Raw genomic sequence first — 144,179 nt, 5'->3', positions numbered from 1 at the left:
GGGCAAATGCGGGCCATCTCAAGAGGTAGCGCAGTTTGGGGCTCGTGGCTCTTCTTTTAAGGGAAACACGGTGAAGGGTGGGTTTGGGGAGGTCTGGGAGGATGGCGTCAGGCTGGTAGTCACAGGTGGTTTCTGGTGGTCTGCTCATTTTTGAGAGTTCTCAGCTCAGACTGATCAAGGTCTCCATTATCTGATGAATAGGTGAGCTGCAGAGCTCCGTAATTATAGGTTTCTCAAAATATATTATCTATCTTGTTAACAGTTTACCAGTACACAGGGCAATTACAGGGCAATTTTTTTTTAGTTAACTCTAGGATCTATGGATATCCCAGGAATTTGAGAGAGGCCTGGGAAAGAGAACTGGTTTGGGGAGTAAAGGTTGAAGAGCTGTAACACCAGGTTTTTATTATAAAGTTTATATATATATATATTTCTCCTTCTTATGGGTCTGCTTTCTACCTATTTATTTCTTCTATCCTGCATTGGGCGGGGCCCATAGAACACTCTCAGAAAGCGTAACTTGAATGTCACCGAGTCTGCTCACCTTTCTCAGGAAAGAGGGATTGCCTCTAGTTTTCTCCAGCTGTCATTATATTCTCCAAGTTGCCTGTGACCTAGCAGAGTGGGGGACAGACAGACAGTGTGCCCAGGTGAAGGAAATCCAATACTTGAGCTCTGCCTGGTGCCTTCTGTAGAAGACTGTGTCTTTGGCTCAAGCATCTTTTTTTTTTCTCTTCTCATCACCTCGTTCCCCTTGTCTTTCTTTGTTTATCTCTATCCCATTTTCTCTACCCTGTTCTTCATTTCAATTTTCCCTTCTTCATACCTCTTTCCCCCCTTCTGTATTGTAATCCATCACAGGAGTTTGGCTTCTAGTTGTGGATGGTCAAGTCGGTGAGAATGTCTCTGAAATAGTTACATATAGTGATGGCGAGACACTCGAATTTAAAAAGATAAACTCATTTAAAAAGGTACTGGAAGATGAGTGTGGTAGCACAGCATTTGGGAGGCTGAGACAGGAGGATCACAGTTCGAGAACAGCTTCAGCTACTTAGTAAGGCCCTTTGCAACTCAGTGAGACCCTGTTTCAAAATTTAAAAAAAAAAAAAATAGGGCTAGATGTGTAACTCGGAGGTAGAATGCCCCTGGCTTCCAACCCCAGTACCACAAAAAGAAAAAGAAAAAGATATTGGCATACCTTTCTCTCAAGCCATGTAACATCTGAGTATAATATGTAATAAAGTAAGATGAACACCACCCCAGGGAGATAATGCTAACATCCTTGAGAAACTAATGGAAAATGCTATGAGATACCAGGAATAAATAATCATAAAGCCTAGTTAAATATTATTACTTAAAGAACCATTTTAAAATAATGGTATTTATATAATCAAAGTGAATTCCATTTCTCTGCAGATTAAATAATTATGCACAGCGAGAGCAAACCTCTTGGCTTTTACTAATTATAGAATTTATTTTTTTTTTTACAAAATAGCTTTTTATGTCTTAAGAGTGCTGCTTGTCTAAAAGTCGTTAACAAGATTGCATGTTCACAGAGCATCTTTGCATCCTCTCCATTTTTAAGGATGACGTCATGCTTCCTTGGCTATTTAGGTACAACATAGAATCGAAACACTGCAGTCTGGAGTTCAAGTTCACAGATACTTCCTTCCTAATCTTCTTTACGAACACATTCCCTAATGAGTTCTGGCCGGAAAGATGATCCTGGTTTTCATCAGAATTTAAAAAATTCTGTTCTTGACTAAAATGGGGTGAAGAGTCAAATGACTTTTGGCTCTGGTGTTTGTGGTTTCGTATGGTTTGATGACGTTTGAGACAGGATTTCATTGTGAAGAGACGGGGTCAAAGCCCATGTGATCTCTCCCAGCCTGTGAGCGGCACCTGCTCTCTGATGAAGGCTATCAGAGTTTTATATTTTTTAGGTAGATGAAAGACCATGGCTTTTATGGATGGATCCATCAATGTATTTGGGACAAAATTGGGCTTTAAAACATAAAAGTGTTATTTCAATCCTTATTTAGAATTTTAAATATTTCTCTATTACTTGTTTATAACTGCATAATAAACTATCCCTAAGTTATTATGGTTTTATTTTTCTTTTTATTTATTTATTTATTTATTTATTTATTTTTTTAATTGGTGCACTGTATTCATACATCATAGTGGGATACATACTTTTGTAGACATACATGCACACATTGCTCAGTCAGTCCCCACCCGATCCCCACCCCATTCTCTCCCTATCCCTCCCTCCCATGCTTGGCTTAGTGATTGACATCTAATATTATAGCAATTTATCAAAAATTAAAAATGATAATCTCACATAACAGTTTCATTTGTCTGATACCAAGCTTTTGATGACTTAAAGATAACATTTCAATATTTCTTTTTGCTTTCTTTCTTACCAGAGAATCTATTTTTTCTATTTTTTAGGTGAAACTATCATATATTTATATATTTATTTTTCAGAAAAAAAAATCTATCCTAATATGGAATATGTACTCTAGGTACCCACAACGATCTTGAAAAAGAACAAAGCTAGAAGATGTATATTTTCTGATTTCAAACCATATAAAGCTACAATAATTGAAACAGTGTAGTACTGTTCTAAAGGCAGATATATAAACCATTGGAGTTAAATACAAGCCTAGAGCTAAATTCTTCCCTATATTGTCAAGTTATTTTTGACAAGGTTTCCATGAACATTTGGTGGGGGAAATAATCATCTTTTAACTAAATATTGTTGAATAATAATTACATGGAAAAGAATAAAATTGGACCCTTACCTAATCCCATATACAAGTATTAACTCAAAATAGATAAAAGACCTAAATATAAATCTTAAGACTATAAACTTTTAGAAGAAAATCTGGGTCATAAAACCTCACAACATTGAAATTGGCAGTGATTTCTTGGTTATGATTTCAATGGCACAGGCAACAGAAGAGTATACAAACTCCCTAAAAAATAAAAAACATATTGTATATCCAAAGACAATGTAAACAGAGTTAACAGTTACTAATAGAATGGGATAAAATATTTCCAAATGCTATATCTGAAGGTATATTAATATTCCAACTAGAAATCCTAAAAATTAACAACAATAAAGGCAAACAATACCCTTTACAGATAGGTAAAAGACTAACATAAATAATGAATCTCCACAGATAACCAATCTTAGTTGTCTGTTGGATGGAAAATCTTGTTTCTCTAGTTCTGATGTGTGTTACCTATTTCTTCTTTGTAGTTAATCTCTTTGAGTATTTTCTCTAGTGCTGGTTTTGAAGACATAAATTCCTTCAGTTTCTGTTTGTCATGGAAGCTTCTTATTTCTCCATCTAATTTGATAGAAAGTTTTGCTGGGTAGGAAATTTTTGACTGGAAGTTGTTTTCTTTCAAAATTGGGAATATGTTACTCCAAGCCCTTCTGGCTCTCATAACTTGGTTTGGGAAGTCTGGAGTGATTCTAATTGGTTTGCCTCTGAATGTCACTTGGCCCTTTGCTTTTGTTGCCTTTAAGATTCTCTGCTTGGCTTCCACATTGGTCATTTTGACAATTATGTGGCGTGGGGATCCTCTTCTCCGATCCTGTCTAAAGGGAGTTCTATACGTTTCCTGGACCTGCGTATCGACCTCTTGCTCTATGTCTGGAAAATTTTCTGCTATTACTTCCTTGAAGAGATTGTTGATCCCTTTGGTTTCACTTTCTTTTCCCTCCTCTATTCCAATTATTCTTAGGTTAGCTCTCTTAAAATGGGCCCATATTTCTTCAATATCAGATTCCTGCTGTCGGATATTTTTTCCTAGATTAGAAACTATGCGTTCATTTTTGGAATGATCGTCTTCTAAGAGCGAGATTCTGTTCTCCATGTGGTCTAATCGGTTGTTTGTGCTTTGAATTGAGGCCTTTACTTCATTAATTGCATCCTTTATCTCTTTTTGGCTCTCTCTGAGTTCTTTTCGAAGCACCTCTATTATTTCTACAGTTATTTTCCTGATTTGATCTTCTAGAAATCTCTGATTTTCTGTTTTACCGGGTTCTGATGTTGTGGGGTTGTGAGCATTCATTGCTCCAGTATTATTCCTCTTTCCCATGATTTCGGAAGTTTGTGCCTTCTCTGGGTTCTTCCCTTGGGTCACTATGACTTCACTTAAGGTGCTCTGGATCTCGAATCAGTAGTATCTCAGTCACCACTACTCCTTTACTGGGTTGTATCACACAGTCTCCGACCCAGAGAGTCGATAGAGGCTGCTTTAGACTGTGGGGGGTGCCAGGTTGCACGTTCTCCTATGGTGTGATATCACTGCCACCGCCCCTCTCCCACTGGGTCAAGTCCCAGTGAGTACAGTACTGGGATTTCTCTGCTGTGGCCCACAATTTGACTCACTGTTCTTGAGTTCGCAGATGTAGCTGTACTGAATTCGGTGAATTCGGTGCTGTTGCCGCCGGTGGCAATATGGCGCCGCTGCTACACCCTCGGCTATGGGGCTGGCGTTTTTTTTTTTTTTTTCTTGGTTTTGATTTCTACTCTGAATCCCTGCAGCGTGTGCTGAGCTCAGCCACTGGGAGCTTTTGATGCCCTCTGCGCCGAGAAATCCCGCCTGGCTGTTCCGCAGCAGCTCCCCTTGGCTTGCTGTGGCCATCCCGTGAATTCGCCGGTGCCACCAGCAGTATGGCGCTGCTGCTGCGTCCTTGGGCATGAAGCCGCGTCCTCGGGCGTGAGGATCTCCTCTGTGGCTCTGTTCTCAGTCTGCTTTCTCTCTGGAGTCTGGTGATTTTTTTTTTTGTTTCTCTGGTGATGTTGTTTTCTGGCTTTGAAAGGCGCTGATTTTGTGGTAATGAAGATTTGTTGTTAGCGGGGCTCTTAAGCCCCGCTTTTCTCGGTCGCCATCTTCCCGGAAGTCTGGTCTATTTATTTATTTTTGGTACTGGGGGTTGAGCCCCTGACTCTACCTCCAGGCTACACCTCCAATCATTTTTTATTTGGAAGCAGGGTCTTGCTAGGTTGCTGAGACCCCCGCTGAGTTGTTGAGGATAGTCTTGTACCCCAGATCCTCCCATCTCAGCCTCCCAAATAGGCCTACAGAATAGTCGTCACCTTGGCTACACTTGTGTGTGTGTGTGTGTGTGTGTGTGTGTGTGTGTGTGTTTTACGGGGACTGAATTCAGGAGCATTCTACCTCTGAGCTACACTCCCAAGCCCTCTTTTATTTTTATTTTTAAAAATTTGAAACAGGGTTTGTATTACTAAGTTGCAGAGGGCCTTGCTAGGTTGTTGCTGAGGCTGGCCTTGAACCTGTGATCCTCCTGTCTCAGCGTCCCGAGTACTGGCATTACGTGCTAAGAACCCCTGGCCCAGACTGAGAAACTTCATGAAAGAGAAGGTAATTTTGAGAGGGAAAGGGAAGATGGCCTCTGCCAGCAAGGGCACAGGAAGAGCAAGGGGGCAAGGAAATGGATGTTGCAGAAGAAGTGGTTCCAGGAAGATGCCTGCTCGCTTGATTCAATACGCCGTTGGTACAAGCACTGCTCTTCCCGAAATCTAACACGCTGCTTCTGATTTGACATATTTCATTTTCCACTTAAACCTCTTTTAACCTTTCAGCATCTAACCTCCATTTCTAAGGCACAAGCAATACAAAATGCACAGTCAAAGGATGAGTATTTTTTTTTTCTTTCTTTGGAAAAATATATTCCCGGATACGGAAAATGCCTGGAGAAGGTCACTGTTGATTCTTAAGTAGGGCACAGAGGGATGGAGAGGGGTCTCCTGGCTGGTCTTGCAGATAGAGACAGGGGAAGGGAAGAGATGGGAACCCAGCCGGGCTGTGCACAGGGCCAGTGGATAAGGGGCCCGGTGACGGGGACAGAAAGCCAAGTATCTTCATGGGAGGTGTGGGGAAGGAAAAAGCAAGCCCCAGCCCAGCACGATGGCTCAGCAATCCGCTGCTCTAAGGGAAGGGTGGCCTTACTCTTCTGGGCCACAGTGTTCTGAGTGATCAACTTATCAGAATTAAACTTATTGGTTAATTCTGAAAAATTAAAATTATTCTGATAAAACAGCATGATAAATTCTAATAAAACTGCCTGTTACCTGAGAGGAGGACTGTGACAAAGATCGGTGTGGGGTGGGGTGGGGAGTGAGAAATCCATTTTTCTTGGTATCAGTTTCTCTAAGTCTAAATCCTTCTTTAAAAAATTGAGCTGTAATTCATGTACCATAAAATTTACTCTTTTAGAGTGTACAATTAAGTGGTTTTAGTACATTCAGAAGTTGTGCAACCAGTATCACTATCTAATCTAGGAGATTTTTATCACTCTAGAAGGGAACCCTGTACTCAACAGCAGGCACTCCCCAGCCCCATCGAAGCCACAAATCTACTTTCTGCCTCTCTGGATTTTTCCATTGTAAACATTTTATATTGATGAGATCATACACCCTTTTGTGTGTGTGGTACTGGGATGGAACTCAGGGACATTCTACCTCTGAGCTATACCCCCAACCCTATTTTTTTATTCTTTATTTTGAAACAAGGTCTCACTGAGTTGCCAAGGGCATCACTAAGCAGCTGAGGCTGGTCCACGAACGTGATCCTCCTGCCTCAGCCTCCCGAATGCTGGGATTACAAGCGTGTGCTACTATGCCCGGCTATGTATGACTTTTGAGTTTAGTGTTGTGTTTTCAGAGTTCGTCCACTGTAGCATGTATTGGTACTTTACCTCATTTTATGGGTGAATGATATTCCATTGTATGGATTTCCTGTGCATTTTGTTTACTCATCAGTTGATGGGAACTTGGGTACTTTCCACGTTTTGGATGTTATGAATAACACGGAAGCCCTGCCTCTTCAAGATAGGCGTTTCTGAACCATTTTCAACATTTTTAAGAGGATGATGACGTCATCTCATCGACTCACGGAATTGCTAGAATGATGTCATATATCTGAAAGGTCATGCTTTCCCTTTTCCTAAAACCCTCTCTGGCCTCTTTTCACACAGAGGAAGAGCTGGTCCTGAGCACAAACTCCAGCACTCTCTTCAGTTTGCTCTCCTGCCTCTGTGTCCGGTCTTCCCACCGGCTCAGGGCCTGCCCCTGATTTGCTTTCTCTTCTCCTGAGTCTCCGCGGGTCGCTCTGTTACCTCCTTTCTGATCTCACTGTGGAAAAGGACCCCCCTGTGTCCTGCTCCTCAGTGCCCGGCGCCCTTCCCGCTTGATGCTTCTCTTAGAACTTACCACACATTTTGTCTTGACTACATCTGTCTTCTCTGTTAGAATGCAAAACCCATGAGTGTAGGGATTTTGTGTTTCCTTCTACTGCTTATACGCCCAGCACAGAATTGTATCTAGCAGCTCACAGACATTCATTAAATATATGGTAAGTAGCCGGGCGTGGTGGCGCACGCTTGTAATCCCAGCATTCGGGAGGTGGAGACTTTGGAGGATTGCGGTAAGCAGACAGCCTCAGCTACTTAGTGAGGCCCTCTGCAACTCAGTGAGACCCGGTTTCAAAATAAAGAATAAAAAATAGGGCAGGGGGTGTAGCTCGGAGGTCGAATGCCTCTGGGTTCCATCCCCAGACTTGCAAAAAAAAAAAAAAAAAATAGGGCTGGGGGTGTAGCTTGGAGGTAGCTTGCCCCTGGGTTCCATCCCTAGTACCTCAAAATCAAAGCAAACCAATATATATATTTATTTAAAAAAAAAAGTTTTTTGTAGCCGGGTGTGGTGGCACACACTTGTAATCCCAGCATTTGGAGGCTGAGACTGGAGGATCGTGGTTTGCAGACAGCCTCAGCTACTGAGTGAGGCCCTTAGCAAGTCAGTGAGACCCGGTTTCAAAATAAAGAATAAAAAATAGAGCAGGGGGTGTAGCTCGGAGGTCGAATGCCCCTAGGCTCCATCCCCAGACCTGCAAAAAAAAAAAAAAAAAAAAAGGATTTTTTATATAAGAGGATTATTCAGTCTATCAAAAACAAGAAGTTTCATTGTTTCTGGCCAGAAAGAGAGCTCTGTAGTGTGAAAGTCTGTCTAGCTCATAGCTCCTGCTGATCAGAAGCTCTAAAATGTATATAAATATATTTATATTAGTATATATATTTATATTTAAAAAGTATACACATATATTTATATAAAATTTATATATATAATATTTTTTTTGCAGCGCCAGGGGATCTACCACTCAGCTACATCCCCAGCACCTACTTTTATTTTATTTTTTTCAGTATATTACTTTGAGACACAGTCTTGCTCAGTTGCTCAGGCTGGCCTGGAACTTGGGCTCCTCTTCCTCAGCCTCCCGAGTCGCTGGAGCTACAGGAGTGGCCACCAAGCCTGGTGAGTATACAGTTTTTGACTAAACTCATTATTTTGACAAGTTTAAAAAAATATGGGAATAATCACTTGATACATGCAATTCATTTGGTAGGGAAAAAAATAACTGTGGAAACTTGGGATTTGTATGGGGAGAGAGGGTGGAGGAAATACAGAGGAGTGTCCAGTGATTAGAAAGCTTGGGACCCGTGAAGAGGGTCTTAGAGCTGCTGGTTAATTACTGAGATATTCCAGGAAAAAGAAAAAGAAAAGAGAGCTGCCTTCTAAATAAACGTTTGTGAGCACATACCATTGACTAGCCTGTCCAAAGGTTCCTGTTGCAACTCGTTTGGCAGCACTTGTGTCAAACTGAGGCAGTGGTAAGTTACAAAGGTTTTATTTATCTCCTGTTATTATCTGTTGACTTTTGAAGGGCTCAGTAACGAACAGCGAACAGCGGCAGATTAGCTAACCCACCAGAGGGGAGGCCCACGGGCCCCTCAGCCCTGAGAGGGAAGGAGCAGGTTCAAAGCCACTCAGTTAAGAACCTGGCTAAGCAGCACGTGATCGCGCACGTGTGTAATCTCAGTACTTAGGGAGGCTCAGACAGGGGGAGCCCAGGTTCAAGGCCAGCCTCGGCAATTTAGTGAGACCCTCAGTGACTTAGACTCTGTTTGAAAATTTTAAAAAAATGAAGGCGGGCATTGTGGCACATGCTTGTAATCTCAGCATTTGGGAGGCTGAGATAGGAGGATCGTGGTTTGTGGACAGCTTCAGCTACTCAGTGAGACCCTGTTTCCTTTCTTTCTCTCTTTCTTTCTCTCTCTCTTTCTTTCTTTCAATGGAACCCGGGGACATTCTACCTCCAAGCTACACCCCCAGCCCTATTTTTTTATTCTTTATTTTGAAATAGGGTCTCACTGAGTTGCAAAAGGCCTCACTAAGTAGCTGAGGCTGGCTGTAAACCACGATCCTCCTGTCTCAGCTTCCCGTATACTGGTATTACAAACGTGCACCACCACACCCGGCTAGACGCTGTTTCAAAAATAAAAAAAAAAGAATAAAAAATAGGGCTGGGGGTGTAGCTGGGAGGTGGGATGCCCCTGGGTTTCATCCCCATTACTAAAAAAAATTTAAAAAATAAAAAAATATTAAAATAATAAAACAGGCCTGGGAGTGTGGCTCAGAGGTAGAATGTGTACAGGCACCACCCCCAGTACAACAACAGAATCTGGCTAATGTAAAATGAAACTATTAATTTGAGAGTTCATGTGAATGGTGTTCTGATCAAATCAGAAATGCTTTTATATTCTATCACCTTGTCAGTACTGCAGTCTCGTGGGACAGCATCTTTCTCATTTAATATTCAAGAGACTAGGACAAGCCGGGTGTGGTGGCGCACGCTTGTAATCCCAGCATTCGAGAGGCTGAGGCAGGAGGATCATAGCTCGCGGCCAGCCTCAGCTACTTAGTGAAGCCCTTTGCCACTCAGTGAGACCCTGTTTCAAAATAAAGAATATAAAATAGGGCTTGGGGTATAGGTCAGAGGTAGAATGCCTCTAGGTTCCATCCCCAGTACCCCCCCCCCCCCCCGCAACTGGCCAAGATTCTGAGGAGAGGGCGGAGCTGAGATTCAAATCCAGTTATCTCTGATGATGAAAATCTTTGACTTTTCTCTGAACGATAGTGTCTCCAAGTGGGGAAATCCCTTTCTCAAAAGGTCTCATAATTCCTGTCATTTGACAGTCACAAGCAGCGACGATGATGGTGGTATTTACTCTAATGGTAACGGTAACATATATTTCCTGGCTTCCTGCCGGTAATGGCAGCCATTATTCTAGCTTCTAGAAATACACAATGAATAAAACCCCCAAATCTCTGCCCTGTGAGGAAATAAAGGTAATGAACATAATAGGTTGGGTTTTTAGAATGTGATGAGGAAAATAAATGGAGCAGGTTAAGGGGCATAAGTTTCCGAAAATTATGGCAAGTTCAGTGGGGTTCAGGAAAGCCTTCTCTGAAGGAGCAATACTGGGCGGGGCATGGTGGTGCACACCTGTCATCTCAGTACTTGGGAGGCTGAGTCAGGAGGATTACAGGTTCGAGGCCAGCCGCAGCAACTTAGCGAGGCCCCTTTTCAAAATAAAAATAAAATGGAGCTGGGGCACAGCTCAGAGGTAGAAATGCATCTGGGTTCAACATCCAGTACCAAAAACTAAATTAAAAAATTGAGATTACTGTTCTTTTGCCTCCGTTGTGGAAATGGGTAGAGAGTCATGAGACCAAAGATGTTTTTGAATTACTGCAGGTCCCAGGCACTTAGAAAGGTGCCTGCCACATAGTAGTTTCTCAGGAAATAGTTGTTGGATGACTACATGAAAGAGGATGTACTCAAAGACCTCGGGGAAAAATACTAGATCTCGGGGAAGTTAATTATTGGTGAAGTAGGGCAACTGCGGAGACAAGCAGCGTTGGGGTGTGAACGCACAGGCTAATTACTTGGCTTTGACGCAGCCTGTCGATTCTAGTTGTCCGTAAAATGAAGCAGTGAGGAAATCCCCTCGCGTTTCCAGCCTCTGGTGCTCTTCCACACTTCCATAAGCCAGCTGCACCTGGGCGACTTATATAAGAGCAGCTTTGATGAGCATCTTTTAAAAATTAAGGACATCTGTTCCCTTACCATTCTCATTAGAGAGTTTCTTTGTACCATGAATCTGATTGCTGGTGAAGCTGACAAGGAAAATAGACAAGGTACACAAAGCCAGGGGGGACTGGGTTTCACCCAGAGTCAGTGAATTAATATGTGAAAGTACTTAGAACTGGGTGGAGTGCATGCTCAGCCCTGGCCGCTCTCATTGCCATCTGGAAACCCTTCCTTCCTTCTTTCCCTTCCTTCTTCCTTCTTCACTAAACCATTCATGTTAAGTGTTTTCTAATATGCTACAGGTAGAGGATGTGGAATGTCTGAGACACGGCCCTGCACATATATAAAGAATAAAAAATAGGGCTGGGGGTGTAGCTTGGAGGTAGAAATGCCCCTGGGTGAGCCGGGCGTGGTGGCGCACGCTTGTAATCCTCGCGCTTGGGAGGCTGAGACAGGAGGATCGCACGGGTTCGAAGCCAGCTTCAGCTACTTAGTGAGGCTCTCAGCAACTTAGTGAGACCCTGTTTCCAAATAAAATATATAAAAAGGTCTGGGAGTATAGCCTGGAGGTAGAAAGCCTCTGGGTTCCACCCCCAGTACCACCAAAAAAAAAAAAAAAAAAAAAAAGGCCCTGGGTTCCAGCCCCAGTACCACAAAAATATATACACGCAAACAAAGCCAACTAGAAAATGGTGTGCAGGGCAGGATGCAGCTGTAGGGCTCTTGCCTAGCATGCACGCGGCCCTGGGTCCTTCCTCAGCACTAAAATGAAAAGTAGAAATACCATCATCTACCCCATCTTTTTCCTGACATTATATATATATATGTGTGTGTGTGTGTGTGTGTGTGTGTATGTGTATATGTATGTATATGTGTATATGTGTATATGTATATATGTATATATGTATAGATATAAATATATGTATCTATATAATATATATATATATATATATATATATATAGTCTATCTCTATATATCTATATCGTTTCTTTTTGCGGTACTGGGGCTGGAACCCAGGGGCATTTCTACCTCCAAGCTACACCCCCAGCCCTATTTTTTATTCTTTATTTTGAAACAAGATCTCATTGAGTTGCAAAGGGCCTCACTAAGTAGCTGGGGCTGTCTGCGAACCGCCATCTTCCTGTCTCAAACTCCCAAATACTGGGATTACAAGTGTGCGCCACCACGCCTGGCTTCCGACATTGTATTAAAGTAACAAAAATGCTTGAGCAGATGCCTTAAGTTTTCAGACTTTTGAGGTTCCTTTGCTTTTCATATTGAAATAAAGTGGCGTAAACCACTATCGCACACACTGTGGGAAATCCAGCATCCTGTCCTAAGCTTTCTGAAGATTCCCATTGGTCACATCTTTCTCCTGTTCCTTCGTCTGCCATCTTGTCTCCTACTGCCTTTGTGCTGTGTCTGAGTGGATTTACCACCAGTAACTTCAAAGCACTACTAAGACAATTTGACTGTGTGTTGTGTGTGGATAAAGGGAGACGAGGTGTGTTACTTATTTATTGTACTAGGAACTGAACCCAGGTGGACTGAACCTTCAAACAAGTAGGACTGTACTCCCAGTCCGTTCTCTCTCTCTCTCTCTCTCTTTCTTTCTTTCTTTCTTTCTTTCTTTCTTTCTTTCTTTTTTCTTTTTGAAACAGTGTCTGGATAAGTTGCTGAGGGTTTTGCTACATTACTGTGGCTGGCCTCAAACATGCAATCCCCCTGTCTCAGTCTCCCAAGTCCTGGGATGACAGGCATGTGTCATCATGCTTGGCTGGGGCATGCGATTTAAAGAGAGTAGAAAAGCAACTTCATATGCATGTCAGACTTGACTGTTCCTTGAAACATATGAGCCCTTTCCCTCCGGTCCCCATCAGAGACGGTCCTCTGTGGCCTTTGCCTTGCTGCTTTCTACATGGGACCCTCTTTTACTTCTGTAGTCTTCTTTTATAACCTTTTATAAGGCAAGAAAAGAAGACTGGTAGAGTCCAAGGTAGCTTGTGATGGGGATTTAGCCTGTCCTAAGTGAAGTGGTGAGAAGTGAGCAGAGAGATTTAGAACTCTTTTGAGTTAGTTGACAGGTTTGCTGATGGGCTGGAGATGGGGTTTGGACAATGGCTCCAAGATTTTTGGTCTGAGCAACAGGAAGATATCTGTAAAATAGCTAAAATACAAAAAGAAAATACAGGTATCTATAAAATACCTAAAATATAAAAAGACAATAATTGCTCAAAATTCTCATTATGTAATCATGATCATCATTTTGGCATATTTCTGTCTGGTCATATTTTTCTTCCTTGTTAATTTTTCTAGAATTGTACACACACACACATATACATATATAACATGACATATATGTCAGGTGTGGTGATACACACTTGTAATTCCAGTACATGGGAGGCAGAGACAGGAGGATCGCAGGTTCCAGGACAGCTTCAGCTACATAGTGAAGCCCTCTGCAACTTAGTAAGACCTTGTTTAAAAAATAAAGAATAAAAATAGGGCTGGGAGTATAGCTTGGAAGCAGAATGCCCCTGGTTCCATTCCGAGTACTGCAAAAAAAAAAAAAGGCATATACAAATATAATCTTATATATAATCTATGTAAGGTCATATATGTATATACTTATATATATTTATATATTTTTCCTGCTTTACAAAACCAATAAAAACTACTGAGTATTACTAGTCATCATTCTTCTGTCAGCAGGCAGTTTAATTTAGGCAAAAACCCTGTAATATTATTTTCTTATTCTGAATATTTTTCACATCATTAAAAGGTTTTGGAAAATAATTTTAATAGATTAAAAAATAACTTGACAATATATGGAAGAGTTATCTCTAGGCATTTATTTAACTCCAATGGTTTACATGTCTGCCTTTATAACAGTACTACACTGTTTCAATTATTGTAGCTTTATATGGTTTGAAATCAGAAAAGATACATCTTCTAGCTTTGTTCTTTTTCGAGATCGTTTTGGGTATCTAGAGTCCATATTCCATATTAGGATATATTTTTTTTCTGAAAAATAAATAAATAAATGTATGATAGTTTCACCTAAAAAAAAAAAAGAAAAAATATTCTCTGGTAAGAAAGAAAGCAAAAATAAATATTGAAATGTTATCTTTAAGTCATCATAAGCTTGGTATTAGACAAATGAAACTATTATGTGAGATTATCATTGTTAATTTTGGATAAATTGCTATAATACTAGATGTCAACCAGTAAGCCAAGCATGGGAAGGAGGGATAGGGAGGGAATGAACAGGGTGGGGATTGGGTAGGGGCTAACTGGGCGATGTGTGCATGTATGTCTACAAAAGGTTTTTTTTTTATCCCATTATGATGTATGAATACAGTGCACCAATAAAAAAAATTTTTAAAAGTGCATACTATAAGCACTTAAAATAATTTTAATAGATGCATTGTTGAATATTTAGGCACTTTTCATTTTTTGGTCACATCCTGCTGGGTGTGGTGGCACACGCCTGTAACCCCAATACTTGGGAGGCTGAAACAGGTTTGTGGCCAATCTCAACAATTTAGTGAGGCCCTTCACAACAAATTAGTGATAACCTGTTTTATTTTTATTTTTATTTTTTTGTGTGTGGTAAAGGGTCTTTTCTACTTCTGGGCTATACCCCCAGATCTATTTTATACTTTATTTGGAAACAGGGTCTCACTAAGTTGCTGAGAGCCTCACTAAGTTGCTGAGAGCCTCACTAAGTAGCTGAGGCTGGCTTCGAACCTGAGCGATCCTTCTGTCTCAGCCTCCCAAGCGCGGGGATTACAAGTGTGTGCCACCACACCCGGCTTAAGTGATAACCTGTTTAAAAATAAAAAATAAATGAGGACTGACTGAGGGGGTTGTAGCTCAAATGTAGAATGCTTCTGTGTTCAATTCCCCAATACCACAAAATAATAATAATAATAATAATAATAATAATAATAATAATAATAATAAAAATATTTGTTTATATTTCTGATGATTTTCTCATGAGAAGTCATTAAATGTAAAATCACCAGGTTAATATTTTTAAAAGTTAAAACACAAAATGACTTCTTGACTATTGGTCATTTCTTAACATTATACTTAACACATGGTGGTGCTAAGCCAAGTGTTTAAGGTCCCCACGTGTGAGCATTAAACACTGACTTATTTAGTTCTGAACCAGGCTTGTAAAACCTGTGCCTCCTTCTCTTCCAATTCTGATTAAGTTGAAAAGGCTATTATTTATCTGTGTTAATGAGCAGGAAGAGCATTGGAAGGTCATGTAGAAACCGACAATTACGAAGTCATCTCTGCCACAGGGCCCTGTATTTCATAACAGAATAATTTCCTTCTTAACCTCCTTGTACCAGTCTCTTTTCCAGACCATTTTGGCAGGGCATAATGCTGGGCCCTGTATCAGATAATCCTGAAACTAAGAGTTCAACCTGAAGATAGTGAGCATTTTCTTAAACTTAAGGCCTCTCCAGCATTAGCTAGAGATATCAGTTAGGATGATGATAAATCACTGAAACCCAGTAAACCCGCTGGGAGGTTCCAAATGTCCAGGCACGGCAGAGCTTGGGAACCACGCTGGATGTCCTGCCAGGAAGCCGTCTAGGTACGGTGCTGTTTAGTCTCTGATTTGGTTTTGCTGTGGTGCAGCAAGTGTGGTTATTTTTTTTCACCCTCTAGTCAGACTCATTAGTTGCTGTTCGTATCCCATTATGGCTTCCCCTTCCTCCCCTCCCCAGCGCACGCTGATTGGCGTGGACGTAAACTGATTGCTTAGTGTTTGGTGTGTGGAACATCGCACTGATTCTAAGCGCCAAGGCCATCGAAAGTGTATTCAGGTAAGGGTCATGATTCCCCTCATCCTCGCTACCCTGCTTCTCTGTCCCCATTCTTTGCCCTTCACTCCTGCCCTCTCCCTGCAGGTAACAACCTTATTAGCGTCTCGATGATCTTTCCTGCATTTCTTCTGCACAAATGAGAAACACCAGGTGTGCATCCTTTCTTCTTCACCCTCTTCTGGCTCACAGGGCGGCGGATTGCACGCACACGGTGGCACTTTGTCCTTCAGTTGGCAGCATACTATCTGGGGAGTGTTTCTAGCCGCTCACAGAAATCATCCTCATTTTTACATGAGCAGCATAGTTTTTGTGTGGACACACGGTTTTATCCAACCATTCTCCTAAATATGGGCATTTAGAGTGTTCAGTGTTTTGCCTTTCCAGTAAGGCAATGAATGATGCCTGTGTGCATGCTGCGTGCGTGCGTGTGTGCGTGTGTGTGTGTGTGTGTGTGTGTGTGTGTGTGTGTAATTATTGGTGGTGGATCTTCAGGGTAGATTTCTAGAAGTTGGGTTGCTGGTTCAAAAGCTAAGTATGAAAGTCATTTTGTACTATGCTGCCAAATTTCCTTCAAGAAGACTTTTACCAGTGTGCATTCTCACTGGCCGTGTATGAGAATGCCCAGTTCCTTACAGTCTTGCTGACAGAAAAGGTGGCCATATGCTTAAATTTTTGTCCATCTGGTAGATGAGAAATGGCATCTTCTCAAACTTTGACCTCTGGGCCCCCCTTCCCCCCAGCAAGATTGCCGAGCTTGTAAGTCACCTTGAGCATTCAGCTAGAGCAATCACAGGGCATTTGTTTCACTTTTATTCAGGATCATAGTCCCAAATCCTACTATCTGATATCTGAAAATCACCATTTCACACATCTTGCCCAACCTTCTAGTTGTTAACAGCAAGCATATAAAGCCAGGTCCTATTAGCCAGTCGTGGCTTAGAAGTGTCAAGTTGGTTCAACATTCATCTAATAAGAGTTTTTGCACACAGACAGCAGATAACCAACAGATTAACAAAAAAGCAGAAGAAATTCTCAAGATGAATAGGTACATGTTCTTAGATCGAAAGGGCCCAGAAGAGCGAAAGAAACACAAAATCCACCTCATGAAAGTTCTTAACACTAAGAATAAAAAAGAAGCCAGATGTGGTGACACATACCTACAATGTCAGAATTTTGGAGGCTGAAACAGGAGGATCGCACATTTGAGGACAGTCTCAGCACTGTATTGAAACTCTCAGCTATCTAGTGAGATCCTATTTCAAAACAAAAAATAGAACTGGCAGTGTAGTTCAGAGATAAAATGCCCCTAGGTTCAATCCCTAGTGCCACCAAAAGAAAAAAAAAATATTTAAGAACTTCTAGGCAGGGCAAAGGGAGATAAAAGCTTTTTCTACTAAAACAAAAAGAAACTGAATAGTAACACACTTATCACTGGCAGAATGCTAAAAGATAAGTGGTCCAAATTTTCAAAGGTCTGAAAGAATAACTAGGCAAATTAAAGTATGAGTGGCAGTAAAAATTTTAGAGTACCGTGAGCAGCTACTTAATAGCACCAAATTTAAAAATAAAGTCGAGGTGATCATTTTTTTTGGAAACGACACATTACCAAAATTGATTAAAGAAGATAAAGAAACATCAAATAGACCTAGAGGGAGAGAAGTCATTGAAAATTAATTTCAATATATGCCTATGTAGAAGGCACCAGGACCAGAGGAATCTACAGGAGAGTGTCACTGAGCTTCAAGGAGCAGATGGAAACAGCAGGAAGCTTGCCAGCCATTGACAGAGGCCACCAGCAGATCACCGCAGCCAGGCAAGGACAGTGCAGTAGCCAGGAGACCGAAACCTGGCCTGCTATGGACAGATACTAACGTAATGGAAGAACTGATAACTTGGTATGAACTTGTTATCCAGGGAGCAGAGAAGATAAAAGAGAAGCCCAAGTGGTCACAACTGTGGCAGCTGCAGAAAGCAACTTCCATCTCAGTGGGTGAAAGAATAAGGGAAAGAAGTTGGACTTCTTAAAATGTGGATGTTCGGGGTAGGCCTCCATCACCCGAGACTCCCATCTCTGAGGACGGGCTGGCGCCCTGTCACTGGGATGGACTGATGTCACTGGGACGGGGGACCACGAGGCTGGCTCTGCAGGGGCCAGAGAAGCACAAGGCGGACTCAGTTGTTGCGATGAAAAAATGTTGCTGCAGGGGAGAAGCAGCGTTGCCGTGCTGTCTAATGCAGGGAGAGGAGGCAGGCAGGAAGAGCACTGTGGGCCAGGAAGGAGTGGACCCTGTCTTCCTCCCCTGGCCGTGCAGTGGCCTTTCTTAGAGCCTCGAAAGAAGCCAGCTGGCAAAGCAGAAATGTGGTCTGTGGAGTTCCAGCCCCAGCATCACAAAATGAAGTATGGAAGGTGGGCTCGGAGCTGAGAGACGGTCACTAAGCACGTACGCAAAGGAACAGTTCCATCCATCCCATTCATTAAGGGATGAAAAAAATGAAACATTAACATAACTTTTTTGCCCAAAGAAAGGCATACCTGACTAAGGAGTGGCATAGTTAACAGATATTTAGCCTCAAGGAACTTTAAAAACAATCTGAGATTGGTGCGGTGGTATATGCCTGTAATCTAATTATTTGGGAGGCTGAGACAGGAGGGTAGCAGGTTTGAGACCAGCCTCAGCAACTTAAACTCTCAGCAATCTAGTAAGACCTTGTTTCAAAACAAAAGGACTGGGGGGTGTAGCTCAGAGGAAGAATGCCCCTGGGCTCAATTCCCAGTACCAGTAACACACACACACACACACACACACACACACACACACACACACACACACATCTATAGCCATGTACCTGGCTTAAATCCCTAGTACAAAAAAAAAAAAAAAGCAAAAAAGCAAAACCAAACAGACAAATTATATAGGTGTTGATTTAGAACTTCTAGATACTTATTGGCAATATACTGTGTGAGCAAGCTCGTTACAGACATGATTTAGTTCTCAGGAGAACTCTATGAAGTTGATATTATTTTCTCTATTTTGCAAATGGAAAACTGAGACTTTGAAAGTGTAAGAAACTTGCTTAATTTCTCACAGTATCTAAGTGGTGAGGCCAAAATTCAAAACCAACTCTGACTTCAGAGCACTTTCCCAGGCCTTTTCTTTACCTTGTGCTAAATTAGTTTACCTTAAACATTTCTAAATTGCATTATTATCTCACAGAAAGTATCCCTTGACCTCCTCTTTCACGCTATGGTTCAGCAGAGTTGTGCCCTGAAACCACCGACGGCACAATAAAATAATAAGTGCATTCTATGGACAATGTCAGAGAGCCTACAAATATTTATTCTAAGCGAAGGGAGAAGGATAACTTATCACATCCATTCACAATTAAATTTTGGCAAAAACAGGAGCGAGCACAGACATTTGAAGTTGGCCAGTTTGCTAATTTGGTGCGTGGTGGTGTCAGAATCATTCTTCAGCTGAGCTTCATGCTGACAAGCAATTATTTCTCCAGGGCCAAGTGAATTTCATGACCCGAACCCAGAGGGGCATGGAAACTCTTAAGCATGGAATTTGAAGATGTTTGCTGTATCTGTCAATGGATGACTCCACATGCGTTCTTTTTTTCTTTCTTTCTTTTTTCTTTCTTTCTTTCTTTTTTTTTTTTTTTTGGTGGTACTGGAGTTCCTGGAAGCCCTTCTACCTCCGGGCTACACTCCCAGACCTATTTTTACATTTTTTTATTTGGAAACAGGGTCTCCTAAGCCAGCGTGCGGCTGGCTTCGAACCTGCGCGATCCTCCTGTCTCCGCCTCCCAAGCGCGGGGATTACAAGCGTGCGCCACCACGCCCGCCTTCCACATGCGTTCTTGATTGGAATAATGGGGTGGAAACGAGATTGAAGTTCCCAGAAATTTAAAATTTTGTTTATGAAAACCTATGACACTTTAAAAAAAATGGAATCTTTGGTCAAATATTTGAACAGATTTATGATTTCAGAGCTAAATGGTTAGTTTTGAGTTATATTCTTTTAAAAAGAGTAGTTATTAGAGCAGTTTTACTTTCACGGCGTCATTGGGAAGATACAGAGATTTCTTGTATAGCCCTTCCTCCACACATGCACAGCTCCCCCTCGGCCATCTCCCCCACCACAGTGCTACATCTGTTTCAACTGATGAACTCACACCCTTACGTCATCACCACCCCCAATCCATAGCATGGTTTATATTTAGGGTCACGCTTGGGATTGTACATTCTGTGAGTTTGGATATATGCCTAAAGATATGTGTATCTGTCATACAGAGGTTTTTTTTTTGTGTGTGTGTGTGTGTGTGTACCTAAGATTGAACCTACAGGTGTTCAACCCTGAGCTACATCCCCAGGCCTTTTGTTCTGGTTTGGTTTTGGTACTGGGGATTAAACCTGAGAGTATTCTACCCCTGAGCTATGCCCCTAGCCGCCGCCGCCTTCTTTTTTTTTTTTTTAATTTTGAAACAGGGTTTCACTAAGTTCCTGAGGGTTTCACTCTGTCACTGAGGCTGGTCTAGAGCATGCGATCCTCCCATCTCAGCCTCCAAAGTACTACTTGCATTATAGGCACGTGCCACCATGTCCAGCAGCCTCATCCCTTTTTTCTACTTTTATTTTGAGACGAAGCCTCACTAAGTTGCCCAGCTTGGCCTCAAATTTATGATCCTCCTGCCTCATCCTCTTAAGTAGCTTGGATTACAGACATTTATTACCAGGCACAGTATTTCCAGTTACATTTCTTTAAATTTATTTCCTTGTAATTACTACTAAATTGTGATTACAGTTATTTTTGTGATTGTTAACATTTCTTGGGCTGGTTCTTCTCGTACCCCTTGGCAGATTCTTTCCTCCTTTATCTGTTCTTTTGACATTGTAATTTTTCTGAGTTATAACCAAGACCTTCTCTATTAGTTCCCTCTGTATACTTCTATGGCTCAAGTTGCCAGAGGTACACAAATAATACCTATGTGAGGAAAACTTGGGCTTCAAATGTCAGTGTCCCAACAATGATGATATTTAAGGATCTCAGAGAACAATTCTGGAAACAGCCTGTTCTAGGGTTGTAGGGTGGTGCTTAGAGATGAGATAAGACATGCAGGCTCTCTCTGCCTTTCAGCCCTGCCATTCACAGAACCACCTCACAGTTTCAAGATGGCGGCTGAAGGACCAAGCCGCTCCCTCTCAAGTAACACCTGTAAAGTGGGAAGGAAGGAGGTTTTGAAGGCTGAATAGAGCTTTCTTTTCAACTGCTGTGTTTTATCAGACAGGAGAAACTTCATTAGAAGTTCCCCAGCAGGTGTCCCTTGATTCAGAAGTAGATCAGCTCTGTCAACTCAACCAGCCCGTGACAAAGAGAAATGGAGTTTTCTTGGTCGACCTACCCCACTTTTATTTCTCCCCTGAACTGAGTACATCACTGGCATTACATTAGCAAAGAAGATGGGGAACATGCTTTCTGGGTGGTTGGTGAATAATATCAATCTTAGCCCTTGAAAAACCAATGTCTCCAACACAGAGCTACTTCACGTAGATCCATTTATTCAAGGGCTAACAAAATGTCTCAGACTCCCCAAATTCCCTGGGCTCATTGTCTTCTCTGATAATTCTCTGCTTAACTCTGTGCCCTACCGCACACACAAACTTTCTCCTTCCGTTTTAATGAAGGGAAAGGCTCGACCATCCATCCAGTTGCCCAGAATGTAACCTCTGTGTATCCTTAACAGCACTGATCCCTTGACCTTCAGATTTGCTCAGTAACTATTTCCTATCCAACATATCTTCTAAATATAATTCAGATCATTACACTTCTCTTTATCTTTTCTTTTGTAGAAATAAGTCAATTAGCAAGGCCTGATCTGCCAACAAACCAAGTTATTCATACAGTGTTTATAAAATTTACTATTTTTTTTTTTTTTTTTGCGGGTCTGGGGATTGAACCCAGAGGCATTCGACCTCCAAGCTACAGCCCCTGCCCTATTTTTTATTCTTTCTAAGTTACAGAGGGCCTCACTAAGTAGCTGAGGCTGTCTGCAAACTATGATCCTCCAGTCTCAGCCTCCCAAATGCTGGGATTACAAGCGTGCAGCACCACACCTGGTTTAATACATGACTTTTTATTTTATTTTTATGTGGATCATATTGAAAATGGCATACATTCAGACTGTGCTTGGTGCCTTCCCCCGCCTCACTTCCCCTTCTCCCCCTCCCAGCAATGAGTGTCCAGGTTGACCACGCTACATTCATACTTTTACACCTATTCAGATGTAGCTCCTCCATTAGTCAACCGCAGCCTTCTTCCCCTCCTCTCCTTCCATTTCAGCTTTGCTGAGGTTTCCCCTCCATTATCTGGAGTCCCTCTGGTATTCCCAATAGTCCCTAGCTGGGTAAAGAATTTAATGAGGCAAATCACAAAATAGAAAAACTGAGTGGCAAAGATACTTAAAGAGTAATCAAAGAAATACAAATTAAAGTGGGATGGAGATGCCATTGCATATCTATGCAACTGGCACAAAATAAAAATCGGGACAACATCACATTCTAGTGAAGAGAGTATCAACTGGTAGGGCGAGCTTGGAGAGTAAGTTATCAAAGTCTAAAGTTAAGTGTGCTTGCACGTATCCTAGAGAATATCTGAATCTGTAAATTGGTGTTAGGAGTAAGGATGTTTATTCCAGTATTTATTGAAATAGTGAAAGAGTGAAACAGTCTTAATGTTTGTCAATGGAAGAATGAATACACTGCAGAGGAATTATAAAACAGTATTCAAGCTAACACATCAGATCTTGACATTGGACAAAACCACAAAGTGCAGAATGATATTTAAAAATTTTGATTATTTGAAGATTGGAGATTCCCAGAAGAGTACTATAAATGGTTAATGATTAGGGAAATAGTTAAAATATGTGTAGGAATCATAATACATTAAGCTTATGATAACAGCTTCTTTTCCTGAAGAAGGAAGGTGAACAGGACCAGGGAGTGATGGGCAGGGCTTCCAACTGTATGTAAGCCCCCCCCCCCTCTCTGAACTGAATCAAATCTGACAAAACTGTTAAGATTTCTTGAATTTACTTGGCTAGCAATTTCTTAGGATTTAAAAAATATATTTTTTTCTAGAATGCTTGAAGTCTTCATACTAAAACATTTTTTAAAAAGAAATGAGAGCTGGGCGTGGTGGCACACGCTTGTAATCCCCACGCTTGGGAGGCGGAGACAGGAGAATCGCGCAGGTTCGAAGCCAGCCGTGCTGGCTTAAGAGACCCTGTTTCCAAATAAAAAGTATAAAATAGGTCTGGGAGTGTAGCCTGGAGGTAGAAGGGTTTCCAGGAACCCAAGTACCACAAAATAAATAAATAAATAAATAATGAATCTGAAAGAAATAAAAATTATAAGCTTAATAATGTTAAAGTATAAACTTTATGTTGAACATAAATGTAAACTGAAGTTAAATTCAGAAGCACGCAATATTTATTGGAATTAGTTGAAAACAATTCCATTGCATGTATAACGCTAAAAATTTTATAACCTTAAGCAATAGAGGTTTGTTGCTTCATAAGAGTGCAGAATTATTCTGCATGGAAAAGGAAAGCAAAGAAAGAAAGAGGAAATGAACAGAGCATACTAGAATGGATAAGCTGATTGGAATGCCTGTCACATTACCTATTGATGCTGTTGCTGTTTGCCAATATCTGTGTAAAGAAGTGTGCTAGGTAGGATGAAGTTTTAGTGACTGTCACCAAAAACTAAAATGAGAGTAGCTTTCATAAGGAAAAAGCTTATTTTTCACATAAGAGTCTAAGTGGTCCAGGAACGAAACAGCTCTGCCATTTGAGGGACCCAGGCTTCCATCTTGTACGGCCATTCTCAACATATGAGGTTGTCTATGGGCCAAGACAGCGGCTCCATTTTCCATATCAGATCTGTCTTTCATGCAGTAGGAAGTGGGTAAAAGGAGTGGAGGGTGTGCTCCATCAGTAGTAAGCAGCTCGCATCATTTTTATACACATTCTGTACTACGCCTAGCCGCAAGGGAGGCTAAGAGTGATGCTTCTGCTTCCGGCTTCTTGAGTCTCTGGGATTCAGGTGTGTGCTGTCACAATTGAGGTTTAAAAAGCTGTGGTTTTATGGTTTAAGGTACAAAATGAGTGGTGTAACTTGGATGTAGATTTTCTCGAGTTGACATCCCCAGTACTACACAGACATACACACATAAAAAGTATACAGTGATATTGAAATTGTTATTATTTAGGAAGCTCTTTGTATCTCAAGTGGACTCAGTAAATGCTATTCATTCATTCATTCATTCATTCACTCACTCACTCTAAGTGCCATAGAAGATGACATGATGCATTTGATATGGTCCTTGCCTTCGTAAAGCTTTTCACTAATTGGTTCATTCACCGATTCTACAAAGTGTCTCTTGAGCACCGAGTCTATGAATGCCACTGAACTAGGAACAGAAGACGGATGGGATGAGACATCCTCCTGGCCCTCAAAGGGTCTACCATGGGAAACATGACAGGCATGACATGGGAAGGCAGACATGGGAAGAAACACTTGCGAGATGGTGTGATGTGTACTATGGAAGAGGAAGGCTTACTGTGCTGTTCTCATTGAGGACAAATACACGGCTTTTAAAAGCAGAGCCATTGTGGTATCTTTTCGATAAAGAAAAAAAAAAAACTCTCCAAACCAAAAAACAACTGCAGACTGGAAGAGCCTTGCTGGTTTTCAAAGCATCTGTGATTTTTCTGGTGTTGTTTATAGAACAGAGCCTGAGAAAATTTTTTCCTGCTAACAAGCCAGAATTTAGTTTATAATTAGACAAGAGGGCGTGGCAACCAAAGGGTGATGGAGCAGGGCTGAGAATCTTGGAAAGGACCAGAAGAAAAAGGTTCCAAATTAATTTCAATATTGAGGTTTTCACAATGTCTACTTATTTCCCATGGAAACCAAGTTCAACCTTTCTCAGAGACTGTGTATTTATGGGTAGAATTACTGGTTGTGTGTTTGCCTGTAGTGGCTACTGATCACTCAGTATGGGCCTGGCAGTAGTAGGTACTTTGTGTATGTTATTTGATCTTCATGAATATTTTGTGTGGGAATTTTTAGCTGACCTGTTTTACAGGTGGGATAACTGAGACATAGCAACTGAGACTGTGCTTAGTCCTTATTCCACAGTGACACTCAGATCCTATTATTTTTACGATAAATTATTTTAGTTGTTTATTATCTACATTAATACCCTCCTGAGTACTTCCAACACACACACACACACACACACACACACACACACACACACACACACACTCTACACAATAAGCATATAATAAAAAAAGTTACAATAAAGAAAATCAAGAGCCCTTTGAGGCAGGAACAAAATAATCAAATGAAAGCAATCATTTTCTACAAAAGTGTTCATTGAATGAGTAAATGAATGAATTAAACTAAAATTGGAAAGTTTAAACTTGGAAATGCTTAGAAGCTAGAGTAAAAAGAGAAACACAGGTTATATATATCTAGCACAGGAAAGCCCACAAGCTTAGTGAAACAGTTTGTGTGGACTTTAAACGATAGGTTAGCCAGAATGATGTCTCCCACAGTAGTATTTCAGAAGAAATGGAAATGACTTATGTATAAAGATTATTTATTGGTCTTTAAAAAGCACGTGGCAAATCCTTATGAAACATTCCTATGAGGAGCTAAGTTGATATTCTCTATATATACTTCCCACTTTGCTAGTTGATGCAATAAGCGAGCTCAAAGGTTGTAGAATGTAAGAATATGTTTGATAGAAAGTCAGAGAAATTCCTAAGAAAAGAGATTCCTTGAAAAACCTGTGATGGTGCCAGCTTTGCGACTCAGTGGATGGGGTGGAAGATGACCAAGGTCCAGGCCTAGCTCCTCCTTCATTTCTCTCTGCCCCTTTCATCTTTCACCCTCTCATATTTATTGAGCACAGGGACAGACACCGAGATTATTAAGACTGGCCTTTGCAGACAAGGAGCTTATATCCTTTTCTGCTACCTAATATACACACACAGAGAACTACTCCTGTCTGCTCACAACACAGTTACCACTAAGGGTTGCTTTCCAGAAACATCAGCAGGGAGAAGGAGATGGGACCCACTCAGGTGTGCAGTTAGCAGATGCCTTTGGAGAGACAGGTGAATGGACTATTGATACTGGGCCCAGCATGGGTGAGGGCTCCTGTCTTGTGTGCATTAGTTGTAGGTTTCTCTGCTTTGACTGCTAGAAGGATGGCTCTGTTTTCATGTCCAGCAGACACTCCCAGATCCCTCTGATTCTTAGTGGAGGAAACCACCTTTGCCCAGAGGTGTCCTGACAAGGAAAGGAGTGTTGTATTGGAAGCCCCGTGGGCCTTGATTCCAACTCCACTGTTTGAATGTGCTAGCTCTCGCCTTGGGCAAGCGCTTTACCTGGCTTCGGCTTTGTTGGCTGTAAAGATGGGAACAGAACCCACTTTGGATAGTGTGAATAAGTATTAAAGTAATTATATAAAAATGGCAGTGGCTGCATGACAAGTATGATGAGTAGCTAGTTTTCTTTGATTCCTCTGTTTGCAGCCCTGGAGGTGTAAATGATCTGCCTTAATTCTTTTCAGTTGCATTTCATATTAATGCATTTTTCCATTGTGCTCTGTTTATTTGAAACAGGTTTGGAGCTTATCAGAATGTGATACATGAAGATAGGACATGTATCAGTCTTGTGCACTGTTTGTATACTCAGAGACGGCCCAGAACAGGAGCTCTATAGATATGTATTGGATGAAAGGGTGAGTTAATGCACTGGTGAATTCGGGTGGAGTGGGGAGGGTCTGTCCATAACCACTCTCATCTCATCACACCATGCATTAGTTCTGGATAGGAGAAATACAGTCCTTCTGTATAGAATGGCTTCTGTTTTTGAAGGGGTTGAGGGGCCTGATCCCTTCCCATCCCCTCACTGGTCTGCTTGATATTTATGTTCCATTTTCTGTTATTGCCTTTATTTTATTTTATTTAATACCTAAGAAGGAGAAAATAAACTGAAGAGTTCATATGTAGTTGCTATAGATTTACTCATTTTATCATGTAGATAGTAGTTTTGTTTTTTCAATGTAATATACTCTGCAATTAAGTACAAGGAAGCCCACACTTGGAGATGAACATCTCTGTCGTCATCGTCGTCGTCGTCGTCGTCGTCGTCGTCGTCGTCGTCCTCCTCCTCCTCCTCCTCCTCCTCCTCCTCCTCCTTCTCCTTCTCTTTCTCCTCCTTTTCTTCTTTTACTTCTGTACTGGGGATTGAACCAAGGAGCATTATACCTCGGAGCTACACCATTATGCCTATTTATTTGTTTACTTATTTTTTGTGTGCAGGTCTGGGGATGGAAGCCTGGGACATTTGACCTCCGAGTTACTCCTCCAGCCCCTTTTTTTTATTCTTTATTTTGAAACAGGGTCTCACTGAGTTGCAGAGGACTTCACTAAGTAGCTGAGGCTGTCCGTGAACCACGATCCTCTGGTCTCAGCCTCTCGAATGCTGGGATTACAAGCGTGTGCCACTACGCCCGGCTATATGTTTACTTATTGATTTGAAATATGGTCTCACTAAGTTGCTGATGCTGGCCTCGAACTTGAGGTCCAATGGTTTTAGCTTCCCAAGTACTGGGATTTCAGGGGTGTGCCACTGTGACTGGCTGAATGGTTTAATATTGTGCTGTAAGAGTAATACTCTAACAAAGTAGCCATTAATAAAAAGCCTATAATTAGTTATACATGATCATTGGCTATGGATTTACTGAGAAGGTATTACCAAAATGATTAACAGAGACTGATGTTTAGAACTGAGTTTTTAAAAAAAATATCAAGAAAAAATGTTAATATGTCAAGTATTTTATATTCATAGGTAACAATAAACTCAGAAAAGAGGGGAGAAACAAGCATTTTCTTGAAAGAAAGAAAATTAAAGGAGGAGGCATTGGCAAAATTAAAAGCAGTAATTAAAATCCAATGAGTAATGATCTGGCTTTCTTTATAAAATAATGCTGGGGCTGGTTCTGATGATAATCTGATCTCTCTCATAAACACAGTAGCAGGGAGAGATAATGCCTCGAAAATGGGCTTTGATAAAATAACAAAATGCTCAGTCTTTTCAGCTTTGTCCATGCTATCTGATCCCAAACCCGATATAGACATACTTCCTTCCTTTCCCTAGAGGCAGGAAGGAGAGGGCTGGGCTGGCAACATCTTATATCTGAAATAATTCATCATACTGTGGGGAAACGTGTCTCCCAAAGTGTCACCTTGTTCTGTGTTTTCCCAGTATGATATATGGGGATGAGTCACTGTACTAGCAGTATAAGTTTATTTCTAAAATATCAAACCCCAGAGATTGGTGTAGATATCCAGCTAACCTTTTGCCTGTTGTTCTAGTCCTGCTTGTAAAATGCCAACCCAGGAGCACATACCTGGGGGGTAGAGTCTGATTGGTTGAGCTGAATCAAGGGAAACATTAACAGGACATGGTAGAAACCGTGCTCTCAAAGGCCACAGACTGCATGGTCCAGGAAGGAAAGTCTCAGCCATAATTGCAGAAGTACCACCAATATCAAGATGTAGGATCTGTGAGGAAGCACATTTCAAACTCAGATAAAGCTGGGTGCATGCTTGTAGTCTCAGTATTTGGGAGGCTGAAGACAGGAGGGTCGCAGGTTCACGGCTAGCCTCAGCAACTTAGTGAGGCCCTCTGCAACTTAACAAAATCCTGTTTCAAAATTAAAAAAAAATATGAAATAGGGCTGGGAGTGTCACTCAGTGGTCAAATGCCGCTAGGCTCAATCCCTAGCAACACACACACACACACACACACACACACACACACACACACACACCCCTCAGAAACTCAAGACTGTGAAAAGAAATCCTCTTCCATTCTGTCAGGATGGTAAGAGAATAAATCTTTTGTAACGCCCCAAAATGTGTTAATTGATTATCAGAGTCAGGTATCTCATGGTATCTAACTTCTTTGAGGAAGACAGGTACAATCCTCCTGCATCCTTGGGTAGCTTAGCTTGTCTGCTAGAAGTTATTTATTATGTAAAACTTGTCTTTAGAATACAAAGGCCCTGGGATACTTCTATTGTGTTCTCAGTTTTGGTGTCAGGAACTCTGCAGGCTTCCTTCTCTACCTGAGTGCCTACACAACACCTAAGCTCTGACTACTCTCTATATTTTAAAATTAATATCAAAGCACTTGAAGTCAATACATATTGAAATTAGTACCAAAGACGTTTCTGAAATTAGTACCAAAGACGTTTCCCAATACCGGCACACTGATGAGCATGTGCAGTTGGGGATAACAGCCGGGACAGCTCTGGACCGAAGCCTAGTTTGGGTGGAGGACTTGATGGAGCCGTTTTAATGACATAATTAGCCTTTATTAAGTAGAGGATATTAGTTAAATGTTAGGCACAGTGAACTTTGTGTGCTATCCTAAACTTCACGAGATGCTCGGATATAAGTAACTGAATCTTCTTCTAACCAATGAGCGAGTAGATCCTCAGAGCAATAAGACACTTGCTCAACACTACCTGGGTCAGGAACCGTAGCTCTGAAACTTTACACAGGCTTTTCAAATTGTGAGTCACAGTCCGGCATGGTGGAGCGTGCCTGTTATCCCAGTACTTGGAAGGCTGAGACAGGAGGATCGCAGGGTCAAGGTCAGCCTTAGCCACTTAGCAAGACCCTCAACAACTTAGCAAGACTATGTTTCAAAATTAAAAATAAATAAAAAGGGCTGGAGATGTAGCTCAGAGGTAGAGTGCTCCTGGGCTCAATCCCCAGTATCACAAAACAAAAACAAAATCAAATTGTGAGTCACAATCTACTGGTGGGTCATAGAAGCAATCTAAGGGGCCAAGGCATGTGATTTTTTTTTGGTTGTTGTTTGTTTTGGTGATACTAGGGATTGAACTCAGAGGCATTCTACCTCTGAGTTACACCCCCAGTCCTATTTTATTTTTTATTTTGAAACAGAGTCTACGTTGCAGAGAGCCTCTCTGAGGCTGTCCACAAACCTGTGTTCCTTCTTTCTCAGCCTCCCAAGTACTGACATTTTAAGCATGTGCCCACCACACCTGACTAAGGCGTGTGTTGTAAAAGAATAAAGTAGTAAAATATAATAGAAAATATCAAGACAGCTGACACATTGAAAGCATAAGTGGAACGGTGGGAAATGTTACGGGGGGGCCCTGTTGGGCTCCCAAGCTGTAACAGTGAGAGGTAGCCGTGGGTTCTTGTTCTTAGCTATGTGTAGAAAAGAGTAGCCAGAACTCCTCTTTTTTTGCTGTAAGCTTAAGCAATTTTATTATTTCAAAGGCAGAGAAATTTGACAGAACTTAGATTAAAGCACTACATCATAGAGTGACATAGTGGAATGACTTGAAAATAAGTCACTAAAGTTTTTGGATACAGAAGAGTTTTTATACCAATCATCTTCTGACCTTACTAGATCAGCCCTTTCTTGGTGCAGGTCTTTGATGCGGGTATTTCTTCCTGTAGGCCTGCCCTGTCTCTGGTATAGACCCCAAGCCTTTTGTTACACCCCAAAATGTGTTAATTGATTATCAGAGTGTGGGATCTCTTTGAGGCTTATGGCATCCCCCCACATCCTTGGGGAATTTTGCTTGTCTTTAAAATGTAAAAGACCTGCTGGGTGTGGTGGAGCACGCTTGTAATCCCCATGCTTGGGAGGCGGAGACAGGAGGATCACGCAGGTTCGAAGCCAGCCACGCTGGCTTAGGAGACCCTGTTTCCAAATAAAAAGTATAAAAATAGGTCTGGGAGTGTAGCCCGAAGGTAGCAGGGCTTCCAGGAACCCCAATTTCACACACACACAAAAATAAATAAATTAATTAAAATAAAATGTAAAAGACCCTGGACTCCCTCTATTTTCTTGCTAATCACCCTTGGTGCCTGGAACCATGGAGGGTCCCTTCCCTGTCTGAGCGCCTGCCCACACCCAAGCCCTGGCTTTCTAATACAAAGTTATTTTCAAATACATTTTGAAGCCATTTCCTAATACCAGCACAATAATTATTTTCTTGCAAGCCTTCATTCTGGCTACCTGTGTATGAAGAATGCATGTTTACCCTGTGTTATGAGATGAAATTTATCACCGTGTGGGTCATAGTCCAAGTTTTTGGAAGAAGCTTGATCTGCACTGTATTTTTTTCCAGAGGATGAGGTTGTGAGAAATGTGATTTTGGAGAAAATGTTCTATACCAGGACTCCTTCTGAGGAGATAGAAAGGAAATAGGCAGATAGGGAAAAGGCCTTGGTAGAAAAAGTTAATTTCCTGAGTTTCCTGAGGGGCGACAAATGCCTGAAACTCCAAAGGCTCAGAGATAAGAAGGATCAGAGCTTCACAAAGCCATCCTGAGTTTCCTAATCAGCAAACCCACTGAGCAAGTCTGGCATTCCTGAAAGGAGACCCTTCAAAGAACTTGCAAATGTCCTATGCAAATTCTCCTTGGAATCTCAAAGTCACCCTAACCACAAATGGACTTGCAAGCAGTCAGGCATCGGCCAGTCAGATGGCAAAAGGGGGGACTTCCCGCTCGGGACCCCCTCCCCTTTTGGGGAGCTTTTCTCTCTCTCGCAGGTCGTGTTGGCCCTGAGAGAAGGCAGAGTGCATCTGAGGGCATGTGGCTCGGGCGACTCTCGAGTAGTGACCTGAAGGCCTCTGCTGGACATCATGGCTGACCAGGCCCCTAGGGGTGACCTGTACCTCTTTTCTGGCAGATCGCGTGGACTCTGGGAGAAAGTAGTTTGCAACTGATGGGCACTTGGCTCGGGCGACACTCGGGTAGTGACTCTGAAGGCAGCTACTGGACCCCCGAGTTCCGACAGCCCCTATGGGGTGTTCGGCCACTTTTCTCTATTCCCTTCTGGCAGATCGCGTGGACTCCGGAAGAAAGCAGCCTGCACCTGAAGGCAATTCGGCTTGGGCTACTCTCAAGTATTGTCCTGAAGGCAGCTGCTGGACCCAGAGTTCCAGCCCCTTTGGGGTGTTCAGCCACCCTTGCCCCCTTCCCTGCTGCTTCCAATAAACCTTTTACTTCCCTCCCTGAGGTCTGCGGGTGTCATTCTTCGCTCACTGTAGACAAGAACTCGCCGGGTTTTCTCTCAAGAAACCCCCGTTTCACTTCCAATCAAAGCAAATGAGACAGTCTAATATTTATTCCAGAAAAGTTAAACATTCATTATGAGACTGTACATAAAGCTATTGATGAGGCATTTGAAATACTTCCTTGAGAAATCAAATGACAACAAATGCTGGCGAGGATGTGGGGAAAGAGGAGCTCTTACACTGTTGGTGGGACTGCAAACTAGTTCAGCTACTATGGAGATCTGTGTGGAGATTCCTAAGAAAGTTGGGAATAGATCCACCATATGATCCAGCTCTACCACTCCTGGGTATTTTTCCAAAGGGGTTGAAAACAGAGAACTATAGCAACATATGCATACCTATGTTCATAGCAGCACAATTTGAAATAGCCAAAATATGGAACCAATCCAGGTCCCCATCAACAGATGAATGGATTGCAAAACTCTGGGAAATATACACAATGGAATTCTACTCAGCCATAAAGAAGAACAAAATCATACCTTTTGCAAGAAGATGGAAAGTCCTGGAGAGCATTATGTTAAGCGAGACCAGCCAAGCACAGAAGGAGAAGGTACATATGTTTCCGCTAATATGCCCAAACTAGGAAATCTGGAGGATACCAGTGGTACTCCAGATAATGGAGGGGAAATATCAGCAAAGCTTGAATGGAAAGATAGAGGAGGAGGAAGGCTGGACTTGATTAATGAGGGTCCACATCTGAATATATGTAAAATTATGAATATGGCATGGTTACCTGGGACAATCATTGTTTTATTGCTGGGAGGGGGGAAGGGAAAATAGGGGCGGGAGGGGGGAGAGGGCATCAAGTATAGTTTAAATGTATACCATTTATGTTCAATAAAAATAAAAAAAAAAGAAATACTTCCTTGAATCAAAAACACCTTCAGGGACCATCTCAAGTGACTGTCTACATCACTCAGCACATCTGTGGTTAATGGACACCCTTTCTTTTTCTCTAAAGGACAATAACTGCTATTGTCGAGCATTTACTACCTGTGAGGTTCCCTTGTCAATGCTGTAAACATCCCTCTGACAGCGCTATGAGGCTGGTATTATTTCCCCCAGCTTAAAGACAAAGACATTGGCAGGGCAGAGAAGGGGACCAACGTGCCTTGCCGAATGAGAATTCAAAGCGGGTTGATTTGCACACCCTCAAGTCTAATCAAGACTTAGCAACTTTGTTGTCTTCTGACAAAGATTTCCTCCGAATCTCACTGAAATTGCTCTCCCTGCTGCAGTGGGAACCCTCTCCCTCTTTGTCTTTGTGCAGGGAACAGCTGGTCACCCTCCGCGCACAATGAGTGGTGAGGCGGTCGCCAGTCAGGGGACGGTAATTGTCCTCCTTCAGAACCAACAATCTCAGCTCCTTGAGCCATTCTTCCTTGGTCCTATTTTCTCCAACCCTTCAATTACTTCTTTGTTTCTTGCCCTGTCCCTTGAGGATAGCGCCACAGCTTAAGTCCTTGTCAGCCCTAAGTGTGGGGGCAGGACAGGTTTGAGCATTTCTAGTTGCTATTCTTCCAAATTACTCCAGAGTATGCAACGCTGGGCTGACTTCTAAGCTGTGCTCAGCTTCCTGTCTCTTGGACACGTGGGTCTGTGCATCCGCACCATCACACGGGCTCACCTGCCTCCATCAGTGACCTTCGTCTTTCTGTGGTTCACTATTGTTAAAATCTGTCAGGCCTCCTAACTGTGGCCTCTTCCCTTAGAGTCTCCCATCTTCCCCCTCAGAGAGCCTCACAACTTCCTCATCTTTAAAGGCTCTATCCAAAAGCCCAGCTCTTCTTGATTATCAGGGAGTTGCTGAGGCTGGCCTTGAACTTGCAATGCTTCCATCTCAGCCTCCCAAGTACTGGGATTACAGGAATACACCGCCATACACAGACATATCACTATTTTAAATTATTATTTTTGGTGGTACTGGGGATGGAACCCAGGGGCATTCTACCTCTGAGCTACACCCCCAGCCCTATTTTTTAGTCTATATTTGGAAACAGGGTCTCACTGAGTTGCAAAGGGCCTCACTAAGTAGCTGATGCTGTTCGTGAACCTGGATCCTCTTGTCTCAGCTTCCAAGTGCTGGGATAACAAGCATACTCCACCACGCCCAGCCCTTAAATTATTAATTTGTAGTTTAATTTCTAAAATGGGCAATATGCTGGGCGTGGTGGTACACGCTTATAATCTCCATCCCCAGCACCACACATACAAAAAAATAGACAATACATCACATGTATACTTGAAAGGCACACCTGGCAAACAGCAAACATCTTTTTCTGTTACATTACCCCCTAGACACAGGCAACCACTGTCAGTGTTTTTTTATATACCATTATAGACATATTTTACATATCTAATTTGTGATTTTACATACATATGCCCCATCTGTTTATATGTGATATATATCCCATTTCTGGTAAATATACATAAATGCATGTTTATATGTGTTATCCATAAATTGGGTAACTATGATACACATTTTTTTTCTGAATTTTCTTTTTAATAGTAGTATAACTTAAGCTGGGCATGGTGACACACTCCCAGTGCTTGGGAGGCTGAGACAGGAGGATCACACAGGTTCGAAGCCAGCCTCAGCTACTGAGTGAGGCTCTCAGCAACTTAGTGAGATGCTGTTTCCAAATAAAATATAAAATAGGTCTGGGAGTATAGCCCGGAGGTAGAAAGCCCCTGGGTTCCACCCCCAATATTACAAAAAGATAAATAGTAGTATAACTTAGATAGTATTTCACTATGAATTTATAAAAGGCTTTCCCATATCTTTAAGGCTGTACAATATTTCACTCCATGGATAAATCCTCATTTACTTCATTCATCTGTACTGAAGTGCATGTGATTTTACGAGCATAAACATTGGGCTCAGATTCCCTTGATGGAGTTCTGGCCCCATCACTTATTAGCTCTTGGACCTGTGTAACTTCTTTGTGCCTCAATTTTCTTGTCATCGGTGAGCATTACAATACTACCTCTTCCTCGTGCTGCCCAGGCAAGTAGTTAGCATATGCTCCAATAAACGTTAGCTATCTATTAGGCTGTTTCCCAAGTTTCGCTGTTGCATCCTGTGTTGCAGTGAATAACCTTGAACACAGGGTGATAGGCAAATATTTAGCAACTATTTCAGCATGGGCACTGATGAATCAGAGAGATGCTGGCCGCAGTGCTGAAGCACAGTCCCGGAGGCCCCGGGAGCAGCGGGTGCTTGCCTCTTGATTGCCTCTTGGATTGCAGCGTCCCCCGAGGGTTGTTGGGGAAGCGGTAGACAGCAGGATAGCTGTGGGGTGCTGCGTGGGCCCAGGGGAACAGTATTTACTACTTAGTAAGCGTTCCAATATTTTAACCACCAGTTTTGAGCATACCAGGCGAGGTGAGCTCTGTATTCAAACAGCACTTCACACATTTGTGCATGTGTGTCTTTTGGGATAAATTCCTAGAAGTGGGATTGCGGGCACAAAGGTTGTGCACACATGCACTTTGTCCTCCTTAGGGACTCAACCCGTTTATATCTCTTCCAGCAATATATGAAGGTGCTTTTTTCCTCCACGCTTACCGGCATGAACTTCTTTCTGCCTTTGCCCATCTGATAGGTGAAAAATGATACCTCAGTCTGGTCCTAATTTGCATTTCTTTTGTAATGGTTTGGTTTGAATGTCTTTGAATATGCTCAACAGCCATTATACACTCTTTTCTTTTTTTGCTTTTTATGATGATTCATATTACGATTGCATGTCTTTTTGTATGTTTATTTTATTTTATTTTTAGTGGTACTGGGGTTCCTGGAAGCCCTTCTACCTCCAGGCTACACTCCCAGACCTATTTTTATATTTTTATTTGGAAACAGGGTCTCTTAAGCAGCGCGGCTGGCTTCGAACCTGCGCGATCCTCCTGCCTCCGCCTCCCAAGTGCGGGGATTACAAGCGTGCACCACCACGCCCGGCTGTCTTTTTGTATGTCTAACAGTCATTTTTAGAAGAGTAGACAGCCTCAGCTACTTAGGCCCTCTGCAACTTAGTGAGACCCTGTTTCCAAAATAAAGAATAAAAAATTGGGCTGGGGGTGCAGCTCGGAGGTAGAATGCCCGAGTTCAATAACCAGTACTGTTAAAAAAAAAAAAAAAGTAGATTCTTCTTGAAGTCTACTGTCTTTTCTGTGCTTTATCAATTTTTCCTTTTTGTTGGTGGTCTTTTATGACTTTGTGGGAACTTTTTACATATCATCTGCCATTCATTTTTTATTTACCTATAGAAATGTATTAGCTATCGATAGTAGGCCTAGTGCTATCCTAGGACTGGAGATACAGAGGTTAAACAATAGCAGCACAGTATTTGCCTTTAAGGATCTTGCAGGCCAGAGCAGACAGATAAGAAAGTAAACCTTTGCAGTTCATCATTAAAAGTACTTATTTTGTGTGGTACTGGGGATTGAACTCAGAGGCATTCTAACTTCGAGCTACACCCCTAGCCCTATTTTTTTTTTCAATTTCTTATTTGGAAACAGGGTTTCACTAGGTTGATTAGTCTCACTACTTGCTGAGGGTATCCTTGAACCTGAGATCCTCCTGTTTCAGCCTCCCGAGCATTGGTATTACAAGCATATGTCACCACACCTCGCTTAAAAGTACTTTTGAGACGGGTAGGATGTAATGCTTTGATAACACAGAGAAGAGGAACAGTCTTTTGGGCTACGTCTGATTAGTGACTTCTGCAAAGAAAATCCAAAGCCCTTGAATTATTCATATCCCCCCCCCCCCCCAAGGGTTAGGAATTGAAGCCAAGGCTTCTGACATACCAGACCAACATTTTACCACTGCACATCCCAGCTCCAGTAAATGCATGATAAATGCTTGTTCTGCCTGTATAGAATGATAGGATCCACTATTTCAAAGTTATTTCTTTTTATTTTAATTTCTTCTTTTATTCATTGTCCTTTAAGATAGTTATTAAAGAGTCAGGCGTGGTGGCGCATGCTTATAATCCCAGTACTTGGGAGGCTGAGACAGGAGGATCGCACAGGTTCAAAGCCAGCCTCAGCTACTTAGTGAGGCTCTCAGCAACTTAGTGAGACCCTGTTTCCAAATAAAATAGCAAATATGTCTGGGAGTATAGCTTGGAGGTTCCATCCCCAGTACTAAAAAAAAAAAAGATAGTTATTAAATCAGCAAGTTGTAGATGATATAGAAAGAAATTGAAATATATTTGGAGCTTTTACAGGTATCATTTGGTAACTAGCATGATACAAAGTGTTTTTCAGTTTGACTTTATTCAAAGCTCTATGTTACTTGAATGTTTAAGATTCATAGATTCATTTTTAAAAATTTTAAATTTTTAATATTTTATTTTTATGTGGATCATATTGAAAATGGCATACATTCAGACTGTGCTTGGTGCCCTCTCCACCCCACTTTCCCTTCCCCCTCCCAACAATGAGTGTCCAGGTTGAGACACTCTACCACGCTACATTCATACTTTTACACATATTTGGATTTAGCTCCTCCATTAATCAACCTCAGCCTTCTTCCTCTCCTAGCTTTCCATTTCAACTTTGCTGAGGTTTCCTCTCCATTATCTGGAGTCCCTCTGGTATCCTCAATGATCCCTAGTTTGGGCATATTAGAGAAGACATATGTCCCTTCTCCTTCTGTGCTTGACTAATCTCACTTAACATAAGGTTTTCCAGGTATTTCCATCTTCTTGTGAATGAACTGATTTTGTTCTTCTTTATAGCTGAATAGAATTCCATTGTGTGTATTTCCCATAATTTTGCAATCCATTCATGTGTTGATGGAGACATAGGTTGGTACCTTATTTTGGCTATTATGAATTGTGCTGTTATGAACATGGGTATGCATATGTTACTGTAGTTCTCTGATTTCAACCCCTTTGGAAATATACCCAGGAGTGGTATAGTTGGTTCGTATGGTAATCTATCCCCAGTTTTCTAAGGAATCTCCACAGCAGCTGAACTAGTTTGCACTCCCACCAACAGTGTAAGAGTTTCTCTTTTCCCATATCCTTGCCAGCATTTGTTGTCATTTGATATCATTATGCATGGAAAGACCTCCCTTGCTCATGGATAGACAGAATAAATATCATCAATATGGCCATTCTGCCAAAAGAGATCTATAGATTCAATGCAATTTCTATCAAAATACCAGCAACATTTTTTATAGACCTAGAAAAATTAGTCATGAAATTTATATGGAGAAAGAAAAGACCCAGAATAGCCAAAGCAATCCTCAGTAATAGGAACCATGTAGGAGGCATCACAATCCCTGACTTCAAATTATACTACAGAGCAATAATAGTAAAAACAGCACGATATTGGCACAACAACAGACGTACAGATCAGTGCAACAGAACAGAAGATACAGAAACGAACCCACACACCTATAAAATTAATCTTTGACAAAGAGGCCAAACTCATACACTGGAGAAAAGGAGAAAAGACAGTTTTTCAACAAACGGTGCTGGGAGAACTGGCTATCCATTTGTAGAAAGTTGGATCTGAATCCTTACCTCTCACTGTGCACAGGAATCAACTCAAGATGGAGCAAAGACTTAGAAATTAGACCAGAGACTGTGAAGTTATTAGAGGAGGGCATAGGCTCAACACTCTAACATATAGACACAGGCAGTAACTTTCTCAACAAGACCTCCAAAGCGAAGGAAATTAAAGCAAGAATTAACAAGTGGGATGGCATCAAACTAAAGTTTCTGCTCCTCAAAGGAAACCATCAAGAACCTAAAGAGGAAGCCTATAGAATGGGAGAAGATCTTTACCAGCCATCACTCTGAAATAGGGCTAATATCCAGAATATACAAAGAGCTCAAAAGACTCTACACTGGCAAAACAAACAACCCAATCAAGAAATGGGCCACGAATTGACTAGACACTTCACAGAAGAAGAGATACAAATGGCCGATAGATACATGAAAAGATGTTCAACATCATTAGCCATTAGGGAGATGCAAATCAAAACCACACCGAGATACCATCTAACCCCAATCAAAGTTATTTCTAAGGAGACCAGCATTGTGATTTTCATACACCTGATTCTGCTCCATAGTTGGGCTATTCCCAGTCCCTGGAACATGAGAGAAATAGTGTGAATGTACCTCAACCTCTGCAAAGCTCTACACCTGTGCCTTTCTGATGACAAGTAGCTTTATTTCTCTTGAAGAAAGATAGCTTACCATTCCCAAATAGATAGGGGCCTTTCTAAATATAAAACAGGTCGTGTTTCCCCAACCAGTCCTTTGTCCTACCTGTTAATCATTTTTTAGCAACCTTTGTGTTTTAAATGCAGGTTGGCTATAATATAATACTCAGGCCCAACAATGGCCTTCATCTTTCTATTATGTCTTTTACTGAGAACCTGCTGTGGATGTTTCACATCCAATTAACCCATACAGCAGTGTGTGGCCATTAAGTGGGTCATCCTATTTTTTTTTTATAAGAGTTGAATGCAGTGTGGACAATCAACTCCAGCTGAGGCTGGAACAATGGAACACAAGCCTTGGGTCGAACAAAAGTTCTAAATGGCTAGCAATTCCCTTGTGCGTGGATCTAGTGCACAGCTGATTTTTTTTTTTTTTTTGTAGGGGTGTCTGTCTCAAACCCTCAGAGCAATTGTACCTTGTCCATTAATGTTGAGAGTTACTGCTTTAGCTTTCAGCGTGCCAGAGGAAAAAAAAAATTCAACTTTCTTATCAGGAAGACTGCATGTTTTTTGAATTAATAGATATGACTGGCTACATAATTTATGGGACTGTACACAAAATGAAAGTATGAGATCCTTATTAAAAATTTCAAAATAGTGACTGCAGAGCATCAAATGCAGCTGTTTAGAGAAGGAACAAGACCTACAACCATAAACACTATGAAAAGAAATTATGTGGAGAAGGGAGGTACAGGTTATTTGCCACAGCCTGAAATATGTAATGTCCTCTCTTATAAAATCATGACTTAAGTTGTAGAATTTTTTAGTAGCTAATTTTGCATAACTTTGAGAGTTCTATTGCATTTCTACCAGCACTGTTTTTCCACCAGGAAATGTGTCCTTTTTCTGTTTCCTTGGCTTCCATTCCCTCCAAATTATGGCCAGAATCAAGTCTTTTGGGCCTTGGTTCAATGAGCCCAGGACTAATGTGTACTTCCAAACATTCTAAACCTTGACCTTACAATTTGTTCCATTGAAATCTAGGTATTATCAGCACACATATTCAAATGAAACAGAAGCTATTAATTGATATTTACTTTTCCACTTGCAGTACAAATATTTGGTAGGCTATTTTTATATATTAGTTCATCAAAAGCTAACAACATTGATTATGACCCACTAAATTAACTTATATGAACTATTAATAGCTCATATTACCCCAATTAAGAATGTTCATGTTGCTTCTCTAATGAGAGGGGTTGAAGAGGACTTTTCTTATGGGAAAACTCCTCTGAAAGAAAGAACCATCAAGCCCCTGATGTGCTGGTAGAGGACATATAGGAAGACACATTGAGCCCTATTGGGGGAATACAAATTGGCATAACCTTTTTGAAAGTAATCTGCTAAGTTAACTGTAGAGTCTTACAAATGTGCTGACTCTGACTCAGTAGTACCATCTCTAAAATCCAAGGTCAGAAAAAAAATCATTGATGTGGGTAAAGATTTAGCTTCAAAAGATAATTAATACAATATCTTTTATAATTGAGGAAGGTTGGAAACAAGCTAAATATTCAATGGTAGGGGATTAGTTCTATGAGAATATGTATTTATGAATTATATATATATACTGCCTGTTATGGTTTAGATTTGGAATGTCCCCTAGAAAAGCTCATGTGTTGGCAATTTAGCAAAGTTTAGAGGTGGGCGTGGCTAGAAAAAGTGGGCCACAGGGGCATGGCCTTGAAGACTGTCTGCCCTTGCCCCCTCTTCTCTCCCTCTCTGCTTCCAGCCACTATGAATTTAGTGGCTTTTGTCCACCCACCTGCCACCATGATGTCTGCCTTGGAGTCGGCGGACTCTGGACTGAGCCTCTGAAACTGTGTGCCAAAATAAACTTTCCCTCTCTAGTCATTCCTGTCAGATATTTTGGTTACAGTGATGGAAAAACTAACAAATACACTGCCATTAAGTTATGTTGTATATGTAACAAAAGATTTAGGGACGTTAAATATTTATGCTATATTACATTAGAAAAGCAGACATAAGGCTATGTATTGTATGGTGCCATTTTTTGAAAAGAGAAGATATGGATATATTAAGATGTATTTAAAAGTTTAGAAGAAAGCATATCAATTATTCTATGAATTCTATGAATCTAAGGTGTATCAGTCCACAAGGGCTGCCGTAACAAAGTGCCGTACACTGAGTGGCTTAACCAACAGAAATATATTTCTGAGTTCTGGAAGCTGGAGGCCTACGATCTCAGATCTGGAGGCTAGTTGGTAGTTGGTTTTTCCAGAAGCCTCTCTCCTTGGCTTTCAGATGGCTGCTGTCTCTCTATGTCCTCACATGGCCTGTGTCTGTGCAAACTCCTAGTTTGTCTTTCTATTTTTATCTCCTTCCTTTTATAAAAACACCAGCCTGATCACATTAGGATCCCACCCTCATGACCTCATTTAACCTTAATTATCTCTTAAAAGACCTGTCTCTAAACACAGTCAACATTTCAGGGTAGGATTTCATCCTATGAATTTGAGGAGGTACAATTCAGTCTATAGCATATGGGTTACAGCAGGTAAATATTGTTTTTTTTTCTTTTTGATAATCTATACTTTGTAATTAATACAATTATTGAGTAATTTAAATTTAAATGACTTGTGTAAGTAAAAAAAATCAATAAAGGAATCCTTCAGAAGGAAGGGAAGGGCAGGAAAGATAAAGCCATATGTATTTGATCTTAAAGGAGTGAAGGAACTCACCTGAGACTTCCCAAGTACAATATGGTAATGTTTCATCTTGTGGGTTGCATATTCAATAAGGTAGTTTGTGAATATTTTCTGTTTAAAAGGTTCTGATCACTAGACCTGAATATCCAGGCTCCGAGGGAAGTTCAGCTTCATTCTTGTCCATCTGCAGAAGAGTTCTCTGCAGTGTGGACCCAGGGATGTGAATGAGTCACTTAAAGCAGCTTATTGCAGAGATGTGGGTGGGGCTCCCATAATACTATTATTTTCTGGAAGAGTTAATATCTGGTAGGGACTGCCAGGTACTTTCTTTGATAATTTTTTCCATATGTACCCACATAGTAATGCTCAGACACAGGCATTCTTTTCTCAGTATTGCATTTTTTTTTTTTTTTTTTGGCATGAGGAAGTTAAAGCCCAGACTCGCCAAAGGTCACATGATCAGAACAGAGACCAGGTTTGAACCCAGGCCCCTCATTCTTATACCCTTGTTTCCAGCAATACCCTACCATGTTGCCATTAGGTCTTGGGCATTTTGTTTTCTTTTGAGAACAGTTTCTTGAGGGTTGTGGTGTCTAAAAAGAAAAAGTTGTTCTAGCCTGCAGACACCAGTCACCTTCTAATGAACTGATTTTGGGTTGGGACTCAGACTCACATGGCTAGGTCAGACAGAGTCAATGGGGGAAGAGGCAGGTTTGCTTTTTCATACTTTCTCTCATTCCCTCTTTGTGAGGTTCAACATCCACCTTGTGGTCCCCTGCCTGTGAAGGTGAGGGCCCTGACTCTGTCCTCTGTCTGTGGCATCACCAGGACTGAGCTAACACCCTTGATACACCAACACCCAAAGTTTGCCTATTCTTCCCATTGTATCCTGATCTTTGATGGTGTTTGGCCTATTGTAAATTGCTTTATTAGGATGGGTGGGGGAAATTTTCAGTAAAAAAGAATCCTACAGAAGGTAAAGAGGTTAAAACATCAATAATAGTAATAATAATAATTGATAATTAAAATTTCATGGTCAGAGATCTTTTTTGGCAGGATGGCTTTTCTGCTATATCACCAATCTTAAAGCCGAGTTGCTTTGTAATGATATGGCAATGACTTCTTTCATTTTTATTCTATTTAACAATTAATTAAATTACAATAGTACAGTCCTGATAAGCATTTTACAGAATAAATATTTAGATCTCACTTTGGCTCGGTTGATAATAGAGAAAAGTAAAGGAGAAGATAGATTAGCTTAGGAGAAAATGAACCTGAGTTTAAAGCTCTACTTTGTCAAGTTGATGAGTCACTGTAACTCTCAGGCTTGGTTTCCTCTTTTGTTTAAAGGAGTTAATACTACAAATGGAAGAAGCCTTCATTCTCCCCATGATGTTCTGGATGATGATGGGGAATGTGCCAGTATTGGAAAATTGCTTTGGTATTAATTTCGAAATGTAAAAAGTAGTCAGGGCCTGGGTGCTGCACAGGCACTCAGGCAGGGAGGGGAGGCAGAGTTCCCCTCACCAAAAGAGATCATCAAGTACACAAAAGAGTTGTATCCCAGGGCCTTCATATTTTAAAGCTTCCATAATAAATACTTCTAGAGAGAGAGATAAAAAGCCTTTTGATCAAGCAGAATGGGAGATGGTGAATCCTCATAATCATACCAAAAGGTTTACACTGGAGAAAATGGGCAGACTCACACCTACATTGGGTCAGGAGCAGATAGAAAGGCTATTGGTTAAGCAAGAAGGGCTAATTGGGTGATGTGTGCATGTATACCTCCACCATCTTATATCTCATTAATATGTATGACCATAATGCGCCAATAAAAATATTTTTAAAATATAAAAACAGATGGGAGATAATGAATCTTTATAAAAACTGTTCTATGTTCAAAACCTCAGTGTCTTATTTTCAAGGCACTCCATTATGTCCCCCTGATGTAGTGCTTTATTATTCTGTCCCTTCTTTCTACCTTTGAAATAATAACAATTGTTTAAGCTTACAGAAGTATAGTTCTGGCTATTTTTTCTAAACTAGCTAAGAATAAGAACCCACATTGACATCTCACTCCATTATAGTTTTGGTGCCCAACGGCAGAGCTCCATCTGGCACCGTTAACAGTTGTGGCGCCCAACGGCGGGGCGCTGTTACACTGGGGGCAGCTTATGTGGGCTTATGAGAGTGTATTGTCAAATCTGAGGGACTTCTATGCTTGTTATTAAACATAGCCCTTACCAAAAATTAAATGAGGGCTGGAATGTAGCTCAGTGGCAAAAATGCAGGTCTTGCAAGTGCAATGCTCCGGGTTCAGTCCCAAGTTTCAAAAAGAAAAGATAAAAAAAGTTTTCCAAAGACCCCCAAATTAAATGATATGAACTTACAATTAGAGATCATTGAAAACAAAAGTCCAGCACTCAAAATTAAACCTGTCTTAATTATTTTACTATGCTTTACAATTATCTTTGCTCTCGTGGTTATTTATACATATTGGATTTGTATGGTGAAAATACTATATAATGGTGGGTCACTGGGCATCTCTTCCTGACTTTGTGTCTGGTAACATTACATTGGTAACTGAAATTTGCTACAATGAAATTGTTTACTCTAAGGCGTAGTTTTTTTATAATTAAAAAAAATGTTGTGTGTGGTACTAGAGATTGAACTCAGTGGCGTTCAACCTCTGAGCTATCCCCCTCCAAACCTTATTTTGTTTTATATTTTGAAACAGGGTCTCATTAAGTTGCCGAGGGCCTTGCTGAGGCTGGCCTTCAACCCGTGATACTGTCTCAGCCTCCTAACTACTGGGATTACAGGCATGCGCCACCACACCCGGCTCAACACAGGGTTTCTTACCATTTTTCAAGATTTACGTTTGACCCTGGATAATTCTTTGTTGTGAAGGAGTGTGTAATTCTTTGTAGTATCCCTGGCCTAGATGCTAGATGACATGTGCTCCAAATCATGACAACCACACGTGTCTCTAGATATTACCAAATGTCCTCGGGGGCAAAATCGCCCCCTTCTCTCCATCATGAGACACTGGTCTAAGGGGTTGACAGATGAAGCTGGGCGGGTAGGATTTGGCCTGAGGATGTCTCTGTACAGCCTAAAAACTAAAAAGGCATTTTAGAAGGGTTGTAAAGTATATGATGGAAACTATATGTGGTTGACAAAGCCGAGAACATTTACTTTGACCTTATTCTTTATTTTTATCTTTTTGTAGTAGTGAGAATTGAACCCAGGGACATTCTACCTCCTAGCCGCACCTCCAGCTCTATTTTATTTTGAGTTTGAAACAGGGTCTTGCTAGGCTGATGAGAGTCTCACTACTTGCTAAGGTTCGTGAACCTGTGATCCTCCTGTCTCAGCCTCCTAAGTACTGGGATTACAGGCATGTGCCACCACGCCTGGGGTACTTTGACCCTTTAAAGAAATAGTCTCTAACTCCTAGTCCATGATGGAGAAACTGTTGGTACATCTTAAACATAAAATCCTGTATTGATTTCAGCTGCCACATTGTGAAGAGCATGCACAGAAACAGAATAAACGTTCTTCCAGTGTTTGAGAACTATTGAAGAAGTTGCCTGTATCGTTGAACAAATGGATTTACGATATGTTTAGTGTTGGAGCTAAAATAGGGTTCATCTTAGTGAAAATAATTTGTAGGAAAATAACAATTTAACAGCAGACCACATATAAAATTCAGTATAGCAGCTATAGTGGGAAGAGAATTACCGAACTAGGAAGCAATTCCATTTGCCAAAGCATGTTTGAACTGCAACCATAATTTGGTTACCAAGACAAGAGTTGAGCAAAGCTCACCGAAATTCCCAATGAACTCAATTAGCCTCCTGGAATTTACAACACCCCAAAGTGCATATTTTATTATTTATGAAACAGGTGCTGCATATCTGATGTATCAATAAAATTGAAAGTCAGTGTGTGTGTGGGTGTGCACATGTGTCTGAGAGCTGATTGTTAATCATTTACCAGCACCACTGCCTCGCCTTCTGTCTTGCCCTATTTCTTCATTCTTTCTTCCACTCATACTTCATAAACACTGGTCTTCTCTCCTCTCTTTCATGGAATTGTCCAGGCTGCCTCCTGCTCCAGAACCTCTCTCTGTCTTTGCCTTTTCCCTGCCCTGAAATGCTCCATTTTTTCCCTCTTCAATACCATATACTCTCAGTGCTTTGGGGCCCTTCAGATCTTTTTTTTGGGGGAAGCGTTTCTTACCCCCTTAATATGGTTGTGTCTCCTGGATAAATACCACCGCAGCAACCCATGCTTTTCTTTTATAATAAGCCATTCCAGGAAAAAAATGATAAAAATCATCTGTGCCACTGTTGTTAAATTGCTGTATCCTGCACTAGGCTATAATTTGCAGGAAGGTAGGGATGACATTGTTTTGTTCACTGCTGAATTAGCAGTGCTTAACTGACTTCCTAGAAAATACTTGTTCCTTTTTCCTTTTTCCTTTTTTTTTTTTTTTCCTCCCCGGGCTGGCTAGAATCATTCCCATGCATAGAGAACACATTTTCTGTTTGTTGTGATTGATAAAATAATTTTTATGGCACCCAGGATTTTTCCATCTTATCACCTATCACAGTCAGTTGTTACTTCTTTGTGTGGTTTACTTTATTTATTTATTTATTATTTATTTATTTATTTATTGCGATACTGGGGATGGAACCCAGGGTCATTCTAACTCCAAGCTACACTCCCAGCCTATTTTTATTTTAATTTTTATTTTAAAACAGATAGGGTCTCACTGAGTTGCAAAGGGCCTCACTAAGTAGTAGCTGAGGCTGTCCACGAACCTTGATCCTCCTGTCTCAGCCTTCCAAATGCTGGGATTATAAGTGTGCGCCAGCATGCCCGGCTTGGTTTACTTTATTCGTGGCATCTCTGTTCCTGTTGTGCTTAGCAGCTCCAGCCCTCATTGGGTGATGGGCTTCCAGAGGTTAGGCTCTGAGGCTCTCCTACTTAGCATGAGGCCATTGCCACAGATGTCTAGTTATCAAGGACATGGTGGTGAACAAGATAGATGTATGTTCAGCATGGTGAGATAGACATTAAAATATACATGCATGCCAAGCAATACTAAGTGCTGTATGGGTAAGGGAAGCAGAGAAGAATGATAAAGGCTGGGGAGAGAAATGTCATTGTTTTTCATTGTCCAAGAAAGGCCTCTCTAATAAGTGATCAGGAAGCTGTCATGGTCAAAAGTAAATTGTCCCTCAGACCTCAGGTTCAGAGGTGAGTCCCTCGGGTGTAGCTTTGGGGATTCTACGTGTCCCCCTCTCTCTCTCTCTCTTCTTGCTTTCTCTGCTTCCAGTCATCATACCCTAAGGACCTGTAGCCCCGGCTCCTGCTTTACAGCAGGTGTAAATGAACTACAGATATGGACTGAACTCTCCAGACCATAAGCAAATAAACTTCTTCCTCTAAGTGTTGTGTATCTTACAGATAACAGCTGTAAGAATGCTGTCTCAAACAAGCAGTGGTAGATCTTGGGGTGGGGGGGAGCCTCGCAGGCCATGGAACAGACTGTGCAGAGCCCTGAGGCACCAGCATAGGAGGCGTGTGGCTGGGGCAAATGGCAGAAGAGATGGAAGAGGTGGTGGGATGGCGCGAGGGTCGGAGGTCCGTGTAGGTCCTTGTAGGTGACTCTAAGAAGGTCTGTTATTCTGAGGGAAATGAAAGCCCTGGCAGAGTGTTGAGTAAAGGAATATCATGATTCTGTTGTTTTGCTTTGATTTGATCATTTTGTTTTAATAGGATCCCTCTGGCCCCAGTGCTGGGAATGAACTGTAGAGTGCAAACACAGAGGGTTACCAGTTAGTCTCCTATGGTGGGAATCCAGGTAAGGATAACCTGGTATGTATGTGTATACATATTGGTACTGGGGATTGAACTCAGGGGCATTCTACCCCTGAGTTACATCCCCAGCGTGTTTTATTTTATTTTTATTTTGGAACCGAGTCTTACTAAGTTGTTGGGGGGGTGGGACTTGCTAAGTTGCTGAGGCTGGCCTTGAACCTGTGATCTTCCTGTTCCAGTGTCCCAAGTATTAGGATTACAGGCATGAGCCACCATACCTGGGATTGGTGCATATATTTTCGAAGGTAAAATTTAAGAATTTTCTGATAGATTAACTGTATGATGTGAAGAGAAAACAAATAATTGTTGTAATTTTTGAAAGGGTGCTTATGTCATGCCCAGTACTATGTTACTTACATTCGGAGATCCAAAGGATGGGAAACACTTTCCTTCCTCACAGGGTATTTCATCCAGTTGGGTGACTGCAATCATCAGTCTGAAATACCCAGAGAAAATACAGCTCACCCTTACATAGCTCTCCTGCATCTGAGATACCCTCTATGCACCAGTAGTTCACATATAGTGAATCACTTAATCTTCACAGTCCCCCATGGAATACAACCGTTATCTCTCCATCGGACAGATGAGGGAATGGGGCATGGTAATGTTAAGTAAACACCTAACACCTATGGTCCTGCAGCTCACGAGAGGCAGAGCTGGGATCTGAACCAGGTCGGCTCAGGAGTCTGCACGTTCAGTCTCCACCTCCAGGACTGCTCAGGGGTGAAGTCACATTGCAGGCTCCTCACGTCCAAGAAGACCTGGGCTCCCTTGAGCATCCCTGAGCTACAGGGCACAGCAAGCATGCATGCAAAGCCTCTTCAAATGAGCAAGGAGAACTGACAGGGCAGAGGAGATGTAGGAGACTGGGAACCTAAGCCGGAGAGGACTGTGACCCTATGGGACCTTTGTAGAGGATTTCATAAGAGAAGCAAAATACAACATTCCTAACAGATTTGGAATGCAGGCCTTCTACTAATTGACTTTAAAGGGACACACACACACACACACACACACACACACACACACACACACAGCCATTCATTCCACTTTGGAAAGTTACTAGTTTCCCAGCTCATTGAGTAATTGAGCTAACAAACAGTGATGCAATCCTTCCATGAGAGGCGCTGTGCTAAGCCACGATGGATACCAAGGAAGGCCACGGCCATGCCTGTCTTCTGGAAAGTTTTTTCTTGTAAAAGAGATAAGTCGAGGAGGAGGTAGGCACGATAGCACACACCTATAACCCCAGCACTTTTGAGGCAGGAGAGTTGCAGGTTTGAGGCTAGATTCAGCAACTCAGTGAGACCCCTTGCAAGAGACCCTTTGCAACTTAACAAGAGACCTTGTTTACACACAAAAGCACAACACATACACGAGAGAGAGAGAGAGAGAGAGAGAGAGAGAGAGAGAGAGAGAGGTAGAACACTATAGCATAGAAGGTCAGAAGAGGAGAGAGAGAAAAACTACAAATGAAGGAATGAAGGAGAGTCTGGTGGACAGAGGAGGGGGCAGGTGCGGAATAGGGCTTTGGCGAGAACTTGGTTTTTGTGTTGTATGTGGAAGAAAACGTGGATGTGAAAGGAAGATAACTTAAAATTTGTCTGGAAAGAAGAGTTTGCTCAAAGGCATGGAGGCAGGAAAGCTTGATTCAGTTAGGCAGAGATTGGGGGTCTCTGAAGAAACAGGGTATAAAAATATTCTAGAAAGATAGATGAGGCCTGATGGTTGGGAATGGAAGTTTTTCTGAATGTCTGGCATTTTATGTTTATATTTTAGGCAACAAGAAGCCATCAGGACGTTTTGACTGAAAAAGTACCCAGAAAGTTGCTGAAGACATAGTAGGAAGACAGGCAATGTTCAACCAAAAGAAAATGGTAAGACGGCATGGGCTGTGTCTCAGGCCTGTAGTCTGAGCCCTTGGGAGCCTGAGACAGGAGGGTCTCAGGTTTGAGATCAGACTCAGCAACTTAACAAGTCTCTCAGCAACCTTTGACACTCTAGAATAAAAATAAATAAATAAAAAGGGCTGGGGGTGTAGCACAGAGGTAGAATGCCCTTGGGTTTAATCCTCAGTGCCACAAAAAGAGGAGGAGGGGGAGAAATAATAATAGTAAAAAATTATCAAGTGCTTGCGATACACCAAGCACTTTTCTGATCATTTTAAAACCCCTATGTGGTTTCTCGTCCCTGGTTGCTCTGTACCCCTCCATTCTGATGAGGAAACCGAGACTCACAGAGGCCAAGCGTCTTGCTCCCTGTGTGACGAACGAGTGGACCTCTGTCCAGAGCCCGAACCTTTAGGCTCCTGCGCACTTTTAGAAAACAGCGAAGAGCAGGGAGTAATGGGAGCGATGGTATTCTTCTGAAAGGAAGCTGTGGTGGATCCAGCATAGCAGAGGAATGGAGTCAGTTGGAAATGAGAGACATTCCAAAGACAGAATCAACAAAATCTATCATGACTTGATATGGGAGACAGAGAGAAGGGTCGAGTAGGGCTGATCATTTCTGTTTCCTGTCTCTGGGACATGATAGACATGGGAAAAGAGGTTAGAAAGAGAGGGAGGGAAGACGGCAGAAATCTGGGGACCCAGGAGCCAACAAAAGCACCAGGGAGAAGTGTTTTAAGAGGTGAGTGTCAGGGCTCCTCAGCCTGGTGACATTCTTTATTCTGGGACTCTGGGTTTGTCCTGGGAATCTCAAGGCTCTCCCGAGGTTCCTCTCTCTGTTTATATCATTTATCAGGGAAGGATTGTTAATGACTAATCTGTGTCCATGAGGCATGGGGCCAAGGGAGAGATGCTGCTGCAAGGGCTGGAAGGCCGCCTGTGCTCATTCACACTTTTGCTAGAGCTTTCTCCTCCTCCTCACCCTACCGTCTCCTCAACTCAACCCAACCCAACTCGAAATCACATTCTGAGCGTCGCAAGCGAAGTCGCCAGGTTTTAGAGAGAAGGACCGGAGTTCCCAGGCCATGGATGTTCGTTCATCTCTGACCCAAAACGATGCAAGTAAGTTCCTAATTCCCCTGGGCGTGGGAGGAGTGTCCAATTGAAGGTAACAGGGAAGAAGCAGTCTCTTAGATGGCTCTCTTTGACACACCTGCGAGCTTTGTTGATAGATGAATTCTAAGTGAGAAGAATTTGATGTTCAGTCCTGAAAGTTATTTATAAAGAAAGCCTCTGTAGAAACAAAAAGAAGCAGAACTTAACAAATCGATAGGCGATTACCCATTGGACAATTATTTAGGAATATTTGTTTAACTTTGTGGCCACCCAAAGAGAATAGCTGGAGATGGCACATTTCAGATACTATGTGTCTGTTCTGTCTTCTGGCCATGTGTTAAATTCTGATGAGAATTTGGGAAGCCTGCTAATGTCCAACGACCAGGAAAGGAAGAATAGTATATTGAAGCAATGCTTCATTAACAACAACAACAACAAAACTTTTTTTAGGACAGGAGGAGGCTTTAAAAGTTTTCTCTTTCAACTTTGTTTTTTAAAAATTTCCTATTGCTTTCCATTTCTAATACTAATATTAGATGGAAGTCTTTTTACAAAGAAAGAACGTGTGAGGAAGAATTTTATTATTAAAGTTGCCCAAGGACCTGATCTATAGATAAGGACTCTCTGTATCTGCTTGCTGACATAGTAAGTTAGGTGACTGCGAAGCCAGGGTCATTTTTCTTCATTAGACTTTTATTTAGAAAGGAGAGGTAGTGGCTGGCGCTGGGGAATAACAAATGACTCGCCTTGGATTTTTTTGAGCAACTCATATCTGAATTTTGGGGAAAGCTGATGTTGTCTCTATCTTAGTGCTACTATCCTAGAAGCACTTTGGTAGGATCAATGGCAGAAGGAAGTTAAGTAAAACTAAGGAGGAGAAGGTGGGGAGGAAACTTTTATAGCAGATAGTAGGTTTATGGCATCGATTGTGGTGATTTCATAGCTTTTAAAAATATCAATCGTACCTCAGTAAGGTGATGTGTGTGTGTGTGTGTGTGTGTGTGTGTGTGTGTGTGTGTGTGTGTAGAGGGAACATGTTTTCCTGTCCCTTAAATAGGAGAGAAGTACAGCAAGATAATATCTGGGGAGCCATCATTGTGTTTCTAGCTGTGCTTTTATAAAATGATAGGATACTTTCATCTTTGAATCAGTCTCTCTCTCGCATCCTCCAAATTGTGGACCTCTGCCACTTGCTCCCTGGACTTTCCTGTTTTGCTGAGAATGTCGCAACAGGACTGATGTAACTTCCAGTGCGTAGATAAAGTGCCGGGCAGGGATGGAGCTCACTTGTTCCGGGACCTTCCTGAGAATTTGTATCACTATATCCATTGGGCACCTCTGCCCTGTCCTTGCAAATGGAGAGGGAAAGTAATGTCACCCGTGTCCTTCCTCTTACTTCTGCATCTCCTAGATCAGGAAAAATTGGAATGGAATACATGAAAGTTGTAGGACCCTGAGTACTCTATGAGGAAAAAAAGAAGAAATGTGTGTGTATGTGTGTGTGTGTGTGTGTGTGTGTGTGTGTGTGTGTGTGTGAGTGTGTGTAAGTAGCAGGACCTGAACTGGAGAGTAGGTTTTTCTGTTGCTAAAGCTCCTTCCTTCCTCCCCTGGTCTTCTTGGAGGCTGGGGAAAATTTGAAATCTGTAATGAGGGGGGAGCAGCAGACCAGCTGGCAAGCATCTCAGCTCGACAGGGGGGATTTGTTAAAACCAGAACTGTTTTGAAGACTCCTGAATCCTCCTCGCACGTAGGGCATTTTCTAATGACCGTGCAGTCAGCAGGGGAAGTGGAGAGTTTGCAGTCGTGTTTGTTTTAATCCGGACAACAGTGCAGGAGAGCTGATTAGACATTTCAGTTCTCAGCATCTTAATTAAAGACGACCAAGGCCTCTGTGGTGGGTGCTGTGAACGGGGACACGCCGGAGGAGCTCAGAACTTCATTGGTTCACAGAGCTGCGGATTATGAGTGCTGGGGGCGCATGTCCTGACGCGATAGATTTTTTAATGCTCACGTTGCCCCTAAGTGGCGTGCAGAGAGGAGAGAAAGAAAGTTCTTCTCTTGATAGGGAGAGTTTTCCTTCTCATTTCTCCTAGTCTCATTTTTCTCTTAAATCCTAGCAATGTAGATCACAAAGGAGCTGGCAGAAAGAGGGACAACTTCCCCCCAGATTCTTTTTTGTGGGGAGAGGTGCTGGGGATTGAACCCTAGGCCTTGTGCACTGTAAGAATGTGCTATGTATCACTGACCTATACCACCAGAGGAGAGACAGCTAAGGCTCGGTGTTTGCGCATCCCCAAAATGCATGGGGAGGCAAAAGTCATCATTATGTAAAAATATCCATCCTCCTGACCCCCACTCTGTCACCCAGCACTGGGCCCCCTGACCCCTCAGCTTCCACAGTGACTTATTTTCTTCTTTTGTATGTCTTTTTCCAATTTTGTCAAAAAAATGGATACTATTCTTATTTTTTCTCTCTCTGCTCTTTTGTAAACTTGTGTCAGTACAATATTAATAAAATGTGACTTGATTGCAAAGTGAAATTGCAAATATTACAAAGGAAAAGACAGGGTATATTCTTTGTTAAGCCCAAGAAATATAACAGGGTCCTGGTGATTAAAGTTAAATATGTACCAATATAAAATAAGAAATTTTAGCCAGGCATGATGAGTATGCTTGTAATCCCAGAATTCGGGAGGCGGAAACTGGAGGATCGCAGTTCGAGGACAGCCTCAGCTACTTAGCGAGGCCCTTCACAACTCAGTGAGACCCTGTTTCAAAAATTAAAAAAAAAAAGGCTAAAAAATAGGACTGGGAGTGTAGCTCAGAGGTAGGATGTCCCTGGATTCCACCCCCAGTACCACAATAAACAAACAAACAAACAAACAAATAAATAAAATAAAAAATTTAACTTTCATTTTTCAAGATAAAATCCCAATAAAACTTTGAGATCCCTCTCCATTTATATTTTATTTTATTTTATATTTTGGTGGTAATGGGGTTCCTGGAAACCCTTCTACCTCCAGGCTACACTCCCAGACCTAGTTTTATACTTTTTTATTTGGAAACAGGGTCTCTTAAGCCAGAAGGTTCAAAGCGCGGCTGGCTTTGAACCTTTGGGATCCTCCTGTCTCTGCTTCCCAAGCGCGGGGATTACAAGCGTGCCACCACCACACCCGGTGATCCCCCTCCATTTAAATAGATCAAGATGGCTTTTTTTCCTACGCCTGAGATATTTTGGTCTCTTATACTTTAGTGAATGTCATTATTTCAAAGGAAGGAGAAACAGTGTGGCTTTGCATTTTTAAGTCCTGCAGGTATATTGAACATGGGTTTCCAGAAGACGTGGTAAATAATTGATATGTCCATGGAAAGGAGAGTCCTGCTGAGGGGTGTTGCTGATCAGAGGAAAGCAAATTGTTCTGGGGCTGAGATGGTCCCCGATCGGGTAGAGAATTGTCTGGTGCCATTTCCTTGAGAGACATGGAAGCTTTCAGAGGAGATGGCAAGCCTACCCTTGAACCAAGCTTAGGAAGCAAAGGCTGATTATGTATGGTCCAGGGAGGGGAGGCAGGAGCTGAACAAAGTAGCATTGTTCCAGAGTGGCTTGTGGAAGATCCCTGCTTCCTACAGCCCGGACTTGGCATCTGAGGCCTGATTGGGCTTCAGGGGTCACGGATTCTTTGAGATCATGTTTTAAAAACCAGGCTTTTTACAGAGGGGCTTGAAGGGGAGTGATGCTATTCTGTATGATACTACAATGGTGGATACATGTGGCTGTACATTTACCAAAACCCATAGAACATATAGCACCAAGAATGAGACCTAATGTAAACTGTGGTCTTTGGCTGATCATAATGTAAAGATGAACATTCATCAATTACAAAAAATGTACCACTCTGGTGGGGGGTGGGGGCCATAGGAGAGTGTCTGTCTGGAGGTTAGGGGGGTATCTGGGAAGTTTCTGTATTTTCTGTTCAATATTTCTATGGACAGAATTTTTCTTCCCATGCAGAGTTTTATAATTTTCATTGAAATAGAAAAATACCACACAACCTTAAAAATGTTTTAAATTTATTATTAAATTTTTAATTTATTATTAAAAAATTTTTTTGGTGGTACTGGGGTTCCTGGAACCCCTACTACCTCTGGGATATACTCCCAGACCTATTTTATACTTTTTTTTATTTTTGGAAACAGGGTTTCTTAAGCCCGCACAGCTGGCTTCGAACCTGCACCATCCTCCTGTCTCCGCCTCCCTAGTGCGGGGATTACAAGCGTGCGCCACCACACCCGGCTTTTTTAAAATTTTTTATTTACTTATTTATTTTTGTGCTAGAGATCAAACCCAGGGCCTCACATGTCCTAGGCACACACTTTATCACTGAGCTGTATTTCCACCTCCTAATATACATATATGAAAACCCCTCACTCCTAGAGAATCTAACTATGCCCGTTTTATTTTTCCAAATGTATAATCGGCAACATGAAAGATAAAGGATGATATCCAAGAGATCTGATACACTTCAATGCATTCAATTTATAAAAAGTTACAACTTGTGGAGCATGATGGTGAACATTGCAATTCTAGTACTTGGAAGGTTGAAACAAGAGGATTGCAGGTTTGAGACCCACCTCAGCAACTTAGCAAAGCCCTCAGCAACTTAGTGAGACCCTGTTTCAAAATAAAAAATAACAGCATTTGGGAGCCTGGGACAGTAGGATCATGATTTGTGGACAGCCTCAGCTACTTAGTGAGGCCCTCTGCAACTCAGTGAGACCCTGTTTTAAAATAAAGGATAAAAAATAGGGCAGGGGGTATAGCTCAGAGGTAGAATGCCCCTGAGTTCCATCCTCAGTACTGCAACAAACAAACAAAGAAACAAACAAACAAATAAATAAAATGGGGTTGAGGTATAGCTCAGAGGTAGCACACCCCTGGGTTCAAGTTACAACTGTATTAGTCTAAAGTCTCTCTGTACCTTCACCAACCCTATTCTCCTTGACTTCCCTTTTTCAGTGTTACCACACATAAAACTACCTTAAACCACCAAGGTCTTTGTCACCACTGGCTGGTATTTTACACTATAAATGGAACACAGTGTATTTTCCCCATTCGTTGCTGTTGACGGTCATTTTGATGACTTCCGCTTTCTTGCCATTGGCCGCGATGCTGCACTGAGCATCCTTGTGCGCCGGGGCAACAGTTTCTCCGGGAAAGATGCTCATGATCTAGACGGGCATCTGGTTTTACAATGTACTCCTAATGAGTCTTCCGCAAAGACCTGAAACTGTGCCTCAACTAGCTGTGTATGACAATGTGTATTTCCATATAGTTCCCCCAGCTTCAGATACTACTCAACTTAAAATGAATGAACAATTTCATAGGTGAAAATGGTAGCTAGCTATATTAATTTTCATTGTTCTAGTTTTTAGTTCATTTCAGATGTCTTCTTTGTTTACTGGCTACTTGTGCTTCCACTTTGGTGAATTTCCTTTTTTATATTCTTTGCCAATTTCTCCCTTGGGTTGTTTATCCTTTCTGTTTTTATTTATAGGAATCATTTATATATTGTTTGTACTGATATTTCAGCTGTTATTTATGTGACAAATAACCATCTTCAAATTCCAGATATTTAGCTTTGTTTACAGTGCTTTGATGTCTGTCTTCCATCTTAATGTTGTCAAATTAATTTTTTTCCATTTGTTTTTTGCTTAATTAATTTTCCGCAATCCCCAAGTTCATAAAGATAACTATATTTCCCCATATTTTCCTTCAACAATCTCAGGTTTAAGTTTTTAAATCATCTGAAGCTTATTTTCAGTGATGGTGAAAAATTGAAATCTTTCTTTTTATTCTCAAAGAAATAGCCAATGTTCTAGACACAGTTTCTTATTTTTCTTTTTCTATCTTCTTTCTTTCTTTCTTTCTTTCTTTCTTTCTTTCTTTCTTTCTTTCTTTCTTTCTTTCTTTCTTTCTTTCTTTCTTTTTCTTCCCTGGTACCAGGGATGGAACCCAGGACGTTCTACCTCTGAGCTACCCTCCCAGCCCTATATTTTTAGTCTTTTTATTTATTTATTTATTTTTATTTTATTATTATTATTTTGTTTGCAGTACTGGGACATTATACCTTCGAGCTAAGGCCCCAGTCCTATTTTTTAATCTCTTTATTAATTTATTTATTTTTGGTGGTACTGGGGATGGAACCCTTCCACCTTCGGGCTATACTCACAGACCTATTTTTTATATTTTATATGGAAACAGGGTCTCTTAAGCCAGTGAGGCTGGCTTCGAACCTGCAGGATCCTCCTCTCTCCACCTCCCAAGTGCGGGAATTACAAGTGTGCGCCACCACGCCTGGCTAATCTCTTTATTTTTGAAACAGGGTCTCATTGAGTTGCAAAGGGCCTATCAGTGAACTGTGATCCTCTGGCCTCTGCCTCCAGAATTCTGGGATTACAAGTGTGCACCACCATACTTGGCCTGGACAGTTTCTTGATCAGGCCATTCTTCTTCCACTGATTTGAGCTGAATCCACGGCTACAGTTACTCAGAACACAGTACGCTATTTCCCTTTCCTGTTGCCATCCCCACAGCATGCCATTTTTCCAGGCTAATGCCTCTACTTTCAAGACTACATCCAAGAATCAACCTTCCATCATCAGGAAGACTTTCTTCATTCTCCTAGTTATACCTGGCTTAAACCCCACCAGTAACTACCATTCAGATAGATGTCAAACTCCTTCTCGTGGTTAACAAAGCTGCACAGAGCTGCCTACTCTCAGGACCCGTCTCTTACGCCCCCTACCACCTTGGCTTCTCATGTACAGCCTACTGGACTTGTGCTGTTTTTTCCAACATTTCAATGATAGGCCCTTGGTACATACTCGCCATTCTGCCTGGACTAACTTCCTTTTTGAGCGGCTTATTCCTTATCCTTTACATCTTGGTTCCTAGGTCTACTTTTCAGAGAGCCCATCTGAGATTATCCTCTCCAAACTGTCCAGCCATACCATCACACCCAATATAATCTTTATTATTATCGCCATCAGGAAGCCAGTCGTTTAGTAGTCTGTTATTCACCTCTTCCTCTAGAATGTAAGCTCTCGGCTTCAGCCATCACCGTAACTCTCAGAGCTATATCAGAGCTTGGAACATCACAGAGAATACTGGATATTAGATGAATGAATGTCTCCACTTGTAGTCTTGAAGGGATCTTTTATTGGAGTAGTAAGTTTCACATTATTTTAATTGAGTTTTTCTGGCCTGAATTTTCCACTAAGTAATACTTTTGTCTTTATATGTCCAAATGCCTGACACAGAGTCAATAAATATATATTGACTGAAAAAATAAGCGAATGAGTTGGAAACTGACATTGATATGCCAGTTGATATGCTATATTTATTAACAAGTAAATATAACACCTCCAAGGAAATGTTTGCTTTAGACACCAATGAGAGTATGGCCAATATGCTATATTGCTTTTTGGGAAAATATATCAGTTATACTTGTAATAAGTGACCTTAAGACTGAATGGCTTAAAATAACAATTATTTATTATTTGTAATAATTCTGTGGGTTTGGTGAGGTGGTTTCACTTTGGTTCAATGGTTTCACCTGGAGTCTGAGCTGGGACTTCTTCCTATTCCTGGGATTTTGATGCAGGCTGCAGGTTAGGATGAGCTGCACTTGAAATGGACAACTTAGTCAGCTTTCTGACACTGTGGCAAAAGGACTGAGAAAAACAACTATAAGCAAAAGAGGTTTATTTCGGCTCAGGGTGTCAAAGGCTTTAGACCAGAGGCAGCTGGGTCCATTGCTTACTAGCCCGAGGTGGGGCAGAACATCACAGCTGGAACAGCTGTTGGAATTGAACTGCTCCCCTCATAGCAGCCAAGAAGCAGAGAGAAGCTCGATTTGGTAACAGTGCCCCTCCTTCAAAGCCCATTAAACTATGAATCCATAAATGAATCCACCCATTCCTGAGGTCCAGGTACTCAGGATCCAGTCACCTCCTGGATGCTCTACTTCAGAACAGTGCTGGTCTGGGGACCAAGCCTTCCAACAGGAGCTCTGTTGGCTTTAGCTGTCTAGACCCACACCACAACAACCATAACAGTCTCTTTGTGCAATAAGATAATATTTCAGCTCCAGCCTCCTTTTAGCATGGCAAAGATAGAGGTCATGGGGTCACTCGGGGCCTTGCCCCAGAAGTGGAACAGGTCTGCTCATCAAAGCGAGTCATGTTAACCGCTCTCTCGAGAGGTGGGGGAATAGACTTCACTTACTTATGGGGGAAATGGCAAGGTTAGCTTCTGGTCCAAGGTGGCGTAGCTTTCACTAATGCAATTTGCTTAGACACTTTGGGGGAATTTTAAGGTTCATTTTGTGCCTAAAAGCCTACCTCCATAATTTTTTGGAAACAGATTTCTTTCTACTTTGGATATATCACCCTACTATAGAATAATGCCATTGAATGCCAGGCGTGGTGGCGCACGCTTGTAATCCCTGCGCTTGGGAGGCAGAGACAGGAGGATCGCACAGGTTCGAAGCCAGCCATGCTGGCTTAAGAGACCCTGTTTCCAAAAATAAAAAATGTATAAAATAGGGCTGGGAGTGTAGCCCGGAGGTAGAAGGGCTTCCAGGAACCCCAGTACCACCACCAAAAAAAAAAAATAAATAAATAAAATAAAATAAAATAAAAAATAAAAGAATAATGCCATTGATGATACCTGGAAAGATAAGGCCTTTTTTTATTTTCTAGAGCAACTTTCTTGAGTACTCTGATAGCCTTTTGGCTGAATTCAGAGCTTCCCTGAGCATGGAATTATGATGGTTGGAAAAACTTCAATTTATCCCTTGTCCTGGACCAATAAATTACACAGACATCCAACAAAGTGTTTTCATTGTCACTAGTAACTGTGTGCATCTGAGATAGTTTTGCCGAGGATGATGACTTTGTGTATGAAATATTCAAAGTGAATCAGTCACGTGTCATCAGCCTTTATCGTTATCTTTCAAGAGCTGAGATTCCTGTAAATCAGAGTTACTTAATTGGAACGATGTCTTTCCATGCCCCTCCCCAGTTGCAAATGGTTTACACTAAATCAGAGTAGTTCCTTACACCATGAACTTCCCGTGACATACTATATCTAAACAAGCGAATGCCGATAACCAGAAAGTGGGAGTCACAGCTACCAGTAACTATGACTCTTATCGAAGTAAAAATAAACAGAGCATCCCATTCTTGAAATTATTCTTGAAATTATCCTTGAATCCTTAAGACTTAGGTTACAGCATCATAGAAATAGTCATAAAGCAAAACCAAAAAAAAATTTGTCCCTGCCTCCACCAGTCCCTAAGGTTTAAACCTGGTTTTGTCAAGCTCCTTTCTCTCATTCCTCCTTTTCTCTATGTTGTACTAAGTTCTTTCCAATCTGCTTCTACAGATGCCTTTCTGGGGTCATTCAGCACATCAACAACCTCCCATTTTCCTCCTCCTTTTACAGGTCCCCCCCCCCACCCTTCTCATTAGAGTGCTCTTCTTAAACACGGATTTTATTGTGTTACTCAGACCTCTCAGTAGCTTCCCAATGACCACAGTTAGGTTCCTTGAACATTTTTTTTTTAGCAAAGAATTACTGTTTCCTCAAAAGTTTAAGGATGTGTGTGTGTGGGTGAGGATAAGAGTGTCTGAGAAAGAGAGAAGCCTCTGTATGAACTCATGCAACTTTACAGAGGAGAAAACTTTCCATAAGACATAATTATGGATTCATTCAATCATTTTCATTACAAAATATTTCCAACATGAGAAAAATAGAGTAATACAATGAATCCCTTATATTTCTTATCCAGCTTAAGAAGGAGAGTGCTAGAGATGTTGTGGAAACGCTGTATGAACCCAGCCCATTCACATTCTGCACCACAATTCTGAGTGTGGGGTTCATCCCTGAAGTTCATGTCTTTGTTGTAAGAGCAGGGACCAGACTTATGCAGAGCGCAGAGAGTGAATATCGTGGGCTTTGCAGACCAGGTGGACGGTACTGAATCTACTCAACTCTCCCACTGGAGCTTGGACACAGCCATAGACAACAATAAACAGAAAGGCCAGTCTGATCCTTGGTGGGCTGGATTTGTCCCACGAGTCGTAGTTTTCTAACCCCTGTAGCTGAGTATCAGTGATAATATGATAACATTATGTTGCACATCTTTAAACACATTAAGTTGTATCACACCATTTGTATTACTCTGCAAATGATCCTTTCACTCAATATGTTTTTTATTTTGTTCATATGAATGCATATAATCCTACTTCATTTTATAGACTTTTAGTTCAATTCACAGCCATTTTAATTGCAACCTAGTATTCAATTGTGAATGATACCGATTTATTTTCCCATTCTCTGATTAATGGGCATATATGCTCTTTCCAACTTTTTTTTCCTATTGGAAACCACACAGTAAACATATTTGGACATGTCACCCTATGCATATGTGTGAAAAACCTATGAAAGGTTTACTTTTTAACATTTGCAGCAGCCCTATTATTTAGATGTTAACCCCTTATTTGGTTGAGTCTCAGGGTAGTAGTGTGGGGAATAGGTATTGGGTGAATAATCCCAGGTCATGCATGAAGTTATAAAAGATCAGAACCCATACTTCCCTGCTATTTTTTTCATGTCTCCCCTGGGGTCTTTTTACTGGATTATATTTACTATTTCTTCAGATGCATAAACACTACTAGCTACAAAAGAAGCAGAAAAATGGAAAGAAATGATCACATGATGCCAATAGAGATTTAAATTCTTTTTCAAGCTTGATACTAATCAACAAAATGCATTTTAAACAATGAGCTAGGATTTCTGATCTAGCAAATCAGGAAAGACTGTTTGAAGTGAGAGTGGGTCATGGCAGTAAAGGTGTACCGAGCAAGTCACTCTCATTTCCTGCTGATGGAAGTGCAAGCTGAAAAAGAAAATATTAAAGAATGCAGTTAGAATCTTTATATTTTTCTGTATTATCTGAATTTTCTACAGTGGTCCTTTTATTATAAAAAATACTTCCATTTAAAAATTAAATTTTGCTGGGTGTGGTAGGGCACGCCTGTAATCCCAGTACTGGGGATGCTGAGACAGGAGGATCACAGATTTGAGATCAGCCTCAGCAATTTATCAAAATCCTGTTTCAAACTAAAAAAAAAAATAAATTAGGGCTGAGGGTCTAGCTCAGAGGTAGAATTCCCCCGAGTTCAAACTCCAGTACCAAAACAAAATAAATCAAAAGGAAATGTGTACAACTTTTGAGGAAACCAGTAGACGAAGGAATTCTCAAAGTTGGAACTGGATTAGGCTCACAGAACTATTGAGACCAATCAAGCTAATACAGAGAGTGCAGATGGCCAGAAAACTCTGCACGCACCCTATCAGTACCTTCAGGGCAGGAGTGGGAGTGGGGAACTTGGGGACAAAGTCAGGACATAGGCAGGTGCACATCCATCTATTCTTCATCTGCTCTGGTTCCACATTCAATCCACATTAACACATACCTGTCAGCTGGGCTTTTTATCATCAATTCTGGATATTCTTTGCAGCGCTCTGTCTGGAGCTGCTCAAGGTTTGTGACTTAGGCAGAACTTATAACCATGGTTCTAGGAGACTTGCTTTCCCCACCACGCGTTGCCTACAAACTGTCACCAGATGCCTTGCCTGAGTGGTGTCCTCTCTGCCAGTCGGATTCCCTTTTCTCCAATAGACTGCTTTCTGTACCTGTGTTCTTTGGCTCAGAGGAGAAAGAGGCAGTCTAATGAGCAAGTCATTGTTTTGATCAAGTGAGCACTGAAAATAACTAGTAATAAACTCAATCCAGAAAAAAAATGTTTAAAATCTTAATGTCATTTGAGATGAAAAATGATTAAATTGACATATGTATTATAGTGGCAGGAAATGATGATAGGATCAATAACATGGAACTCTCAAACATGGAAATATGCTTTATTAGGGCGAAATCCCGCAGTGGAGTGGTGTGAAACGTGGACTCCAGGAAGAACAGGAAGGATCTTAAATGTTTCCAGCTGCTAAGAAAATGTCTTCATGTATTTCTTAAAAGGATGAGGAAGGATATTAAGTTGCCAAGATATTTCAATTTAACTGAATAAAGCTGAGAGTAATGCAGCAATATAGAAAGATGTTAATTTCTGCAATATGTCAACTATTATTATTGCAACTATCTTAGATTTTAGTGAAAAATTTGGAGGGTGTTAACCCAAAATGTTGAAGGAGCATATTATTTTTCAAACTACTTCTAGAGAATAATCGAACAAAACTATTTAAAGATCACTAGTGTAGAGGATAACCGTGATTTATCCCAGCCTAAAAAATGACTTCATTTATGGAAAGGATTTCCTTTTGGTACTGGGTATTGAACCCAGGAATGCCTCACCACTGAGCTTCATTCCCAGCCCTTTTTAATTTTTATTTTGAGACAGGATCTTGAAAAATTATTTAGATTGGCCTTGAACTTGCTAGCCTCCTCCCTCAGTTTCTCTAACAACTGGAAGTAGCTGGGATTACAGGCATGCTCTGCCCTGCTTGGCCAAGGAAGGATTTGAAGGGGGAAAAAGAAGACTCAAGGGTTAAGGTCTGGGATATCCTAGCAGTTATTTTTCCTATAATAGCTCCCCCCTACACAAAAAGAGTAGCAGAGAAAGGAGGACACATAAATAGACCTAAATAAGGAGCGAATGCATAAGGAAACCCTTAACAAATAGCCTAAAGTTGCTAATCCCAGGAAAAAGCCAGGTCAGAGATAAAGACAGCCTACTATTGTGATATGTATATAATTAAGTGGATATATATCTCAGAGGTAATTATTACATTTATTCATAGTTTACCTATGTTATTACTTTGACTCTTTTAAATCCCTTCTGCCATTTGTTTAAGGTAGGGATCTGCATACCTTTTCTGCAAAGGGCTGAATGGTAAAATATTGTGGGTTTTACAGCCACAATCTTGTGTTACAGCTATTCAGCTCTGCCACTGTAAGGAGAGAAACACAGCCATCGTCACGGCCATTCCATAAAGCACAAAACAGCAAACAAACGAAGAATGTAGTTGTGTTAAGAAAACTTTATTTGTGGACACTATTTTTTTGTATAATTTTTGAATGTCAGGAAATATTCTTCCTTTGTTTTTTCAATGGTTTGAAAACATAAAATTATTCTAAACTTACAGGCTATACAAAAATAGGCAGCAGGACAGCTTTGACCTGCAAGTTGTCAAACTTGCTTTCTAGATACAGTGTTTTAAAGTCCACTCTATGAAAAAGTGGGCCTGGTATCTAGAAGGACACACAAGAAACTGTTATATCATGAGCAATCAGAGAGGTGCAAATCAGAACTACACTGAGATTCCATCTAACCCCGATCAGAATGGCAGTCATCAAGAAATCAAACAACAATAAATACTGGTGAAGATGCGGGAAATACGAACTCTTCTTCACTGTTGGTGTGATTAGTGTAGCTGCTATGGAGATCAGCGTGGAGATGCCTCAGAAAATCGGGAATGGATCCACAATATGATCCAGCTATACTGGTACCTCTGGGTATCTTCCCAAAGGTGCCAAAATCAGAATATTATAGTAACATATGCACATCCACATTTAAAATATCAAAATTCATAATGACCAAATTATGGAAATAACCTAGGTGTTCATCCACTGATGAATAGATTACAAAATTATATGATGCGCACACAAAGGAATTCTATTCAGCAACGAAAAAGAAGAAACTAATTTTATTTGCAGGAAAATGGATGGACCTGGAGAACATTATGTTAAATGAGATTAGTCAGTCACCAAACATGAAAGGTCGTATGTTTTCTCTCATATGAGGAAGCTGGGGAGTAACTGAGATACCAGAGACACTTCAGATAATGGGGCAGGAACTCAAGTGGGGCCAGGGAGGTGGTCTAGAGGAAGGGTGGGAGAGGGAATCAATGAAGGGATCATTTCCATCGACATTATTTCCACGTGTAAGAACACCAATGTCAATCTCAATATCCCGTATGGGAAAGAGGAAAAGGGGGTGGGGGAGGGAGCTAGGGGAAAGCCCACCAAGTGCTGTGGGCATGTATATCACCATCACTCTGAACTACATCACAGTGTGAGACTATAATGCACAAATAAAAGTACAAAAATAAAATAATAAAAGACATTGGCTGTTGTCCTTGTGTTTTGGTGGCAACAAGTGAGCGAGATGGGAAGATTCAATTTTCAGTGAGCTGTTTGAAATGTTTGCCATGTGCTATGGGTTTGGATATGGCTTGAGTGTGTCCCCCAAGAGCTCATGTCCTAGAAGCTTGGTTCCCGGTGTGTCAATGTTGAAAGGTGGTGGGACGTTTAAGAATTGGAATCTAGTAGGAGGTAATTAAGTCATGGGGCATGTATTAGTTAGCTTTTTGTTGCTGTGACTAAAATACCCAACAGCAACAACTTAGAAGAGGAAAGATTTATTGTGGCTTATGGGTTCAGAGGCTCAGTCCATGATAAGGGTAATGGAGCAGAAAAGATGCTCAGCTCATGGCAACTGGGAAGCAAGGAGAGAAAGAGAAGGATAAGGACAGATATAGTCCCCCAAGCCCAGGCCTCCAGAGACCTGACTCCTCTAGCCATACCCACCTGCTACGACTACCACCCAGTAAACCCATTCAAATTATTAATCCATTGTTAGAGCCCTTATGATTTTTCTTTTTGTGGTACTGAAGATGGAACTCAGGGACATTCTACCTCCAAGCTATATCCTCAGCCCTATTTTATTCTTTATTTTGAAATAGAGTCTCACTAAGTTGCGGAGGGCCTCACTAAGTTGCTGGGGCTGGCCTTGAACCTGTGATCCTCCTGTCCAGCCTCCCAAGTTCTGGGATTACAAGCATATGCCACCACGCCTCCTCAAAAATTAGTGATTTTACCTCTGAGCATTACTGCATTGCCAACACATGAGCTTTTTAGGGAGATATTCTATATCCAAACCATAATAAGGCACCACCCTCATAGGGATTAATGCTGCACAACAAGGTGGATTGGTTCTCCCAGTGTGGGTTGTTATAAAGTGAGGCCAGTCCATGCATTTTATCCCTTCTGCATGTGGCACTTGCCCTTTCTATTTTCCCACTTTTTGATGTACCCAGGGGGTCCTATGTCAGGATGCCTGTGTCATGCTCTAGCCACCAGAACCAAATAAACCTGTTTACTTTATCCATTATTCAGCCTCAGGTATTTTGTTATAGCAACACAAAACAAACAAAAGCATGATGTACTTGTGTCATTTCAAAAAGCAGAGAGTTTCCTTTTTTGAAGTCCTTTCAGAAATTGTAAACCAAGATAACTTGGTTTGAGTGCACCCTGCTAACTCTTTGAGTCTAGAGAACTCAGGCATCAATATGTTGGCTCTGTAGCCATGGATAATAAGCCAAATTGTGCAGAATTAGGAAAATTGGGCTTTTACTTGGTTGTGCAAGTGACAAATTATGCTCTAAAATGTGTGCCAATAGAATAAAATCCTTAGGCCATTTTTCTTTAGGGAGAGCATGCCAAATGTCACAGATTTGGCAGAACTAAGCAAGAAAAGCAATACAGATAATTTAAACAAGTCAGTCTTTCCTCAGGGACTATTGTGTACTAGGCTCTTGAGTTTAAGGTCCCAGGTTTATATGAACATATAGAGGGGAAAATATATGACAGAAATCCATAATAAAGCAAGTAACCTAGAAAGTATTAGAGAGTTGTAATATGCTATGGAATTATGAGGAAGCTTTATGAATACAGCTCAAGGTTAAAAATGATAGATGCCGGGCACAGTCGTCCATGCCTGTAGATTCAGTTACTCAGAAGGCTGAGATAGGAAGACCACTTGAGTCCGAGGGTTAGGAACTAGCCTGGGAAGCACAGTGAGACCTCGGCTCTTAAAAAAAGGGATAGTGGAGCCGGGCGTGGTGGCGCATGCTTGTAATCTCTGCCCTTGGGAGACAGAGACAGGAGGATCGCGCAGGTTCGAAGCCAGCCTTGCTGGTTTAAGAGACCCTGTTTCCAAATTTAAAAATGTAAAATAGGTCTGGGAGTATAGCCTGGAGGTAGAAGGGTTCCATCCCCAGTACCACACACACACACAAAAATAATAATAAAATAAAAAGGATAGTGGAGCCGGGCGTAGTTGCACACCCTTGTAGTCCCAGCATTTGGGATGCTGAGACTGGAGGATCGGGGTGAGGCCCTCTGCAACTTAGTGAGACCCTGTTTAAAAAAATAAAGAATAAAATATAGGACAGGGGGTGTAGCTTGGCAGTTGAATGCCCCTGGGTTCCACCCCTAGACTTGCAAAAAATAAAAAATAAAATAAGACTGGAGGTGTATCTCAGAGGTAGAATGCCCCTGGGTTTCATCTCCAGTACTGCAAATAAAGAAAGAAAGAAAGAAAGAAAGAAAGAAAGAAAGAAAGAAAGAAAGAAAGAAAGGAAGGGATGATGGTGGTGGGGAGAGGCAAACCTATCGATTTAAAGAAAGGAAAGCACAGAGGGAAGTTTGAAATCAGTTAGAGAGCTGTAATCTATTTAAAATTTAAAGACCAAGCTAGGTAGGGTGGTACGTGCCTGTAATCCCAGTACTTGGAAGGCTGAGATAGAAAGTTTGAGGCTAACCTCAGCAACTTAGCAAGATACTGTTTCAAAATCAAAAAATAAAAAGGGTTGAGGGAAGAATGCCCCTGGGTTCAATCCTCAGTACCACAAAAACAAACAAACAAACAAACAAACAAACAAACAAACAAACACCAGTGAAATGGGATTTTAAGCATATTAGGAAAAATTACACTGTGGAATTTCCTTTATGTTGTGGAATTCTCTTTTCTATAGATAGGAGAAATTCTATTCATGACTCTAGTTGCCTGAATTTGGGGAAAGGCTTTTAACTCGTTTATTACATAAGATACATAAATATGTTTAGCATATGTGATTTATGTATATTCGTGTACACATATCACATGTGTACTTCTACAATTGATACTCATGTATTGAAACCTGAATTTCTCAAGTCCTAAGTTACCTTGTGAGTATGAATGAGATCCCGAGAGAGATTAGCAACAGCTCAGCTCTTCCCCCTTCATTCCTCAGGGCCTGCAGCAGGGCCCGTGGTCTCTTCCCTTTGCTAGTCAAGTCCACTCTGGCTTTTCCTTCTGCTAACTTTGTGTCCTGGGGAGGGGGTGGAGCTTTCCTCACCGGGAGCTGTGTCACTCTACTGGATGTTTCTACATGGGTCATGGTGCTGCGGCAGTTTCACAATTATCCCAGAAAGGCCCGGGCCCTCTTGGGTTCAAAGTACAGCAATGATAGGCAGCAGAGTCATTTGAGAGTGAGGAAGAGTTGAGATGAGCTCGCTCTCTCCTGCTTACTGTGTTCTGTTCCAGACTCTTCCTTAGATTTCAGTGTTTCCAGCCTTCATCTTTATTTATAGGTCTCCCCTTCCCACTTGTGGGTGGCAGGAAAGCCTCCTAGGTCAATTCTAGCTTCACCAAGGATTATGCGTTTCTCTCATGGTTGAAGTTTGACTTTAGGGTACAGGGTATGGTTCCTAGCATCTTAGGACTTTAGAGTGGATTTTCTCCCAATAAGCCACTGTCTTGCTGGGTAATAGAGTTTAATGGTAGAGTTTGAAAGAGTTGGTAAGGCTGCTACCCTACAGTGGATACAGTTTGTGTCTTTTTCCCAGAGTTTCCCCGGAGGCTCTTTTCATTCTTGCTTCTTCCCTCCCTCCCTGGAGTTTTCTCATCAATTCAAATGTCTCTAGTGTATCCCATCTTTAAAAACTGCCCTTGAGCCGGGCGTGGTGGCGCACGCTTGTAATCCCCGCGCTTGGGAGGCAGAGACAGGAGGATCGCGCAGTTTCGAAGCCAGCCACTCGCGTTGGCTTAGGAGACCCTGTTTCCAAATAAAAATGTAAAAATAGGTCTGGGAGTGTAGCCGAGAGGTAGAAGGGCTTCCAGAAACCCCAGTACCACAAAAAAAAAAAAAAAAAAAAAAAAAAAACTGCCCTTGAGCCAGGTGTGGTGGCACATGCTTGTAATCCCAGCATTTGGGAGGCTGAGACGGGAGGATCAAGGTTCGAGGACAGCCTTAGCTACTACTTTACTGAGGCCCTTTGCAACTCAGTGAGACCCTGTTTCAAAATAAAGAATTAAAAAATAGGTCTGGGGATGTATCTCAGAGGTAGAATGCCCCTGGGTTCCATCCCCAGTACAAAAAAAAAAATGTCCTTGAAACATGTCCTCTTTCAGCTACCTTCCTATTAATTCCCTTTTGTTCTACACCATACCTCTCTACTGGAGCACTTACTTCTGCTTATTAGGACATTTGATGAGTGACAAAGAACTAGAAATCAAATAGTGAGGAATCTAATGAAATAATTATCTGTCCAAGGAAACCTTGATAGGCTCTTCCTGGATAGCAAATATAAATATTTATTTGCAAACAAAATGGTTTCATGGAAGAGATAGGATAAAAATAACTGGAAAATCATCTTCAGAAAACAGCCTAGGATAGGAGGTTCTTATAGCATACCTTTTCATTATTCAACCTTTCCCATTACTTCTTAGGGAGGTAGAAAACATCTTGAAAGGAAGGAAGGAAGGAAGGAAGGAAGGAAGAAAAGAAGAAAGGAAGGAAGACCTAGAGATATAGTGAACATAGTTTCTCTTGCATTTATTCTGAAAATTTCTACAGGATGAAACTTCAGACATTTTGGTGAGATTGATCGTTGTCGTCGTCGTCATCGTCCTCCTCCTCCTCCTCTTCCTCCTCCTCCTCCTCCTCCTCCTCCTCCTTCCTTTTTCTCCTTCTCTTTTTCCTTCTTCTTGCCCTAACTTCTTTTTACCCTAGACTAAAGTACAGCCACCGGGCGTGGTGGCACACGCTTGTAATCCCCGCGCTTGGGAGGCTGAGACAGGAGGATTGCGCAGGTTCGAAGCCAGCCTCAGCTACTTAGTGAGGCTCTCAGCAACTTAGTGAGACCCTGTTTCCAAAATGGGTCTGAGAGTATAGCCCGAAGGTAGAAAGCCTCTGGGTTCCACCCCCAGTACCACCAAAAAAAAAAAAAAAAAAAAAAAAAAAAAAAGTACAGCCAAGGTAGGTATGAGAGTAAAAAAAAAAGTTTAAAAAATTTTTCTAAAAGAAGATCCTGGGGTAACATTTTCTGAATTTTAGATCTGCTGACATAATGCACAAATAGTCAAGACAATTCCGACAGGAAGTCTCCTCTGTTAATTTGATAATTGTGTGTTTACATAAACCTATTCAACTTTTGAAGGAAGTTTAAGATAATAAATCATGGATTCATCCCATTTTTAATCAAAGCCTTTATATTTATTTGCTCTGTCTTTCTTTCTACATGAAAAGAAATGTCATCATCTCTTTTCCAAATCTCCAAACTCTTGACATTTAAATGAAAACATACGATGCTTCCTCAGATAAATTAGTGAATATCTCTTCTAAAAGCATACAGCTTGGACAATATTAAGTCCAAATAAGGAATAAACATGACAATTTATTTTTTTTTTGGTGGTACTGGGGGTGGAACCCAGAGGCTTTCTACCTCCGGGCTATATTCCCAGACCTATTTTCTGTTTTTCTTGGAAACAGGGTCTCACTAAGTTGCTGAGAGCCTCACTAAGTAGCTGAGGCTGGCTTCGAACCTGTGCGATCCTCCTGTCTCAGCCTCCCAAGCGCGGGGATTACAAGCGTGCGCCACCACGCCCGGCTTAAACATGACAAATATTAAGAAAAGACACACAGAAAGACTGTAGCAAAATGTCGGCAAAGAAGCCGTTTGTACTTTGGTAAATTTGATAGCTTTCTTTTCCCCTGTCTCTGGGAACTGATTCCCAAGCCCACCTTTCAACTGTGAAATCTCTATTTATTTGTCTTGCAGGGTTTTTATTTGAAGACCACCAGAGTGAAAGAGCATTATCAAATTGAAAACTTTGGATGGGATCCAGAATGAATCTCATCGAGCACTCCCATTTGCCAGTCATGGATGAATTTTCCCTTTCGGAAAATTTATTTGGTAAGCTGCCAATTTGAATATCAATAAAAACAAGCTACTATTTGGAAATACAGGAGAACGGAACCTAGATAAAGGAGCCCAACAGAGTCAAGAAAATGTTTTTCTGCCTTCTAACTACTCGGTAAATGTTAGCCACTCTACTAAGAGGCAGATTAGACCTTGGATTCACTGAAATGAATGATTTTTTAAAAAAATATAGGTGAGTACTCTAGAACTCAGGGAGCTTCAGGACTTGCCCAAGGCTACGAGGCTAGATAATTATCAGAGCTGGGAGTAGAAGCTAATTCCTAGGGCTAATTCTAATATTATTACAGCAGGTACTAAAGGATGAAATCATGATTCTTATGGTTTAATATTATACCTATGAAAGGCTGAGGCAACTTAGGTTATAGCTCTGAAATAGGTTTCCTTTCCTCCAGTGCTGGGGGATCTGTGGCAGAGTGTCACGATTAGTCACTTAAACTGGATTGAGGACAAATTGTTCCTGTTTTCAGTAGATCTGTAACTAGATGATACCATAAAATGATATATTGCTGCACTTTATGCATTTATGAAAAACATCACATTATAAAGAGTTGTAATCCGGGTGTGGTGGCGCATGCCTGTAATCCCTGTACTTGGGAGCCTGAGATAGGAGGATCACAGGCTTGAGACCAGGTTCAGCAGTGTAGCAAGACGCTCAGCAACTTAGTAAGACCCTGTCTCAAAGTAAAAAATAAAAATAGGGCTGGGGCTGTATCTCAGAGATAGAATCAAAAGGGGGCAATATTCTGGTTGGGACAGGAAGCCTTCTTGCTACTCTAAAATGGTTCCTTTCTGTTTGACAACCATACTGGGAGGTAGGATGCTTTCTTTGGCCATTACTATAGAGACCATGATAAACTGTAATAGTGAAAACACAAACCCTTGGAATTCTACAAAGTTCAAGGTGTTAAGGCATGATCTTTTTTTTTTTTTTTTTTTTTGGTTTCAGACACCCCTAGGGGTATGAATTCAAGCTTACACTATTACCTACTAGTCTTTATCATTTTCCTGTGTAATGGGTTATCGGGTCATTTCTAAGGAGGGGTCATTATTTGCTTTACTTATTTAACACGTCAATCTGCCTCCATACGGTGTAAGGGCATTTGAGGGCACTCACCATGTTTTATTAATCTTTATATGCACTTGATAAACAATATCCTAGTGATAAAATATAGAAGGGAAGGGGGAAAAAAAGAGAAATGTTGATCAGTAACAGACCAAAGATGGCACTAATTACTTATGAAAGGACAGTTCTCATGCTAATTTCGTCCAGTGGCTTTTCTTAATCTGATAGATGCTATCAGCCAGGGGCTGAGGAAGGCTCTGCCTCTGTATTGCTTAAGGGCCAACCCTTAACCCAACCCTTAACCATTTGCTTGTATTGCCCTTCTATGACTCCTTAGAAAAATCAGTGTATAGAATCTTTATTGTTTCTCTTTGTTTGTTTTGCTCTACCAATCATAACTCATAGAATAATTAGGACTATGGGTACATATCATAGATCAGGAAAAAGTCCATTTAAGATTATTATTTTTTTGAATAAAACTACCATTTCCTGTTCTTAAATTTTACAAACCCATGTTGAAATCCCCCAATCTGAATGTTGCTAAACCAAAATTTTTGGCTCCAGCTAGTTCCCAGGGATGGAATGGCAGGTCTTCTCTTACAAAAAAACCAGCTTTAGGCGAGCACAGCAGACCGCAGGTTGACCTTAGCAGCCATGAGGCGAAAATGATGTCTATGAATAAGAAGGCTGCGAAGGAGCTGTCTGCTTAGAAGCACCTGCGATGACTGCTAAAGGTCCACCGAGTCCTGCCTCTGTGTGGAGACTCCCTCATCTCTCCTTAGCTGGACCACATTCTTAGCTAGTTCCTGGGAATGCACAGCACAAGGTGCAGGAGCTGAGGGCATGGCTGTTATTCCTGGCTCGAGCAGTGTCCTCACATCTGTATCTGCTCCCCTCTTCTGCTAAGCAAATCTGAACCATGTGTGACTCCTTTACTTTCTCTTACTAAGCAGTAGAGCCAGGCCTCAGCTTTCTTTCCAAATACACTCCTTTCAACATACCTGGGCTACAGGTAGGCTAGAAGGGAAGAAGAAAATGATTTCTTCCTTCCTCTGCTCCATCTTGTTTTTTTAAGCCTTTTTTTTTTATCCTTTTCTTTTCTTTTTTTTTTTTTTTCTTTTTTTTTTTGGTGGTACTGGGGGTGGAACCCAGAGGCTTTCTACCTCCGGGTTATACTCCCAGACCTTTTTTATATTTTATTTGGAAACAGGGTCTCACTAAGTTGCTGAGAGCCTCACTAAGTAGCTAAGGATGGCTTCGAACCCGTGAGATCCTCCTATCTCAGCCTCCCAAGCGTGAGGATTACAAGTGTGCGCCACCACGCCCGGCTTTTTTTTTTTTTTTATCCTTTTCTGAGTTTAGGGTGAAGCACATCAGGGAAAAGACTGTGGCCCAGGAACGAGTAGCTCCCAGAGCCTCCCTCATTACTCCTGGATCTTTAGCCATGTCAAAGATTCGGAAGAGTTAATCTACAGGTTCAACTGACTAGAAATCAGGACTCTTTGCCAATCGTCCATGTAATCAAAAGCAGAGACCATGCTATTACAGTAAGGTTTATGGTGAAGCATATGGGATAGCTATTATTTCTTTCATTCAAAGCATTGATAGTAAGCTGAACACTGGAATAAAGACAAGGAAAAGCCCGAGTAGCGAGAGGACTCGCCGTAAGCATATGGCAGTGGAACTGAGACCAAAAGCCTAGAAGCCAAGAAGAACACGCCAGGAGGAGGGGATAGCAAGTGTAATGGCCCAGAAGGATCTTTCCTGCCCATTTTGATTTAGGGCAGCAGGAAGTCTAAAGAACTGGCTGTGGCTCCATGAAATGACTATGTGCCTTGAAAAACTCACTCAAGTTTAACTAGTAGAAGGAGATTTTTAGGCTGGGAATTCTAGCACCCCAGCTAGTTTTAACATTGGGATCCACAAAATGCTATGGTGGCCTGTGTCAGGGAGCCGTGACGCAGGGGCACTCATTTAGTTTATCACTTGAGGAAGCCTTTTATGGTGGCTCTGGGCATGATTCCCCTCACTGCAGGTTATGATAGACTGTAGTTCAATCCCAACTTGAAGACTTTGGGAAGGTGACCTGCATGGAAAACAAACACTGGTGAGTGGTGAGTACCTACTAAAGGGTGCTGGAGATTTTTTGGTGGTACTGGGGTTCCTGGAAACCCTTCTATCTCCGGGCTACACTCCCAGACCTATTTTATATTTCATTTGGAAACAGGGTCTCTTAAGCAAGCCAGTGAGGCTGGCTTTGAACCTGCGTGAGCCTCCTGTCTCCACCTCCCAAGTGCGGGGATTACAAGCGTGCACCACCATGCCCGGCTACTGAGGATTTTTGATGGTAACTTTCAGCTTCTTTCAGAAATGGCTGGGACTTTTCACTCTTCAAAGACCTTGCTTAAGGAAAAGGGGAAGATCTTCGGCCATATAAATTATCACAATGAGCAGAGCCTGAAGGAAGGCTTGGAGGCAGGTAGCTTGTGTGAGAGGTGATGGCGGGGCAAATGCAAGGGAATGGGGGGTTGAGACTGGGAAGGAAGGAAAACCAGGGAGGGGAGTTACCCTGATGGCTGCGGTGAGCAAGGGGACTCGAGGCCTCGGAAGCGGCTTAGAGAATTGTCAGTAGAGAGATCTGAGACTGGAGTGTTTACTAACCAGCCTCTGGTTCCCATTAATTGAGAGTCATCCCGGGGGGCACCGACTCAAGTTCAGCTGTCTCCTGTGCTGCTAGGGAAGTTTTGGGCCAAAAGCAAAAGGGTGTGTAACACAGTCTCCAAATGACAGGATTGACAGATTGTGGGATGGGCCTCCATAGCCTCAGCCTAAGTCAGAGGTGGGCAGAAGGGCTGTGACACCATATCCGGGAAAAGGAGGTAAAGAAGGAGGGCTGGACTCACTTTCCTGAGGCCCTTTAATTTATTCTGCTGCCCTGGTAAATCCAGATGGGAATCTAACCCATTGGTAACTGAATCTACCCAGAGGACCAGAATGGAAAGACCTGGTGACCTCACAGAGATAAGTCTTTTCTTTAGGAAAGCCCAGAAGCCAGCAAACTCAGCCAAAGAATAGTTTAGTGGCTTAAAAAAAAGGTGAATGAAGGTGAGGTTTCACACAGGTAATACATGACAAAGAGTGATAATGAGGAAGCTGCCAGCCTCTCTCTCTCTCTCTCTCTCTCTCTCTCTCTCTCTCTCTCTCTCTCTCTCTCTCTCTCTCTCTCTTTTGGTGGTACTGGGGATGGAATCCAGGGGTTTTCTACCTCTGGGCTACACTCCCAAACCTATTTTATGTTTTATTTGGAAACAGGGTCTTATTAAGTTACTGAGAGCCTCACTAAACTGCTGAGGCTGGCCTCAATCCCTCCCAAGTACTGGGATTATAAGCATGCGTCATCACGCCTAGCTAGCTTCCCACATTTTGACATAATAAATAGGGGGTGGTATGTTAATAACATCTATATTTTATTTTAGCAAATTATGGGTTAAAACTAAAAACAATCACAATACCCTTTTATTTTTATTTTTATTTTGGTTTTTTTTTTAAAACTTATTTTGGTAATGGCAGTTGAACCCAAAGGCATTCCAGCTCTGAGCTCTACTCCCAGCCCTGTTTTATTCTTTTTTTTATTTTGAAACAGGGACTCCCTAGGTTGCTGAGGGAACTTGTTAAGTTGCTGAAGCTGGCCTCAAACCTGTGATCCTCCTGTCTCAGCCTTCTAAGTATTGGGATTGCAGGCCTGTGCCACTGTGTCTGGTTAACAGAACTTCAAAGTCTAAGTAAAAAGGCCAAGCATCGCAATCACGAAATAGAACAGGCAAGAGAAAGTGCAGTTGTGTGCTCTCGTGCCCAAGTTCCCACAGCATGGCCTCTCAATCCCTTTAGCTCAGTGATGACGGAAAAGGTCACCAAATGTGAGTGGGGAGGGGGGACTGAAATTGATAGAAATAAAGTCTCTGAGGCGAGTGACATGCTCTGAACTCGAGTATTTTTCCACTGCAAGGTGGAGGGAACAATGACCTTTATGTTTGTCTGGAGGAGTGAATGGGCGGCTTGGGAAAGTGTCCTGCAAACTGCAAGACATCAGGGAACATAATGAATTCAAATACTGAAGAGTATGTGTTGCATTTGAAATGATAAACAATACTGTGCTCGTTAAAAGAAGGAAGTGCTGTTTATCTCAGCACTGTCAAGTGCAAAGAGTTTTCAAGGAGCCAACAAAATTAGCAATATGCAAAGAAATTTCTGGGTGCCTTAAGGAAGGAAACACATGTTCTGTCTCATCTTGGCATGATAGCATTGCTACTGTCAGCTTTGAAATCATGTTTGATATGAGTTTACTATATCTAATAGCTTTTCCAAAGCCCCATTCTGAATGAGGCCAAGCAAGTAGCAGGAGGCAGAACCCATACACTCCTATTCACCTTCTTCCATTTCCTTCAGCTATTTCTCTTTGCCTTATATGTCCTTCAGCTATTTGGGTATGCTATTTTATTTTATTTTATTTTATTTTATTTTATTTTATAGTGCTGGGGATGGAACCCAGGGCCTTGTGCATGCTAAGCATGTGCTCTACCACTGAGTGTAGACACTCCCAGCCCTTTGTATACTTTATTTTTATTAGAAGATACTCACTTTGCAATCTGGTTCTTGCCTATGATGTATGCTTAAATTAAAAGAATCCTCCAGATGTTACAGAATCATCCAGATGTTTTAAGATACAATTAAAAGGCTTAAAATGAAGTTTTGCAGGATATGTCTGACATTTGATTTCAAGTTTATTTTTCTATCTCATTAAGCTCAACTCAAATGGATATAGTTCTGACTTATGGGATGAATTAAAGATGAAGGTTCCTGGAAGATGGAAAGCTCCTATTGGCTCAGATGAAATGGAACTTTGTTTTAGGGTACTTGAAATATTGGTCATGGAGCTGGGTACAATGGTATATATTTGTAATTCCAGTACTTGGGATGCTGAAACAGAAAGATTGCAGGTTGGAGGTCACCCTCAGCAGCTTAGCGAGATCCTGTTTCAAAATAAAGAATAAGAAGATCTACAGCTTGGAGGTGGAATGTCCCTGGGTTCAATCCCCAGCGGTTGGAGGAATAAGAAAAGAAAGAAAAAAGATTTTGTCATTATTGTTTCTTATCTACATCTCTTCCATAGCTCTAAGTAGTCTGTATGATTTTTTATTAATTTACTATTAAATTTTGGGGGGAGTTTTGATTTTTTTCAAGGAATCTCAGACCTGTTCCTCTTTTTAGTGCAATAAAGAAATGAGAGAAGAAAAGGTTTATATTGAATAAAACTTTCCTTATTCTTCTTTTAAATAGGGAATGCATAATTTGATGAAGTTATTTAGCGAGACAGGGAGTTGTAGATATGTTGGCAAGCTGGTAGACGATTTCATTGCATTCTAGAACTTAGTGCTTAATGTAGTAGGCTAAAAAAGAGATTCTCAGAAGCATGGAGCTGAGCTGGTGTTCAGCATGATGTATGCCTGTAATCCTAGTACTTGAGAGGCTAAGGCAGGAAGATCATAGGTTCGAGGCTAGTCTCAGCAACTTAGTGAGGCCTGCAGCAATTTAGGGAGACTTTGTTTCAAAATAAGAAATAAAATAGAGCTGGAGGTTTGGCTCAGAGGTAGAATGCCCCTCAGTTCAATTCCCAGTAACTAACACACACATGTGTGCGTGCCCTCACGCACGCGTGCAAGCGCGCGCACACACACACACACACTGAGCTGAGAAAATTTGACTACAAAATTTATAAATTTTGAAAATTTGTAAATTATTTACAGTAATAAGAATTACTGTGATTATAATTTCTTCAGTGATTTCCATATGCTAGCATAGTATTAAGTACAGTTTAGACTTGTTGGCAGATGTGCTGATTCAGTCCCATCTCTGCCATCTAGTAGTCAAGGGTCTTAGACAAATTCCTTAACTCCATGTAAGGCACTTGCCTTATTAGATAAAGTGCTCAGAAGAATGGCAGGCTCCTTGTCAGTGCTTGTACTCTGTCATTAATATTCCCACAACCCTCCTATAAGGTAGATACCATTACTATTTGTGCTTTATGGTGAGAAAATGGGTATTTAAAGATGTTAAATAACCTACTTAACATTCCATAAATAAAAAGTAGGCCACCAAAATATAATCAGAATAATGAATAAGATTTGAACGTTGAAGGCTCCAGGCTAAGAGAACCCTGCTGTTCACATTTTCAATGGATTCAATAAAGTGTTTTCAACGAGATTATATCACATTCCACTGGCCACATCTCATCTCAAAACAGGGCACAGAAAAGCATTGTCAATTTCTTTTTTAATTGGGGAATTCCTTTTTTCATGCATTCATAGCTGATTCTCAACTCACCATGATCACTCTGTCATTCAGATTGGTTCCAGCTACCATCTATACCAGTGCTGTCCAGTAGGACTAGATCTATTTTGTCTAGTACAGTGGCTACTGTCCACATGTGGTTATTGAACAGTGAAAATGTGACCAGTGTGACCAAGGAACTTATTCTAACTTAACGTCATTTTAATTTACATAGGCAAGAAGAATGAGGTCAGACTAAACTGAGCACAGCTTTGTAGACGGCGACCCTTCCCCAAGCAATCCAAGAGGAAATGCTCTGTCACCCAGTCTTTTCCTCTTTCTTGATAGGATAGTGTGAGCTAGGTTTTCCACCATGACATTCTGAGCAAGAAGTCCTGGGTTGAATTCCCAGCTTCCCTTCCCTCCCACTAGCTGTATGACTATGCACAAGTCAGTTAACTCCACTGAGTTGCTTTTTCTCCTCTGTAAAATACGGTTGGAGATAATGGAGCTCATAAATGAGCCCACGGGGGAAGTGAGGCTCCAATGAGATCATTCGACAGAACCGCTTTGTACACATGTAAAGGCTGTAGGTATGATTTAGCAATTATGATGTTTAAATGTCACCTTTGCCTCTTAAGGCTGCTTTTATTTTATTATCTCACTTTATCTTCACAATAGGCTTATAAGGGAAGTAGGACAGGAATTACTCTCTGTGTTTTGCCATCTGTTAGTGTAGAAAAAAATGGGGCCCACAGAAGCTAAGAGATTTGCCTAAGGTTATACAGTACATCTGATTGTGTTATGCCTGGACCTACTGAGTCCCCTTCTAAGGCCTTCTCTCTAAAAATAAATAGTGAAAAATACTTAATTAAAAAATATGTTACAGGATAAGAAATGGAATCATTTTTGTTGAATAAGAATCCAACCTACAACATGGATCCAAAGCTAAGTAATCATAGCATCAGTGTATGACAGATAGCCACCCACTTTGCTAAGCTTTTTATAAGTATTTTACTTAATCTGGATGTAATTATAAAGTTGTAGAACTATCAGCCCCATTTTTACAAATGAGAAAATCAAAGCAGAAAATGGTTCAGGAGTCTGTTGGTGATGCCCAGAGCTAGTAAATGCCAATCAAGAAAGGCTGGGTGGCCTGGTGTGGTGGCACATGCCTGTAATCCCAGTACTTGTTAAGAGGCTGAGACAGGAGGATCACCTTAGTGCCTAAGCAAGTTCCTGAGACCCTGTTTCAAAATAAAAATATGGGTGGGGTATATCTCAGAGATAGAATATTTCTGGGTAGATACTGGTCCCCAGTATTTTCCACCCTCCAAAAAAATTAAGAAAGAAATTAAGTTTTGGTTTCCTAGAGCTGCTATAACAAAATACCACAGACTGGGTGGCTTAAACAACAAAAAATGTCTTATCTCCTAATTTCAGAAGTCAGAAATCAAGGTATCAACAGGGCTGTTTCCCTTTGAGGGCTGTGGAGAAAATGTCTGTTCCAGGCCTTTCTCCTGAGCTTCTCAGTGGCCACCTTCTATCTGTCTTTTCATGTCACCTTCCCTCACGCATGTCTATCTGTGTTCTAATTTCCCACTTTTATAAAGATGTGAGTCACACTGGATTAGGGCCCACCCCAGTCCACTTTATAGAAAGGTAATCTACATGCGCTTTACTGGAGATAAGGTCACATTCTGAGGTACTGAGGGTTAGGAATTCAACATATGAATTAGGAGGGTGTGCTGGGACACAGTTCAACGCACAACGTGGGGTACAACTTCAGTTGGTCAGGTCAGGAGGCCTCTGGGCCTCACACGCTGAAGCATCCTTCTGTAATGCTCCTTGACATGGCAGAATCATACGATCTTCTTGCCTTCTGATGGGAAGAAAATGTCAAAGTCTACCTGACTTCCAAATACAGTTCTCAAGCCCTGAAATCTCCCTTCTAAAAGTTCCCAAGCTGGAAAAGAGAGCCCCAGGACTGTTTATCTAAAACACTGATTTCCAGCTTACTAGGCAATTTGGCATCGAGGACGTTTCTCATAAACATTTACAAATATTCTGCTATGTAATGAAGTTAATCAGTAAACCACACAACCTCTGGCCTCTTGCTTCTTACCTAGTCTCGTTTTCAGTTGCTGTGAATTAACTAAGAATGGTGATGCAGTTTCAGGGGTTAGAAAACCCGGTTCAAATTAGTCCTCACCACAGCCACACACCCTCAGGCCTTGCGACAGAAATCATGGATACGAAGCCTGCTAAAGGTAGGGTACTGTTCACGCTGAGGTGCTCTCCGCGGAGCTTCTGAGGCTGGGCTGAATACATCCGTGGGTCTTTTGTTTGAGATATAGCAACAGCTCACCATCAGGGATAGCTCAGTCAGGGCCTGGGGTAGGAGGTTGGAACAGGCTATGTATAAAAAGTTCTAAGCAGGATAATATCTTATGGGTATTAAATCTAAGAATGTGGTCATGGGATATTAGGACAAATTAGAACCATTCTTTCAGGTGAAACCAAAATGTTCACATCAATCCTTGCTTGAAAAAAAAAAAAAACTCAAGTACTTAATTTACTGCAGTGTTTTTAAAATGGTCAGCCTCAGATCTCAGTAGATCGTGAAATCTAGTTCATGGTTTGTGACCAGCATTAAAAACTGGAATAGAACAGAGTAGAATAGAATAGAATTGTCGGCGTGCCCCCAAGACGTAAAGACAGATGTTATTGCATGGAAATTATGTTTCAGTTACATTTTTCTAAGTGTATAGAGGAGTCATGATATAAAGCGTATTTCAAACTATGAGATGTAAAAAGCAAGTAGAAAATAAGAAATGTCATTTTAATGACCTAGTTTCATAGCATGCTTTTCCCAATGGTCTATGGCAAACCAGACAACTGAAAAGTTGAGCTATAAGCCTAGGCTTTTCTTTTTTATGAATTAAATATAGGTTGTAATGAAAAGAGAGCATAATATAAATATTATTTTTAATATTTTTCTCAAGGTAGAAAGTCACATTTTAAAACTTCCACCAAAAAATTTAATCACATTTTACAGTAATCATAATTATGAATGTATTTTTGATCATAGTCTTAGCAGCATTTCATTTTATTGAAATATGAAGTTTTTAAGTGACTGACACTGTATTTAGACATAAGATTAGTTGGGAAGCTGAGGAAGCACATTTCCCATCCCCTCCTATTTAACATACATGTATTAAACAGTTACTTGGTGCCAGGCATCTAGTGCTAGATGTGATATTCTAATATTTTCCCCCCAAGAGTTCACAGACTAACCACAATAATAACAAAAATGTGTCAGGCACTGTGCAGTGTATATTCTTTGTCTCAGTTCAACCTTATTACAACCTCTGACATACATTATTCCAGCTCGATAGAGAAAGAGGTAGAAGCTTAAAAAAGTTCAGTGTCTTTCCCATGTTCATATACCTACCAAGTTGCAGGTGAATTGAACCTGGGTTTGTCTACTCAGTATTATATTCTTAACTAGCTTTTCCTATCTCCTCAAGTTTAGCATGGAAGATAATCCTGTGAACAAATAAAAATGAGTGTATATACTTCTGATAAGTGTTATAGAAGTAGAGCGTACAAAGGGTAGGAGAGACTAAATTCTCCCTGGGGGAACTGGGGCAGAGAAGAACTTGCAGAGGGAGTCATCAGCCGAAGGCAGGGAGAGGCACCAACTTCACACAGGCCTGGCACTGGGACCCTCAACAACTTCACAAATTAAGTCCCACCATCTAACCAGAAAACCTGGGACTATGGGAAGTCTATCAAGGCAGAAAAGCAACTTTTCCATTCACTTCAGTTGAACAAACATTCATGAAACATTTGCTATGGCTGGCATTGTGCCAAGGGTAAAAAACTGGGTAGAACTGGGACCCTTTCTCAGAAGCACAAGAAACTAAAGGATTATGGGAAGATGACATCATTATTTTGTGAACCTGATTTTCCCACTTGGATGCACAAACTACCTTAGACCCACACTTCCTAAAATGACTTTCATTGGGTGGCTATTTAATTTTACTTAGAATTAAATAAAATTAAACATTTATTATTTTGGTATCACTAGCCACATCCCAAGAATTCAATCTTAATGTTATTAGCAGTTACTATGTTGTTAGGTATAGAATCCGTCTGTCATCTCAGAAAGCACCTTTGGATACTGGTCCTTTAGAGAATCTATTGAAAGCTAGAAAATTATCCAGAAGAATGAATGTTGCTTTTCTTTTCTGGGGTTTTTAGACTCCCTTGGAATTTGTCCATGTGTCCCCATTAAGAACTATTTCTTAAACTTTCATGGAAATTTCCCTGTCATAAATGAATCCATATTCACATATTCTATAGTTGAATCACTTCTACCCTCTCCACATTTCCTTCTCTATCATGCAATTTTGTATTTGTTTACGTATTTGCTTATTTTTTGCCTCGTTTTTTACATTCCCAAACCCCAACACACAAACAATAGAAGGGCAGGGGCTTTTTAAAAATTTTTCTTGTTCACAATTGTCTCCTCAGAGCCTGACACAAGATCTGTCAAGTTATGAATGTTCAATATGTATTTATAATGAAAGAACTATCTTAACACTTATGTCATCAAACCTGACTATGTTTTAATAAATATGATTAACCATCAATTAGATGTCATTAAATATAGGGGGTTTTCTAGGTTCTTTAGGAAACATGTCTTTTAATGATACTGGGATTTTCAAACCCTTTTTCTAAACAAATGTTTTTTATGCTATTTTCTAAACAAATGTATTTTCTGAGAGAGTAAGTCTGGGGACTAAGTGTCTCATTTTACAGAAGAAATTTGAATGTAAAACAATAGTGCAGTCCTTATAATCTCAGTCAGTTAACAGGGGAAGTTGTTTTCTTCCAGCCATTTTGGAAAATGTTGGCCATGATGGTTCTTGGGTTTTAGGTATCTATATATTTCCTTATCTATTTTGGGGAAATTAGTGAGTATATTGTGGAATATTAGAAATGGCTGTGCTTTGAGAATAGAAACATTTCTTAATATTATTGTATACTGTTCTCATATTTTTACCATGTTTTGTTTTAGCATACTATTCTCTATATTAAAGTAAAAGCTTCCTACTTTAATCTAGATTATTCCAGAGAATGATATGACATTGATATCATTATCTGAACAGAGTTGGGGCTTATTGTATTTCTTGATTATAGAAGTATTTGTTTTATTGAAATAATACTCAGAGATCTTAAACTGTCTATCTAAAAAGAAAAATTTTTTGATTCTATGGAAGCCAGTTTCTGTCATTAATTGGTTGATTGACTATGGGCAAGTTGCTTAATCTTACTAAACTCATCGTGGAAAATGAGGCTATAGGTTGGAGACTAAAATCTAGGAGTGAGTGTACTTATTTTTCAGCTCCTTTCAGTCTGATTTACTTCAGAAATTTAAGTCATGTTTCGTTAAGTGATGGATTTTTTTATTATATTTCATCTTTTCTTTATTCTGTAATTATCTTATTTTTATTTTTCCATTTTATCATCATAAAACAAAGCAGCATTATCAAAATATTTTGATTATCAGCTATACTGATGTTTCTGATGGTTTATATGGATAATTTGACAAGACAGAGTAGAAATTGATTTTTGCACAGATTCTGCACATTGTGTACTCTGTTAGTCATTTCCCGGGTCAAGGCAGAATGCATTCTTTTCAACATTTAATATTTATAAATTCTACTTGGCCAGTATAGAAAAGTCTAGAATTCTGATGCTCATAAATTATTAGTCATATGCTTACAAAGATTTTAGATATAAAGAACTAGAAGGCCATCTAGCACAGAGTCTTTTCTTTAGAGATGACCAAATGGAGGCCCTCGCAGCAGTTATTTGAGACTAGATAACTAGACTCAGAATCATGACTCCCAGGAGCTAGAGCCAGGGAATATTTCCTAGGAGGAGCAACACTTACGAGAAAGTCTGTAGAGGAGTAGGGATCAGTGAGATGAAGCTCTGGATGTGAATAGTTATGTTGAGGAATGTTCCAGGCTCAGGAAGCCACAAAACTCCTAAGTCTATAAGTAGTAAGATACATTCAAGGAACAGAGAATGTAGACTATGGAAAATTCCTGGAAAAGAAAGGGTAGAGTCATGCATGGCCTTTGTCTTGGTAAACATTCTGACTGTTATAATCTCACCACAATTTAGAGAAAGGAAGATTTATTTATTTGCTCACAATTTTTGTAGGTATTTTTCAGTTTTCGTAGGTTTTATGTTCAGTCCGTGCAATGCTAGAGTCTGCAGATCTCAGGTCACAGTGGCAGGAAGCAGAGGGAGGGAGAGGGCAACAGCTCTACTCTTATATCTCAGAGGCCAGAAGCAGAGAGAAGGAAAGCAAGCAAAGGAATTCAAGACAAAAGTACAATCCCAATGCCACACCCCAGGAATCCACCTTCTCTATCCACAACCCACCAGCCTTAGTTACCACCCAGTAGATCTATCACAGTGGATTTATCTACTGATGATACTACAACTCTCACCAATTGTTTTAGTCAACATTCTTATAGCTATAATCTAAAAGACTGACCATGTAACTTAGAGGAAAGAAAATTTATTTTCTTATGATTTTGAGTTCAGTCCATGTGAGGCTGGGGACCTTGGATCTAAGTTGCTGAGAGCCTCACTCGGTAGCTGAGGATGGCTTCGAACCTGCACGATCCTCCTGTCTCAGCCTCCCAAGCGCGGGGATTACAAACGTGTGCCACCACACCCAGCCAGACCTATTTTTTTATATATATTTTTATTTGGAAACAGGGTCTCCTAAGCCAACAAGGCTGACTTCGAACTTGCACGATCTTCCAGACTGTCTCTGCCTCTCAAGTGCGGGGATTACAAGCGTGTGCCACCATGCCTGGCATCATTTCACATTTCTAAATATCGGGTATTTTTCTTGCCTCCTTGGCTTCACCGTCACAGCTTCAGAAAGCGTCCTATTGGGGCCTGCTTGCATGGATCCTGATCTTACCACACATTGCCTGGCTTCCTGGGCTTCCTTTGAAATCTGGAGGAAAGCCTCCATGGCCCCCTTTTTCTAGCAAAGCTAGAATTACATGAGCTTGAAAATGGACCATCAGCAGAAAAGGTCACGCCCTCATTAATCATTGCCTCTGGGCCAGCCTCCATCTTGACCAAGGCAGAGCCTGTCCCCCTGTGGGCGGTATTAGGCCAGCCTCCAGAAAGGCCATATTCCTTTCTTTGTTCCTAGTCAAAGAATTCAAACTTTCTTCAGCCATCTTCCTTCCTTCCATGACATCAGCTCTCTGGGCTCCAGCTTTACACATGACCATCCAACCAAACTGAAAATCTATAAAGTCTCTGCTTTAGTGTCTGCTCCACAAACTGTATAATTCACTGAATGCAGATGTCAATATTTTATAATAAAGTTTGGATACTTTGCTGTTTTGATATTTCCTCCACCAGTTTAATCAACCCATTATCTTTAAATTTGGCCTAACACAATGTTTCAGAAAATGGGCAAAAATGTGGCTAAGTTCTTTTCCAAAGTATATCATATGTGACCTCTACTCCACTTTCCTGTGGAATCCTCTTTGCCCTCCAAAATCTCCTGACACAGCCTCTACCATCTGTTTTTCTGGCCACATTCTGGCTCTTCCACTTTCCTCTCACAAACCATTTACAAAGAGTCACAATCGACATGGTGAGACTTAGAGATAGTGGCAACCCCACTTCTCTAGTACCACATTCTGTTTTAGTCAGCATTCTTACAGCCGTAATCTATAGACCTGGCCATCACTACAGGAAGGAAGGCTTATTGCTCATGGTTTAGTCCATGTGACTCCTGGGACCATGGATTGCAGGGCAGGTCAATGGGAGGTGGAGAGAGGGAGCCCATGTGAGGAACTCATGAGCCATCTCACATGGGCTGTGCCCCTCACATCATGGAGGCCACAAGCAAGAGAGGGAGTGAGAGGAGGAGGAACCATATAGAATCTCCAAAGCCACACCACCAGGAACCCATGCACTCCCACCACCAGGCCACCACCCAGGTAAATCTGTTAAAATGGATTTACCCACTGCTGGGATTACAACACTCATGACTCTATACATCAACTCTACATCAGTTTATGAGCTCTTCAAGGGCCAAGCTGTATCCAACTATAACAGCACTTAATTATATCATCTCTGAGCATTAATACATGAACTCTCCGGGGGATATTCTACATCTAACCATAATAGGCTTGTAGGTCTAGTTGTAGGTGGCATGCACGCAGAGGCCTCGAAAAGAGTAATAACCTCAAGTACAGAGATCAGGGGAGGGGAAAGCTTTGACTACAATGCTTTTGAAGTCTCTCTCAATCTTAGACTATCCCAGAGAGTGGTGATTTAGTGCATGTGTTTTGAGGTCAGACTTCCAAAGTCCAAATCTCAGTTACTCAGAAATAAACTTGTTTAACTTTTACAAATGAGTGCCCTGTAGCACTCATTGGGAAATAACAATAAGTGGGAAATAACAGTATTACCTACATCATAGGATTTAGTGAGAAAGTAATGGGAATATATGAGTGTCTGACACAAAGAAGTACTATAAACATTTCTGCCAGTAATAATAATGTTAATAATATCAACTATCTTCCATCTTTTGAGCCTTTGAAGAGCATTCTACGTGTATAGGTATAGTGGCCCATTGCCAATTAAGCAATCCATAACTGCCAATTCTCAAAGCGCTGAAAAACAATTTTTTTGAGTTTGGCACAAACTTCTTTGGTGACAAACCTGGCCTCAAACAAAACTATTTGTGGCCAGTATTTATTCCACTTTGTTGAATACTCATGCATTTCACTGTGAAAAAATATCGCTGCGTTTGATTCCGTTTTCTGTCCTAGTTGGTGCTAGGAGTGTTAAATAAAAACCACCACATTCTATTTTAAAATTAAAAAAATTGGAATTCTAAAACACATGTGATTCCAAGTAAATTGCTCAGAGTCTCACTGCTGATGAGAGATGTAGGTGGAATGTTGGTCTAGGGTTGCCTGACAATGCTTTGAAGAATCAGGCACATTTCACAGTCTCCTATCTCTTATTTATGTCTGTTACATTTTTTAGCATATTGTATAATTTATTTTTTATTTTTTTATTTAATTTTTGGTGGTACTGGGGGTGGTGGGACTTTCTACCTCTGGGCTATACTCCCAGATCCATTTTATATTTTATTTGGAAACAGGGTCTCACTAAGTAGCTGAGGCTGGCTTTGAACCTGTGTGATCCTCCTGTCTCAGCCTCCCAAGCGCAGGGATTACAAGCGTGCGCCACCATGCCCGGCATATTGTATAATTTAAATGTTACCATTTTCTAAAGAACCATTTCTTTTTTTCCCCTTTTTTTTGTGGTATGAAAAGTGGCAAAAGGCTGGGCGTGGTGGCGCTCGTTTGTAATCTCAGCATTTATGAGTCTGAGACCAGAGGATTGTGGTTCGTGGACAGCCTCAGATACTTAGTGAGGCCCTTTGGAACTCAGTGAGACCCTGTTTCAAAAACAAAAAGACTTAAAAAAAATAGGGCTGAGGGTGTAGTTCAGAGGTACAATGCCCCTGGGTTCTATCTCCAGTACTATATAAAAAAAAAAAAGTGGCAATAGAAACATTTTTGTAACGTGATAGTTTTTTTATGCTATTGTTTGTGGTACTGGGGATTGAGCCCAGAGGTGTTCTACCTCTGAACTACATGCCCAACTTCATTTTTAATTTTATTAAATTTTGAAACAGAAGTCTTGCTAAGTTTCTGAAAGCCTTGCTATGTAGCTGTAGCTGGCCTTGAACCTGTGTCCTCCTTTCTCGGCCTCCCCAATACTGGGATTATAGCTGTGTGCCACCATGTCCAGCTTAATAGTCTTCTTTTTTTTTATTACCTAGAGGTTTTATATATAAGCATTCCATTTAATAGTAATAGTAGGAATAATAGTCCTATTTTAACAACATTAAAATTAGTAAGAAGAACAGTCCTATTTTATTTAACATTATTTCTATTATTTATTATTATTATTATTATTATTATTATTATTATTATTATATTTATTTATTTATTTATTTATTTTGTCGGTGTTGCACCCAGGGGTATTTTAGCTCTGAGCTACAGTCTCAACCCTATTTTTTATTCTTTATTTTGAAACAGGGTCTCTGAGTTGCAAAGGGCCTCACTAAATAGTAGTTGAGGCTGTCCATGAACTGTGATCCTCGTGTCTCAGCCTCCCAAATGCTGGGATTACAAGCATGCGCCACCATGCCTGGTGCGTTATTTCTTCTTTAATGTCAATTATAGATTATCAAATACTTATGTGCCAAATTAACGAAAGTGCCTAGCATGCATTATTTTATTTATACCTTATATAAACTCAGTGAAGTAGGTATTATTATTCCCTGTTTTATGAAGAGAAAACTGAAGCTTAACGATGTTCAGGAAATTGTCAACTGTAGACAGATATTAAGCAAAAAAGCAAAAATTTCAATCCAGGTACACAGATTCTAGGTATTACATTCCTTTGTTTTAAATTCCTTTTTAGTTTTCTAATAATAAAAAGAACATATATATACATGACAAAAACCATAAACAGTATAAAGATCATGTAATCTCCTACCCCAGAAAATGATGCAATAATATCAGATTCCATAGTTACCATTATTCTGCTTGTTATATAATATACCATGCAGAAATTTGACTTGCTTACAAACACATGCATATGTAAAATTTTAAAAAATATCTACATGAATATACACATTGTTATATATTTGACCTTTCTCAAATAACACCATTTCTAAAACCCTTTCCATATCATCACATAAAAATCTAAATAGCCAGGAATGGTGGCGCACTCTTGTAATCCCAGTACTTGGGAGGCTGAGATGGGGAATCAGGCAGGTTCAAAGCCAGCCTCAGCTACTTAGTGAGACCCTGTTTCCAAATATAATATAAAAAAGGACTGGGAGTATAACCTGGAGGTAGAAGGCCCCTGGATTTCATCCCCAGCACCACACACACAAAAATCTAATTAGTTGCCTCACATTTATATAAATATTTCAGTATGTCAGTATGGTTGTAATAATTTTCTGAAATTTGGACTAATTTTACAAACACTTTTTCATATAGACTCAAACATATCTTTAAAATAAATTTTTTAGCCCTGAAGAAGTTATGCTGGCTATTTGATTTTTTTTTTATGGTATTGAGGGTGGAACCCAGGGACTTTCTACCTCCGGGCTATACCCCCAGACCTATTTTATATTTTCTGGAAACAGGGTCTCACTAAGTAGCTGAGGCTGGCTTCGAAACTGTGTGATCCTCTTGTCTCAGCCTCCTAAGCACGGGGATTACAAGCGTGTGCCACCACGCCCGGTCATTTGAGTTTTAAATTCTGAATGATATTGATAAATTGCTCTTCAAGAATATTTATTTTCCCAACAGTATATATCATGATATTTAAAAAATATATATTTTGGGATGAAAAATGATTATATTATAACTTATATTTGAATTTAATTATTAGCAAAGGTAAATGTAGTTTTGTATGTTTATAAAACACTTCTAAAAACTGTCCATTCATGTCCTTTATTCTTTTTTCCATATTGTTGAATGTTTTCATATTAATTTGTAAGAGTTTATCACATGGTAATGATATGTATTTGGACTATCTTCCATTGTATAGATAATTTTCTGAGCTTCTATTTTGTTATAAAAAGTTTCAAGTTAATTATATATTGTTAAATATATATTTTATAATTTATATGGTTATATATGTCATGCATGCCATATATATTTCTATTTTTGTGTGGTTCTGGAGATTGAACCCAGGGGCATTCTACCTCTGAGCTACACCTACTGCCCTATTTTGTTTCTTATTGTGAAGCAGGATCTCACTAAGTTGTGAAGGGCCTTGCTAAGTTGCTGAGGCTGGAGGCAGATCTGTGATCCTCCTGTCTCCTAAGTACCGGGATTACAAGCATGTGTCACCATGCCCATATATGTATGAGTGCATATATGTATGTGTGTATATGTATATGTATTACACACACACACACACACACACACATATTGTATTGTATATATATAATTTCAACCCTAGGATCCACACTCCTGTTGACTAAATTGCCTCTGTAATTTCTAGAATGATGACATTAATTTTAGCTTTCTCTTCTTCATTCAGGTGCGTTAACAGAACAAACAGCAGGTCCCCTTGGACAGAATCTTGATGTGGAGCCCTATTCACAATACAACAATGTTCAGTTTCCCCAAGTTCAACCACACATTTCCTCCTCGTCCTATTATTCCAACCTGGGTTTCTACCCCCAGCAGCCTGACGAGTGGTACTCTCCCGGAATATACGAACTCAGGCGAATGCCAACTGAGACTCTCTACCAGGGAGAGACTGAGGTAGCAGAGATGCCCGTAACAAAGAAGCCCCGAATGGGTGCATCAGCGGGGAGAATAAAAGGGGACGAGCTGTGTGTGGTTTGTGGAGACAGAGCCTCTGGATACCATTACAACGCACTGACCTGTGAGGGGTGCAAAGGTATGCATCTTTGGCTTGGCATTTTCTCTTTGTTAAAGGCGGCCTATTTGGTCGTTGACATCCCTTTAAGTGGATTCTCTCCTCTTCACAGGTAACTTTCTATTTTCTCCTTCTCTGCTTATATCTTCTCACATTCACTTCTGCCATAGATCTTTAGGAAAGGCCTATTAGTTAGCTTAGATATAAGTGATCTTTGTCATACGTATAATCTCACACATAATTAAAAGGCATTTATAAAAAATTTAATCAGTTGTGGGTTTTTTTTCCTTAGGAAAGAGAAACTGTTGAACTCATCTCTTTTAAAATTAACATCAGGTAGGAGACTTTATTCAATAAATAGCATACATTTTCATATATTTAGTTAATTAAGAAAGAGACAAAGGAAGAAAACAGTAACAGAGAGAAACAAGTAATACAAATAGCATATATTCAGTGAATTTTCCATTTAGAGCACAGATCTATGAAAGGTGCTAGGGCAGAATGCTAATGAGATTGTGATCTATTTATAATGAATAAAATATAACACAATAAGCCGGGCGTGGTGGCTCATGCTGTAATCCCAGTGCTTGGGAGGCTGAGACAGGAGGTTCACACAGGTTCAAAGCCAGCCTCAGCAACTTAGTGAGACCCTGTTTCCAAATAAAGTATAAAATAGGAAATAGGTTTGGGAGTACCCTGGGTTTTACCCCCAGTACCACACACACACACACACACAATTATAAGTATAAGCCAGAAGTAGAAAAGCCCCTGGGTCCACCCTCAGTACTACAAAAAATATATATGTGTGTGTATATATAACTCATGATAAATATAATTCATCTCATGTGATTGCTCTCATACTGAGAGCACAGATAAGTTTGTGAAATTTCAGATGAAAGAAGAGGGTTGACTAATAAGTTTGTATATTTACTTTTGCATTTATTCACTTAACAAACATTTTTAGAGTGTTTTCCATGTGTTAGGCACATAGAATAGGCTATTGAAAGGTGAATAAAAACTCTGTCTTGAGAAAAATCTACTGCATGGTGTGCCAAATTGGGATTCCCAGATGTTAATGATGGATCCAGTCACATCAAAATAGATCAAGAACATTTTAAACATGGAAATTTTAAGTGATCAGATTATGTAAAACCCTATTAGTCACCTCTTAAAAACTCTGTGATTTTGTTAGAATTTTGAAAAATTATTTTTGTTTTATTAACATGTGTTAGTTGTATATATTAATGGGCTTCAGTATAATAGTTCATTATATGCATATAGCGTGTTATATGTATAACATATGTATATGTATAACATATATATAATTTTCTTTATTCATTCATTTGTTGATGGGAACCAGGGTTGATTTCATATCTTACTATTGTGAATAGTGACTCCATTAACATGAGCATACAAGTACTTTTTTAATATGCTGATTTAATTTCCCTTGTTTTATACAAAGGAATGAGATAGATTATTTTTTAAGTTTTCCTATACTGTTCTCCATGATGGTTGTACAAATTTATATTCCCACTTACAGCATATGAGAATTCTATTTCTTTTTTTTATTTTTATTTATTTATTTATTTATTTATTTATTTATTTATTTATTTTATTGGTGCACTGTATTCATACATCATAGTAGGATACATACTTTTGTAGACATACATGCACACTTTTCCCAGTCAGCCCCCACCCAATCCCCACCCCATTCTCTCCCTATCCCTCCCTCCCATGCTTGGCTTAGTAGTTGACATCTAGTATTATGGCAATTTATCTAAAATTAAAAATGATAATCTCACATAACAGTTTCATTTGTCTGATACCAAGCTTTTGATGACTTAAAGATAACATTTCAATATTTCTTTTTGCTTTCTTTCTTACCAGAGAATATTTTTTTATCTATTTTTTAGGTGAAACTATCATATATTTATATATTTATTTTTCAGAAAAAAATCTATCCTAATATGGAATATGGACTCTAGGTACCCAAAATGATCTTGAAAAAGAACAAAGCTAGAAGATATATATTTTCTGATTTCAAACCATATAAAGCTACAATAATTGAAACAGTGCAGTACTATTCTAAAGGCAGATATATAAACCATTGGAGTTAAATAAAAGACTAGAGGTAAATTCTTCCCTATATTGTCAAGTTATTTTTGACAAGGTTTCCACGAACATTTGGTGGTGGAAATATTAATCTTTTAACTAAATATTGTTAAAAATAATAATTACATGGAAAAGAATAAAATTGGACCCTTACCTAATCCCATATACAAATATTAACTCAAAATAGATAATAGACCTAAATATAAATCTTAAGACTATAAACTTTTAGGAGAAAATCTGGGTCATTAAACCTCACAACATTGAAATTGGCAGTTATTTCTTGGTTATGATTTCAATGGCACAGGCAACAGAGAAGTATACAAACTCCCTAAAAAATAAAAAAATATTGTATATCCAAAGACAATGTAAACAGAGTTAACAGTTACTAATAGAATGGGATAAAATATTTCCAAATGCTATATCTGAAGGTATATTAATATTCCAACTAGAAATCCTAGAAATTAGCAATAATAAAGGCAAACAATACCCTTTAGAGATAGGTAAAAGACTAACATAAATAATGAATCTCCACAGATAACCAATCTTAGTTGTCTGTTGGATGGAAAATCTTGTTTCTCTAGTTCTGGAGTGTGTTTCCTTTTTCTTCTTTGTAGTTAATCTCTTTGAGTATTTTCTCTAGTGCTGGTTTTGAAGACATAAATTCCTTCAGTTTCTGTTTGTCATGGAAGCTTCTTATTTCTCCATCTAATTTGATAGAAAGTTTTGCTGGGTAGGAAATTTTTGGCTGGAAGTTGTTTTCTTTCAGAGTTTGGAATATGTTACTCCAAGCCCTTCTGGCTCTCATGACTTGGTTTGGGAAGTCTGGGGTGATTCTAATTGGTTTGCCTCTGAATGTCACTTGGCCCTTTGCTTTTGTTGCCTTTAAGATTCTCTGCTTGGCTTCCACATTGGTCATTTTGACAATTATGTGGCGTGGGGATCCTCTTCTCCGATCCTGTCTAAAGGGAGTTCTATAAGTTTCCTGGACCTGTGTATCGACCTCTTGCTCTATGTCTGGAAATTTTTCTGCTATTACTTCTTTGAAGAGATTGTTGATCCCTTTGGTTTCACTTTCTTTTCCCTACTCTATTCCAATTATTCTTAGGTTAGCTCTCTTAAAATGGGCCCATATTTCTTCAATATCAGATTCCTGCTGTCTGATATTTTTTTCTAGATTAGAAACTATGCGTTCATTTTTGGAATGATCATCTTCTAAGAGCGAGATTCTGTTCTCCATGTGTTCTAATCGGTTGTGCTTTGAATTGAGGCCTTTACTTCATTAATTGCATCCTTTATCTCCTTTTGGCTCTCTCTGAGTTCTTTTCGAAGCACCTCTATTATTTCTACAGTTATTTTCCTGATTTGATCTTCTAGAAATCTCTGATTTTCTGTTTTATCGAGTTCTGATCTTGTGGGGTTGTGGGCATTCATTGCTCCAGTATTATTCCTCTTTCCCATGATTTCGGATGTTTGTGCCTTCTCTGGGTTCTTCCCTTGGGTCATTATGACTTCACTTAAGGTGTTCTGGATCTCGAGTCAGTAGTATCTCAGACCCCACTACTCCTTTACTGGGTTTTATCACAGAGTCTCTGACCCAGAGAGTCGCTAGAGGCTGCTTTAGACTGTGGGGGGTGCCAGGTTGCACATTCTCCTATGGTGTGATATCTCTGCCACCGCCCCTCCCAGACTGGGTCAAGTCCCACGGAGTACAGTACTGGGATTTCTCCTCTGTGGCCCGCAATTTGACTCACTGTTCTTGAGTATGCAGATGTAGCTGTACTGGCCTCGCTGAATTCGGTGCTGCTGCCGCCGGTGGCAATATGGCGCCACTGCTACGCCCTCGGCTGTGGGGCTGGTGTTTTTCTTCTTGGTTTTGATTTCCTCTCTGAATCCCTGCAGTGTGTGCGAGCTCGGCCACTGGGAGCTTTAGATGCTCTCTGCGCGGAGAAATCCCGCCTGGCTGTTCCGCAGTGGCTCACCTCGGCTTGCTGTAGCCATCCCGTGAATTTGCCGGTTCCGCCGGCAGTATGGCACTGCTGCTGCGTCTGCCGCGTCCTCGGGCATGAGGCTGGTTACCTCCTCTGTGGCTCTGTTCTCAGTCGCTTTCTCTCTGGAGCCTGGTGATTTTTTGTTTCACTAGTGATGGTGTTTTCTGGCTATGAAAGGCGCTGATTTTGTAGTAATGGAGATTTGTTCTTAGCGGGGCTCTTAAGCCCTGCTTTTCTCGGTCGCCATCTTCCTGGAAGTCGAGAATTCTATTTCTTCCACATCCTTGGCAGTATATATATATATATATATATATATATATATATATATATATATATGCATACATATATATATATATATATTTATTTATTTATTTGGTGGTACTGGGGTTTTGGGAAGCCCTTCTACCTCCGGGCTACACTCCCATACCTATTTTTATATTTTTATTTGGAAACAGGGTCTCATAAGCCAGCATGGCTGGCTTCAAACCTGCGTAATCCTCCTGTCTCCGCCTCCCAAGTGTGGGGATTACAAGCGTGCGCCACCACGCCCGGCGTTAAGTATATTTTTTGATAATAGCCATTCTAACTGGGATGAGTTGCTATGACTGTAATTTTGGTTTGCATTTCTATGATAGCTAGTGATTTTGAGCATTTTTTACACATTTGTTGGTCAGTTATATTCCTTCTTTAGAGAAGTGTCTATTCAGAACACTTGTCCATTTTTAAACTGGGTCACTTGGTCATTTACCATGCAAACTGGATTTATTGAAGGATGCAGGGGTGGTTACAACATATTTAAATCAATAAATGTTATATAACATAGCAACAGAATGAAGGAAAAAATATCATCTCAATAAATATGGATAAAGCATTTGATAAAATTTCTTTCCTTTTAATTTTTGTTACTGGGGATACTTGGGTATTTTACCTCTGAGGGACACCTTTTATTTTGAAACAGGGTCTCACTAAGTTGCTGAGACTTATAGTCATCTACCACCATGCCTAATGTAATTCAATACCTCTTGATAAGAAAACATGAGCTAAATATGGAGCTTTCTTAAAGGAAGCTGTTTCTCAAGTGCTTCTAATATTGACTCGTGTTGCTTTTATCAAATTTCTTATGCTATTTTTTATACAATGAAAGATTTCTATGCAAGGCAAATTTACGAAATCAAATATAAACAAAGCTACAAAACCAATAAAAGAATGAAATGTGTTAGTTATATAGTTTTGTTGCTCAAAATGTTACCAAAAACACAGATTCTATTGAGCTGGGTATATCAAAATGTCATACAGAGCTTCAACCTTCACTACTTTTGTATTTGAACAATTAGATCTTCCAAACCTTGGTTAGTCCAGAGCTCCATTTGGTCACTATGAGCTGGATTCTGTCATGCGTATTAAGTTTACCCTTGACACTTTCTCATAGCTCTTGGTTAAGAAGTCATATTTTTTGCTGGGAGAACATGAGCAGAAACAAAAATAAGGGCAACTAGTTTGAATGTCAATATAAGATGATCATTGGGAGGATCCAAGAAATGCTAGTATTAATTTTTTAAGACTGTTATAAAACAAAAATGCAAAAATAAATTTAATGTATGTAAAAGAAATAGAAAAATTGAAGCACACAGTCAAAACTCAACAAATGCCTGTTGTTACTGTTATGATCTGGGACTCTGTTTATATAAAGCATAATAGAAATACAAACATCAAAGCGCAACCCATTATTAGTTTTTTGGTATGACTTACTCTATTCTATTTGATTTTTAATACTTTTATTAGTACATTATAGTCGTCTTATATCATAATGTAGTTCATATCTCTATTTTATATTGATTCAAATTACCAAAAGCTACTTCATTTTGTCTTTTTTTTTTTTTTTTTTTTTTTTGCGGGTCTGGGGATGGAACCCAGGGGCATTTGACCTCCAAGCTACACCCCCTGCCCTACTTTTTGTTCTTTATTTTGAAACCGGATCTCACTGAGTTGCAGAGGGCCTCACTAAATAGCTGAGGCTGTCCGCAAACTGTGATCCTCCAGGTCTCAGCCTCCTGAATGCTGGGATTACAAGCATGTGCCACCACCCCTGGCTTTCATTTTGTCTTTGTAGACTAGTGCTACTTATAGTCTGATCCTCATTGCATCAGCATCAGCATCATTGATAATTTCTAGGAAATACTAATTTGGGGTATCCTACCCTATACCTATAGAACCAGAATTTCTGGAAATAGAACCCAAGAATCTTTGATTTAATAAGATTTCATGCTAAAATTTGAGAACCAAAATTTATAAATTATAAATATAAATATATAAATTTTGTAAATTACATCTAGAGGCACCTGAGGAAAGCTGGGCAACAGTGGCACATACCTGTAACCCCAACAATTCAAGAGCCAGTCTGAGCAACTTAGAAAGACCCTTTTTTAAAATAAAAATAAAAGGGCTGGGGATGTAGCTCCATAGAATAGCATCCCTGGTTTGAGTCCCTCTATAAACAAATGAGAGAGAGAGAGAGAGAGAGAGAGAGAGAGAGAGAGAGAGAGAGAGAGAGAGAGAGATTGAGATTGAAAGGGAAGAGAAGTAGAAAGAAAAATAAGGAAAGGAAAGGAAAGGAAAGGAAAGGAAAGGAAAGGAAAGGAAAGGAAGACCTCTGAGAGGTCTCGTATGGCCAAGCAGCTTGGGCGTGTATTGTGATTATGAAATCCACAAAGATAGGATAGGGAAAAGGAGAATCATGTTTTTCAATAGGACAACTAAACAGCTGGAAATATAGACTAGGAACCTGAACTGGTAAGACACAAAGTGTAATAAGAAATGTCCCAATAAAAATACTTATGAACTTCTAAATTTCATCGCTGATGGAATGCTAATTCTCTTGGGGCTGTACGATGACTGTGGAAAAGTAAGTGTTATCGCATCCATTTTAAAGATCAAGGAATAAGCACACCATTTAAAAAGGAAGCCAAGATTTAGAAATGCCTGTGCTAAGAGTTTATGCAATATATTTACTACACTTCAGTGGTAGAACTCATTAATTCTCATGCCTTGTGCCTATTCTATAGAAGAAACTGAAGCACTGAATTGGTCAACTTACACTAGGATTCACAGCTAGTAAGGGATGGAGCTTCACAACTGTGGCTTCTGATGCTAACTCCAGAGCCCGAGTGGTTCACGTCTAGGCTGTGAGGGTTTTCGTTGCCTGACCACTAAGTCTTGAACTAGTTGCTCAAGGGTAAGACTGACTATTTCAGTGGTCAAAGGAAGAAAACCAAGGGTTCCATTTAGGAAGGCATTGTCTAAGACCGGGGAAAAATCTCCTAAAATTGTAACCTGGGGCCACTCACCTTCTTACTCTTAGAATAGTGCAATCCATAGTGAAACTTGATCCTCCTGATAATTCTGGGGCATGACAGGGTGACTACAGCGAGGCTAGGCGGTTACGGGGAGAGAAGCCCATACAGGATGTAGAGGAGAAATCAGAGGTACGAGGCTACCAAGAAAGTACAGGACTACAGGAGACAAGAGACAGAGAAAGTGGTCAGAGGACAACTGATCTTTGGGAAATTTTAGGTAGCAAAAGTTAAATTTAGACATAAATACATTGCTTGTTTGTTTGTTTGGTACTAGGGATTGAATCCAGGGGCATTCTACCTCTGAGCCATATCTCCGGCCCTATTTTAACTTAACTTTTTATCTTGATACAGAGTCTCACTAAGTTGTGGAGGGCCTCACTGAATTACTAAGGCTGGCCTCAAACCTGCAATACTCCTGTCTCAGCCTCCCAAGTACTGAGATTATAGGTGTGTGCCTCCACACCCAGCAGGACACATTTTTAACAGCAGCATAAGACAGATAATTTTTTAACTGATTTTGATTTGGGAATTTGCCCTCATGGTATCCTCAAAGAGACCAGTGTGCAAGGGAAGGACCAGATGGAGACAGGCCGGGCTCGTGACACTTCTTATGTCAAGGGTGACCCTAAGTGTTTTGGGCTTTGCACCACAACAGTCTCGGTTGCACCTACCCAACTCGGTCAGTGTAGCACAAGGGTACCCTGGAAAGAATGGGCATGGCTGTGTTCCATAAACTGTACTCACAAAAATAGGCAGATGAGGAAGAAAGAGGTGGTCAGGGGCTGTAGTTTGCTGACCCCTGTTCTCCACCAATGGCACTTGAGGGTCATTATCAGACCTGACTGGGAGATTGTGTGGCAAGAGCACAATATCCAGCCCACAGATCATGTCTGCAAGGAGTACAACCCTGTTTTGCATAATGGGATTAAATCCCAGCTCACACCCTGGTGGGAACTTTATTTCATTCATTCAGGATTATCCCACTCACTCCTGCCAAGCTTTTCCCTTGGTTTCTGTCTAAGTACCAGGCTTAATGCAGTGTTGTGGAGGCATTGGGCAGTGGGGTGGGCTGTGATCACATCCCTCCTTTATGTCTGGTCTTGTGGCTGTTTCAGCTCAAGGAGGGTGTGCTCCTGATAATGGCTTCCATGTTGTGCTGGAGTGCCTGTCTACCTAGAGGAACCACACAGCTGTTTTATGTGCTTTATGCCAGGCTGGGCTCGGGGACCCTGAGGGCCTCTCTGGCTCCACCCAGGAAAGGGCTCAAGAATCCTTCTGTTCCAGGATCCTGAATGATGTGGAGTTTCTGGCATCTCTTAAACCACCCAGAGGATTCAGTCTGGGGGTAGGGGATGGAAGGGGCCTTCTCGGGTAATAACATGGCTTACCTCTTCTAATATTCCCTTAGTTTTTCGACAAGCTCTTCAAATAGGGGAGTTTTACATAGTATTTGGGATTTGAAGGCTTCAGCTTTGGTGGCTGAAAAGCCAGTAGCAGGCTTCTTTGTGGTCTTATGTGTTCTCTTGAGAAAACAAATGAAATTGTCTTTGATGGGTTGATAGGGCAAACCAGAGGAGGAGCACAGGATAGATCAGTGAACCAGGAAAAGAACCAGGGCCCTGCGCCATGCAAGTCTATGCACTCAACTAACATTGTCCCCCACCCCATGTCCTTGGATATCTGTGCTTAGCAGAGGTGAAGTGAATGCCACTCCATCGTGTTCCATCAACGAGAGTGGGACTTTGGGGCTTTACCATCAGTCACTGAATCTCTGCACTTGTTGGTAGAATAAGTAAGTTGCTTAATATACCAGTCAGAGTTTAGCGAAATAAAGCTGAAGCTAACATTTCAAGCAGAAAGGAATGGATATGGGAGAGGTTGGAAAGGCCAGAGCAGGTTTTCTTCTGATCCTCTGGAGGAGGGTGCTCAGAGTCATACTACAACACTGGCCTGCAGGAACGTTGCTATTTTGCCATGGTGAATGATGAAAGATGGTGAAAGATGGGGACTTAGGAAGCTATCATGAGAACTTTTGACCACAGGACTCCACCCAAGGGGTCAGGAACTTGTCTTTGCTACAATTGCTAACTCCAGAGCTATAGCTTGTCTGCTGAATCAAATCTGTACCTACATAAAAACAACAAATGCCCTGCATCTTATCTCTCGGCATACTCAACCGGCCACCAAAATGCTGCCATGGCAAATTCCCACCATCTTGCCTGCCAGCAGAAACAACAGAAGCAAAAGAAGCACCGCTTTAGCTTCATTTCTGCTTTGAAGGGTCTCTGTGGGAGAGCTTACATTGTGCCCACAACGTTAGCTGCAAGGGAGTCTGACAAAGATTATGTTTTCTGCCTCTGCAGTATAGACTCACAGTAGACTGGGCGGAGGAGGAAGTGAGAATCAAGTTAGTCTATGCCATATTTACCTTCTGTGAGCTTCATGTATACAAAATGGGGATATTATCTATTTCACACGGTCTTTATGAATATTGAATTAGATGATCATAAGTAAAGTTCTTGCCAGCTTTATTACTTTAGCAGATTATTTATTACTATTTATTAGATTATTTATTACTATTATTTAGCAGATTATTTATTACTGCAGATCTGAGGACCTGTGAAACTTAGAACAGAAAACAAGAGACTTTTTTTTTGGGAGGGGGGGTACTGAGGGTGGAACCCAGAGGCTTTCTACCTCCGGGCTATACTCCCAGACCTTTTTTAAAATATTTTATTTGGAAACAGGGTCTCACTAAGTTGCTAGAAGCCTCACTGAGTAACTGAGGCTGGCTTCGAATCCATGCGATCCTCCTGTCTCCGCCTCCCAAGTGTGGGGATTACAAGCGTACGCCACCACGCCCGGCCTACAAGAGACTTTTTTTTTTTAAATTTAGGAACAAGGCCGGGAGTGGTGGCGCTCGCTTGTAATCCCCTTGCTTGGGAGGCGGAGACAGGAGGATCACGCGGGTTCGAAGCCAGCCGTGCTGGTTTAAGAGACCCTGTTTCCAAAAATAAAAAATAGGTCTGGGAGTGTAGCCCGGAAGTAGAAGGGCTTCCAGGAACCCCAGTACCACCAAAAAAACAAACAAACAAACAAAAAACAAACAAACAAACAAAAAAAACCACAACAGGAACAAAACAAAGATCGTAGTTAAATTCTCTAATTTTTATTATTTTCTATTTCTAGTTCCATTAGAAGTATTTTAATTTGTTGGAATGTTTTACTTGTCATAGACATTTATGTCATCAGTAAGAGAGATTGCAGTTTTCAGCATTTTTTTAAAAGTAATAACTGTAGAACGCAATCATAATGTAGAGTGACAGTAACTGCCATTTGCTTGGGCCTAGATTAAATTGAGAGCTTTCTTTCCCTCTCAGTTATCAGTGCAGCTTATGGAAATGTGCTAACGTCTGAATGAATTTTGATTCAAACTCCAAACCTTAAAGAACAAAACCCATCCGCATCTGACTGGAAATTTCAAATGGCTGCATTTCCTAATAGGTCAGTATCTGTCACATCTGTCTCAGAGCCAGAAGCTTACACATATCAGAAAGAGAATGGTAGAATTCTTAAAAGGCATTGTCTGAGTGATAGTGTCCCTCTGAATATATTTTTATATAATAGCGTGAACCAGTGTTGGACTTAGCTCTGAAGTTTTAGAAAAGCTTTCAAAATTATTGAAACTATTCTGGTATAGAATAGGTGTAGAATGTTTCCAATGGATCCTTTGTTTATAAACGTTGGTGAAAGCCGAGGAGCCATGACCTTTATATAAACTTATTGAGATACTATTTGAGATTGAATGAGTTCTGAGTTTATAAAATTTAATAATGATCCCAATGAATTCTACAGGTCAGATTGTCTTAGAGTCTGATGCAGAGCTGGGTTATAAACTATTTCGCTGAGTTGGAGGCCTTTTGTGAAATCACAGGTGGGTGGGACTCTGAAGGCAGATAAATTGGACTCCAATCCCACTGCTTCTCTTCCCAGCTGTCCTAAATTGATGAACGTCTCTGGACTTCAAATTCTTCACTTGCAAAATGAGAACAATAAGAAAGACAATGAGGAAGAAGGTGAAATAATGGTTATAATGATCATAATGATAGATGGCAGCTATTGGGTGCTTTCTATTTGTAGGCACAGTTCTAGAACTTTCCAGGAACTCATATAACCTTCAGGACAACCCTTTGAAGTAGATATCTACAGATTGTCATAAGGATTAAGCAAAGTAGTAAGTGCCAAGCAAGTAATATAGTTCTTGCCAATGGTAAGACCTCAGTGAATGTCTGTATTACTATTTTCACTGGTTGTGATGAAAAATTGAGATAATATTTGAAACATCTAACTAACCTGGGATACTTAAGGGTTCCATAGGCATATGCATTAGCTCCAATTTTATTGATAAATTATTATTTTATCATTCTTATAGCTCTGTTTATCTAGCTTTTTAAATTTGGGTTATGCATTCCTTTAAAACTTTCTTTCTGTTAGTTAATTTATTATTTATTCACCAAATATTATTAAGTACTATCTTATATGCCAGGCACTATTGTAAGCATAGGAGAGTCAGTGGATAGCCCAACAGATAAAAACTCCTCTTCACAGTGAAATTAGACAATACAGAAAAAAAATAAAATAAATAAAACAAAGGCTAACTAAAAGAGAAAAATGAGAAAAAGAGACACTGGACTTTGGCAGGTCCCTTCCTCCCTCCCTTTCTTTTTTCCTTCCGTCCTTCCTTTGAACTTGGGATTGAACCCAGGGCATTCTACCTCTGAACTACACCCCAGCCCTATTTAATTTTTTATTTTGAAATAGTGTCTCACTACATTGCTGAGGGCCTCTATAAGTGGTGGGGGCTGGCCTCAAATCTGATCTTCCTGTTTGAGCCTCCCTAGTACTGGGGTTATGGCATGCTCTACCACTATGATTTTCTTTCTTTGTAATATCATTATGTAGTTTTATTGTTAAGGTGATGCTGGCCTCATAAAATAAGTTAGGAAGTTTCTTTTGAGATTGTAGAAAACTGATAGAATTAACCAGTGATATCATTTGGGCCTGATGCTTTCTGTTTGGGAAGGTTATTAATAATTGACTCATTTTCTTTAAAAGTATAGTCCTATTTTGATGATCAGTTTTTCCTTATGTGAGCTTTGATAGATTATCTTTCAAGAAATTTAATTGAAATTATCAAATTTGTGAGCTCAGAGTTCTTTGTAATATTCTTCCATTTTCCATTTAGTATCTTTGAGATTAGGAGTGATGGGGCCCTCTTTCATTTCTGAAATAGGTAATTTGTGTTTTATCTTGGTTAAACCAGCTAGAGATTTATTGCTTTTATTAATCTCTTAAAATAACTAGCTTTATTCCCATTGATTGCTTCTATTATTTTCCTATTTTAAATTATATTGGTTTTTAAAATTAATCTTTTGTGATATTTGGGGTCAAATCCAGGGGTGCTCTACCACAGAACTACATATTTGGCCCTTTATTTTTTATTTTTTTTAATTTGAGACCAGGTCTTAACTACATTGCCTGGGCTGGCCTTAAACTTGTGATCCTCTGGTCTCAACCTGCCCCCTTCACTGCCACATCATCAATTACGTTGATTTTTGCTCTAACATTTATGATTTTCTTACTTTGGATTTAATTTGCTCTTCTAGTTTCCTGAGGTTTAAATTTAGATAATTGATTTTAGGTCTTAATGTAGGATATGCATTTTAATGCCATGAATTTCCCTGTCTGTACTGCTTTTGCTATACCCTACAAATTTTGATGAGTTGTATTTTCGTTTTTCATTTAGTTAACTTCAATTAATTCTTTAGGTAGTTATTTCTATACCCTAGATCTTTTTAAAGTGTAACTTTTCTGTCACTGGAACAGCTAGGACTACATCTGAGCCATACCATATATCTATATTTCTCTAAGTCAAATTTAATCTTTTACAAGCTCATAACCTTCCTAGAGGATAAGAAGTGACATTTGGGCTATGTTTGGTGCATTTATTCCAGGATAATGCACAAGTCTCAGGGATGTTATTTAGGGTAAAATATTTTGTTATCTATTGATATAACCCCAACTTTGAATTGATCCCTTAAAAATAAACTCAGACACAGCTAACATGGATGGACATCTTGCCCAGGGTTTTCAAAGCCCTGGCTTTTGGTGCCTTTCTGTCCTCATCACAGAAGCTGTCCATTAGTCATCTGTCATCTCTCTGGAGTACTGGGTACTGTTCCAAAATTCACAGAACTTTTAAGACTCATTCCATTTCCAGGCCCTGGGGCAAGTTCCCCAAACCTCTTTCAGCTAGGCTACCTCTTTTTCTTACTCTGAAAGCACTGGCCTTCACTCCATCTTTGAAATGATCCCCTAGAACTCTCTCAGTGAGGGCTGAAAACAAAAGTCTTACACAAGAGTTAGCTTCATTTAGAGATGGACAACATCAACTTTTGTCTCAGCCAGTGAAAATAAAGAGATGATGAGCCTCTGGGGACAGAAAGAAAATGAAAACACAAGAGAAACCAGGACAAAGCACACACACACGAAAGGTTCGGTAAATTATGGTTCACCTTAGCATTCCTAAAATTATTGCAAAATACTCATTATGGACTCAAATTGGGGAAATAACAGGTCTCAGTTATGGGCTAGGCACTTACTCTGCTGTGTGAGATTTGGGGAGATTAATGTCTCAAGATGATTTTTTGGAAGGTAATCTCTTTACTAGAAGGGCAACTTAATGTGGTGTTTAAGAACACAAAGTCAGAACCAAGCCTTTCAGGATTCAGATCCAAGCTCTACCATTTGCTGAGTCAGACCTTGAGCAAATTAACCTCTGGGTATCTCAGCCTGTTCTATAAGGGAAAGATTATGATAGCATATACCTCCTTGGATTGTTAAGAATATTAAATGAATTGCCATATGAAAGTATTTAGTGTCTGGCCCAAAATGAGTTCTATATAAATTGAGACAGACCTAAAAGCTATCTTGGTTTGGGTCATATTGAATGTAAAAAAAAATCTCTAGATGCTCAGCGATATGTGTTTATGTTTAAAAAGTTTAGACCCTTAAAAGTTTAAAAGATCAACCACTATTTTTTTTTGAGTTCAAAGTAATTGGTCCCCTAACTACCAGTGGCTCCTAGTGTCAATCGCTGATATCCGCCATGTGCTTGTATAGTTGCACGTGTGTACATATGACTTGGAAATAGGGTGGGGTGTTTGGGTATCACTTGTATAAAGTACCAGAAAAGCAGGTTGTGCGCATTTGCCTGCCACCCCAGGAATGCCCCTATTGCTACGCATCCCCAGATGGCAGTGCCAACCCTGTCTCCTCATCTTTCATTACCAGGAGGCTCTGTTCCTTAGTGAATTTCCTTTTCATTCATTTTCAAATGACTTTTCTGATAAGAACATTGTTGAATATGCACAAGAAAGGACACGATAGAGGCAGAGGTACAGACTATGGATAGATTTGCATAAGTATAAATACAGTATATGTGCCCACATTTAAATGATATAATGATAATATTGTGTTGCCATCTCAGAGTGAAAGCTAATTAATTCAGCTATTGAGATGATAATGATTTCTTTCTCAGTTAATACCAGAGTTATAAAAAAAAAAACCCACACAATTGTTCAATGCACCATTCCTTTGACTCATCCTGGAATAAAGAGTCTTGTTTTGTTAACTATTGAGCTGTATGTCAGTATCTATGACAGTTGTAAAGGGAATCTTTCTTGGGAGGAGTTAAAGTTTAGTAGGAAGACTGACTCGTGTAGGCTAAAATGTTCATTCAGCTCATGCTTTGGTACAGGGGGAAAAAGAGCTCTCTTTGCTTTTAGTCTCTTTTAAAATGCATGCTTTGGTATTTGCACTCTCAATATCAACCCTGATCTGAAGCGCGGTCTTTTTTTAGACTTTATTTGGCTGGATTTGACATTTAGGAAAATGTTAAGATCTTTCCCACTGAAATTTACACCCGCCGACATACTCACAAGCAAGCTGTGTCTCTGTTAACCTTGACAGGCCTAACTTTCCCTTTAGCCTCTCTTTACATAGTTGCCAAAGACTGGAATGTCCTCTCCTTCCCTCCTGTCTGTTCTCTCACAGTCTGGCTCAGGCATCAGAGACCTCTCTGCTGTGTTCTGTTATGGTGACTACCTGCAGTGTCCAGTCTACCTTGCAGTTAGTTCCCTTGACTCTCTCCAAGAACTCTTCTCACATGCATGCGGATTAGACTCTTCGGTGGCTTCTACCTGCACGCTGTAGATTCACCTCTGCTTGGCTTGCGAGGGTATTCAGCCCCCTTCCGTTCCCACGGCATCCCTTAACCCATCTCCCAAGGATTCTCTCATATTGCATCTTCCCACCACAATGGAGAATCCACCCTTCCTTGGAATTTACGTAACACTTTTCGTTTTGCCCATTTCCTAGAATGTCTTTCCTCTTTCATGGTCCATGTTTCAGAATCTTATTTATTCTCCAAGGCTTTGCTCAAATTCTTCTTCCTTCCTGGAGCCTTCTCTGATTCCTTCTGGTCACTCCCAGCCCATACAGTGCTTCTATCTCAAGACACTTGACTTGTAGGTATTGGGAAACCATTACATGATACTTTTTTTTTTTTTGGTGGTACTGGGGGTGGAACCCAGAGGCTTTCTACCTCCGGGCTATACTCCCAGACATTTTTAAAATATTTTATTTGGAAACAGGGTCTCACTAAGTTGCTGAGAGCCTCACTAAGTAGCTGAGGCTGGCTTCTAACCTGCGCGATCCTCCCGTCTCAGCCTCCCAAGCGCGGGGATTGCAAGCGTGCGCCACCACGCCCGGCTACATGATACTTATTTTATTAAAGCAGTTATTTTGACTGCTACAGAAAAATTATCATGTTAAATATGTAAATACCTGTGTTCTCAGTATACTTGCTGCTCCTTCTTCTTAATGTGGCACAACCTTTACAAGCATGTATGTGGCGCTGAAATGATTACTTTGCATCTACGTTCCAGTAATTTTTTTAACCTAACCTAATCATCTTATCATTCTATCTTGTGTTATGCCGTGAGTTCACTTCTTCATCGGCTCACTAAGTTGGAAGATCTGAAGACAGTAATGGCATATTTATCTTGTTATCTTCCAGGTCAGAGAATACAGCCTTCAGGGAGCAGGTGCTTAATGTTAAGTGATTCTACTCTTGTGATCCAAGGCGGCAACCGTAGTGGAGTAGTTAGGAGTATGAGCTTTAGAGCACAGCTTCCTGGGTCTGAATCCTCTCAGTTCACTTATTAACCATATGATCATGACCAAGGTACTTCACCTCTCGATCCTTTTTTTTTTCCAATCTATAATATGAGGAGAAATTATAAATATAGGGAGATATATTATCTTCATCACAACATCGACATTATATATCTAAATGAAGGCAGACAATAGTAAATATTTAGTAAATGTTAGATAGTACTCCAACAGACCTTTAACACACAATAGGAGTCCTATTCATCTAAAATTCAGTGCCAGCCGGGCGTGGTGGCGCACGCTTGTAATCCCCGCGCTTGGGAGGCAGAGACAGGAGGATTGCGCAGGTTCGAAGTCAGCCGCGGGCGCTGGCTTAGGAGACCCTGTTTCCAAACAAAAATGTAATAATAGGTCTGGGAGTGTAGCCCGGAGGTAGAAGGGCTTCCAGGAACCCCAGTACCACCAAAAAAAAAAAACAAAAACAAAAAAATAAAATAAAATTCAGTGCCATGTAAAACAAATCTGTACTGCTAGAAGTGGTTACCCACAGTATGGCTAGAGGCAGAAAAGAGGAAAATGGACAGTTTCTGGGTTGTTCTTGGTCTGAAAGCTGGTTTCTCAGCTTTTTTCACTTTGTGAAAATTCACTAAATAATACCTTTATAATCTGTGCGGTTTTCTGAATGTATGTTATTTTCAGTAAAAATGCACTTGAAAAGGAAAAAATAAATATACTGGAAGGACTCTTGTCTCATTTATGGTGCCAAGACACTGAGGGCTTCCCCTTCACAGTGAATTTTCAAAAACCAGACACCTCACCTATTTTGAAGGTATAAAATGATCAGCTGCTTGAAATCAAAGAGAGGTCTTGTTAAGATTTCAGAGCATGTGATTAATGTGCTGTGACTCCTTCATCCTATCACAAAGGTGCTCCCACCAGGATGCATAGTACCTTTGTGGGAATTAGAAAAAGTTCCCCCTTTCTAGGTAAAACCTATATGCTAAGAAATCCTGTGCTCAGGCACAATGAAGGGGGTCTTCTACAGGATCCTTGCAAAGACTGGGCTGCATCTCCCGAAATGAGAGACACAAGAATTGGTGTGTTGCACCCAAATACTTCAAAGATGGGAGGTCGGGTCTTTGACTGTTTATCAATAAGGGGGAGAGATATATTTGTCCTTCAGTTTGTTGGATTAGCAAAAGCCAACAGTGGTTTAAGTCCATGCCAACATTACCACATAGAGAGATTTCACTGTAGAGTGTGAACTGTCAAATTTCTAGATGCTGAAGAAAGATATAGAAGCGATGAGATAGAATAGAAATGTATTTGCTCTCCTCAAGGAAGTGCAGATGAAAGTATCTCACCGAGGAGAGGAGTTCTCTGAAGAACCCAACTGAAGGAAGAGTTAACTATGAAAACTTTCTAAGTTCAACCAGCTTATGACAATACAGTCATTGCCTTTTATTCACAGAGGATACATTCCAGGACCACTAGTGGATTCCTGAAACCATGGATTGTACCAAACTGTATACATACTATACATGCCTACCCATGGTAAAGTTTAATTTATAAAATAGATACCATAAGAAATTATCAACAATAACTACTAATAAAATAGAACAATTATAACAATATACTGCTATAAAAGTTATGTGAATATGGTCTCTTTCTCAAATGCCACTGAGCAGATATCAGGAATCTGCTGGTATGATTTATATCCTGAGCAGGATGGAACAGAACTAGGAATGATTTAATCATACTACTCTAAGCAAAATGCAACTTGAAACTTATGAATTGTTTATTTATGTAATTTTCCATAAATATATATTTTTTTCTTTTCTTTTCTTTTCTTTTTTTTGGTGGTACTGGGGGTGGAACCCAGGGACTTTTCTACCTCTGGGCTATACTCCCAGACCTATTTTATATTTTATTTGGAAACAGGGTCTCACTAAGTTGCGGAGAGCCTCACTAAGTAGCTGAGGCTGGCTTCGAACTTGTGCGATCCTCCTTTCTCAGCCTCCCAAGCGCAGGGATTACAAGTGTGCGCCACCACGCCCAGCTTCTCCATTAATATTTTTGCACCGTGGTTGAGCACGGGTAACTGAAGCCTCAGAAAGTGAGACTGTGAGTAAGGGTCCAGGACTCTGTACCAGGCAAGGGAGCACTTTCCCATCACTTCCCTTGCCTCCAACAACACTCTCCCTCTTCACCAACCCTGTTGACCGGAAGTGTCAGAAACTCTGGGGTCAGGTGGAGGAGAAGGAGCAGAAGAGGAGAAGCAAAGGGACAGCCAGCCACAGCTCTTCCGGAACTCTAAGCATCTTAACCAGAACAGGCTGCAGCTGTGCTACACCTTCTTGGGGAAGATGCTTGCTTTTTTTTTTTTTTTTTTTTTTTTTTTTTTTTTGTGTGTGTGTGTGTGTGTGTGTGTGTGTGTGCATGCGTGCGTGTGTTCACTACCAGGGATGGAACCCAGGGACATTCTACCTCTGAGCTACACCCCCGCCCTATTTTTTTTTTCGTTATTTTGAAACAGGGTTTCACTGAGTTGCAAATGGCCTCACTAAGTAGTAGCTGAGACTATCCACAAACTGCGGTCCTACTGTCTCAGCCTCTCTAATTTTTTAAAGCACAAAATAAAATTTATATCTTATCAAACTTGTCTTTGTTTTTTGAGAGATAAGCTAAAAAGAAAAAGTAGCCTTTAAAACAAAGCACTGTTCACAGTATTAATACCTTAATTCACTGGAAATATGCTTTCAAGCTATTATTTTAATAGTAGAAATCTGATAACTCTCTTAGAAACATGCTGGTATATGCTTGCTTTATGTCTCATTTTATTTATTTTGGTGGTACTGGGGGTGGAACCCAGAGGCTTTCTACTTCCGGGCTATACTCCCAGACCCATTTTATATTTTATTTGGAAACAGGGTCTCACTAAGTTGCTGAGCGCCTCACCAGGTAGCTGAGGCTGGCTTTGAACCTGCGAGATCCTCCTGTCTCAGCCTCCCAAGCGCGGGGATTACAAGCGTGCACCACCACGCCCGGCTTATGTCTCATTTTAAATCAAGCATTAAGGGAATGCAGTATTTTACTCATAACTCTGCCAATATATCTATCCAAAGGCCTGTTGCTGTTTCTGTCTTTAGTGAAATTTTGTCCCAAGAAAGGTAGGATTACAATTTTTTTTTTCTAACAGATTGAGTTGGTGCACTATATCCTTGGTTATTGAAAATACTCTTGTAGCTTTGGGATTTTTGAATTGAATACTAATGTGTGGAAAAGCACAATACATACTACGATCTTGATCACACGAATGGCATGTGGTGTATGTATGGACAGGGCTGGGAAGGCCACAGTCGACTAAGCTGCTCGTGACTGGATGGCTTTGTTCTATGACTTTTGTGTTTTTGTTTCCTAGAGGGCATATATTAGCTTTAAAAAATAAAGGTTATTTTGCAAACCTATAAAAACAAAACAAAACAAAGAAAAAATAAAGTCGTGTACTTGGAAAGGTTCTTTGTTACTGGTAGATGCAGGGATTGCCTGGGCCCTCTCCAGCAGTCCAAGAAATCGTGTTCTGACATCTCTGAACCCTCCTGTTGCTTTCTTGAGAAGCTGGCAGGGGCCTGTTCACACTCCTCGCTGTTTCCTCCACAGGTTTCTTCAGAAGAAGCATTACCAAAAACGCCGTGTACAAGTGTAAAAACGGGGGCAACTGTGTGATGGACATGTACATGCGGAGGAAGTGCCAGGAGTGTCGGTTAAGGAAGTGCAAAGAAATGGGAATGTTGGCTGAATGTATGTATACAGGTATTCACCTCAGCCCATCAAACTCCACCCCAAATCCCTTAAGGAGGCACATGCCAGGTAACTCACCCCCCAAGAATGATGCTTCACATTTGAAAGAAGGAATCTACAAGGCCATCTAAGGTCTTGAGAAGGGTAATGAGCCACGGAAATCGTCCAAGCTGTCAACTAAAGAGCGGCTCACTCACCTGAAAGAAATGGCTGTTTTTGTGTTGTTCTTCCCCGCAGGGAGCCTCACCCGTGCAGTTAACATCGCAGGCTTTCATGAGCCATGAAGAACCGACCACCTGAAAGTTTCCTCCAAATTTGTCTTCCATACATACACGCCTTATTTATTGCTCAGTCAACACAAAAAGTTTATAGTGGTGGAAAGATGACAATGCTTCCTAAATTATCACTGCCTCCAAATTGTCTAAATAGAGTTTTAAACCAAGCCATTTCATTAAGAATTCGTCTTCTCTTAGGGCAGCTTGGAGCCAATTTGTATAGGCTTACACAGGAAATTAACTACCCTGAGTTTTAATATAATTTTGTCCTTCAATCTGATAAAGAGACTCTGTATTAACTGCTGGCTTTGTGAGGGACTGTGATTTTCACCAAAAGTTGGACGGCATGTTAGTATATAACATAATTAGTTTTTCATTCGGCAAATTCTACAGACCACTCAGATTCTGAGATAATGTCCTGTTCCTCCTCAAAACACAAATAGACAAACAAATGTCACCAAGGGGATGACAAGGTTCAGGAAGGAATGCTACATGGAATAAAAGCCCGTGGAAGGTGACTCCAGTTCTATTGTTCCTACATTATAGGGCAACTGGGATGGACCCAGACAAATAATGTATGCAGGAGGAGGGAAAATAGGTCTGTGTAAATAATCCAGCTCTGGGTGGATGAAAGTTTTATAGTAGCCGATCCCAATCTCATTTTAGCAAACATGAAACTAGAGCCTGAAAGGGGGCTGTGGCTGGAATCCAATCTTGCAATGGAAATACTTTGACACCGGGTGGTTCATCTTTCTCATTACTTAAATATGAACTTGTTCCAGTTGACGCTCCGAGGACATTTTGCATGAGTCGCCCCTCAAAAGTCTATGATATTATTTATGAAAGCAAGCATTTCCAGTAACAGATGTAAATCCTTCATGAGTTTATAGACTAAATTCCCAGTTACAAAGAACTTTCTGGAACTTTGTTTTCATTAACAATAACGGAAGAATTAAGAAGTTAAATGGGGTCGTCAAAAATTGTCTTACATTGTTTTCTTTTAATAGCTCTGGTTAAGTATAAATTAGTGATGATACTGTATGGTCATTAAGAAAAATTTCAGTTACTTTGTGTTAGATTTTCATCACTATAAAAATCTGAGATAATTAACTTATTTAGAGAAAATTAACTTATTAAGATATATATATATATATATATATATATATATATATATATATATTTTTTTTTTTTTTGCAGTACTGGGGATGGAACCCAGGGGCATTCTACCTCCAAACTACACACCCAGCCCTATTTTTTATTCTTCATTTTGAAACAGGGTCTCAGCCTCCCAAATGCTGGGATTACAAGCGTGTGCCACTACACCTGGCTTATTAAGATAAAATTTTGGCCCACATTTTTGAGGTTCTAGTTGATGATCAGTGGGACCCTCGCTTTTAGGGCTCTTGTGTGGGTGCTGAGTGGCAATGGCGGGGAGCGTATGACTGAGGCAACCACTCGCCTTATGATCAGAATGCAGGAGGGAAAGAGGGAGGAACCAGGTCTTACAGTCTCTGTTGAGGGCACCCCTCCAATGACCTAAGGACCTCCCAGGAGGCCCCACCTCCTCTTCTCTCTACTGCCTCCCAATAGCACCATGGTAGAGATCAAGCCTTTCACAATGGGCCTTTGGGGAATATCCAAACTATATCACTTCTTAAGTCCGTTTAATCTTTATATTTTCAAGAATTTGTATAGTTGTAAAAATTAACAGGATTTTAATTTTTCCCTAAAGGACATTAACGTTTGTTTTACTCCACCAGCTTAATTTTATGTGTTTAATGTGAAACTGAATGTATTTGTTACAGTATAGTGTGTAACATGGGTAAAAAATAATACTGCTACTGTTTTAAAACCAGCTTTCCAGGTCTCCTCAACCAGGAATAGGGAGAGTGTCATTCATCTTTTTATTGACTGAATACCTTGCATTTTGTATAATACTTTAGTATCACAAGTTATTTATGTAAAAAAACAATTTGATTACATTAAGACTCTATATGGTAAATATTATTTGCGTGTGTGTGTGTGTGTGTGTGTGTGTGTGTGTACGAGTATATGTGTGCTATTGGGAATTAAACCCAGAAGCATTCTACCTCTAAGCTATATCACTATCCCTATTTTATTTTTTGTTTTGAAACAGGGTCTAAGTTGCTAAGGGCCTCACTAAGACTCTGAGGCTGGCCAGAAACCTGTATTGGCCTCCCAAGTAATGGGCTTATGGGCTTACAAGCATGTGCCACCATGCCTGGCTTTTTTTTTTTTTTTTGCATTTTACGGGTAAAGAAATTGAGACTCACAGAATTCAAACTTCTCATTCAAGGTCAAGTCTTACTTAGCCTTGGACTTTTCTTATTAAACGTCTGAGGGGCTAGAAATAGTTCTGTGCCCAATCACACAGATCTTGAGAGCCAACAATGTGGCTGATTCACCCAGGAGAACTTTCTGCGATTGGTGAAGTTTCTGTTTCTCTTTTTACAGGCTTGTTGACTGAAATTCAGTGTAAATCTAAACGACTGAGAAAAAACGTAAAGCAGCATGCAGATCAGACCATTAATGAGGACAGCGAAGGGCGCGATTCCCGACAAGTAACCTCCACAACCAAGACCTGCAGGGTAAGAGCATGAGCTGTCATCCGCCCTGGCCACTAGAGCTGAGCTTCCAGGAGCCCAGAGGGCTGGCTGGGAGGCTTCCCAATGACAGCCACTGCAGTTTCCATTTCAGTGTGGATTAAAAGGGATCACTTCTTTTCTTTTTATTTAAAGCTCTTGAGAGGTACTAGGAATCGATCCCAGGGGCATTCTACCTCTGAGTTACACCCTCAGCCTTTTTTATTTTTCAAAGAAGTCTCGCTAAGTTGCTGAGGGTCACACTAACTTGCTGAGGCTGATCCCAAACACGTGATCCTCCTGTCTCAGCCTTCCAAGTACAGATGTGTGCCACCAAGCCCAACAAGAGAGAAATACAGTCTTCGGTATAACAATTTAAATAATAGCCAGGTATAGGTATAAGGTAAAGAGTGAAAGTGCTTCTCCTTGGTTCCATTCAGCTCTTCAGTGTCTGAAAATGGGGATGTTTTGGTGTATATAGTGGAATTTCCCAGCTGTGTTTTGATGGTGGTTTTTTTTTTTTTACATCATTGAGAAGGAAGATTGCAACTTGGGTGGTGTGGACTTGGGTTGAGGATTCATCCTTATCAGTGGGTGAAACAGGGAAAATGCACAACTGTGGATCAATAGAGAAAAAGCCCCTCCCGCTTGGCTGTACATTTCTGAAGAAATCCTTTGATCAGCTTAGAACACAATAAAGAACCAGCATGCGGGGTTACCAGATAAACACACTGGGAATAAGGCATAGGACATTTGAATGGATTTTAATTTTCTATTAGCTAAAAAAAAAAAAAAAAAAGTCAACCATGATTGTCTGAGTTACACCCTTCTCAGTATTTATTGTATTCTTGGGGAAGGAAACTTTATTCATTTTTTTAGTTTTTCAAATATATTTTTTGTATTCATTTCAGAAAAAAAGTCATTTTATAGAAAAGTGCTATTCTGCCACACTGCTTCATGAGCAACGCTTTGCTATAAGATGAAGCAGAGTTGGAACAATTATTTATACTCCTCAAAACATGCTATTAAGCTGGGCGTGGTGGCCTATGCCTGTCGTCTCAATACTTGGGAGACTGAGACAGGAGGACCACAAGTTCAAAGCCAGCCTCAGCAATGAAATGAGACCCAGCAACTTAATGAGATTCTGTTTTAAAATAAAAAATAAAAATCGGGTAGGGGTGTAGCTCAGAGGTAGAATGTTCCTGAATTCAATCCGCAGTATGACATCAATAACATCTACACACACAAACACACAAACACACACACACGCACATGCACACGCACATGCACACACACACACACACACACACACACACACACACACACTGCTATTAAGAAGAACAGGAATGTTTGGGTCTGAATTGTGCTGATTGATGACTCTCTGTTTTGGGGGTCAGCAAACTTCTTTTCTATAACGTGCCGGATGTTTTAGGTGTTGGCCTCATGGTCTCTATCGTAACTACTTACCACTGTCATTTTATGCCAAAGAATATAGACAGCATGTAAACAAAAAAATGTGGTCATGTTTCAGCGAAATTTCATTTACAAAGCCAAGTGGTTTAGTCCATGGGCCATAGTTTGTCAAACTCTGCAGGTAGAATGAATCCCCTTCGATGCGGTCTCCCTTTTGGACGTGGGAACTTTACTTCATGTACGATCAACCCTTGAACCTACATTGCCCTTCACTATAAATGGGTTTCATAAGCTTCATAGTCATGCTATTACTTTTTCTTTTTCTTTGCAGTACTGGGGATCGAACCCAAAGTTATTCTACCTCTGAGCTACACCCCCCAGCCCTATTTTTTATTCTTTATTTTGAAACAGGGTCTCACTAGTTGTGGAGGGCCTCACTAAGTAGCCGAGGTTGGCGGCAAACTTGTGATCCTCCTGTCTTGACTTCCCAAGTACTGGGATTACAAGTGTGCATCACCACACCTGACTTTACTTATTCTTAGGCGATCCAAAAGGGATATTTTGTTATCCTTAGCTTCTAGATAGGCAAACGAGAAGTTTGGAATAAATTTAGTAAAGTATGATATTGCTTGCCCTAGGACCCAGAGAAAGCAATTTTACACTATATTAGAACTTATATTTTCTGTTGTACTTGGGATTTTTCTCACTACTTTGCTATTAGTTTATGCCAGGTGAATGCACACGTATGAAGAATGCCTTGTAACCACCCTCCCTAACACCTTTTATTTTCTTGCCAGTGTAGGAGAAAACTGAACTCACCCCAGATCAACAGAATCTTCTACAGTATATTATGGATTCATATAACAAACAGAGGATGCCTCAGGAAATAACAAATAAAATTGTATGTATAACATCTGAAAATGTGTTTGCTTGACATTCCCATTTCCTGAAAATTTTACAAACCTCAGAGGTAGAATTGATATAAGAATTTATTACTTGAAATGATTACAACTGAGAATTTAAGTTATATATTCAAACTTTTAGTGGCATTCAGCAAGCAAGGAGAAAAGTCTTGCATCTATCTTATTAATAGTAATTGCTCTTCAAAGTTCTGAAAAAGTATGAGCTGGGTCTTTTAAGTGTCTAAATCTAGGCTTCCTTTAGTCTAATGATTTTATATTGATTCATCCTTTTCTTCTCTACTGATTAATCCTTTTATTTTTTTATTTAGTTAAAAGAAGAATTCAGTGCAGAAGAAAATTTTCTTATTTTAACGGAAATGGCTACCAGTCATGTACAGATTCTCGTGGAATTCACAAAAAAGCTACCAGGTGGTACTTTTTATGATAATACAATTTAATATTTATTGGGTATTTAAATATGGGTCCCAGATGATATTACCCACTTTATATATAACGTTTTGTTAATTTTCAGAACATTTCTGTGGGATCAAATCTATTATCACTATTACTATTGCCAGATATTTTTACAGGTAGCTATCTTTCTGCTCTACTAGGTAATGTTCTCGTGATATTCAAAGAGGCAGGTCTATTCATTGTAAAATGAGAACCAGCCAGGTGTGGTGGTGCATGCCTATAATCACAGTACTTGAGAGACTGACACAGGAGAATTACATGTTTGAAGTCAGTCTCAGCAATTCAGTGAGGCATGTATAAACTTAGCAAGACTCTGAGAACTTGTTTCCAAATAAAACATAAAAAAAATAGGGCTGGGGGTGTCAGAGGTAGAATGCCCCTGGGTTCAAATCCTAACATCACACACACACACACACACACACACACACACACACACACACACACGAGAATTATCTCACATCTTTTCTAAAATAATGTGTCTAACCACTACAGACTTGAAAAGTTAGAGCCATAAAGTATATTTAAAATAATTTATAATAATTCTTCTAAATCAGGAGATAAAAACTAAATCTTTGCAAAGTTGTCATTCATCTACTTGTTCATTCAATAAGCAGTTGTTACTATTTACCCTTCACTAAGTGTTTAACTATTACTTTCAAATGACAAAAGGCTATTATATATATTATATAGAACTACATGTACACTGTGTTGTTTGAACAGGGGAAATTAATCGTTAATTATGTCTGTGAAAGATAGAAAGCCTTCAGAGAGAATTATATTTGAGTTGGGCTGAAAACAAAAGAGTTCTTCAGTCGTCATGGAGGAGAAGGGGCATTCCAAGTTGAAAGATGTTCTTGTGAAATAATGCTAAGGCACGAACAAGGGCTCTTTAAGATGGGAGAGAAAATTCTGAGTAGAGCCTAATGTCTGTGGTGGGCTCCATGGTTAGACAGTAAGATAAATTGGTGCCAGATAAAGAGTCTAAGGAATGTCATCCTTGTGCCCTAGATGATAAAAAAAAAACATTTTGGTGGCTTTTACTTGCTTAGAGAGGGGCATGGTGACCTTTTTCCTGTAAAGAGATGGCTTTATCAGGGTTAAATAGTTGGATTTGAGTTGAAAGGGATGGGAGGCAGGGAGGAGCAGCCAGTATGCTGCTATCTAAGACCAGGCAGCAGAGCTTGAATTAAAATAGTAGCAATGGGAAAGGGAAGAGAAAGTAAATTGGAGACAGATTCAATTATATGTGTAAGATGAAGGAGAGGGACCTACCCACAACCATCCTGGTGGTGCCAGCGTAGACACTAGAACTCAAGAGTCTATCTCCCACTTTTATCCCATGTTATCAATGCTATCTGAGATAATCAGTTGAAGTTGTTTCAGTATCTAAAAAAAAAGTTAGTACATTAGAATCCCATGGGCTAGAAGAGCATGATAGTTACCCAGTGTAGAAGTATAACTCTGTAATATTAAATTACAGAAGGTAGTTTCTGACATAAGACTTCAATTAGACATGTTAATTATCTTTCTTTTGCCAGCATTATGCTATTATTTTATTAAATGTGTCACGAATAAATATCAGCCTACATAAAACTCATAAAATGTGGGGAGAAAGTTCTTGCTATTATTAGAACATTAATATTCTCTCACTTCTTTATCAACAATGAAAGAGAAGCTTAATTTGTTATATGCTAATTAAGCTGAAGGCAATTTTGATAAGAAAACAAGATTACACAAAAGAAAAAACTATGTAGGGGAACTAAAAACAATATATTTGGTTATTTATGGAAAAAGATTTGTTTAGTTCAAATGGTCAGCTGGTCTTGAACCAAGAAGTGATTGAAGTAAAAAAATTATGATTAAGAAGGTAGCTCATGTGAAAGCAAATGGAAATATATTAATGTCTCTTTATTCTCAGTGCTTTCCCTTTGTCCTCAGGGACAATGAATGTGTTCTAAATGACTAAAGTAGAAAGAAAAAAAAATAAAAGAAAAATACAGAAGAAAATAAAAGAAAATACAGAAGAAAATACCCAGGGAAGGAAAAATTACTTTAAAATAATTATAGAAGTTACAACACTACTGCAAATAGTAATAATTGTAACATAACACCAGTACTGATAAGTATTTTGTGCAAATCTGAGTGGAATGAGCCAAACCTGTACCAGGCACTGTCCAGGGTGCTGGAAACCCAGGGGAGTGAAAGATCTACCTCTTCCCTCAATGGAGTACTGACTTCTCCAGGTTAATGGCTCTTCATCCTTACCAATGCTCTCTTCTCTAAATTCCCATTGCTATTTAATCTTTCCCTAAGCCATGTAGACCCTGATGACATTAACCACGTCTATTAATGTTAGTGTGTGTACACCAGCATGTACATAAGTTTGTGTCGTTTTCCATCCTCTGATCCAATCAATCATTCAATTATCCAACCAATAATTCTTGGTTACCTGTTATATGCCAGGCATTGGGGATACAAAAGTAAACAAAACAGGCAAAATCTTTACTCAAAGAAATTTTGACTCCAATAGACATGACAGGCGATTACAAATAAGCAAGTAAAACCATAATACTGTGTCAGGTAGTGGTAAGTTCTATGAACAGAAAAAAGAAAGCAGTTAGGGATTGGTGAGTACTGGGGATGCTATTTTCGGATATCTGATGACAGTGAGGGAGTGATGCATGGACATGTCTGAGAAGAGCATTCATCCCTGAGGCAGAAGCAGGCTTGTGTGTTCACAGCAGAGCCAGGATGTCAATATGGCTGGGGCACAAAAGTGAGGGGAAGAAGGAGTTGAGGTCAGAGAAGCTGTTGGGGACTTTCCCACACACACCTAGATAAGGGTTTTGTATTTTCCAGGTGGTGTTATGTTCCTTCAGGCTCACAATTCTTTCCCACATTTATCTGCTTTCCACCATCTTGCATGATATAGTCCTGAGCTCAGAGAAAATACTTTGATATGACCTTGAGGCATTTTTTTGGGAGGGGGAGTAATAGTAATTTTATAAATTTTGACTAAAGACTCATGGGTCAACCACATATTCTGAACACACACAAAGGTCCCCTCCCACCCCAACCCCACCAACCATGGATGCATTCTTTCTTCAGAGTTTACCCTGCCTACTAGGTGTGACTAAAATAATAACAAAAAGAGAATTCACCTGTCTCAAATTTCTTAAGTTTGCCAGGCGTGGTGGCACACACTTGTAATCCCAGCATTTTGGAGGCTGAGACTGGAGGATCACGGTTTGAGGGCAGCCTCAGCTGCTTAGTGAGGCCCTCTGCAACTCAGTGAGACCTTGTTTCAAAATAAAGAATAAAAAAATTGGGCAGGGGGTGTAGCTCGGAGGTCAAATGCCTCTGGGTTCCATCCCTAGACCCACACACACACAAAATTTCTTAAGGTTGATTCATCTGGATCAGACTGTGTCTGACATATATTTAGTATGGACTTGATATCATCTTTTGCCTAACTTGTCAAATAAATCTGCTCAATGAAGATAAAAGTCTGCTTCTGTTTTGAGAGTACAAAAGATACTCAATTGATTCAACCTACATACCTCACTATAAAACAAGTACAAAATCACTATGGGAATAGTTTATCAGTGGTGATGGTAGTGATAATGAAATATTACTATACATACAAAATGTATGAAATATTGTTGTGCACATACAACTTCTTTTTTTTTTTTGGTGGTACTGGGGTTCCTGGAAGCCCTCCTTCCTCCGGGCTACACTCCCAGACCTATTTTATATTTTTGAAACAGGGTCTCTTACGCCAGCACAGCTGGCTTCGAACCTGCACGATCCTCCTGTCTCCGCCTCCCAAGCGCGGGGATTACAAGCGTGCGCCACCACGCCCGGCTGCACATACAACTTCTTGACATTGATTTGATTATCATCTTTACTCAGGATTCCAGACTTTAGACCATGAAGATCAGATTGCTTTGTTGAAAGGATCTGCAGTTGAAGCTATGTTCCTCCGGTCAGCTGAGGTTTTCAATAAGAAACTCCTGATTGGACATGTTGACGTATTGGAAGAAAGAATTCGAAACAGTGGTAAGTGCTTTGGGTAATAGTGAAATAGTTTGTTTCCACAAGAAAAACAGTGCATGCCCTGAACACAGGCTCTTATCTAGCTTATGCAACATTGTATGCCTATCATGTGCCTAGCATGGAAAATGGCTCTAAAAAATATGTGTTAAATAGTTGGGACTTAAGCTGGGCATGGTGGCGCATGCTTGTAATCCCAGCATTTGGGAGGCAGAGACTGGAGGTTTGTGGGCAGCCTCAGCTACTTAGTGAGGCTCGTTGCAACTCAAGTGAGACCCTGTATCAAAAAAAAAAAACAAAAACAAAAACTAAAAACTAGGGCTGAGGGTGTAGCTTAGAGGTAGAATGTCCCTGGGCTCCATCCCCAAATATTTGGGACTTTGGAGCCTTGATTCAAAACTCTTTTTTGTAATAGCAAAATACCAGATATTCTCTTTACTACACTAATATAATGAGGCAAGGAGTGCTTTTGAAAAAATAAAAAATTAGTCTTATTTTTAAAAAAATAGCGAAAAGATCCGGGCCTGTTGGCGCACACTTGTAATCCCCGCGTTTGAGAGGTGGAGACAGGAGGATCGCACTGGTTTGAAGCCAGCTGTGCTGGCTTAAGAGACCCTGTTTCCAAATAAAATATAAAATAGGTCTTGGAGATAGAAGGGTTTCCAGGAAACCCAGTACCCACCCACACACACAAAATAGCACAAAGAAACTGAGATTATTCAGCCCAGAAAAAACATACATATATTCAAAACTTTCAAGTATAAAACACTAGTTATCCAGATATTTTTATCCCTACTCAAAAAGAAATAAGACACAATTATAATAGCAATATGTATATATCATTTACTAGATTCTAGATACTGTTCTAAATATTTTACATATATGATTTTATTAAATCATTATAAAAAATCCCCTAAGGACTACAATTGTTCCCACTTTACAGTTGAGAAAACTGAGAAAGAGAGGTTAAATAACTTTCCCAGAGACAGAAAAGAAATTTGGTTTCAGAAGCCATTTTATCTATTGTTGTTATACTGGGGATTGAACCTAGGGCCTTGCATATGCTAGACAAGTGCTCTACCACTGAGCTGCCTCCCCAGCAAGATTCCATGCGTCTAAACCACTATACTATACTATACTATACTGTCTCTTAAGAGATAAAAATGAAATACTAGCACAAGTAACTAAGTTTAACTTATTATGTAGTAGCATGACAGGGAAGGTCAAGAAATATTAATATGAATTTCTTGGAATTCTGTGCAGTTTGTCTTAGAAGATCCTTAAAATAGAGTCGGTTCTTATTTTCCTGAGAGATTTTGCATATGAGGTGGGGAAGGAGGATGAATGGGGAAGAATGATTTCTCAAGATCTTATTCTGTGATTGACTGGGGCAAATTTAAAGATTACTGAAACCAGTATTTGAGAATATACATTGAGAAAAGGTCGTTCTGCATTATAGTAAAAAGTAGATTTTATCACCTACCGGTGCTGGCTCTTATATATTCTGAATTTAAAGCCACAGCCAGTCATTGACAGCTCAACTGAGGACATAGTTAATGGATACAAGCTGAATTTTTACCTGGATGAATTTAATTGTTAGTTTAGGCTATTCAAGATAAGTTGGTGACTTCTCTTATGCAGAAAATGATGGCTGTCACCTGCAGTGGGTAAAGTCTCACTTACTTAGCATGGCCATTTATTTGTTTATGGCATCCATGGACTATGACAGTGTTCTTAAAAAAAAAAAACTCCACGAGTCAAATATAATTTATAAAGTAAATGGTAAATGAAGTAAAAGGGATGATGACTCATACAAAAGATTATTAATTTTATTTTTTTATTTTTTATTTATTGGTGCACTGTATTCATACATCATAGTGGGATACATACTTTTGTAGACATACATGCACACATCGCCGTGTCAGCCCCCACCCGATCCCCACCCCATTCTCTCCCCATCCCTCCCTCCCATGCTTGGCTTAGTGGTTGACATCTAGTATTATAGCAATTTATCCAAAATTAAAAATGATAATCTCACATAACAGTTTCATTTGTCTGATACCAAGCTTTTGATGACTTAAAGATAACATTTCAATATTTCTTTTTACTTTCTTTCTTACCAGGGAATATTTTTTTTCTATTTTTTTAGGTGAAACTATCATATATTTATTTATTTATTTTTCAGGAAAAAAATCTATCCTAATATGGAATATGGACTCTAGATACCCAAAACGATCTTGAAAAAGAACAAAGCTAGAAGATATATATTTTCTGATTTCAAACCATATAAAGCTACAATAATTGAAACAGTGTAGTACTATTCTAAAGGCAGATATATAAACCATTGGAGTTAAATAAAAGCCTAGAGCTAAATTCTTCCCTATATTGTCAAGTTATTTTTGACAAGGTTTCCACAAACATTTGGTGGTGGAAATAATAATCTTTTAACTAAATATTGTAGAAACATAATAATTACATGGAAAAGAATAAAGTTGAACCCTTACCTAATCCCATATACAAATATTAACTCAAAATAGATAAAAGACCTAAATATAAATCTTAAGACTATAAACTTTTAGGAGAAAATCTGGGTCATTAAACCTCACAACATTGAAATTGGCAGTGATTTCTTGGATATGATTTCAGTGGCACAGGCAACAGAAGAGTATACAAACTACCTAAAAAATAAAAAATATATATTGTATATCCAAAGACAATGTAAACAGAGTTAACAGTTACTAATAGAATGGGATAAAATATTTCCAAATGCTATATCTGAAGGTATATTAATATTCCAACTAGAAATCCTAAAAATTAACAACAATAAAGGCAAACAATACCATTTAGAGATAGGTAAAAGACTAACATAAATAATGAATCTCCACAGATAACCAGTCTTAGTTGTCTGTTGGATGGAAACTCTTGTTTCTCTGGTTCTGGTGTGTGTTACCTATTTCTTCTTTGTAGTTAATCTCTTTGAGTATTTTCTCTAGTGCTGGTTTTGAAGACATAAATTCCTTCAGTTTCTGTTTGTCATGGAAGCTTCTTATTTCTCCATCTAATTTGATAGAAAGTTTTGCTGGGTAGGAAATTTTTGGCTGGAAGTTGTTTTCTTTCAGAGTTTGGAATATGTTACTCCAAGCCCTTCTGGCTCTCATGACTTGGTTTGGGAAGTCTGGAGTGATTCTAATTGGTTTGCCTCTGAATGTCACTTGGCCCTTTGTTTTTGTTGCCTTTAAGATTCTCTGCTTGGCTTCCACATTGGTCATTTTGACAATTATGTGGCGTGGGGATCCTCTTCTCCGATCCTGTCTAAAGGGAGTTCTATAAGTTTCCTGGACCTGTGTATCAACCTCTTGCTTTATGTCTGGAAAATTTTCTGCTATTACTTCCTTGAAGAGATTGTTGATCCCTTTGGTTTCACTTTCTTTTCCCTCCTCTATTCCAATAATTCTTAGGTTAGCTCTCTTAAAATGGGCCCATATTTCTTCAATATCAGATTCCTGCTGTCGGATATTTTTTTCTAGATTAGAAACTATGTGTTCGCTTTTGGAATGATCATCTTCTAAGAGCGAGATTCTGTTCTCCATGTGGTCTAATCAGTTGTTTGTACTTTGAATTGAGGCCTTTACTTCATTAATTGCATCCTTTATCTCCTTTTGGCTCTCTCTGAGTTCTTTTTGAAGAACCTCTATTATTTCTACAGTTATTTTCCTCATTTGCTCTTCTAGAAATCTCTGATTTTCTGTTTTATCAAGTTCTGATGTTGTGGGGTTGTGGGCATTGATTGCTCCAGTATTATTCCTCTTTCCCATGATTTTGGATGTTTGTGCCTTCTCTGGGTTCTTCCCTTGGGTCACTATGACTTCACTTAAGGTGTTCTGGATCTCGAGTCAGTAGTATCTCAGACCCCACTACTCCTTTAATGGGTTGTATCACAGAGTCTCCAACCCAGAGAGTCGCTAGAGGCTGCTTTAGACTGTGGGGGGTGCCAGGTTGCACGTTCTCCTATGGTGTGATATCTCTGCCACCACCCCTCCTCCACTGGGTCAAGTCCCAGGGAGTACAGTACTGGGATTTCTCCTCTGTGGCCCGCAATTTGACTCACTGTTCTTGAGTATGGATATGTAGCTGTACTGGCTTCGCTGAATTCGGTGCTGCTGCCGCCGGTGGCAATATGGCGCCGCTGCTACACCCTCGGCCGTGGGGCTGGTGTTTTTCTTCTTGGTTTTGATTTCCACTCTGAATCCCTGCAGCGTGTGCTGAGCTCAGCCACTGGGAGCTTTAGATGCTCTCTGCGCCGAGAAATCCCGCCTGGCTGTTCCGCAGCGGCTCACCTCGGCTTGCTGTAGCCGCCCCGTGAACTCCCCGCTGCCGCCAGCAGTAAAGCGCTGCTGCCACGTCTGTGGCTCTGTTCTCAGTCCGCTTTCTCTCTGGAGCCTGGTGATTTTTTTGTTTCTCTGATGATGGTGTTTTCTGGCTATGAAAGGCGCTGATTTTGTGGTAATAGAGATTGGTTGTTAGCGGGGCTCTTAAGCCCCGCTTTTCTCGGTCGCCATCTTCCCGGAAGTCAAGATTATTAATTTTATAGACAGGTCCCTTTAACCCTTAGAGGATCCTCCTGTAGTTAACGTGTGTTTGTTTTCAAGAGACCTGAGTGTGTGGAGCACATACCGGTAATTCTAGTACTTGGGAGGCTGAGACAGGAGGAGTGTAAGTTTGGGGCCAGACCAGACAACTTAGTGAAACCATGTTTGAAAATAAAAGAATAAAAAGGGCTGGGGGTATAGCTTATGATAGGACACTGGACTAACAGATGAGATCCTATGTGTATAGGTTCAATCCCCAGTGCCACAAAAAAAAAAAAAAGAAAAGAAAAGAAAAAAGAATACAGAAAGAAAAAGAACATTGACTGGAACCTGGCTTAAATGTAGGCCCCATTACTTATTAGATATATCTCTTCCACAATTTTCTTAAGCTGTTGAGCTAGAACTCATAACCTATTTCATCTCTTTGAAATCATGTCTAACTTCAATATTTGTCCTGAGTCCTTGCCTGGAGTTTGATATTACAAGCTTCCTAAGGCAGGGTCTCCTCTTCTTGAGTCAGTATTTTATCCCAGGCATCTAGCACATGCCTTCCTGGAATAGGTAGTCAAAATTTGCCCAGTGGATGAGTAAAGGTTTGTTGGCCCTCGTTTGGTCCAAGTGGTTCTTCCCCGAGTGTCAGAGCTATTGGTATCTCAGAGTAATGTCTCACCAACAGAAAGTCTTTTCTAGACCTGGCCTCTAGTAATTAATTTGGGGGCTAGATACATCTTTTGCGCTTGAGTGTAAGTGGAGGACAGAATTTAGATATAGAAGCTTTGCTGTGTTCTTCCTCTCCTTTTCCTCCAGCATGAATCACTTAAAATTGATTCAGGATCCAGGCACTTGGGAGGCTGAGACAGGAGGATCACAGGTTCGCAGCCAGCCTCAGCTACTTAGTGAAGCCCTCGGCAACTTAGTGAGACCATGTTTCAAAGTAAAGAATAAAAAATCGGGCTAGAGATGTAGCTCAGAGGTAGAATGCCCCTGGGTTCCATTCCCAGTACTGGAAAAAAAAATTGATTCAAGTCCCAGACAAAGGAAAAAGGGGTGTGAGTTCTGCCATTGCAAATTCCAATGTTTTGATGAGAGGGCATGTGTAGGAGACTGTCTAGAGCTGCTCTCTTTCTCCCTAGGACTCAGCTCCTGTTTTCTTCCTTTGCCCAATTCTGAGTCCTGAGCCAAGGCAGGTGCTGCCATTTTTCAGATGGCCATTGGGCCAGGAGTGAGTCTCTTCTTCGGCTTGACTGAGGTGGGGAGAATCTCACCCACTATAGTCGGTGATGAACAAAAAAGTTTTCAAAAACAAGAGTGCACTGGAATGCTAAGAGCGAAATTGCAAATGTTCATAAAAGGCATATTGTGAGATTGTACAGTAAGGGAACAATCATGTGAAAATTTTCTATTCATTTCTTGAGTTACCACTCAACAAATACACATTGAAGACAAGGACTTGTTTTGTGCAAGGGACTGTGTGATTATGGAGGATAAAGAGATGAAAACACGTGGTCTTTGTCTTCAGGAACTTGTAGACTAGTGGGGAAGGTGGATGAGCAGATATGAGAAGGATGAGACAGCTGGATGTGGCTGTGCATGCCTGTAATCCCAGGACTTGGGAACTGAGACAGGAGCATCACAGGCTTCAGACCAACCTCAGTAACTTAGTAAGACTCTCAGCAACCTACCGAGACCATGTTTTAAAAACAAAAATAAAAAAGGGATGGGGGTGTAGCTCAGATACAGACTGCCCATGGATTCAATTCCCAGTAGCCACCCCCCCCACACACACACATGCACACACTCCCGGGTGGCCGGGATATAGGCAAAGTGAATTTGGAACATAAAGATCTGCCTATCTTTCTCAGTGAGTTTACTTGGTAAGTCAGAATAGGCTCAAAGTAATTGACAAAGGACGATTGGGGACTTACCAAGCCACAAAAGTCTGAATAAGGCATTCTGAGCAGAGAGAGAGTCATTATGATATAATAATATAGAAACAGCAAATTCAAAGATGTGGCAAAATATGAGAATATCCATGTACAGGACTCAAAACTGCCTTGATGTTTTAGAAAATAATATTTATGAAGCTGAAGACACAGCAAATGCCAGATTATTAAGATCATCAGATGCCACATAAGTAGTTTAATTTTGTTTCTCTCATTCAATAGAGAGCCTTAGTAATATTCTGAGCAGATATGATGACCATAGCTGTATCCCCAAAGGATCTTTCTAGCAGTGATGTGAATGAAGATTTGGAGGAATCAAGATTACAATTTGGGAGACCCATAAAGAGGCTAATGTAATATTTAAGTGAGAAATTATGAGAAGCGTGCAGGTTAAAAACATATGCTCATTAAAAAAAAACTGTGCTGATAATGTCATAAGTTTTAGGACCTATGATTCTTCAGGATTCAGAAAACTGAAAGAATAACGTTTTCCAGAATAAAATCTTGGAAAATAAATATGCATGTGCTGTTGTTTAGATCTAGAATGTCCCTGAAAAGCTCCTGTGTTAAAGACTTGGTCCCCAGCTTTAGAGAAGTACCTGGATCAGGAGGGCTCTAATCTTCCCAGTGGATTAATCCTTTTGATGGATTAATAATTTGAATGAACTACTGAGAGGGGGTGGAAACTGTAGACAGGTGAGGCATGATTGGAGAAAGGAGGTCACTTGGAGTGTGATATTAGGAATTATATCTTGTCCCTGCCTTACTCTACCTTCTCTCCCCCTCCCCCTTCCTCTCTCTCCCCCCCTTCCTCCCTCCCTCCCTCCTTCCCTCCCTCTCTCTCTCTCAGCTGTCATGAGCTGAGCATCTTTTCTCTACCATGCCCTTGGATATTTCTTGGATCCAGCTGACCATGGACTGAGACTTCTGAAGGAAATCTTTCCTTCCCTAAGTTATTTGCGTCAAGTATTTTTATCACAGTGATGAAGAGCTAACACAGCATGCCTCTAGTTCATAACAAGATACTTTTCCCAAATATCAACCACATATTGTGACAATAAAAACCATCCAAACTCACACGCTGCTTCATATTTCATTATCTATAATATTTCTTCCATTTATTAATATTTATGAACTTTCTTCTCCCAGTAGATTTTCAGAACATTGTCTTTTCCACATTTCACATAAAAACTTGATCTTGTAAGATGACCTTAATAGCTTTTTATTCGTATGCTAATGTAACACATTCTTATTTCTATTGTACATTTAATCCTAGAATAACATAGCCTCTCAAAGTTACCCTGTTTATGACTACAAAACTCTTTGAAGAATAATATATGAAATTTCCTTTCTTCTTAATTCATCTTATTTTCTATTATTAAATCCCAATTAAATGCACAAAGATACCATCTCCTGAGATGCTTTTACTTAGTGAGAGCTACAATTTTTACTTATGTTAATTGGGGCTTCAGGATATATATCGGACACAATCTGTGCTTGTTTCTATACAATTCCAGTGCAGCAGTGATTTTATTCCTATTGTACTATTATTATGCAAACTAGTTTTTAAAGTTAGAATTTTTAATGAAAATAGGAATAATCATATTATACCATAAAACACAATAGAACTGAAGCAGGCTTACTAACACTGAATGAATTTATATTTTAACAGCAAGGAAATTAGCAATAACTTCCTACAGACCAAAGCAATAAGTTCTGTTCTTCTCAGATACAAATAACTCCCCAAGTTTATACAGTTTTTTTCCTTTCTTATCCCCACAATAGACATTAGCGATATTTTCAACTCAGTATTTATTAGGATGACAGTATATCTTGGGATTTGCGACTGTTTTGATTTTATACTCATCAGCTTGTTAGCACCCCCAGTGGCTGGGGCAAGGGCATATTTGTTTCCTATTTTATAGACTGGGAGACGGGCTTAGGCTCTCTGACCTGACCCAGGTCATCGCAGCTCATCAGCAGAGGAAATAAATGCAGATGTTCTAACCAAATGCCCAGCTCTCTTCTATACATTGCAGCTTTCGCTCCCCAAGGTCTAATGTTTGCTCCACTTATCAGGACCCAAATAAAACACAATTCCTGATCTTCAGTTGAGATAAAGAGTATGAGCAGCAGCTAGGAAGGTCAAATTACTTTATGTAATCGGTAAAATAGAGGATGATGTCAGAGAAAGAAGACATTCTTCTAGAATGATGAGGTTATAGCTAGACAGTAGAACCATGCATATCTACTGTATGCAGTAAAGTATTCCGTGGCTATTTTTCTGTTCTTTTAATATACATGTATGTATGTATGTATGTATAATTTTGCCGATTTAGGCTTTGCCAAATGCACAAAATCGATACAATAATAACAGTATTTTTCAAAAGAAGTAGAAGTCAGCTGATCAATTCAAATAGTGTCTTTCAAAGAAAGGTTGGAAAGGCAAAGGAACAAATGACAGACTATAAGAAAAGTAAATGCTTAAGTTAAGGTTTAGAATGCTTACCACCTCTCATTTGCCTTTTGGCATGGTCCCATGATAATTTTGACATGGATGATTTAGGGTTCAATTATAGGAAGAAATGTTCTTTCAAACCAACAGGAAGTACTAAAGGAACACGGAGGCTGGTGTTCAGAGCCCGTAGTTCCTCGGCTGTCTTCCTTAAGTGCTTGCTACTTGTCCAGATTTGGACGTTATGTATTTATTGACATTATTTATCTGCCTCTTCCATTAATCTGTTAACTATTCAAGGACTTTGTATTCCCAGCACTATTCCAGGGCCTGGCACATAGTAGATACCCAAAAATATTGGGAAAATTGGTTGAGATGAATCTGGAATGAGATGCTCTAAACCCTAGCAATACCTAAGTACTAGTGAGACCTAATTTTGCCAGATAATTTTTAACCACTAGAACTAACATGAAGTATACTATTTTATTTATTTATTTATTTATTTATTTATTTTGTGGTACTGGGGTTCCTGGAAGCCCTTCTACCTCCGGGCTACACTCCCAGACCTATTTTTATACTTTTTTATTTGGAAACAGGGTCTCTTAAGCCAGTGCAGCTGGCTTTGAACCTGCGCGATCCTCCTGTCTCCGCCTCCCAAGTGTGGGGATTACAAGCATGGGCCACCACACCTGGCTTCTGAAGTACACTATTTATTAAAGATCTTAAGTGAAATATTTCATATTGTAAATCGTATTTTAAAAAATTATTGCTAATTTGATGGCAACCTTATTTTGCTTAGTGCCAAGACTATGGCACAGATGTCTTACTGGGTAGATGTTAGCAGTTGAAACATATCTCCGCACTGCAAGAATATATTCACTGTCTAAATGGAAATTCTTCCCCCATCACATGTCCCAACCATGTCATTTTCACCTCAAGAAACTAGTAAAATATAATACTGCCCAGTTTAACCAACATTTACTAATCTCTTACCATGTCTTTAGTAGGATGCTAATGACTAGAAACACCCAGATGAATAGAAAATACCTATGGAGCAGCCTTTATGGACCAGGCAGCAGGCCAGGCATGGGGGATACAGCAATTGATTCCTGTTCTCATAACATTTTTATGGTCTTTCATACCCCAGTGGGAAAGAGAGGTGCAAATTGTGATAGGTATGTCAGAACTAAACACAGAGAAGAAAGCAGTTATTCTGCTTCTGAGTGACAGGGAAAGCCCTATAGAGAAAGCAAAATTTGGACCTGACTTTGAAATAGTACAGGATCTTGCATTTTGTTTCAGGGTAAAAACATAAGATGAAGACATAAAAAGTATGTCCCATTTGTTAGGAGAGCTGTTCGTTAGAATATTCTTGGTTGCTCATAATAGAAAATCTAATTGAATATGGCCTTAAAAAGTAATGAAATGTGTTAGCTAAAATGAGAAACCCAGAGAAAGGTGGCAGCAGGACTGGTTAATCCAGAGGCTGAGCACAATGCCAAAAACAGCTCTTTCTTATCTTTCCGCTTCAATGCCCTGGGTGTGTTGGCTTTACTTTCAGACAGGTTCTCTTCTAGGCCCTGTATTGGCCACAGCAGTTCCAGGCATCAACATCCAAGCACAACAATGGTCAAAGGGGTAAGAGGACAAATGTTCTCTTTGTGAGTCTTGAGTGTTGACATTTCCCTTAAGAGCTTCCCAGTAGACCCCTTCAATCCCATTAGCAAAATTGCTCTGCTATTTTTGAGTACTCCAACTTCTGCTATGGGAAGTGAGACCAACAGTGGCCAGGGCTGGCTCTGCTTCCATCTCCATACCCAGGCATGAGGCAGGTAGGCGGGAGGCGGATCCATTGTGTAGAAGACAAAGTGGATCAACTTTAGAAGCCTAGAGGAGTTAGTTCACAGGGACATCTTTGGGGCAGTGAGAGTTTAGTTTGCAAGGTAGGCAGAAGGCAGGCAGAAGCTATATGTCACGTTGGAGGCTCATGCTTAACCTTTGTGGTATGGGGTGGTGTCATCACTAGGAAAATTTTCAATTACATAGTCTTGAGCACAGCATCCTTTAAAATAAAATGTTCCATATATCTTGAGACCTTCAGTTATAGTAAATCAGAAGTATTTAAAATACCAGAAATTGTATCTTGTATAATATTCATTCTTGAATATAACACACACTCACACATACAAATAAACCTCTGTTTCATTTTTGTTCCTAATTAAGACTAAGAAGTTGCTGGGCGTGGTGACGCACACTTGTAATCCCAGCATCCGGGAGGCTGAGACCAGAGGATTGCGGTTTGCACACAGCCTCAGCTACTCAGGCCCTCTGCAACTCAGTGAGACCCAGTTTCAAAATAAAGAATAAAAACTAGGGCAGGGGGTATAGATCGGAGGTTGAGTACCCCTGGGTTCCATCCTCAGACCCACAAAAATAAATAAATAAATAAATAAATAAATATGTTTAAAAAAGGCTAGGAAGTTAATTAGGAAATATGAGATACTTGGATCTAAAACAACTTAAAGCCGGGCGTGGTGGCGCACGCTTGTAATCCCCGCGCTTGGGAGGCAGAGACAGGAGGATGGCGCAGGTTCGAAGCCAGCCGCGCGCGCTGGTTTAGGAGACCCTGTTTCCAAACAAAAATGTAAAAGTAGGTCTGGGAGTGTAGCCCGGAGGTAGAAGGGCTTCCAGGAACCCCAGTACCACCAAATAAATAAATAAATAAATAAATAAATAAATAAAATAAAACAACTTAAAGCAAAATAGTGTTAATATCAAATGGTTACTCTCTCAGAGACTATTTCTGATCATTGAATAATTAATTCATTGACCACAAGACTCTTTTCTTAACAAGAAACATAAATGTTTTGTGTTTTAGTTTTAGTTTTCAATTTCAAACATTTTCATGTAGTTGAGTTAGAAAACAGCCCCCTCTTGTGACCAAAATGCAAGCTAATTGATCCTAAGAACAAAAAATGAAGCAGGTTTTAAGCAAGTGTTTTGAAGGGAGGAGGAAGCAGGGGCCGACAGGAAGAGTCTGTCTCCTTCAGCATGAAATGGTCCTTACAGTTCTTATTTTGGAGATTCCTGCTTCACAAACACTTGAAACGTTTTCTTTGCATGGTTAATTATGGTTGTGGAGTCCAACTTCCAAAGCAGCTTTATAAATTGATCTCTCTTATAGGAAAAGTAGTTTTTAACGAAACTCTTCTATTAATAGTTTTCTATATTTTTTCTTTTTTCTTTTTTTAATTTGGAAACAGGGTCTCTTAAGCCAGCACAGCTGGCTTCAAACCTGCGCGATCCTACTGTCTCCGCCTCCCAAGCGCGGGGATTACAAGCATGCGCCACCACGCCCGGCTTAATAGTTTTCTATATTTTTTCTTTTACAATATACACAAGGTGAAACAATCATTATAAATATTTTAACCTAATTTTTCCAAACATTATCAACTGTGATTAGATACCTAATAGAGGGAGCATCTTTGGCGGGTTAGTGGGGAATTTAGAAAGATAAATGAACTAGGAAATCAGATAATCAAAAAGTATTTTTAAGGTGGGTGTGGCAGTGCATACCTGTAATCCCAGTTCTTGGGAGGCTGAGACAGGAGGATCACAGGTTTGAAATCAGCTTTAGCAACATAGTGAGACTCTTAGCAACCTAGTAGGACTCTGTTTCGAAATAAAGAAAAAGCACTGGGGTATAACTCTGATGTAGAATGCCCCTGGATTCAGTTCCCAGTTACCCCCATAGACCCACACATGATTTCTAAACATTGAACATTTTCAAATCAGATGTCTTGAATAATATCTCCAAATCTCATGTGTTATTTCAAGTTACAACACAGCTCTGAATTATTTTAGGGAACCACAATTGATGGGTGCAATTCCTAAGTGCAGAGGAAAGCATAGCCGCTGCCATGTTTTAATATACTTGCATCGGTGCCTTGTAGCTTTGCATCCTAATGTAGTTCAGAGTGATAGGGGCCGGCATGCAGCAGCACTCGGCGAGCTTCCCCTCAGCCCTCGCCCCTTCCCCATGCGTGATACTGAGATTGGCGTTGGCAACTTCACATGTCTATATAACTTCAGTGGAAGTGTTTCCTTTAGTGATACGCCCCGCCCAACCACAGCCTTCTCTAGACCCTCTGTCACTCACTGGGGCTTCTCTACCCTTATCTAAAGTCCATCTCAATCCCATTTACACCCTATCCTCCACGTAGGAGAGAACACATATGAACCTTCACTTTCTGCGACTGATCACTGTCAGTTTTTGAAGGTATAAAAGAAAACCCCTACCAAGAGAATACAGATCTTTTGCTTTAGGGCCTAGAACACCACTGAGGCCAATCACTGAGTAGCCAGTTTGTGTTCATCCCCAGCAATATACAAAATGATTTAAGAATAAACCAAGATAACTTTGTAAAGACAAAATCTGCAAATTTAAGATTAAAATGAACTGAGATTAAGATGAACTAATATATTAATTCAGTTCACCTGAATAATATTGATAGGTATGATTGTTTACTTTGACACTTATTGGGACCTTACCATGAGCCAGGCATTGTGCTAAGCACTCTCTCTATATATTAGTTTATATAATAACAATAATTTTATAATTTGAATTTTGAAGATGAGAAAAATAAGGCTTTAAAAGATTAAGTGATATGCCCAAGACCAAATCGTGGGGTCAGATTTCAAACTGAGTGCTGGCTCACAACCTCTTAACCACTGTGTTTGTTGGAAGCCAGGACTGGTATTTCCAGACTCAGATACTGTAATCTTCTACATTGTAAGTTATGTCCAGTTGGGTCATGGGTTTCAGTTCAGTCTGTGACAGCTGGCTAAAGGGCACTCTTCCACATGACGTAATCTCCAAGTTGCTCAACAAGGATTTGTTGTTACGAGATCCCAGTGGGGTCAATTAAAGAACCATTTGAGGGTAGTAAATTGAATCCAAAGGGTTTAATTGGAAAGATTCTTCTGGCTCTTCTAACGGTGAGGACTTAGGCTTTCTGATGAATTTACTTTCTATAAAGCATATCATTCAATGGTAATTGTAGCCTTTGGCACATGGAATCAAATTTTGTTGTGGCCTGGCTCAGCCAAAGCTTCTCGGTAGTAGATCTGCCTTGAGAAGGAACAGAGCAGCCTATTCTCATCTGGGCTAATTCTGAGAAACCATTTCTCACCTTCATTCATCCACATCACAGAATTTTCTGTTTCCTTGATTCTGAGCCAAAGGCTCTTCTACAGGGTAGCCATGCACATGACAGGCACCAAAGTAATATTTGTTAAAAGAGTGGGAGAAGTGACTCTAAGAAGTCTTAAATTATGAAGAAGAGTAAGCTAGATAAAGGAGAAGGGAGATAGTCCAAGTAGAGAGAAGAGCATGTTCAGAAACTGGGCAGATTGAATGGTCTCGGGACTCACAAGTGATTGGACGTGACTGGGGACAAGGTCACTGGCAGCTGAGCCAAAGCCCGTGAGCTTTGTTTTGAATCCGGTTCCACTTTTCATCAGCTTTGTGTCTTTGGGCAAGTGGTAATGTCTTTCTGTATCTACCTTACAGGTTCTTAGAAAGATTGCAGCAAATTATAGCATAGGAGGTAACTAGAAAAGTGTCTCTAACTCATAACGAGTAGTCAACAAATGGGAACTCCTGTTACTGGAGCATGGTCCCAGGTTCCTTTAAAAAGATTCCTATGTAGCCGGGCGTGGTGGCACACGCTTGTAATCCCTGCGCTTGGGAGGTGGAGACAGGGGGATTGCGCAGGTTTGAAGCCAGCCTCGCTAGCTTAAGAGACCCTGTTTCCAAATAAAAATATAAAAATAGGTCTGGGAGTGTAGCCCGGAGGTAAAGGGTTTCCAGGAACCCCAGTACCACCACCAAAAAAAAAAGAAAAAAAAAGATTCCTTATGTAATGCCAGGCATGGTGGCCCATGCTTGTAATCCTAGTGCTTGGGAGGCTGAGACAAGAGGATCACACAGGTTCAAAGCCAGCCTCAGCTACTTAGTGAGGCTCTCAGCAACTTAGAGAGACCCCATTTTCAAATAAATTATAAAAATAGGCCTGGGGGTGAAGCCCGGAGGTAGAAAGCTTCTGGGGTCCACCCCCTAATGCCACATACAAAACAAAACAAAACAAAAAAGATTCCTATGTAAAATGGAAGTAAATGAAAACTTAATGCCAAAAGCCAAGAAGAATTTTGAGAGGTGAGAAGTGGGGAGAAAGCGTATGGTTTTCATTTTAGAAAGGTCCTTCTGGTATCTGAATAGAGGATGAGTTGAAGAAGAACAGCCCAAAGACAGGAAGATGGGTGAGAAGGCATTGCAGTGATCCAGATGAAAAGAGATGGAGGCTTAACCTAAGTCAATGCCAGGAGCTCTGCAGAAAGGCGGGCGCAGCCTGTGGCGGGTGGGAGCCACAGGACTGGACACCTGAGTCTCAGCTGTCCAGGTGTGGCGATTGGGTGGGTAAGGATATCAGTTACTGAGAACGGAAACACCGGGCTTTGGAGAAGATGGGAGAAAGTGGTTCTGTACATGATGTCTTTGATTTTAAACATACCAAGTACTGATGCCTGGTAGTAATGAGTAAATAGACTTGCTACTCTAGCTGGAGCTCAGAACCCTTAATAAGAGCCCTGGGCAATTTACTAAATGGAGTTGCTTATACTTCTGGACTGAAGAAAAAGTATTTTTTGTTGCTTAAGATGCCTTGGTTCTAGGTATTAATATTAAGCAAGCCCTGTCTAGTGAGGCTATGAAATTCTTTTTGGTAATACTAGAGCATTATCATTTATGGTCAGGCAGTAGTGACCGAGACAGAGATACTGCTGAAATCAAAGACATATAATTCATTAGGTTGTTTTGTTAGTTGGTCTTTGCAATGTTCTGCTTTTGGCTGAGACATATAATATACAGTGATTATTTGAATATGTGCACATGGAGGTAAATGTGTGTGTACATTTAGTGTGTTTCTTGCTTTACACTTTTCAGTCACTTGAAATTTTCACTATAACTGTGATTTCTCAACCTTTCTGTGTAGGTATATCTGATGAATATATCACGCCCATGTTTAGTTTTTATAAAAGTATTGGGGAATTGAAAATGACTCAAGAAGAGTATGCTCTGCTCACAGCAATTGTTATCCTCTCTCCAGGTAATTTCAGTGTAACATTTAATTTTTTTAATGTCATTCTTTTTTTTTTCCTTCAGCAGAATGGTAATAATGTCTATTATAAAGACAATCTGGAATACACAGAAACTCAAAGGACAAGTAAAATAGCCTATAAGTCTCCTATATGCATTGAACCATTGTTAACTTTTTGTGTATTTCTTAGCCTTTTTTCTCTAAGATTCACTCTCACGTATTCAATAAATGCGTCTTGAACACTTTCTATGTACTAAGCACAGCTCTGGACACCAGAAATACAAGAGGTTACAGTTCCAGTAGAGCTCACAGTCTAGTAGGGTGAGGAAGACAATAAATGCAGAAACAATTAAAAATACTTTTCAGGAGGTGGCAAATGCTACAAAAATATTATGATGATAATATAAGGAAAGAAAGTGGTAGAGGGACAACATTTAATCAGTGGTCAGGACAGGTGTTTCTAGGTGGTCGGCATTCAAGCAGGGACAGAAGTGAATTTATAGACTTAATAATATAATAGAGAGCACACCATTTCATAAACATAACATAGTTTATGTTTCTTCAAAAGTCTTTTTCTAAGGCCAGGCGTGGTGGCGCACGCTTGTAATCAGCATTCTGGGGCAGAGACCGAAGCATCGTGGTTCCCAGACAGCCTCAGCTAGTTAGTGAGGCCCTTTGTAACTCTGTGAGACCCTGTTTTGAAAAATGAAAAAGACTGAAAAATTGGACCGGAGTGTAGCACAGAGGTTGAATGCCCCTGTGTTCCATCCCCAGTACTGTAAATAAATAAATAAATAAATAAATAAATAAATAAATGGACTAAAAATAGGGCTGAAGGTGTAGCTTGGAGGAGCAATGCCCCTGGGTTCCATCCCCAGTACCACACACGCACAAAAAAAGTCTTTCTCTAAGCCATTTGAAACTATATTGGTCAAAGTTTGTTGTACCATGTGAATCGTATTCTATCAAATAGGTGTGCCATCAAATACTTTATCATTACCATATGTTTGTACAGCAAGAGATGTAAATTTTTCATGTTATTAACAATGTTGAAATAATACCTCTGTGCAATTTGCCTGTTTTTAAATTTAATAATTTGGAAGCAAGTAGTGCCATCTTGATATTTGTTAAGCATAATTATAATGTTCACCTTAAACTGTTTTTAGACATGATGTTGAGTTAGAAGCCAGTCTTTTTTTTTTTAACAATAATTGTGGTTAAGAACAGGCATGGTGGTGTATTCCTATAATCTAAATACCTGGGACGCTGAGACAGGAGGATCAGAAGATCAAAGCCAGCCTTAGCAACTTAGTGAGGCTTTTAGCAACTTAGTGAAACCCTGGTTCCAAATCAAAAATTAAAAGAGCTGGGGTTATAACGTGGAGGTAGAATTCCCCTGCAGTCAGTCCCTAGCAACACACACACACACACACACACACACACACACACACACACTAAAAAAAAAAAGCAAAACATCTGGACAGAACCTCCTAAAGTTATACATCTCAATCCCTGTGATACAGCAGTTCCACTCCTGGGAATATGCTGGCCAGCAAGGATGCTCGTGTCTACCATAGAGGGTACCTTGGGATCATGGTTGGGAGGGACTTTCAGGAAGATGTTGAGGAGCATTCCATTTCCATATCTTCATCCACTGGTGGTTACATGAGTGTCTGTGTATGTATGCCTATATGTAAATTCATTAAGTTGGTCACTTTATTTGCATGTTTTGAACATACATTTGTAAACTTTCACTTAAAGTTGACATTACCATATGTTGCCAAATTAATAACACCTCTCCGATTTTTTTTGTCATTTTCTTTTAACCCTCAAACAGATAGACAGTACATAAAAGATAGAGAAGCAGTGGAGAAGCTCCAGGAACCACTGCTTGACGTATTACAGAAACTGTGCAAAATTCACCAGCCCGAGAACCCCCAGCACTTCGCCTGTCTCCTGGGCCGCCTGACCGAGCTGAGGACCTTCAACCACCAGCACGCCGAGATGCTCATGACATGGAGGGTGAACGACCACAAGTTCACCCCGCTTCTCTGTGAGATCTGGGATGTGCAGTGAGGAGCATCACCGGGAAGGCCCTAGCTCCTTGTCCCGTTATAACAGAAATCTGATATATGCCTCTCCTTTATTTCATTTGTACTAGTTGCACTCAAGAATTGCGATGAATATTTATGCGGTAATTATATAACTTCCACAATTGTAAATACGGGGCTAGACAGAATTACTCTCGCTACATTATATTTTACAAGGCTTCAGGGAATCCTACATTCTGAGTGGCATGCCCTGTTTGCCAAACTAAATTAATTGTTACTTCTCTCTGAACTAGGGGAAACCATGTTTGGCTCTTTATCTTGCCATATTGCATATATTTTATTAAAGACTTGTGTTCAATTTTTGGCAATAAACTGAATAAAATGGCAAACGGGCTTTTCTTTGGGAACAGACTTTGACAAATATTTCTTTAAGCGACGAAAGACATCCTACTGAACTCCTGGGGGAGTAATTTACAGAAATATAAACTCTCACAATAGAAACGGCACTTTTGGTTTTTCTCCCTGGTAAAGTCATAATAGCTCTCTCTGATCATTTCACTTTCTTTGAAGTTGGGAGAGAAGAGCATCCAGACAAGTTCATGATTTTCATGTCACATAGTCTCTCAAGGAATCCCTTTCTCCTTCCATAGTCGGGGTCTCGAGGCAGGATCTGTAGAGCGCTCACTGTTGGCTTTGGTGCGCATAATTAATCCTCTTCATTTGTTTTGTTTTGCTTTTTGAAAACACTCCTACAGCTGGGAGCACAGCTGTTGTATACTTCCCTCAAAGCAGGAATTAGTTCATTTCCTCCTGTCATTGTTCTACCGTTACATTCTTCCCCCCATTATCCTTTGGTGACTGCAATAAAACATTTTCTATAAAGTAATGACCTTAAATCTGCCTTTCTCCTGAAGTCAGCCAAACCGGAGCTGGCTCAGCAAGCAGAACATCTTTTTTTCCCCTGCATCAAAATACTAGAGCCACCCTGAAACTCTAAAAATAATGTGTCAATGGAAAAGTGAGAGAGGTGAGACTAACATTAACTGGATCCTATTTGATATGACGTAGTGAATGGCTTGGGTTTGCCCCTTCCCCAAATACACGACTCTTTTGCTAAGGTCCATGGAGGACATGAAGATGATCAAGATCCATAACCACCCAGAGAGTGTGTCAAAGAGGTACAGAGGAAAGTTCTGTGGAGGCTGGGGAAGTCTTACGGAGAAGATGGCATTTTGGGGGGGGTGTGGGGTTCAGTGTGTCATAAAACAGTTTAAGGAGGCCTCTCCAGAGGCAGAGGAGACCTGACTCAGACTTCAAGGGGCTTGACTTATTGCCAAAAAGAATTTAAGGATGCATCAGGCTTTAGAAAAGCGGAAGAGCTTTATAAGAAACCAAAAGGCAAAGATACACATGTTCAAAGCAGAATGGAGGCCATCTCAAGAGTGAGGAGCATTCTTGGGGTCTTGGGCTTTACTTTCATTTGGGGCTTTGTAGGGGGTGGGCACGGGCAGGTGTGTGGGAGTGATGTCAGCCTGCTGATCTCAGCTCTTTGATGGGGAATCATAAGATGTTTATGGTGGTCTGGTCTTTTTCCAGGACCTTGAGATGTGCATTGTCGTTTCTGTCTAGATGATGTTTGGACTGGGCTTATATTAAAGGTTTCTTAAATACTTCTCTCTTTGCTTTGTCTAATCTAGACATACATTGTGTAGGCTCACAGTGCACTTAAGCTTTAATGAAAATGAGGCGATTGTGATTGGTGAGTGAATTTGAAGTGACTCTAAGATTTGTAGATTTCTCAGAAATTTGGGAGTGACAGGCCCAGAGGACAAAACAGGTCTGGGGAGTAAGTCTGACAGGGCTTTGGGGTTTATAGCTACAGTTTCCTTCTCTTTTGGCTTTTTTCTACTTATCCTTATTCCTTCTTTCCTATCTGAAAAGGATAGCCCTGAGCTGGCTGTTAGGGTGAGTACCTGTAATCTCGGTACTTGGGAGGCTGAGACAGGTTCAAGGCCAGTCTCAGTAAATTCGTGAGACTTGTGGCAATTCAATGAGACCACTTCAAAATAAAAAATAAAATAGGACCAGGGGTCTAGCTCAGGATAGGATGTCCCTGGGTTCAATCCCTAGCTCCCCTTCCTTCCCCCCAAAATAAATATCCCCGAATCAAGGTGAAAGAGGGGCAGGAATAAAAGAAGGAAGGTGGAAATTGTGCAAGACCATAAATGATCTGAGGAAGAAGGATGGGGCACTCTATTTCCTTCCTTTTGAAGCTTCAGTTTTCCCACTATAAACTGAAGCATGTGTACCCACTGCTTAAAAAGATGTGGTTTATTAATGAAGAGTAAGTGGGGTGTGAGGCCCAGGCTGGGAGACAGACAGTGAGGAAAGGTCATTTAAGGAAGAATTGCTTTTTTTTCTTTTTCTTTTCTTTTTTTTTTTTTTTTGCGGTACTGGGGATGGAACCTAGGGGCATTCTCTCTCTCTGAGCTACACCCCAGCTCTATTTTTTTGTTCTTTATTTTGAAACAGGGTCTCACTGAGTTGCAAAGGGCCTAAGTATCTGAGGTTGTCCTCAAACTGCGATCCTCCTGTTTCAGCCTCCCAAATGCTGGGATTACAAGGATGCGCCCCCACACCCTGCTCTAAGCATCTCTGAATGCCTGAAAGGGCAGCTCCGGTTTAGGAGAGCTGGGGTTGGTTTGTTGTCTCCAGATCACAACCCATCTCTGGGAGAAGGTGGGGGGGTAGGAGCTGATGGAGGCACTCTGGGCAGAGTCAGATACTTAATCCCATAGCTCTGGATTTATCCAAGTGGTTAAGACCTTGTAGAGGCAAACAATCGTACTTCCCATATGGAGATGTAATTGCGATACTATAAGAAATACATATTTGGACTTAGCTCTTGGTTCCTGACACCAAGCTTCTGGAAACGTTTGGAATTTCCTGGGTGACAGGTTTAACAGGGACACCATTGGGTGTTGATAACAAATCCTCTTTGACTATATCTAAGTTTAGGTGAATCTGGTGACTCTCAGTGAGCCTTTGGTAGCTCCAGGATGGGGCCAGTTGCCAGAGGGACCAACCATGTAATTAAAGGGTTGGGATTTTTATCCCTAGCTCCCAACCTCTGGGGAGGAGAGAAGGGCCAGAGATGGAGTTTAATCATCAATGTCAATAGTTTAATGAATCAGGTATAAGTAATGGAATCTCCATAAAAACTACTCAACAATGGATTTTGGAAGACTTCTGGGTTGGTGCCTTCAGGGTGGCATTCCAGGAGAGGCCACCTGGAAGTTCCCAGCTCCTCTTCCCTCCTCCCTCCTCCCTTCTCCTGTGTCCTGTGTGTCTCTTCCATGTGGGTCTTCCTGAGTCATATCCTTTATGATAAACTGGTAATAGTAGTAGATTGTTTTCCTGAAATCTGCGAGCTATTCTAGCAAGGTATTGAATCTGATATTTTTCTAAAATGCAAATCTGGTTATGGGACCCTACTCCTTCCAGTTTGACAGTTTCCCATTGACTGCAGCAAAAACATAACTCCTTGGCAGAACAGTTGGCTAGTGAGACCCTTTGCAATTTGATCCTACTCCAGCTCCTGCCTAAATTCTAGGCTTCCAGATAAAATGCATTTCCCAAAGTTCCATGTTCTCTTAAATCAAGTGAAAAAAGAATAGAGAAAGGATCTAAAAAGGCATTTCCCCTTTCCCTTTCCCCCTTCTATCCCAGTTGGTCATAACTGAGGGCAATTTTGTTTCCTAGGGGTCATTTGGCAATGTCTGGAGACAGTTTTGATTCTTATCATGGGGATTAGGGATGCTATTGCCATCTAGTGGGTAGAGGCAAGGGGTCCTGCTAAGCATCCCACAAAGTACCCAGTACCCAATACTCTCAATCTTAACAGTTACCTGGCTCCAAACATCAGTTGTGCTGAGGTTGAAAAACCCGGTTCTCTCCCATCCTGTCTTAGTCCATTGAGGCTATTACTAAAAAAATCCACGAACTGGGTAGCTTATAAAGAACAGAAATGTCTTTCTCTCAGTCCCGGAGGCTGAAAAGTGCAAGATCCAGGCGGCAGAAGATCTGCTCTCTACTGAGGGTTCTCTTTCTGGTTCATGAGCAGCACCTTCTAGCTAAGTCTTCATGTAGTAGAAGTGATTCAAAGAGTTAGCATTGGGGACTGTCTTTTATAACGGGCACTAATCCCATTAACCAGGCTCTATCCTTACGACTGATCGCCTTCCAAAGTTCTCATCTCCTAATACCACCACGTTGGGGCTTAGAATTTCACTATATGAAGTTTATGCTGGGGAGACACAAATATTCTGACCATAGCGCATCCCAGGAAGATATGGCACCTACTCTATACTTTGCCTTCACTCGATTTTGCTTCAACATCCTTCTCTCATGGTGGTGATATTTCAATTTATACCAACCTTCTGAACAGCCAATTTATTAGATCTAAATTCCCATCCTCTGGTCTTCCACCAGTGTTTACAATGGATGGAGCCTGGCCAGAGCCAGCTGGCTGCTAGGGTCATCTTACACTCCCAATACAAGCACAGAAGGGAAGACGGCAGAAATGGACCCAAACACACGACATTTATGTATTAACATGCATAACTGTTTTCAGTAGCTGTTTTTGAAGTTTGGTTTTCTTTCTTTTTGTGTGTGTGGTGGTACTGGGGGTGGAACCCAGAGGCTTTTTACCCTCCGGGCTATACTCCCAGACCTATTTTCTATTTTATTTGCAAACAGGGTCACACTAAGTTGCTGAGAGCCTCATTAAGTAGCTGAGGCTGGCTTCCAAACTGTGCGATCCTCCCGTCTCAGCCTCCCAAGCACGGGGATTGACAAGCATGCGCCACCA

General features: G+C 40.4%; 1 protein-coding gene across 5 annotated transcripts; it reads left to right on the top strand.

Annotated features, from left to right (window-relative positions):
* Window positions 1-70,846: 70,846 nt before the first annotated feature.
* Window positions 70,847-139,334, top strand: NR1H4 (nuclear receptor subfamily 1 group H member 4; the record flags this gene model as incomplete). Of its 5 annotated transcripts, none has more annotated exons than XM_080706139.1 (9): window positions 70,847-70,937; window positions 90,562-90,927; window positions 111,254-111,406; window positions 114,145-114,278; window positions 116,488-116,586; window positions 116,917-117,016; window positions 120,974-121,120; window positions 137,154-137,267; window positions 139,096-139,334. In XM_080706139.1, 9 exons carry the CDS (start codon window positions 70,859-70,861, stop codon window positions 139,332-139,334), a joined length of 1,431 nt encoding a protein of 476 aa, XP_080562265.1. The 5 variants fall into 5 exon arrangements, with proteins under 5 accessions (XP_080562265.1, XP_080562263.1, XP_080562264.1 ...); XM_080706137.1 differs by having other exon boundaries at window positions 70,859-70,937; window positions 111,254-111,394; XM_080706136.1 differs by lacking the exon at window positions 70,847-70,937 and adding an exon at window positions 80,516-80,624 and having other exon boundaries at window positions 111,254-111,394.
* Window positions 139,335-144,179: the final 4,845 nt, after the last annotated feature.

The sequence above is a fragment of the Muscardinus avellanarius genome (genome assembly GCF_963383645.1).
Source record: "Muscardinus avellanarius genome assembly, chromosome: 11".
Lineage (NCBI taxonomy): Eukaryota > Metazoa > Chordata > Mammalia > Rodentia > Gliridae > Muscardinus > Muscardinus avellanarius.
This window is presented reverse-complemented; position numbering and strand designations above follow the sequence as displayed.